Raw genomic sequence first — 123,877 nt, forward strand, 5'->3', positions numbered from 1 at the left:
TCAGACCAATTGCCAACATTGCAGAAGACGAAACTTGGCTGGATAGTGTCAGGAAGTATTAAAAACTCTGAGAACGCTCGTGCGGCGCTAGCAGCCGTTGAAGATCCCCCTGTCATCTCCGCTTGCGAGACTAATTTGTGCGATATTGTAAGGCGGTTTTGGGAAGTCGATGGAGATTATTCGCCCTCATCAATTTCGGAGGAAGATGTTCATTGCGAACAGCATTTCGTCACAAACTGCATTCGCCTAGAGTCCGGAGCTTACTCCGTGCGTTTGCCAACCAAATTCAGTCTAGAGGAATTAGGAGAATCGCATCAGCAGGCGCTACGTAGATTTCTCAATTTGGAGAGGAAGCTAGCAAAAAATGCACAGCTTAAGGCAAAATATATGTAGTTTCTCCAGGAGTATCGTGATTTAGGACACATGTCGCCAGCTTCGCGGCAGTCAGACCTGCCGCAGTACTTCTTGCCTCACCATTGCGTCCACAAGCAGGATAGTACAACCACCAAATTACGCGTATTGTTCGATGGATCTGCCAAAACAGCGTCTGGAGTATCACTGAATGATGCGCTAATAGCTGGACCCACCATCCAACCTAAAATTCTGTTAACTCTGCTTCGTTTCCGCTTTTTTAAAGTCGCCTTGTGTGGCGATATCTGCAAAATGTACCGCTGTGTACGCGTTTCCCATCCCGATACGCACGTGCAGTGCATCCTATGGCGCAATGACCCGAAGGAGGAGATTCAGGTGTTCAAGTTGGAGACTGTTACTTACGGAACCAAACCTGCCGCTCTCTTAGCAATTCGTGCTATGCATCAATTGGCAAATGATGAAGAGTTGCGTTTTCCGCTTGGAGCTGATGTTGTTCGAAGAGATTTCTATGTCGATGATCTCATATCTGGAGGGGACAGCATTGATTCTGTCATCAAGATTCGTCAGCAGGTAAAGGAGCTACTTTCGAAAGGATGTTTTCCCATACGTAAATGGTGTTCCAATGAACCCGCTGCTTTGGAAGGCGTATCGGAGGCGGATCGCGAAAAGTTCCTTACCTTTCATGACGGGACTGAAGTAACCAAGGCGCTTGGTCTAGTTTGGGATCCCACCACGGACAATCTTCTGTTTAGCTTCGCTCACGTCGGAACCGCTGCAGGCCCAATATCGAAGCGTTCGGTCCTGTCTACACTAGCTAGGTTCTACGATCCTCTAGGGCTCATCTCTCCCATCATCACAAAAGCTAAAATATTTATGCAGTCGCTATGGAACGAAAGCCTAAAGTTGAATTGGGACGAAAGCCTGCCCCAGGATCTACATACGACTTGGATTGAGCTGACTTCGCAGTTGTCGATGGTTAAAAACTTTTAGTTTCCACGTTACGTGCTTCGGCAGCAAGCGAGATTAGAAATGCACGCGTTTTGTGATGCGAGCCAAGCAGCATATGGCGCCTGTGTATACATGCGTTCGGAAGCTCTTGGCATTGTGCAAAGTCATCTCTTATGCTCTAAATCCAGAGTCGCGCCCTTGAAAAGTATGACTATCCCCAAGCTTGAGCTATCCGCAGCCCTCGTATTAGCCGAACTAGTGTCCACCATAGTTAAGGGATTATCAGCTCCATGCCAAATACATTGCTGGTCGGATTCGTCCATAGCCCTTGCCTGGATTCGAGAATCACCATTGAATTTTAATATATTTGTTTCTAATCGAGTTCAGCGGATTCAGGAGCTCACCGCTGGAATGACTTGGCATCACGTGCCCACAAAGTTGAATCCTGCCGACATCATATCACGTGGATCCACGCCCGCTGAACTAATGGATAGCAGCCTTTGGATCTCTGGACCACCATTCTTGCGTCTTGAGAGCTCAGAGTGGCCTGCAGGCTTGCAATTGCCGACCAATGTACCAGAACGTCGTCATGCAGCATTGGTTGTTTCAAACGAAAGGGATGTATCGTACGATTGCAAATTTCAAAACTCATTCGGATCCATGCAGCGCGTCTTTGCTTACATATATCGATTCTACATTCTCAAGGACAAAGGCATAGCGCGGTCGAAGGGTCAACTTACCGTAATCGACATCAAAAATTGTACGCATTTGCTCATAAGGGCAATACAGCAGCAACAATTTTCGGAAGAGATAAGGGCCCTCGCCAGCAAACAGGCCCTACCCCCAAAAAGCACGATGGCCTCACTGAATCAATTTCTGGATAGCTTTGGATTGCTGCCTGTTGGAGGCCGCCTCCAAAATGCCGAATTGGACTACGACGCGAAGCACCCGATCCTGCTTCCTAAGGGACATCCTGTCACTGTCTCTATTATTATCTTCTTTCACGAAAGGTTTCTCCACGCAGGAGCTCAAGGATTGCTCGGACTGCTTCGGCAAAAATTCTGGCCTATTGGTGGACGCAAATATGTTGCGGGAATCATTCGCAAATGTGTTAGATGCTTTCGTTTGAATCCAGTGCTGAGGGAACATATCATGGGAAACTTGCCTGCGGATCGCGTAAGGACTAATCCAGCATTCTACACAACGGGCGTTGATTTTTGCGGACCCTTTTATCACAAGTCGGAAGTCAGAAGCAGGCCTCCTATCAAATGTTACATCGCTGTCTTCGTATGCTTTAGCACCAAAGCAACTCATTTGGAAGTCGTTCGGGATCTATCTACAGAATCCTTTCTGGCAGCATTAAGGCGTTTTATAAGTCTACGTCCCAAACCTCGAATCATCTGGTCAGAAAATGAGCTTTTGGAGCTTCGGCAAATGTTCCTCAGCGATCCTCATACGTCGGCTGTGTCACATCTCTGCGTTTCTAGTGGAATCGATTGGAAATTCATCCCCCCTCGCTCACCACATTTTGGGGGTTTGTGGGAGGCGGCTGTTAAAGCAGCTAAATATCATTTTCATCGCATCGTCGGGACCTACATTTTTACTCTTGATGAAATTCAGACCTTGGCTTGTGAAATCTCTGCTTTGTTAAATTCCCGTACGCTTTATGCAATTACAGAAAGTCCCGATGATCTAGATGTGCTCACGCCAAACCACTTTCTCAATGGAGCCCCGAAAGCTGCATTCGACGAGCCAGATGTGGCGCATCTCCGGGTCAACCTACTTAGTCGATGGCAGCGGCTGTGTCAAATGAAGCAGGCGTTTTGGAGAAAATGGAGCACGGCGTATCTTTCGATTCTTCAGGAGCGGAGCAAGTGGCGGTCATCGTCTCCAAACATCAAGCTAGGAGCGCTCATCATGATCAAGGAGGAAACGCTGCCACCATTAAGGTGACCGCTTGGCCGCATTGAGAGCGTCATCCCAGGAAAAGATGGAACCATCAGAGTAGCCGTCATCCGCACTCAAAGAGGCCTTTTCAAGAGGGCCGTTGGAAAAATAGCGGTTCTGCCCCTTCAGGATGTATCTGTTGAAAGCCTTTGCCTTCCAACGGGGGGTGAATGTTTAGAGCAGAACCCAGCCGATTAGCTGCTTGCCAAATAGCACCTAATTCTTGGCCCTCAGCCGCTTATTTTGTTTGTTACTTATGTCTGTCACTCATTTGTTTGTTAAATCTTTGCGCGTGCTTTCCCTGCTAAACGCTCTCTGCCAGCTCGCTCTTCGCTATCTCCGCTTTGCGTCTGCCTACCGACGTCAGCCGAGCGAAGCTGCGCTTAGCGATCGGAGCGGCAATGTAAAGGGCAGGCAAGCCACACTTGCAATTTGGATGTCACGCATTAAAGAACATATCGTAATTTTATTTCTGCGGCGAGTTTTATTTAATTCGATATAATTAGTCGGCCGATTGGGGATAAAAAACATTATCTCCACAGCCTCCTTGGAACAGCGCACGTTTAACTACAACCTTTCCAAAGCTAGGCGAGTGGTGGAAAATGCATTTGGGCATTTAAAAGCCAGATTTCGAATAATCGGAAAAGGTCTTGATAGCCACCACAAAAATAATAGCGCCATAATAATGAGCTGTTGTATTTTACACAATATATTAAATATGCACAACAGCGCGATTAATGAAAATTGGGAGCTTGCAAGAAATGAGCAGCGCGAACAGCCCGATACCAGCAACAGTTCTGCTGACTTTAATCAGTCAGCAGAACAGATACGATCTGCAATCGCAAAATATTGTGTAGACCGTAATGAAAATTAAAAACTTATTTATTTTTATTTTTTAAAACTTCTAATAAGTCGTTCTGGAATTTTGTTTGGGTGCTGATCAAGTCCTGCACCATCTTCTCCTGCCTAACGTCGTGCTCCTCCTTCTTTCTGTGGTGGTCCTTTTGTTGTTCGAGACGCTCCTGGGCGATCTCTGCCAGCCACGAAATGTCGGTCTTTTTCTTTTTCTTTGGCGGACGCCCAGACAAGGTGCTGGAGCTACAAGATCCGTCCAGGTCCATCTCAATAATATCCGAAAAGAACTCACCAGGATCTGCAATGAACACCTTAAATGAAATATATTTTTTTTAGCAATAAATTAATAAAACTTACTGTCGTTGTCCAATGTGCTCTGCTCCATGTTGTTTGCACTCAAGATGCCAAATCAGCGAACTTCAGTTCAGCGCCCTGAATGTGACGGTCAACCGGCGGTAATCTGATATCTTGCACATGCCGCAAGATCAGCATTATCGCTTATGCCAAGTCGGCTTACCGACTGTAGCTTTGTAGCTCTAAGTACATATATTTTGTAGCTTTGCATTCTTTGGCAATTAAATACTTTTGATTCAGCTTATGCCCCAGCTTGCTGGTGGCTCCTAGTTTTAGTTCTGTTCTTATAACGAAAGCTAACGCTTGTTAATAAACCTTGCTCCGGCAACCAGCCGTAAACACTTTGAACTATTAATTCTATACCACTGTACCACAAGGCCAGTGATAAGAGAGACAGTTATCTCTCCAACATAATCTTCATAAAGGATTCTATACCACGGAACCCGCACGAGGACCACCGCATCAAGCAGCTAAGGCTACTTGGACATACGGACAACTTAATTTACACATGTGAATTTTTGCGTGGTCCGCGCAAATCTTCAATTTTCTCCTTCCATATGTCAATCAGCAGGCTCTCAAGCGCGGCACTCCATTTCACCCTGCCGCCTGCTGTTGTTCTCTTGTTTGCTGCATTTTGTAATAATATTATATATTATAAACAATAAAAAACAAATATATCTATTCAACGTACCACTGGCACTAAATCCATTTTATTAATAAGTTTTTAGAAAATTTGGTCTGCTGTCCTTCCGAGCTGTTCTGTTGTTGTTTTTGTTTTTTGTTAATTTTGTCACAATGATTGTTTACGTTTTCGCAGTGAATACCATTTTTCCATTGGGAATGACAATTATTCAGAGTTGCATTTGAAAACCATCGGCTTCCTATCGCATAGAAACGTGCGGTTTAGGAACATCCAAAATGGATGGTGGACTAACTGGGAAATTTTCGGAACGGCAAAACCTTACGGACCATCCCCGAAATGGATGGTGGATGGTCGTCAGTGTGAATAGCCTATTACTAGGAACTACATGCATTTTGGCGAGAGTGTGCCTGTCGAATGCGTTACCACTAAGCAGTCTGTTGATTCTTTTAGCGTCAATGGCTTTAAGCTTAGTTTTATTTAGGAACCACGGTTTGGATGATGTTGAGGGGAAAAGCGAGCAGTAACCTCGGTGCTTGATACTAGCAAACTCGGCGTATTCTCTCTCCCATTCTGCTTTTAAGATTCTGTGTATTTCGCACATAGCGTCTTTAAGGTTCCATTTAACCACTGTGTATTTTTCTCGTCTGTGGGCTTCTTTGGCTGCTGCGTCAACTGAAGTGTTCTGAGGGATGTTAGCGTGTCCGGGAATGTAGTGAACCTCTACAGTTCTTAGATGTGGATTTTGTTGGATCTTTTCTCTGATTTTGTGGGCGATAGAGTTATCCTGAATGTTCTTCGCCAGAATGAGGGCCCCGTTTCTGCTGTCTGTCAGGAGCGCGACACGAGGAAAATTGTACAAAATAGCATGGTATAATGCCCTCTCGATAGCAAGGAGCTCGGCGGACAACGAGGAAAGGGTTTTGTGCGTGTAATAGCTATCTAAAAAACCTGTCCTATCGTGCAGGAAAGCGGCGCTGGAATGCCCATCTGCGACTGACCCATCCGTGTAATAGATTTCAAAACCACCATTTGTCAGCTGATCCTTCTTTTCCCCGTGGAGCAGCATGATACCTGCCTGGTCTATAGCGTGCTTGTTGGGTGCAGAACCCTTGAAAAATTCTAAGTCGGAGCTAATTTTAGTGCAAAACGAAGCTGTGTTCAAACTCCCGATATGCCTTAGCGTAGCCCGTGTTTAAATCCCTATTTGCTGACACTGTTTCACTTGCTGGGAGATTAAATGCAAACACCTTAACCAACTCTTTCGCCGCCAGGAATCTGATCCTGTAGTCCGGGGGAAGTTCTCCTGCCATGTGATATATGATAGGAACGGGAGTGCAGATTATCAGACCCAGCTACTTTCTGAGGTGATGGTTGCAGTGGGATTTGATTTTGGCCAAGGCAGATTTGGACAGGTTGCAGAATGATGAGCACGCGTACTCTAGCCTACTTCTGACAAATGCCTTGTAAAATATAAGCCCTCTTTTGAAGCTGATACCATAGTGACACCCACTGAGTAATCTGAGAAACGCACAGTTTCTGTTCGATTCCGAGATGGCCAGATCAATGTGACCAGAGGCTGAGTTGTTTGCTGAGATAGTCCTGCCTAGGTATTTGATCTGCTCTACTTGTCTGATCTAAACTCCTTGATGCGAGATATTTAGCGCAGCTCTACGATTGTTGAAGTAAATCACTTTAGACTTCACCGGATTGAATGATAGGTTTAGCCTATTGCATTTTTCTTCGAACTTATCTATACTGTCCTCCAGCACCCCTTTCGCAATGGATACGTCTTTATGAAAAAAAACTATGAAAAAGTCATCAGCATACTGAAACAGTAAGCAGTTATGACTGTTAATATCATGTAGTTCGGCTGTGTAAAGGTTAAAAAGGGTTGGGCTGAGACAGCTACCCTGGCTAACACCTCTGTTCACCTCTACCTCGCTTTTGCCCTTTATGAGAATTCGTCTGTTAAGGAAGCTGGAGATCCAAGCCGTGAGGCTTGTATTGAACCGCATATCCCTCATCCTGTGCTCGAGTGTGTCCACTCTTACGCAGTCGAACGCTCTTTGTAAATCTAGGCAAGCTGCGACAACCTGACAACCCCTCGCCTTCAGCGCCAGAACTTTGTTGATAAGGTCGTTGATGCAAAGAGCCGTGGACCTGTTTCTCCTGAAGGCATAGGACCTGACCGGCAGCAGGTCACAGTTTGCTATGTGCTCGTCCAACTTCAACTTTATCAACCCCTCTATGGATTTAAACAGCGTGTTAATCAAACAAATCGGCCTATGGTTTTGGAAGGAAGTAGGGTCTGCATTCTTCTTGGGGATGGGTACCACTTTTATCCTGCGCCAGACTCAGGGATGACGCCACTCAGCCATACTTTATTTATAATTTCAAAAATGTCTTGTTTTTTCCCACTTGGTAGCTTTTGAAGCATCCTGAACGAGATGCCATCAGGGCCTCTAGCCGAATTGGGGTTCGTGGTTTTTAGGAAGGCCAGGAATTCTTCCAGTTCCAGGGGTTCCGGGTCGTCTGGTCCTAACAAAGGGGCAGGAATTTAGGGGGCCTACTGTTTGACGTGGATGGGGTTACTTTAACCATATTGAGAAAGTTTTTGTCATCTTCGTTCGTCCATTTGTTCCCTACATTTTTGATTTGACCGTATTTTTTGATGTTCTTCACCCTGCTCCACATAGAGGGCGATGAGGAGACCTCTTCTATAAACTTGGAAAAGTTGCGCTTTCTAAGATTTTTACGTGATTTTGTAGATTTTTGTCAGCTTCTAAGGTTGCTCTGGCATCAGCCAATTTTTTGGTGAGGTAGAATTTTTGCCTGCAAGCGTTTCTCACGCGAAAAAGTTTTTCCGTTTCCTCGTTCCACCATTTCTTAGCAACGTACTTGTTCTTGCTTGGGAATGTGAGCGTTTTTTTTAAGGTCAGGGATTTCACTTTTTCATTGAGCTCCTCCAGATTTGAGAAATCACTTGCACCCAGAATCCGGGCTATTCTGTTGTGAAGGATCTTCTTGCCTTGGAGGGGGGCATTTAGGCCTTGCACTGATAATACAATTGGGAAGTGGTTGCTATTCGTAATTTTTGTTTTGAGGACTTGCCAGGTAATAGTTCCATTTCTGTAGTTCGAAAAAGAAAGGTCAAGAACGGAGAATTGAGATGGGCTCCTGGAGAAGGTTGGCTGGCGAACCGTCGTTTAGGCAGATAAATCCGGCCTACCGGGTGGAATTCTCAATGCTGCGACCCTTGCGATCACAGATCGGACTTCCCCAGATAGAAGACCTAGCGTTGAAGTCCCCGCCCACTATTGAGGGTATGTCAAGCGAAGCCGCGAATTCGAAAAACTTTTTTGTGCCCGATTTAAACTGTGAAACTGTTGTTGATGGCGGTGCATATATGCTAAAAATATTGAAATTGCTCTTGAGGTTTAATGTTTTTATTCCTAAAATTTCCAAGTCGTTCTCTATTTTTAAAATGCTGAATTGAATGTTTTTCCTGACGTAGATGCCAACCCCGCCGTAGCCGTCCTCTCTGGGCCTGCAGAAAAAGTTAGTCTAAAATGCTGCGGTCCGCGTTGTTCAGCACCCAAATCTCTGAGAGGATGGCAATATCTATTGCGTTCTTGTCTAGGAACATTGAGAGGAGCTGTTTGTTGTTGTTGTGTGTCAGACTTTGAATATTTAGCTGAAGAATCTTCATTGTTGGATGTTTTGAGAACCAACTGCCATCCCTTGGGCAATCTGACGCCTATCTAGTTCTGCGTTGGAAGCATTGACAAATTCTCTAATTTCCTTAATAAATTTATTCGCTAAAGAATCCCCTTTAATGATGTTGTTTGGATCAATCAGGAACGCTGTGAGTTTGGATCCTAGTGCGTTTAGCTTATCCTGGGCCAGAGAAGATGCCACGGATGAAGATCTAACAAATTTCTCGCTCATTTGGACGCAGTCTGAGTTTATTGAGTTCTTCCACTCTGCCATGTTGGCTGCTGCCTTGACCGCCTCTGCGTTCCGGGCGGCAACCCTATTGGATTTGGTCACTTCCGCGAAAGAGGTGACAGAATGAATTTCCCTGGCGGACTCTAAGCTGTTATTTAAGAATTCAGGGGAGCGGTTAGATTGCCAACTGGGTGTAGGAAATTCCCCTTGATCCCTTAGGTTGGGGGAAGTTCTATCAAAAAGGATCGGATATCTAGCCTTGACCTCAGCTCTAGTTAGGTTTTCCAGTGTCATACACTTTTAAATGGCGTACGCTTTTTTCCTGGCCTCACACTGCGGGTGGGTGGCAGCATGTTCCCCCTTGCAGTTAGCACAGACCAGCCCTGAGCAGATAATATCTTTGCTGTGATCTTGTCCGCACTTGAAACATTTCGCTCCACTCTTGCAATGTTGCGCCAGATGGCCAAACCTAAAACACCTGAAACATTGAATAAGCTGAACAAAAGGTTTCACTTCTACTTTAGAATATAGAAAATTGATTTTGGTTGGTAACTGCTCTCCTCTGAACCAGAGTTTCACCCTGCCAGTAGGTACACGTTCCCCCGATGCTCTATACCTTCGCGTAATCCGAACTATCTCCTCAATTGGGATATCCGAGGTTACAAGCTCCGCTAGCAGTTCCTCCGAGTAGTGCCCGGGGATCCCAAAAATTAACCCTGCTTTTTGGACGAAGTGCCTTGTTATGATCCGCCTCTTTGCCACCCTGGCCTATCGTTCCCAGCTAGCTCACGGGGAAGTCAGGGGTGTTTCCGACCCGATAAGCCAGGGGACGGATTGAACAAAACAAAAAAACATACAAAAAAACAAATCTAATTTATAGGACAGACTTGTCCTCGTTGGCACTTTCGTCAGCGGGGATAGTTGGTTTCGTTATCCCTAGCAGGGTCCCACCCTTCCATGAGCGCCACCTTTTGAATTCGCTCCCTTTTCATAATCAGGGTCCCGCTCTTCTTCTCGCTCTCGTCCCACCCAACTACCGTTTTCTATTCACTCATGACTCTTTTCAAATATTCCTTTTATATCCATTATATTTTCTTATTTATCTTGAACATTATTATTTAATAATAATTAATAATCTAGGTTTATATAAAGGAAACAAATACTAACACAAAAATACTACCAAAAAAAATAAAACCTATTTCGGCCGAGTTGGCAGCCCCCTTTGATAGAGGTTGTTGCTTCCTGATGCTTGCTGATGTTTACGTTTAATAGTGGTGTTTTTTGTATGATCGTGATATTTTGTTTAATTGTGGGTCGGACGGGTGTAGATGTGTGAAATGTGGTGATGTTATGTGATGTGTTATGAATGAGGGTATACATGCGTGGGTTGTGTGTGATGTGGGTGGATGAAGGTGGGTGTGTGTGAATCGTGTGTGTGTATTTCTGCTTTGAAGTCCGGATTCTTTCCCCGGGGGGGGTGGTGTGTGGGGACAGAAACGTGTCTCCAGTCGGTGCTCCGCTGACGGTCCCTTGGTGCCGGTGCTCCGCTGACGGTTCTCGCATCAGTTTCCCGGCCTGGCCAGTACCGGGATGCTGCTGCCGATGTCCGCCGCTTCTGCTGATGTTGATGCCTGCCGCTGATGTCTTGGTGGGATCGTCGTCTCCACGATCACCAATTTTTTTTCCTTTTTTTCTTTTAGGGCACGTGCGGCCTCCACTATTCTCCACCGGAAACTCTCTCTTTTTTCTTCCTCGCCCCGTTTCCTTTTCTCCCACGCAACTCTGCCACTGCTTCCCAGGATCCACTGTAGATGCCGCTGTCTCTTTCTTCTCCAGCCCTGATACCTATCGGCTCTCTCCAAAACCGCCCATAACACCACACTACCGTTTCCAGGATTACTCCGCCGAAACGGGAGTGCCAAGCTAGCGGGCTTTTTCAATTAAGGGGCCCCAAACGTAGGCCATCGCCCACACCCTGAGATTGAGAGCCTCTGGCTCCATAGACTGAGATGCCTGGGCTACTGCTTCAGATCCTTTGCGTGAAACACCCCAATACGTGAGCCTTGCAACGTCTCCAGCTCGTATAGACTGTTGCCCATACTCCGGATCACTCGGCACTTGACGTATTTTGGGCTGAACTTCGCGTTGATGTTGTTTTTAAATTTGCTCAACACGAAATTGCGCTTATATATCTCCTGACCCGGTGAGTACCTAATTTCTCGAGCTTTTCGATTATACCTGTTCTTCGCTCTGTTGTAGGCTTCATGAGAGTTTCCTCGGACCTCATCTCGGACTATCTCCATCTTGTCACTCCTCGCCAAGGGTGACATTTGTGCATCATTTAGGGCGCCCAGTCTGCGTGCCAATTGTATATAGCGCTCCTAGCCACACACTGGATCTCCGTCAGCTTCTCGTCCCAGCGCGTGTGATCCTCACTAGCGTATGTCCTTATTGCTGCCAGTACAGTCTGGTTCACTCGTTCGGCCGCGTTCGCCTGCGGTGCATAGTTCCCCGACTTCAGGTGCGTTATGCTTCTCCTATCCAGGAATTGAGAGAATTCAGCTGACACAAATTGCTTTCCATTATCGGTATGCACTATTTCAGGCACGCCAAACTGCGCAAAAACCTCGGCGTGCAAGAATCGGATCACGGCCGAAGACGTCGCCTTAGGCAAAGCCTTCAACCAGACATATCTGGACATGTGATCGAGGACTATTAGTATGACCACAATTGCCACTTCGAGTCCTCGGATATGGACCCAGGAAATCCAGGTACAGTTTTTGAATCGGCCTCTCGGTTCTGGTTTCGGCCCCCATGAGTGGACGGTGAACCTGTGTTGAATGTTTTGTTTCTTTGCAGGTGTTACAATCAGCCACATATGCCTTCACCTGCACGGTCATCCGGGGCCAATAATAGAACTGTCGCAGCCGTCCCAGTGTCCTCGCGATTCCTTCAGGTCTGGGAATTCATCCTCATCGCTCTGGACCGACTCAATTTTTCTTCGGTATTCTTCATCCTCGAAGGCTGTGGTGTCGAACTCCAGGAAGTCGATAGCGTCCACGTCAAAGGGACGTGGCAGCATATCGGCGACGATATTTTCCTTTCCTTTGCGGTGCTCGATTTCGAAGTCATAAGCCTGGAGAGCCAACGACCACCTGGCTAGCCTCCCATCCAGGGCTTTGAATCGCATGAGCCACTGCAAACTCGCGTGATCTGTTATCACCGTGAATGGCATCAGTTCTACGTATGCACGGAACTTCTCTATGGCTCTTACCGCCGCCAGACACTCCTTCTCTGGCACGCTATAGTTGAGCTGTGCCCCTCTTAGCTTCGCCGAAAAGAATGCGATCGGGTGCTCTGCTCCTTCATCATCCCTCTGGAAGAGAACTGCTCCAATCCCCACGTGGCTCGCATCACACTGGATGAAGAAGTGCTTCTTAAAGTCTGGGTGATGTAGCACGGGGGCACTGGTAAGTGCTTTTTTGAGCTCCTCGAACGATTTTCCTGCCTCCTCCGTCAGCTTAAATTGCCCTTTTCCTTTCAGACAGTCTGTCAGAGGAGCCGAGAGTGCCGAGAAATTTCGGATAAACCGCCGATACCAGCCAGCTGTCCCCAAAAATCTCCGGATTTGTCTCACGTTCCTTGGCATTGGTATTTGGGTGATCGCCTGTACTTTCTCCGGATCTGTCCTAAGTGCGCCGTCGCCTACGATGTACCCTAAATACTTTAAATATTTATAGCCGAATTTCGATTTTTTTCTTCCAATTGTCAGGTTTGCCTCCTTGAGACACTTGGCCACTTCCTCTAACAGGTGTATATGCTCCTCAAACGTCCGGGAAATAACTAGTAGATCGTCTAAGTATACAAAGACATGGCTTCGGAGTCGTTGTGGAATTACTCGATCCATCAACCGACACAGCCGTTGGGCTGCATTGCACAACCCGAAGGGCATCGATTTAAATTGATAGAGTGGTCTGCCCGGCACCGTGAATGCTGTGTACGTCCGACTTTCAGGCTCCAGCTCTATCTGCCAAAATGCGTGCTTTAAATCGATGCTGCTGATGTACACCGTATCCTCTACGCGGCTCAGAATTGACTCGATGCTCTGCAGCGGGTAAGCATCCTTCACGGTTAATTTGTTTAGTTTCCGCGCATCCAGACACAATCGGTTTTTTCCCGGCTTACGTACCAGCGTCACGCGGTTGCTCCACGGGCTCTCGCTGGTTTCGATGACTCCGAGGCGCAACATTTCGTCCACCTCGGCAAACAACAGCTCTTGCACCGCGGGAGACACCGGGTAGAATCGCTCCTTTACGGGTACGGCTCCCTCGATTAATTGAATTTCGTGCCTTTCGAGCGTCGTTCTTCCCAAACCATGTGTGTCGAATGCCCTGAAGTTGTTCTTCATCTGGTCCAGACGTGTCTGCTGCGTGTGCGTCAATTCGTGCGGTTCCGTTGGTCTACTCCTAGTCAGCACCTCAGCATCAATTTCGGCTAATTCCTTGTGTCGTTCTAGGCCTACTATATGCGGAGCCAGACCAAACTTCCGCCAGAAATCGACCCCTAGGTACAGCGGTTGTTTCAGCGAGGGACACAGGAACAACTCCATAGTCTGCTTCTGGCCTCCATACGTCATTACTGTCGACACATGTCCCAGTATTTTATGAGGAGTGCCGCCCGCTGTTTGTACTGAGAATTTCTTTATGCCTTGAAGTTTCAGCTCCAATTCTCCTATCAGTTCCAGGCCACCTTTCCCCAGAAGGCTCACCGATGCCCCTGTATCCAGTAGTCCCATCAGCGTCCTCGGGCCCAACTTCACTCGTGCGAATGGCCTGTCATCCTGACGAATTGCCGAGTGGACTGCAGCACACACCTGGAGCCGCCTTCTCTTTCGCCCCTGAAACCTGTCCCGAGCCCGCTGTGCTCTGACTGCTCCCGTTCGGATACTCTCATCGAGTTCGTCCCCCATTATCCGATTCCTGGCCTGTTCGTACTGCCGCTGTCTTTCCTTTATCGGCTTGCGCTCGGACCATCTAGCTTCGGGTAATACCGCTTGGTTAACCTTATATATGGTAGTATAAATATTCTTATTGCTACTTCTTTCCTTAGGGGTATCTAATTTAACGTTGGAGGGCCTATCTATTGGCTGCTTCGCGGCGACGTGGAACTCGACTCCTCCAATTGCGTCGTGCTCCTTTTCGCGTTTCCCGGCCGACATTTAGGACATTTAGGGAGGATGACCCCGGCCAGCCCGCACTTGTAGCAGAACAGGTTACGTACGGCCGAGTCACACTCAAAATAGGTGTGACCCGGCTGAGCGCAATTCCAGCACTTCAGCTGGGTGCGGTCGCCTCCGGATTCCCTCGTCCTATGGACAGCATCCAATGCCTCGGTCTGTTCCTCCGGGTCGTGAGTGTTCGCATCCAATTCATGTACTTTGTGATCTTCCCTGCGCCTACTACCCCCATGGTCTGGACCGCTCCTTGTCCATCGCGTCGCCAGCAGTTTCTCGGCGTCCGCACACTCTTCTCGCAGCTTCTGGAGATTTGGTATCTGCATTGGATAAATCACCCTCGAAATTGCATCCCTAATATTGATCTTTATGATCTTTATTAGATCATAATCCGAGAACGGATTCAGCAATCTCGACCTCAACACCAACATCTCCTGGATGTACTGGTCCGCCGACTCCCCGTGGCGTTGTCGGCGTTCCCTGAGCTCTTGCTCTCGCTCGAACTCTGTCCGACGAACTTGAAACTGCTGCTGGAGACCATATCTCAGATTCGGCCAGTCCGGCATTCCTACCGTCCGCACATGCATCCAGTACCAATCCCTTGCGTGGCCACTGACCAATGTGTGAAAGGCTTTCAACACCTCCGCCCACGGTACCTGATACGACGCCTGTAGATGCTCCACCCGGAATATGAATTCCGCCACGGGCATCCCCTTTGGATCGCCGTCGAAGCTAAGTCCCCATCTTCGTATCTGCACTTGCTCCTGCCTAGCCTCTCCGAAACTCGGTCGATTCCTGTTAGGGTTTGCTCCTGCGCCCATCCCGTTGAACAGCCACTCCTCCACGGGTCTCTGATCGGCTTGGGTCCTCTGATCGGCCTCCAATGTTCGGTTGTCCACGAACAAGTGCGTTGGATGTGCTTGCTGGTTCGCGGGTGCTTCCTCTTGACCTCCTCCCAGACTGGTTGCGTTTGGTCCCCGATTCCTTCCATTCGCATCACTCGCCGTTCGCTCCGCTTTTAACGAACCCACCACAGCGTTGATCTCTCGCATGAATTCTAGCATGTCTGCTTGAATTGACGATCTCAGCGCTTCCATTTGCTGCCCGAGCGACGCTCGGTAGGTCTCCTGTGCTTGGGCTAAGGCTGCGTTCACGGCTGAGCTTAACTCGGACGGTAACACCAGGTCCTTACGGGTTCGCTGTTGACCTCCTACCGCTCCGGCCTCTGGGTCCTCCTGGTACAACCCCGCAAGTACGTTTTCCGCCACTTGCGACGGCTCTTCCGGCCTACTGCCGGCTTTACCGTCCTGGGACCGAGTCGTCGGCATGTTGTACGGCTGGTACCTGCGCTGTGCCTCTGGGCTACGCCTTGTCTTTCCCGACCCTTTAAAAATCTCCGGGTCACTCATCAACCAATTTTCTTAACGTACTCCTTTCCTTCGTCTATTCCCTATCTACTTAACTATCTTGGTGATAAATAAATTGGATTGTTTATTATCTGACTACCCTACTCCACTAAACACCTAGTTCCTGGCTAATTAATCCTCAATACCTTCAATCGAAACGAGAAAACAAATAAATAAATAGTGCAATAAATAAATAAGCGAATAATTAATTCCATGTTTAGATAACCAAATAAATAAATCTAAATACATACATCGGTTAATTTAAATCAATAAATTGATAAATCTAAATATCCAAACTGATTCAATCAAATAAATAAACACCTACATCTACAATTAATCGCCTAATTAAATGCCACACTAAATAACTAAATACTTCCTCTCCCAAACAAAAACTCTTTTTCCGATGACTTGCCTAATGCCTACTTCTAAAATTGCTTCCAAACAATGCTAGCGAGGATCGTCAGTCCTCAAAAAAAAATGATTTCCCTTTGGGTTTTCTTGCTTCGGCTTTCCAATAGTAAATCACTAACAAAAAAACATATAATTCCCAAACTGCTTCAGACAAAAATTCACCTTTAATTTGTTTGGTGGGACGAGAGACAACTGCATTAATTGTTTTGCAGGTGAGCGGACCCCCTTCTTTTCCCCTTGCTATTTACCTTCGCTTACTTTTTCTGAGTGCCAACTCCCTTTGCTGTTTCCTCCCTCAGATCACCGTGGATCCCCCAGAATCGGACAACGACGTTAATGCCTCTGGACATAGCCCGGACCACGACTCGACAGATCCTCCGGCACCTCTTCCTCTTTTCAGATCCAGACAGCGAGCTCCACGAGTCGGACAACGAGGCTACTACCACCTGGTAATACCTGGACCACAACTCGGGACACACACTTCCTTCCCTTCTACCTCCGATACATAACTACCATGTCCCTTTTCCTCTCTTCTACTCCTCTCAGCGGCTACGACGGCTAGGATTTATTCCCGGCTCGCGGACCGGCTGAGTTTCGTTCTACCAGGGTTACATTTTACACCGGGTCTTTAAGACTCGCGCTTAAAATCGATCCCTTCTATTACCATTGGGCGCCATTTGTTATGATCCGCCTCTTTGCCACCCTGGCCTATCGTTCCCAGCTAGCTCACGGGGAAGTCAGGGGTGTTTCCGACCCGATAAGCCAGGGGACGGATTGAACAAAACAAAAAAAACAAATCTAATTTATAGGACAGACTTGTCCTCGTTGGCACTTTCGTCAGCGGGGATAGTTGGTTTCGTTATCCCTAGCAGGGTCCCACCCTTCCATGAGCGCCACCTTTTGAATTCGCTCCCTTTTCATAATCAGGGTCCCGCTCTTCTTCTCGCTCTCGTCCCACCCAACTACCGTTTTCTATTCACTCATGACTCTTTTCAAATATTCCTTTTATATCCATTATATTTTCTTATTTATCTTGAACATTATTATTTAATAATAATTAATAATCTAGGTTTATATAAAGGAAACAAATACTAACACAAAAATACTAACAAAAAAAAAAACCCTATTTCGGCCGAGTTGGCAGCCCCCTTTGATAGAGGTTGTTGCTTCCTGATGCTTGCTGATGTTTACGTTTAATAGTGGTGTTTTTTGTATGATCGTGATATTTTGTTTAATTGTGGGTCGGACGGGTGTAGATGTGTGAAATGTGGTGATGTTATGTGATGTGTTATGAATGAGGGTATACATGCGTGGGTTGTGTGTGATGTGGGTGGATGAAGGTGGGTGTGTGTGAATCGTGTGTGTGTATTTCTGCTTTGAAGTCCGGATTCTTTCCCCGGGGGGGGGCTGGTGTGTGGGGACAGAAACGTGTCTCCAGTCGGTGCTCCGCTGACGGTCCCTTGGTGCCGGTGCTCCGCTGACGGTTCTCGCATCAGTTTCCCGGCCTGGCCAGTACCGGGATGCTGCTGCCGATGTCCGCCGCTTCTGCTGATGTTGATGCCTGCCGCTGATGTCTTGGTGGGATCGTCGTCTCCACGATCACCAATTTTTTTTCCTTTTTTTCTTTTAGGGCACGTGCGGCCTCCACTATTCTCCACCGGAAACTCTCTCTTTTTTCTTCCTCGCCCCGTTTCCTTTTCTCCCACGCAACTCTGCCACTGCTTCCCAGGATCCACTGTAGATGCCGCTGTCTCTTTCTTCTCCAGCCCTGATACCTATCGGCTCTCTCCAAAACCGCCCATAACAGCCTAAAGATTCGGGTTGAGTACCCTTGAGCAGCGAAAACACTGTTTTCCACTAGCCCGTTTGCACACTCCGCCGACCCGCACACAATCTTGCACCTGCCATAGCCCATTCTAGCAACCTCCAGCAGATCGGATAGATCAAACTGGTTTATAGAAATTCTGGCATTATTCGCACTCATTTTGTCGATACAAACAATGTATGGGCCTTTATGCCCCTCATAATACTTGTTAACGATGATTTTGCGGTTACTTCCGTTTTTCGTACTCACGGAAGCCACACAAACCGCGTCAGTCTTCTCTCTCTCTTTCGTCAAGAAATGTTTGATGTCATGCTTGTTGTCGTGTTCGTGGACATGTTTGTCGACACGTTCGTCGACAAGTTTGGTTTCTTGCACAGCAGTTTAGAAGCCAAAAGCTGCGGAGCCGTTTTTGCCGCCATCCTTGCTCCTACCCGCATGGCGGATTTAGCTTCTCCTTCCCTTTTTTTCAGCGTTTCCATGCGAACTTTAACTCCCGTCGCCTTCTCCGTGGCCATCCTTGTTTTTCCTATGCTTGCCATGCTTCTCAGGGTCCAGACGGAGTTCCAAGAGCCGTTTTAAGAGTTATTCCGGAACGCCATGCAGTAAATTCCAGGTTTTTCGACTTAATTGATGAAGCTTTGGGAATTTCTTCGCGCCGCCTTCGTAGGCGTGTGAGGCGCCCCCAGAAGCTTCAGAAAATGTCTTTTTGATTAAAACTATCAGCGAACGGCTTGAAATATGTTAATTTTTTCCTTCCTTACCCTCCAAGAGGTGCGCCAGCCGAGGAGTATGTCCCTCGGAGCTATCGAGAAAGATACGAGCCAGCAGATGGGAAAGCGCCGCAATCCAAGACAAAACCAAAAGTGGAAACGGAGCGAGATCGCCTTCTCCGCCAATGGTGCTCCAACTATTGCGAGAAGCCAGAGGATTACATTGAGAAAATGAATGCCCTCAACGAGACGGCAGCCACAGTCGAGTCTTGGGTACGATCCTCGCCAGCCGAGCCATACTACGAACGCACCAATAACGAAAATGAGGTCAGGAGCAAAAAGCGTTTGCAGAAACTGTGCGATCTCTTTGAGGACGAGCTACTTAAGCGAGCAGATCGAGTGCGCAAGACATTGCCTGTCTATGCGCCGCCTCCGAGGAAGGCGCGACGTCGCGTCCGCAAGCACAAACACAAGTCGGAGGCCTGCTCATCGTCGTCCGATGACGACTCGGACGAAGACGGCTTCAAGGTCGAGCAGGACTGCTGCATGGAGGAGTTGTCGCGCAAGGTGCAGCATAAGCAGCGTGTTCATGCCGATCTCTGGCACAACGATGCGGGCGAGATGAATGACGGTCCCCTATGTCGCTGCTCTGCCAAGTCGCGCCGCAGCGGCATCCGGCATGGCATCTATCCCGGAGAGACCGGCTACAAGCTGTGCGACAAGGCCACAAACAACGCCGCCCACCAACTTTCTGACCAAGACGCCAACTATTATCAAACACGATGAGCACGAGTTTCTCTTCGAGGGATTCTCGCTGCTGTCACACGTGCGCCTCACCGATCTGCCGGTCTGCAAGGTGATTCGCTTCAATATAGAGTACACAATTGAATACGACGAGGAGAAGATGCCCGACAACTTCACCATTCACGAGCTGGACCTTTTTTGTAAGCATGCATGAGCCATCATTTTCAGTTCTTCATTGATTATTCTCTCCCCTTTGCATCTCAGTCAAATACCTGTTTCACGAGCTGCTGGAGCTGGTTGACTTTAACCTGGAGCCCAATACTGGAGCTGATGGTGTTGAATCCTGCCCAGCGTTTCATTTCCTCCCCCGGTTCGTGCGTGACCTGCCCGACAATGGCAAAGAGGTGTTGGCGATCTGTGAGGTACTCAAGAATCTGCTGGACAACTCGGCCGAACTGGTGGAGCGGCAGCAGTTGCTTCACCTGAACCAGATCAGTCAGAGCGAATGGCAGACCTATGTGGACTTTATAAAGGGCATGCTGGTGACCAAGCCGGGCCACAAGCCATGCTCGTTGCGTGTGGACCAGTTGGACAGGAACAACTCGGACTTGCCCGAGTGCGTGCACCACGAGTCGGGTATCTCGCATCCGGCCATTGTGCACTTTGGCATACGTCCTCCCCAGTTGAGCTATGCGGGCAATCCGGAGTACCAGAAGGCCTGGCGTGATTCCGGCATTTAATGGCAAACATGTCGAAGCCCTCGTTCAAGGACAAACGCAAGCTAGAGGATAAGGAGCAGCGGCTGCAGGAGATGCGCACTCAGGGACGGACGAAGCGCAACATCATGGTAGCCATCAGCTCGGAGGGTTTCTTTCGAACCGGCATCATGTGCGACATTGTGCAGCATGCCATGCTGATACCCGTGCTGACGTGTCATTTGCGCTTCCACATGTCGCTGGACCTGCTCGAGGAGAGCATTGGCTACCAATTCAAGAATCGCTATCTTCTGCAGCTGGCGCTGACGCATCCCTCGTACAAGGAGAACTACGGCACCAATCCGGACCATGCTCGCAACTCGCTCACCAACTGTGGCATACGGCAGCCGGAGTACGGGGACCGCAAGATCCACTACATGAACACAAGGAAGCGGGGCATCAACACGCTGGTCAGAATTATGTCCCGCTTTGGCAAGGATCAGGAGACCGTTTCGAATATCACCCACAACGAACGCCTGGAGTTCCTGGGCGACGCTGTCGTTCGAATAAAATAAAATTGAATACGCTGTGGTCTGTGCCAAAAAAAGCTGTAAGAAGCAGATCACCCACGATCAGCCGAATGTCCCCTGCTGGCTCTGCGACAGCGTAGTGCACGCAAAATGCGCTGGATTTTCTGGCCTCGTGAGTGATGCTATAGCCAAACGTAATGGCTTGCATTACAGTTGCGAGGCATGCCGTGCGGTGGAGAAAGACATGGTGGCTTTCATGAGGCAGACGCGGAGTGGCTTTAAGGAGCTGACCGTTGGTTTTAAAAACCAATACGATCGGCTCCTAGCCATGGAGGCTCAGTTTAGCGGTTTAAAACTGCTGAATGAGTCTCCGAGGCGCAAAAAGGTCACTCCGCGGGATCTGCAATTGCCAACCGTCACTCAGCCGTGCGCCGCCGAAAAACTGACTCCGACCACTCCAAGTGTGCAGCAGTTGATCTCGTTTGCCACTCCAAGGGCAACGACAGCTGCTGGCGATGCAGATTCGGTAGCCGAATTCATCGCCTCGGAGAATGTGCAGCCAAGTACGTCTGCAGCGTCCGTGTCCGTGGTGTCCGCAAGTTCGCTAGTTGTCCCGTCTATCCCGATCCCACCAGTAAATAGACGTTCCGGACCTCCGGATATTGCCACCACAGGTACTAGGCCTGTGGTGACTAAACCACTGGAGGGAGTCCCACCAAAACGACAAGTTTTTGTTTCCCGGCTGGCCCCTGACCTCACATCTAATGATGTAATTGCTTTTATTCAAAGCAAAATAAAAGCCGTGGGTTTAAAGGTGGAGAAATTTAACTTCTCTTATGCCAGGGAGATAGCCTCGTTTAAGATAAGCATCTCCCCAACTCAATTTGACACCATTTGCTCCGCCAAATTTTGGCCGGAGCATTTGGTGGTGAAGGAGTTTAAGGCTAAGAAGAAGAATAGGCCCCCCATATCCCTTCCAAATCTTTCCAGTGTGCCACCCTCAAACTCAACTTCCTCTTCCTCAACTTCCCGTCTTGCTTCCACCTTTCCAAAAAACTAACTTCTCTTTTAGTAACCTATCAGAATGTAAGAGGCTTGCGTAGTAAGCTCAGCATTCTTTTCCGGGATAGTGTTGCATTTGCTTCCCACGTTATTGTGTTTACTGAAACCTGGTTAAAGCCGGACATTCTTAGTTCCGAGGTTTTGGCAGGTCGGTACACAACTTTTAGAAAGGACCGTTCGTCTCGACGGGCAGGGGGGGTTCTAATTGCAGTGGACTCTTACTTCACGTCGGAACACTTTACAGTCCAAGTTCAACAGGAACTGGAATTCCTGTGTGTAAAACTGATTCTTCCCGCTTTCGCTATATTCATTACTTGCTCGTATATCCCACCTTCTTCGGATATTTCAATTTATGAGCAGCACTTGTCCGCTTTAACCGCTGTTTCTTCCTCGCTATCTGATAAAGATCGTATGATAGTTCTTGGTGACTTAAACTTGCCAGGAACTGTTTGGTCTTCGGTAAACGAGTCTAGTATCCTAGTGCCCATGTCACGACATGACTTTGTTGACGGCTTGCTTGACCTATCCCTGTCTCAAGTCAACCATGTGAAAAATTCCTTGGGTCGATTGCTTGATCTGTGCTTTGTATTGGATCCGACCATAGTGTTGTTAACCCGAGCCCTTCCGCTCACTATACCTGAAGACGCCTACCACCCTACTTTCGAGGTGTCGCTAGATATAGGACCAACTGTATTGGATCGGTCGAGTAGGCTGCCCGAACGTGTCCGCTGCTTTCGTAAAGCCGAGTTTGCGAAGCTTAATAACCTCATTAGGGATTTTGATTGGTCCGCTTTGTACTTGTGCACTGATATCATAAAAGGCACAAACATTTTTTACAATGCTCTTGGCACATTTTTCGATTCTTGTGTCCCGCTTTCTTGTCCGACTAGATCTGGAAAACCCCCTTGGTTTACCAAAGAGTTATCCAGTCTAAAAAACTTAAAATCAAGACTTTATAAAAAATTTCAAGAAGTGGGTTCTCCTACTTCTCACTCTCGCTATTTATTAGCTCGGTCAAACTTTTCAGTTCTTAATGCTCAATGCTATAAGAACTACCTATCTCGATGCAGGATACGTTTTTCTCAGGACCCTAAACAGTTTTACAGCTTCGTAAACAGTAAGCGTAGAACGGCCGCACACCCATCCTCGCTATCATTTTGTAATACGTCGGCAAATAATGATCAGGCAATTGCCGATCTTTTTGCCCAATTCTTCCAAACCACCTATTCTGAGGAAAGCTACTCTGGTCATCCGTACCCATACGGTTTACCGAGGTCGAACGGCATTTTCAGTCCCTTGTTGAATGAATGTTCCCTACTTCATGATCTTCGACTAGTTAAGCCGGTGTTTTCACCGGGTCCAGACGGGGTTCCAGGTTGTGTACTCAGGTACTGCGCCGAGGCTCTGTGTGGACCTTTGCTTAAACTATTCACCCTATCCATTGATTCTTCTTGCTTCCCCCCGATCTGGAAGGAATCGTTTATAATTCCTCTCCATAAAAAAGGTAGCAAGTCTGATGCAAAAAATTATAGAGGTATAGCAAAGTTATCCGCTATTCCTAAAATGTTTGAGAGGGTTTTAACTCCTCACTTGCAACATCGCTGCAAGTCACTTATATCTCCAACTCAGCATGGATTTATAAGGCGGCGATCAACCACCACGAACTTGTTAGAGTTTACCTCTTTCATTATTAAAGGCTTTCAATGTAACTTACAGACGGATGTTATTTACACCGACTTTAGTAAAGCATTCGACTCTGTAAACCATTCCCTTTTAGCGCATAAACTTGACCTTTTATGGTTTCCGCCCAACCTCCTGAGATGGATTTCTAGCTATCTTTGTTGTAGGTCTCAAAGAGTCCTCTTCAAAAACTCCCTCTCTTTACCAGTAAAGGTTTCTTCGGGAGTACCACAAGGCAGCCATCTAGGCCCCTTACTCTTCACACTCTTTATTAATGACTTACCTTCAGTATTAACATACTCTCGAGTACTTATGTATGCGGATGATGTTAAACTCTGTGTCCAGTACAAGGACATTTCATTTCATTCTCGCTTGCAATCCGATCTCAATAACTTTCAGTCATGGTGTTGTGCAAACTTGTTACACCTTAATGCCTCGAAATGCAAAGTTATGACATTTCATCATTCTAGCCCTTTGTTGGCTCCCTACACCCTATTTGGTGGTTCTCTTGAGAGAATTACCCTGGTGGATGATCTGGGTGTTATGTTAGACCCCAAGTTAAAGTTTTCCGAACACATTTCTACCATGGTAAATAAGGCCAGGGGCGTGCTTGGGTTTATAAAGAGGTGGTGTTTATATAACAAAGACTCTCTATACCTCGCTTGTTCGTCCGATCTTAGAATACGGCTCCTGTGTATGGTGCCCTCAGTACAAAGTACACCAGGACCGTATAGAATCAGTACAGAAAAAATTTTTACTCTTTGCTCTGCGGGGCCTTAACTGGGATGCGGGTGTAAGACTCCCATCTTACTCTAGTAGACTACTATTAGTAAACCTCCCATCCTTAGTTAACCGTAGAAAAATGCTTGGTGTGATATTTATGCACAACTTGATCAGGGGTGACATAGACAGCCCTGATCTGTTGAGCCGCATAAACTTCACGATTCCTATTAGACTGACTAGAAATTTTATACCGTTGTTCCTTCCACTTTGTAGATCGAATTATTCCTTGCATGAACCGTTTAGGGTCTTATGCTCGGATTATAATTCCCTCTACCATATTATATCCACCACTAATTTTCTTCCTCTTATTAAATTATTAATCCTTACACACCTTTCTAGAAATTAGTAATTGTAGTGGTATTTGTATTTTGATTGCATGCTTAGTTTCTTAGTAAGTTTAGTACTAATTTTCCTCGAATGTTAGTCTAATAGCTATCTTTCTTGCATGTTCGCGTTTGGTTCGGCTACGCACCGCGCGTCATGCGGCAGCGCCCCTCGGTCGGTTGGGCGGGAGGAGGGCTGCGTTTTGCCTGGGATCCGCGCGTAACAGCCTTCTGCTGGTGTCACACGGGCCACTTGACGGTGCAGTAACTGCATCGCCTCTTGAAAGATGCAGTCATTGCATGTCAACGTCCACAACAGTTCGATTCATTTGTTCTTCATGTTCCCAGAGCTTGAGGAGGGCGGCCTGGCCACCTACCGAGCTACCATTGTGCAAAATCAGCATTTGGCTCTGCTGGCGAAGAAACTGCAGCTAGAGGAGTTTATGCTGTATGCCCATGGTTCCGATTTGTGCCACGAACTGGAATTGCGGCATGCGATGGCCAATTGCTTTGAGGCCCTGATGGGAGCGCTTTTGCTGGACGGCGGTATCAAAGTGGCCGACGAAGTCTTCACGGAGGCATTGTTCAGGAAGGAGGGCAAACTTTTGAACATTTGGAAGAACCTGCCGGAGCATCCGCTGCAGGAACAGGAGCCTTTGGGCGATCGCCGTTGCATTGATTCTTATCGCGTCCTGAAGGATCTTACTAAGTTCGAAGACTCGATTGGACTTAAGTTCAAGCACATCCGCCTTTTGGCCCGCGCCTTCACCGACCGCTCTATCGGCTTCACCCATCTCACGCTGGGCTCCAATCAGCGGTTAGAGTTACTGGCCGACACTGTCCTCCAGTTGATAAGCTCGGAATACCTGTATCGTCACTTCCCCGAGCATCACGAGGGACATTTGTCGCTTCTACGCTCTTCGCTGGTCAATAATCGCACTCAGGCCGTGGTGTGCGATGACCTGGGCATGACCAAGTAGCCGTCTACGCTAATCCCAAAGCAGATCTAAAGACCAAAGACCGCGCTGATCTGCTGGAGGCATTTCTGGGTTCGCTATATGTCGACAAGGGTCTGCTGTTCTGCGAGCAGTTCTGCCATGTCTGCCTGTTTCCACGTCTCCAGTTGTTTATCATGAACCAGGACTGGAACGACCCAAAGTCCAAGCTGCAGCAATGTTGCCTCACACTCCGCACTATGGACGGCGGGGAGCCGGACATACCCTACTACAAGGTGGTCGAGGCCAGTGGTCCGACCAACACGCGTATCTACAAGGTGGCTGTCTACTTCCGATCAAAGCGCTTGGCCACCTCTAGTGGTGCCTCCATTCAGCAGGCCGAGATGAACGCAGCAAAGCAGGCCTTGGAGAACTCGCGGGACCTTTTCCCGCAGTTGGATCACCAGAAACGGGTGATTGCCAAAAGCATTAAGAAGCAGACGGGCAGCGAGGTGGACAACGATGCCGACAAACAGCAGGACGAGGACAAGGCCAAGAAGCCCAAATATACGGCGGTCCTGCAGGATTAATCCCACTTGCCCAAGCAGTATCGCATGCATGAAAACATCTCCAGCGACGAGTTACCGGAGGATGATGAACTTGACAATGGCACAGCAAAGAGTCCGACTGGTAAGTACTCGAAGCAACTTTGGATGATGCAACAGTTGGTAATCGTTTATTTCCACGGAGTGGAGTCGACACCGACAGCAGCAGTGACAGCGACAGCGACGACTCTAAAATAACTCCCAAGCGCCGTCGCCGCATGCCATCCTCGCCATCGTCCTCATCGCCATTATCTTAGAAGTCGACTAGATGTGTACTTAACTTCTTTCAAAGTCGCTTGCATTTCCAAAATGTACTTTAACTAAAACGTAGCTCTGCCAAAATAAATTAATTCGAAACAAAATTAATTTTTGTAAATATTTTAGCCAATTGAAACAAAACATGAATGCTCTACGAATTAGGAGCCCAACAATGTGAAATGCTTTCTCATTTCATGGAAGTTTCACGTCCAGTGCTATTTGAAGAGGGACAATCGTCGCCCCAGCCCGGTGCGTCCGGCACCACCAAGAGCGGAGGTTACATGGCTCATTTCGGGCAGGCCGGAAATGTCTCCACGTGCGGCCAGTGATGGTGGGGAGCTGAGCAGTCGTGTGGCCACACGTTGTATATCAGCGGCGGACACTTTCTCTGTAAAAGTGAGCATTTACGAAAACAGTTTAATCTTCGCAGGGCACTCTACTTACCTATCTCCTTAATGAAATGCTCTGGCCGCTTGCGATGCCCAGACACGAGCACCTGACGCCCGACATCCTCGAACACTACTGGTCGCGATTCCAGGTTCATCAGTAGCATCGATTGCAGCTGTATTTTCGAGCGCATCAACTCCTCGCGACCCGGCTCGGCTGCCATGCTCAACAGTTCGCGTATTATCACCTCGACCATGTCGTTCAAGTGCTGCGGCGGTGCACTGCCGTGTATGCAGAACAAGCCGCTGTCGGTATAGGCATGATTGTATGCCGTGGCACTGTACATCCAATGGTAGCGATTTAGGACTTTGGTGTAGAGGCGCGAGTACATGCCCTTGCCAGGACCGCCGGAAGAGAAGGAGCCCCCGCCACCCATCATTATGTTGAGCACGCAGAGGGGCACAAAGTCTGGATCCTGGTGAGCGCATCCTTCAAAGCCAAGGACGACATGCGCCAGTTCTGGCAGGCACGCCGCCGCATAAATGGGAATTTCGCATTGCTCCTAGTAATAATATAAATAGCTTTGTTATATATAGATAACGGAAAGTTGCAATAATATACAACGCTCACCTTCACAATACCGCCAGTGTACTGGGCAATAGATGTGTCTACTTCTTTAGGTCCCACGTTGCTTTCTGGCTCGCTCTCCCAGATGGCTTCCTCTTCTACAAAGTACTTCCTCACGTGCTCCACCAGTTCGTCGTGATCCACCTGCAATAACGAGCGTTACTTAAAGTGGAAAAGTAATAAGAAAAACAACTTACACCAACGCCTGCGAAAACCATGCGGCTGGGAGAGTGATGATGCTTCAGGTAGTTCATTAGCACAGCCCGATTTATGCTTTCCAGAGTCTCTGGAGGGCAAAGCTTTGGCAGGCCTAGAGTATTGTCCCTGTAGGCAGCCGCGTGTATCATGTCCATCAGTATCGGTTCCTGCTCGGGGCGCATGCCCAGCGTCTCCAGCTCGAAGCTGACAGCACGCGCTGCTAGATTCACCTCCTGCTCGCTTATCGTGGGTCGCAGAGTGACATCCGCCAAGAGACGCGTAACCGAGTCAATGGCCCTGCTGTCAATGCTGGCAGCATAGATGATGGTATCGCGCGAGGTCTGACAGTCGCAGATGCCACCGTTCTTCTCCAGCTCTTTCAGTATGGCATCTCTGTTGGGAAAGTTAACTGTGGACTTTGGAATAGAACGAAAATTAAGGATTGTCCAACATATTTCAAAGCAGACTTACATTGAAGGCTAGCTTTTCCAGAAAATGCGACACACCTCCGGGATAGGCCACCTCATAGCGTGGGCCCGAGTTTATAACCAGCCCGACAGTACAGAATTGTCCGTAGCGCGGCTCCGAGGCAATGTGCAGTCCATTGGAAAGAGTCGTTACCTTTGTGACGGCACTCTCAGCCATTGGCTCTGCGTATACAGCCTCCGGCATGTTTGGCAGTGGTTCTGTTAGTGGTGGAAGGTGCGTTACGATTTCCTTCGACGGCGTATTAACCTTGTTGTGGCCATCTTTGTCTCGCACGCCGCCAGTGATTCTCCCTATGCCAGTGCCACTGCCAATTTCATCGCTGCCAACTTTCGTAACTTTGGTGGCGAAACGACGTGGAAATCTGCGAAATAAGCGTCAAAAGATCATGATTATATTCGCCGGGTCTGACATGCACACCCCCCCAACCCCAACCTCCACTCCACCCAAATATACACGATTCTTACGTGCGCCAGGAGTGCTTGAGCGTTTTCAGCATGCCGATGCCTCGCGCGTTCATTTTGCTGCAGGTTTGGTGTTGTAACCGATATCTTCAAATTTGTATAACTTAAAATTGAATTTGATTCAAAAACATATTCTATTTTATTTCGGAATCAAAAATGTGCGAAGGAATGAATTTTGACTCTTCTTCTGACCGAAATACGTCACAAAGTTCAAAATATACCGTAAATGTATTGAGGAATGATTTATATTATAGGTGCATCATATTCCTCGTTTTTGATGTTCGGTTGAATATTACTAGCTAGCTAAGACTCTCAGCTTCAGACTCTTAATTTTATCCGATTATTAAATCAATTTCGCACAAGACTGGTTAAATTTAAGCTTTCATTCTTATTGGACTGTTCATAAAATAAGGTTTAAACAAAAACAGTCAACAAAAATGTTCAATAAATTAATTTCTTTACGTAGTAACTAAATGCTAACTACTCATTTGCTACATATTAACTACATTTTCATGTAACTACCAAAATCGACACCTTAAGGGGAATTGTGTAAGTGTTTGGCCGTTTTTTTCATATAAGCCCCATGGAAGCGACATTTTTTAACTAATTAAGATTTTGATGGCAAACAGTCAGAAGTTCGATGCTGACTACGAATTAGTATTCGATGTGGCCTGGGACATGGCTGTAAATGGCATTTCTACACGATTTCTACATTGATGCATTGGAGAAGAGGGTGAGTCAATAGCGCGTCTTAAAATATACTGGAAAATACTAGAAAAATATTATGAAATTGCAAGGTGTGTGAGATGGACACGGTGGCAAGAAAATCAGTGTAACCGCGGATTTATTGAGAAAATATACCGTCCGACCCTCAGATATATATCAAAATATACGATCTCATCTTAGGTTAGGTTAGGTTAACCCGGACGGCCCTCAGCGGGGCTACGCATAGGCCAATATGGCCCTTAGTTATCCGGATGGGGGTGTGTATGAACCGTCGCGGGAGTGTTAATGTGGTTTTAAAAAGTCCCCGAGAATCGAGGTGTTTTTAGCATAGGCCAGCAGTTCCTGTGGCGTCCTTTTGGAGGCATCTTCCAGTGATGCCAACACTGGGGCGCCCAGGTATCTCCTCCTTGCCCTTGAGAGAGCCGGACAGTTGCAGATGAGATGTTCCAGGGTTTCGATAGCCCCAGGTTCCTCACATTTCCTACAACTGTCTCTGTTGGTGATGCCTAGCTTTGCTGCATGTGCAGCAGCCAGACAGTGACCTGTTAGTATCCCCACTAGCAATCTTTCGTGGTAGGTGCAGTAGGTAGTGGCTAAGTTTCTCGCTGCGCTCCTTGCACATTATCTTCGAGGTTCTGCAGGTGCTGGTACTCCTCCACCTGCTATCAGTCTGTGCTCTAGCCTGCTTCTCTAGATCGACTTGCAGCGTTCTGAGGGAGACAGGCACGTTCTCGGTTCTCCTATTCTCCAGCCCGACGCCTTCCTTAGCTAGTACGTCCGCCGCTTCGTTTCGTTCGATGCCCTGGTGGCTGGGAACCCAATAGATCCGCACTGTCTTTCTCATCTTAATAATATACCGAAAATATTCTGACAAATGTAAATTCTATTATTCACATTCCTTGATTTTGATATTCCGTTGAATAATGCTGACCAACTAAAACCCTTAGCTCCTCCCACATAGTTTTATCCCATTGATGAAGATTGAGAGCTAAAAGAACCAATAATCGTTTCGAAGAAAGCAGATCGGCCATCGCTACTATCGACTGGATGCGAGTGGTGCGCGCCAAATAGGTATTGTTTGAAAGTGAAAAAACGAAAAGAATATAAATGCAATCCATTGGAATAAATGATGCTCGTAAGTACGATTTAAGAGCGAAGATTCAAAAAACCTGCGTATGGAACCATTTTTTCTTAGATATATCTTTGAAAAGTGTTAAAAATACCGTAACCGGTCACCCTGCTATTCTTTTTCTTCTTCCTCCTGACTTTTGCCATTCACACGTACCAGTGTTGCCCTGTTAAGTCTCCAGTCACTGCTTTTTTCCGTTATGTTATAGTAAAAAGCAACATATTTCTCATTTAAACTTTTTCTTTATTCATTATTCATTTTAGCTATGAATGACTAATCGAAATTGAATCGCCGCTTTCCATCGAACCGATAGCCATAGGCTGCTGCATTTTTTGTGTCCACCAGCGCAGGATTGCGATGTTTAAAGAAACTACCATGACCATGAGCGGGACGAGAGGTGCTATTCGGGATTCCTTCAACTTCCCGCGGATAGAAAGCCTCGAACATGCCCTCAGGTGGAAGGCAACATTCTGCTATTTTGGGATCATTTGGATCCTAGGGCTTGGCATTCATCAGTGGCATTCGGACCAACAAGAAAACAGCCAATATATTGAATATTTTTGTAACCACATTCATTATGTATCAATTACGCACGCACGCGAGCGGTTTGTTTACTTTTACTTTTCGGCTACAAGACAAGACAGAACTGAACCCGCTTAAGCCCCGTTAAGACCCGTTGCAAGCTGTGGACCAAGTAAACTTACCAATGTTGGCCAAAACGAATGGCTGGTGTAGCATTAATATGAATGTACTTATGTATGTAAATAATTTGTGTTGTTGTTGCTGCAGACAGCTGTTGAATGCTGTTTGACTTAACCGGGTTGGCAGCGCTACACAAAAAAGCTTCTCATCTGGCATCTTTGAATATAAAGTCCCCCATTCTATCCCCACATTCGCCCACATTATCAACGATTTCGCGCATCGTAAAATGTCGAATATCCACCAAGGAAAGCTGGTTGCAGATCTAACATCTTTGACCGGTAAGTTTGTGCTTCCCCGGTCAGAAATATGTATGCAAATGAGTGAGGAATTCTACCAACGCAGCAAAACGAATATACAATTCTAAGAAATGGCATTTATTTGCAAGCTGCAAGGGCAGCTGGCACCTCCTTCACCATGCTTTTTGTTTACGTTTACAATCCACTAAAATCATTTCCTGTCGAATTCACAGAAGTATAACGGATGCTTTCCACAACAATTTGAAATATAAGTTTATCAAAATGAGCAATTATTGTCATTTTGTTCCGAAATTACCTCCAATCATTTGGATTTAAGGGCAATTCACCATCGAACGTGCGTGTTACCACCCTCAAACGAAGATCATAAGTTTCTGCAGATCTAGTTCGTTGGTGTTTCGGCTACATACCTAAGCCTTGTGCAAAGTTCATTGCGACTAAACGTACAATGCATTCTGACGACCACAAAATCATCATTATCAGGGCAGACAAAAGTCCCGCTGGAAGCCATGCAAGACAATTCCATGACCATAGTGCCTTACATTCGCAGTCCCTTTAGAGGTTTTAAGCTGGAAGGCAGTTCTCAGAATTTTGCATACATATGCATGTATGTACATATTGAATTTATGAATTTGTATTGATAACCGTTAATCGCAGAGCCCCTCAATAATCATGAACGCTACCCTCCTATTCCGCTGCCAGCCTGAGAGAAGAGAACCACCAACAACATCTCAGGCGTTTGACGCCGCGGTGCAGTTTAAAGCAGCTCCGCTCTTGGAGTCTGGAAAAATCATAGTACGAGTACCTACCCATGGGTATGAGGAAGTCTATGGGGAGGAGGTTAAGAACATACACTTCGATGACCAGACCATACGCAAAGGCTTCATTTGCAAGGTTTATTCCATTCTGCTGGTAAGTACCTTCCAATGGAAACAAGTATCAATAATGGGATTGACGTTAGCTTACATTTGCAGGTACAATTGCTTTTCACCTGTGGTACTATCGCCCTTTTTCTGCACCACGAGCCAACACAAATGTTTGTGCAGAAGAATCCCGTTGTGCTCATAGTGGCCGCAGTCCTTAATATCATAGTTCTGATCATGATAGTCTGTATAGAAGGCGTCCGACGCGCTCATCCCACAAACCTTTTTTGTCTTGGAATCTTCACCGTGACAATGTCTCTGATGCTGGGCTGCGTTTCCAGCGTAATGAACGCCAACTTGGTGCTTATTGCTGTTGGAGTAACCGCGTTCCTGGTCATCGGCCTGTCTGTTGATGCCATTCAAACGAAAGTTGACTACACCGCCATGGGCGGGGTCCTAGTCACATTTGTGATGTGCATCATCGACTTTGGCTTGAGCAACCTGCTCATGCCGAGCCTCACCGAAAATATAGCCATGTCGTCTTTAATGGCCATTATTGCCTGCTTCTTCCTCATCTACGATACACAACAGATCATCGGCGGGAATCACGAATATCAGTTCAGTCCGGAGGAATACGTATTTGCCGCTCTCACACTGTACGTCGATGTGGTTCGCATTCTCGTATATATCCTACGGATTCTTCAAAAGTTCAACTAGTGGATTGCTAAAAAGATCCCACGACAGTATCCTTTCGCAAGGCAGGATCCGATCCATGCTCTCAATTTTATGGACTTATTAATGTATTTATTTGCTGTAAGATGATAAGTGATAAGTGATCGAAAAGCAGTGCCAAACCAACAGCGATCGAAACAGAATGTTACATCGCAATTGTTGCAACTAATTTTGTTCTGCGCCTGGCGCATTACGAGTGCATGCCAAAGTGCTGTATCCAAAATAGAAATACGACTGTTGCATTATTGGTAATTCAATATTTTATAAACTTAATTTTTTGGCTCGTTTTGTCCTACGGTAGTTACAATAAGTTTATTATTTAATTATACTGTATATCTGTGTGTACGTGTACGTGTATGTGTATAGTTATGGTTATTGGTATGGGTGTAACTATAAAATACAATCACAAAATGTATGCCATTTGATATACTTATGTATTTACAGGGTATTTACGTGGTAGAAAATATCTAAACAGGGGAGTTCAACGATCCTCGAAGCGAAAAACGAGTGAGTTAAACAGTAAGTTAAATAGTAAGTAACTAGGGCTTGACTAAAGGGGTTGGTTGTATCGATAAGCTGCACGAGTGAGTCTGCTGCTTTGATCAGGTCCTGATCATGGTATCCAGCATCTCAAGTGTAGGGGTTGCCCAGGGATCACGATCCCATCATCGAAAAGATGGGACTAGCATGCGTGCTAGATAAACTAGATTAAAGACTTTTATTCGGTTTAAGGTTTTGCAAATTGCCATCAAGCTTGCTTTGATCTACCGGCTCCTGAGTCTCCTGAGTGTCTGCGTGTCTGTCTGCGGATGCTCGTATAAAATGTTATATCAAATGCTGATCATACTCCTGCCTGCGCTCAGTCCTCCGTGAACGGATGATCGGATGTCTCGCTGCTGTTGCGACGTCGACTCTCCAGAATGCGTGTTGCCTGCTCCAGGGTCTCCTTGTAGAACATGTTCTTGGCATCGTCGCTGGGCAGCGAGTACTTCGAGTTGTCCCAGCGCCAAGTCAGACCCAGCACAATGTTGAAGGCGGATACATCGTAGCCATGGCAGCCGGAGTAGCGATACAGGGGCTTCTTGTTGAACTTGCAGCCGTTCGATTGGGCACCTGGGACAGATACCGCGTACAGAAAAATACAAATTAGATAAACGATTAACTGGAAAAAGCTGTGCTTATCAACTACAAAATTATCATCTAGCAAAGTGCCAATTAGGCAATATCAGCAGTTTAGTTTTTGTCGAGTGATAAAATGGACACGGCGGACCCAATAGGAGCGGGAAAATCATCGATCCAGGACACGGCCATTCAATGCGAACTACTGCTCCCACAAGGGCACCGCCAGAGGACCTACGTATTTGACGTAGCAGACATTCGCCTGAGACGCCGTCTAGTGGGCCGCTTCTATGGATTGCTAGTCGTAGGCCACACACTCCGCGGAATCTGCAACAAAACAGCATCCCATTCATCCATTCGCATTCCCGTTGCAGCTTCAGGTGGCCTGCACACTGCCCTGCCTGAGGGGGATGTTGGCCTACCCACCGCCCTATCCCGGAGCGGTTGTTTCGTTTTCCTATCTGATGACCCTCTTCCTCTACACGTGCTTCTATATGTGGCGCGATTGGCAGCGACCGGCACCCTACAACTACCTCGTCCTGCTCCTCAGCACGGCGACCAGCTCGCTGAACCGCAGCTTCTATCTGATGTACTTGGTCACGTCGCATTGGGTGAGTGGACATCGGTGTGGCATAGCAGTGGTCGGGCGGTGATTCAATGGTATATCACCCTAATGGCGGAGCTACTGGCGCTGATGCTCTACTCGGCACAGGATCGCTACAGATTTACCCAGGCTCGAAGCATTCTCATAATATTCCTCGTCTTTTCCATGTTTTCCCTGATGGCCTATAGGCTGGACCTGCTCTTCAAATAGTCTACAGCATGACCTGCACATTCGAGGCCTGGTATGTGATCTACGACACCCACTTGATGCTCTGCGGACAACATGGTTACATGATTGGAGCCGAGGAATATGTCTATGCCGCCGGCAGCATGCACTGCGATATCCCCAGGTGCTTCTGGAGGCTGCTGAAAATGATGATCCTAAGCAAGTTCGTCGAGGCTTTTCGCTGGATACAGGGCTGCTTCACCACTGAGGTTTTTTTATCTGGCACCAGGACCCATGCACCACATGGCACCGGAATTGATTTTATTTTAAAATTAAATTTCGGCATCGAAATTTTTGGAATAAAGTCCATCCCTTCTGTTCTCGAACCATGGGCATCATTTCCCCGGTAGACATCAGTAGTCAACTTCCTGAAGCACACCCCGCAGAAGGAAAGTCGTAGGCAAGTGGCTGAGACAACGGGCGCACACGGAGGCAGGGTTTACCATGTACCAATCGATTGTCTATCATCAGTAGACAATATTCAGCAAAGCCCAATGTGGTGGCGCATTATGAAGGCGATCCCCCGAGGACTAGGCCAACTGTCTTAGCAGATGCTGAAACTCTGGTCAAACCTTCAGGAGTTTGGCGAATTCAGAGACTCAAAGAGCCATGACAGGTTCAGATCTGTGTTTAGGATTACCAACAGTCTGGAGATAGATCAAGAGGAAGTATTTTAGAAAATCGTGCTACAAATTTAACCGCAAAGAAGCGCACATATCTCAAGATAATGTAAGGTTGATCAAGGTGGATAAAACCCCTGGCGGGTATAGAAATTTTGTAGAAAAAAAATCTATAGGGAACTTCCTTCGAATCCTTTGACCTGCTCGTTTCAGCCTCGATTCAGCAGGGTCATAGAAGCCCGCGACTGGGCCCACCGTCCTTTCCATTTGAATATAAATTCCACAGAGCTGCTCCCAGCCAAATGAGAGGTTTAAGCGCAGGTCCCCAAAAGGGAAGGAAATCCAGAGAGTCATAGAGCTACCGTGTACCTCTGATTAAAAAAATGCTGGACCAACAGAAACAATAGTATAGAAATAATCTACAAAATTGGAGATTCAGTGTGACACACGATGATAAACCCGACCCGAGATGTCACTGCCACTCGGCTTTATTCGAAGTCGATACAAATTCCAAGAAATTCGATTATTACTCTCATCCGCGAGGCATGAATGAACTATTTCCAATACGGAGGATACCCAAAGGCTATCGACAATTGTCGAATCCGAATGTACGAAGATTACTGAGCTCCGGATGTGTGGCATATGCTCTCGCAGTGTTATCAGACCCTGTTCGAAGCAGAGCAGGACATGCTTATCCCATGCCAGCGAATGTGATCAGGATGATTCGGTGATTCGGTTGAGCTACCGATTGAGTGTGGCTTCCAGCTTCCGATCGGATTGATTTACACTTGCAAATCAAACAATCCAGTGCTCTGCTCTAGTCGTACTTCGGGTGAACGCATTCACTGTGTGGGATCTACAAGTTGTACCCCTGGGTGGATGTGTTTACTCGGGTATAGCATTATGTCTGTACATATTGTCGTGTTGCTAAAGGAAGAAAAGAATTGCATTACACGGCAGAATTTAGTTAGAAATGAAATGTCTGTCATCATTTGGCCATAAATCCCAAATCAGGTGGAAGTAATCATACAAATTCACCCCGATATGAGGGCCATCAAGCAAATATCGTGCAAATGGTGGTCATTAGTCCTCCAGGGGGTAGGGGCCGGACGGTAGTAGATGGTATTGTAGTTGTAGTTGGGGCTGGAGCTGGTGCGGGGTATGGTATGTGGTATGAAGGTAATTTTGATTGATTTCCCCATTCGGTTTGGGGGGAAACCGACAGCAGTCCGGTCCTTAATGACAGTCTTCCAAACTGCCCTCTGTCTCCACTCCACTCCACTCACCAATTGGATCGATGCACTCCTGGGTGAGGCAGCACTTAAGCCACGGCAGCATGATCTTCTCGGTGACAAACAGATTGTCCACGAAGAAGACCACATCGAGATCGACCATCCGCAGGAATATGAAGTCCTCGGCATCCGACTCGAAGAAGTCGAACATCTTGGGATGGGTGAGCGAGGACACCGCCGTGGGCGTGTTCCAGCCAAGGACACCGGCCACCATGCCGCGGCTCTGCAGCTTCTGCAGCTCGTGGTAGCCGCCGCGCATCCGCATGTAGTTCTCCACGAACAGCACGGACCGGGCCCGCAGCAGGGCGTCTTTTATCACAATGGGCCGGTAGGCGTGCGTCCGCTGGTCGGCGACGAACGAGGGGAACTCGGACAGGTCGTAGGTGATGACGGCGCAACGGCTGATGTTGCAGTAGGCGTTGAGGGCTTTCAGTTGCTCCTCCGACACGCCCAGGTCGTAGATGAGGAGAAGCTCGCCGGGCAGCTTGACGGCGATGTTCTGGGCCAGCAGTATGGCCGATGGCGCCTGACCCTCCTGCTCGTACGTGACAATGGTGAAGTTGCTCTTGGTGCCATTGTAAGGTGTTGTGATCCTCCTGTGCTGCCCTATCTCCTTCTCCCTCTCCCTCTCCTGGTCGTCGCCGTGTTGCGCATTGGCGCCCGCTTCTTGTGCATGCTGGCGACGCAGATAGCTGAGCTCCAGTTCCGCCTTGGTAACAGGAGCTGGGAGGTTCGTCTGCGGCAGCTGCTGATGATTCTGCTGCAGCTCCTTTTGCTGCTGCTGTGGCGAGCCATCCTTGGAGGCGGTGAATCCAAGCAGCACCAGATACTTGGCATCTATTTCGAGCTTCTTCCGCTCCAGGACCACGCGTAGGTTCTCCTGCAGGAAGTGGCAAGAAGAGCAAACGAGATTATGTAAATGAGATTGTCGCAAATTAAGTTTCAATCAAGGACAGAGATCTGACCCAGATTGCGTTCGTATAGGACTAATTTCAGGCTGCCCCACGGTGCAAGCCCCAGTGCAGTGCAATCTAGGACAGAATCGGAAACAGAGGCACTGGGGGAAGTGGCAGTGGCAGTGGCAGTGGCAGTAGCCTCGTCATGGGAGCCATATTAAAGGACCCATTTGCCGCTGCCGGAAGCTAGTGCGGGAAATCTTTTCATTCGGGCCCTCCGAGGCGGCGACCAGCCCACAACTCAGCCCAACAAATAACTCAAACTTGGCCGCGTGCGCCGCACAATGGAAAAATTTCGTGTTGATGTCAAATTCCTGTCTATTATGGCCACGGGCGAGCGTGCCACATGCCCCTAATAGTGTCTAGAGTCAGGTCTTCGGTTTGGGGCACAATAAAAGCCAGTCTATAGTCGTATCAAAAGATACCACACCCAGAAGATACGCAAACAGTTACGAATGCGATATGCGGCTCATCTGCGTGTAATTCTGATTGGATTTTCGAGTAATTCTGAACAATTTGGCTTTCTCCTCTTTCTGATTCTGTATCTGTTTGTGTATCTGACTGTTACACCAATCTAATTAAATGTAATATACCCTTTCTACTCGCTGGAGGCATATAGGGTATAATTACGCCGAGCACGAGCCCGAGCCCGAGCCAAAAGCCAAAGCAGCCGGCTTGTCGTCGCCAAGCACAAATCGCATGACACCCTGTCGCCTCTGTCGCCAATGGCAGCCAGTGTGTCAAGGACCTTTATTGAACAGAGCGGAGGGACCTGCCCGGCCCGGCCCGGCCTGGCCCTGCCCTGCCATAACGATGGATAAAAGCCGGATGGAAAATGATCATAAGCCCGGCTATCCTGGCTGGGGCTTTTTGCATAACTCGTTTATTGATTTTGGAACGCCCGCCCCCGCCTCCGTTGTTACGGGATGTTTCCTGGCTGCTTTAATTTGATTTTTCATTTCATTTGGCCCTGTTTTCCATTTGTTGTGGGCGCAGTAAGATGGAGGCAGTCGTGGGGAATCGATTTCAATAACATTGCGAAATTGTTTGGGTCTCCAAAGCGAGGGCAACCAAGTGAGCATTGGGGAAACCATCACTCTCAATCGAGAACATTTTCAGTACGCCCGTGAGAGTACTTTGTACTCTCTGTACAGATACAGCTCCAGCTACAGCCGGGATGGAGGATCTAACGGATGAGGAGAACAAGTTCATTGAGGATGCATTCGCTGTAATGGACAAGGAGTCGGACGGCTCCGTCACCGCCAAGGAATTGGCCGTCCTAATGCTCCCTGGGCCGCTCTCCCACCGACAACGAGCTCCAGGCGATGATCAACGAGGTGGATGCGGATGGCAACGGCTCCATCGAGCTGGAAGAGTTCGCCAGCATGATTATACGCAAAATGCACGACACCAACCACGAGGACGAGCTGCGGGACGCCTTCCGCGTCTTCGACAAGGAGAACAATGGCTACATTACGTCATCGGAGCTCAAGGTGGTCCTTACGGCCCTGGGCATGAAGTTGCCCGACGACGAGATAGAGGAGATGATTCGGGAGTACGACATCGACCAGGATGGCCATCTCGACTTTGAGGAGTTCGTCAACATGATGACCACCCGTTAGCCCCGTCTTAATGTAAGTGCAAATTGTGTGTACTTTCTCTACTTTCTTTACATCACATGGTTCTGCAGGACATCTGTCAAAAAAGTTTAGTTTAAGGTCTCACACTTATGTACACTTCGACATCCACAGGACTACACGAAACATAGTAAAAACACGAAAAAAGAACAAACACACCCTCCGACATGGCTGCCACAAACCTAACATTGGATCAGATCGAAGAGATTCGCGAGGCCTTCCAGGTGTTCGATCGCGAGAACAAAGGATGCATCACCTGCAAGGAGCTGGGAACTGTGATGCGTTCGCTGGGCCAGAACCCCACCGAGGCGGAGCTGTACGATATGATTGACGAGATCGATCTGGACGGGGATGGGACGATTGACTTCTCCGAGTTCCTGTACATGATGTCGCAACGGATGGAGGACCTCGGCAGCGAGGAGTCCCTGCTGCTGGGCTTCAAGCTATATAAGCACCCTCGAGCTGAAGACCACCATGATGATGCTGGGCGAGAAGGTGACGGACGAGGAGGTGCGCGAAATCATGGCCGAAATCGATCAGGATCACGATGGCAGGATCAGCTACGCCGAGTTTCTCAGTGCCATGCGGGGCTAGGCCCGAAATACTCTACAAAATTCCAATCAATAAATAAATTCACATGAAGAGCCCCCTTCCGAGGAACTCTTTTACTTTATTTCTCCCTTCTGGGGTCCACTTAAATTATGTAGAGCATTCCTGCTGGTCAGCCGCCACCACGCGACACCAGGACCTCTTCCTTTGGGGGCTTGGGGGCGCGTGACTCCGAATTGGTTGCATGTGCCTAATGGCCCCTTGGGGGAGCGCCTTGCACGACTGGGTCTTTTTCCAACAACCAGAGCCAAGAACGAGCCACGTTCTGATTACGAGGCAATTTAAATATTTGACCAAGCACCGCAGAGGTTTACCCCTTCGTCTGGCCGCTTTTATGGGGATTAATGGAGGAGCATAGTTCAATACTCGGAAGCCACATACCACATACAAATCTACATGGGTACATACATATATTCATATATCCACATATATATCATTAAATCAAGGAGATTCGGGAGGCTTTCGCCGTTTACGACAGAGACAACACCGGCGCGATCACCTGCCGCGAGCTGGGGGTCGTTATGCGCTCCCTGGGACAGACGCCCACCGAGGCCGAGCTGTACGACATGATCGAGGAGATCGACGCGGACAACAACGGCACGATTGAGTTCGTCGAGTTTCTCCAGATGTTGTCCAAGAACTATCAGGTGCTCAACAAGGACGAGTCCGTGAGGGCCGCATTCGTGGCGTTCGATCGCGACGCCGATGGGTTTATATCGGCGCAGGAGATGAAGGCCGTCATCCTCAGTCTGGGGAGAAGCTGTGCGACCAGGAGTTCGACGAGATGTTCCGAGAGGTCGATTTGGACAACGATGGGCAGCTAAGCTTCGATGAGTTTCTTTATGCATTTAGAAACTAGTCCCCGATCGAATTATATATTTTCCTTCATTTTATCTACCTAACCTAACCTATCTACGACTTTTACTTGTCTGTAACTACGGGTGGGTTTGTGCCACGGCCGCGACCTTGAATGATGGGACTTTCAGGCTTTAGCGGGAGCCCAAGTGTTCCTGGGATGTCCCTCATTTGCTTCCCATTCAAATATTCAAGAGAATATTGAGCGAATTCGCGACTCAACTGTCAACTGGTTGAGCCTCTGCATCTCTCCCTCTCTACCTCTCTGGGAAAACTAGAAGTGCAAGTAAATTAGTTGAGTTACAGCAACAACAACTCTGCAATTTACTCATGCTAATCAAATGTCAGGGGGTCAGACGCGCTTCATCATTGGTCGGGCCATGAGACCTACGGCCCTCGCCCTCGCCCTCGCTATCGCCCTCGCCAAGTGCAATTTAAATAGATTATCCACCAGGCAGCCGACTAATTGTGCTTCAGTGGGCAGTGAACAGCACAACACAACAGAGGATGGCTGTCATTGATCTGACATCTCATGATGTCTGTCAGAGTTCTCGATAAGACATCCAGAGGTCGATTTCCAAACTGCTGGCCATTTGTTATACCCGATACTCAAAATGAGTATTGGGGTATATTAGATTTGTGGTAAAAGTGGATGTGTGTAACGTCCAGAAGGAATCGTTTCCGACCCCATAAAGTATATATATTCTTGATCAGCATCAATAGCCGAGTCGATTGAGCCCTGTCTGTCTGTCCGTCCGTCCGTCTGTCCGTCCCCTTCAGCTCCTAGTGCTCAAAGACTATAAGAGCTAGAGCAACGATGTTTTGGATCCAGACTTCTGTGATATGTCACTGCTACAAAAATATTTCAAAACTTCGCCCCGCCCACTTCCGCCCCCACAAAGGACGAAAATCTGTGGCATTCACAATTTTAAAAATATGAGAAAACCAAAAACGTAGAATTGTAGAGAATGACCATATCTTTAACACTGCGGAATCTGAATTGGATCGTATCATTATTATAGCCAGCATCAAGAAAACAATTTCATTTTTTCTCGCCCTGTCTCTCTCTAACACACACGTAGCATAAACGGCTTTGCTTAGAGTAAAACATTAGCGCCAAGATCTCAGAGACTACAAAAGCTAGAGCAACCAAATTTGGTATCCTCACTCCTAATATATCGGACCGAGACGAGTTTGTTTCAAAATTTCGCCACACCCCCTTCCGCCCCCGCAAAGGACGAAAATCGGGATATTCAAAAATCTCAGAGACTATTAAGGCTAGAGTAACCAAATTTGGTATCCGCACTTCTGTTAGATCTTACTATAAAACTATTCCGCCCACACAAAGGACGAAAATCTGTTGCATCCACAATATTGCACATTGGAGAAAACTAAAAACGCAGAATCATAGATAATGACCATATCTATCAGATTGCTGAATCTGGATCAGATCAGATCATTTTTATAGCCAATAGGAACAAATCAATTTGCAGTGGCTACGCAGCGCCCGACGTCACGCTCAGACTGATTTTCTGTCTCTCTCGCACGCACTCTTTGTCGTGTCGTTTAATATTAGCGGCGAGAGCCATACTGACTTAGTATCGGGTATAACCGTAGAGTTGCGGTGTCCGCAGCAACTCACAACGTTCCCCCTCGTTTTAATTTAAGTTCCGTTCCGTTTTTAAGTACTTCCATAGCTGGAGGGGGGGGGCATATCAATATTTCACGCTACCCCAAAATAACATTCCCAAAGCCGTCATGTAGGGCTCTGCAATTATTAAAAGCTATTCCCTCACTCTGTACAGGGGCCATTCTCGAACGAATGTAGCCCCCTTCCCGAAAAGTACTTTAGAGAGACTTTTGTAGTCATTCCCATGTTCTTTTGTAACGTGTCATCTACGCACGTCTGTGTATATAAATCCTGCCAGGCTAGCTGTCATTCAGCGAAGGGAAGCACACGCTTTGGGTTTCCGGCATTATACCGCGAATGAAGTAGCGTGTCACGACGAAAATGCTTAACCGGGAGACACTGTTTATCCCTGAATAGAATTGTGGATGTGTGCTGGAAAGGTATCTCAACTCCGCCTCTGGTGTTGTCGAGGTCGTGTCGCCCACCCTACCATGGCCATTCCAAACCGTTCGATTTCATGATGGAATGGCCCCTTTGTCCGGGGCGTCCTACATGGGGAATTTGCCAGCGAAAGCAAAGCGGTAGATTAATACATTATAAAGTTTATTCACTTACTGGCTATAACACTAACATTACCCGCAAATACCATAATATAATAACCCACATTAAAAGAGTAGCTAAATGAAATATATGTATAAAATTCCTACAAATACTTGGCTATGTGTCATACAAACGATATACTAAATAAGTCCGAAATGGACAAACTAACTTGCTTGCTGCCTCCGTAATGTTACGAAACCAATTCGAGTGGGCACTTCTCCCTCTCACTCACCGACCGGCCCTAGTTCCCTTGTTTCAAGTTGTATTTATTAATAATAGAATTTAAGTCCACTCATACCTTTTCTCCAGTTTATGGCTCCATCGGCAAAAGCGCTTTCCTCGATGAATACCTAAAGCTGCTGTGGTGGAAGAACACTTAAATGGGCACAAGGTTGGGGGAAATCATATTTGCAGATCGGCGAGAGTCACGAGAAGCCACTACCGGAATCAAATCTAAATCTCTCCTAATTAACTCCGCACAGAAATCATAATTAATTACACATTTACAAACACGAATATAATTACTCCGTCAATCCGTTGCTTCCTCTTTTTTTTTCTATTCTCTTTCTCCCGACTGTTATCTGTGTCTTCTTTCCACCTCCTGGGCGAACGGGAACAACTCAAATTCTTTCCCCTGCTTCTGCAGGTGAAAGGTACGCGAAAGCAAAGAAAAAGGCCAAACGGCCAATCTCCGACGGTGCTAGATTAACACTTTCTCTCCGCCGATCTGATCGCGACCAAGGGACGGGCCCTCCTTATCTGCCGCGTCGCGCTCGACTACTAAAGTGCCGACGCCAACGCCTCGGGAAGCTAGCCGCTTGGGGGACCGAGCGCTCCCCAAATGTCTTCTCCCTCTGCTTCCACGCTCGCTTCTCCGATGGCTGAGCGCTTTCCAGACAATCCCAAAGGTTTAAACGCCACTTTGTTAGGCTTGCGGCTGCTGTTGTTTGCTGGCTGGCTTCCTTGGACGATCGAATCCGCACTGCTTAACTCGATTTACTAAGCGCGAAGACTACAAATGGGACAACTCTTTATTCTCCTTTAGCCCTTATCTTCTCTTCCCGCAGCACTTACCCCAACCGGACTCAGCGCTATACGGCTTCTGACGACTGAATAGCCCCCTCGCCTTCAACCAAGAATCTCGCAGTCGAATCTTGCATTTAGATATTTAGATTCCCTAGAGTTTTTCTCTTCACTAAATTCTTGGTTTTCCTTTCCGTCGGACCGATACGCAACCTACTCAATTGACTTTCACGAGGGAATAGCCGATAGGGACGCCAACGTTCTGGCGGCAAATCCTCTAACAGGTCCCTGGATGCATTTTCAACAGAGATAGCCTGACGTTTTGACCTGTTACCGTCTTTTTGGTTTTCCCTTGACCTGTCGTTCGCCTGCCACTCTGAGCACTAGATGGCGCCACAAAAAACTGAGCATTCCCTGCTACAAGCGCTACAAAAGCCCCCCCAAAAGATCAGGCTTGGGGGTTACACTCCCAAGAATGATAACAGGACAGCTTGAAGCAGTTGGTTTACTGACGAAGATCTTTCGCGTGAAACCGTTCTACGTAACGACCCTGCAAATCCTCTAACGCATAGTAGGCCTGCCCTATCTTCTTTTTGACCCTGGCCTTCAGAAAGGCCGGACCCAACTTCGCGCTGTACCCTGACTGAAAATTGCTCTGCCTGAAATTTCTTCGGAACACCTCCTGGCAGACATTGTAGGATATGTCTCTCGACCGTAAGTTATACTGCCGTTCATTCTTATCGTTCTGTTTTTTCATGACTTCTAGAGCCTTGCTTCGAACCAAGTCTAATGAATCCTCCCGCGAGAAAACTGCTGACCTGTCGTCCATCACCCGCAATGCTCTCAGAAGCTTGTATGTTGCCCCGGAAGTGATGAAATGCTGTCCGAACACCATATAATAAGGAGTTGCATTCAGACTTGCATGCACCGCCGAACGCAATGCGCAGCAAATGCTGCTGAGGTGCTCGTCCCAGTCCTTCTGATCCTCGCGCACATAAGATCGGATTGCTGCAATCACCGAGCGATTTACACGTTCGGAAGCATTAGCTTGGGGTGCGTACAGGGCCGTGAGAGTGTGCGAAACTTTATATTCCCGGAGTAGCTTTTGGAATGCCTCAGACTTAAATTGTGTGCCATTGTCGGATACTATTGTCTCCGGAACCCCGAAAGCATGAAAAAGATCTTGCTGCATGTATTTGACTACCACGTCCGCGGTCAACTTCTTCACTGCCTTAAGAAACACATATTTAGAATAGTGATCGAGGACGATGAAGATGCCTATATGTCCACTTCTTGAACGGGGATATGGCCCCAGGAAATCTACATATAATTTCTGGAAGAAACGTTGTGACTCGGGCGCAATTCCAATCTTTGGTCTCTGGATTGTATTGTGGGCCTTGGTAGTCTTGCAGACATCACAAGCCTGGATATACTTCTTCACATCGGCAACCAAACCAGGCCAGTAATAATACCGCCGTATCCTTTCTAGGGTTTTGTGAATGCCTCCATGGGAAGCCAGTGGATTGTCGTGCGCGTTACGCAAAACGTCAACCACTAACCCTTGAAGAATCCAGAGTTTCCAAATGAACACATCATGTAGCACCTCTCCTGTTGCGTGATCTGACCTACGATACAACAAGTTATCTACAATTTTGAGATCTGGCAACTTATCAATATTGGCCCTAACCCTTTCTACGATCTCCACGTAATCTTCTGCCTTGAATTCTGGCGATTCCAAATCCACCAACAACCCATTGCTCGCGTCTAGAGTCGCCACTTCCTCCTCATTTACGCGAGAATGAGCATCCGGAACCACATTAAGCCTGCCGCTACGATGCTCGATTTTAAACGAGAAACTCTGCAGCTTTAATGCCCATCGGGCTAGACGTGAGTGTAAGTCAGTTTGTGACATGAGCCACTTTAAAGAGGCGTGATCAGTGATTACAGTAAATTCATGCCCCTCGATATAAGCTCTGAACCTATTTATGCAAACTATTGCGGCCAGACATTCTTGTTCGGTGACCGAATAATTCTTTTGGGCTTTGTTGAGTTTTTTCGATACAAACGCAATCGGATATTCGTCCCCCTCCGGCGTCTTCTGCACCAGCACTCCCCCAACGCCTGTCTTGCTAGCGTCGCAGTGAACATAGAATGGTTTGCTAAAATCAGGACTACGCAAAACTGGCGCTGAGCAAAGCATCTCCTTCAACTTTTCAAAAGCCTCCTGACCCTCTGGAGTCATTGAAAATTTCTGTCTGGGTTTGAGCAAGTCCGTGAGAGGCGCGGCTACCGATGCGAAGTTGCTTATAAACTTCCTGTACCAGCCTACCATACCTAGGAAGCGACGCATAGACTTTAGGGATTTTGGCAAAGGAAAATCGGACATGGCCGAAATCTTATCCGGATCTGTACGAATCACCCCTTCGCCTACTATATGCCCCAAATACCGCACTGACTTCATGTAAAACTTGCTTTTCTGTAGAGTGCCACATTCAGCGTTAACCCTGCCGCTTTTATGTAACTTGCCACTTCACTCAACACCCTCCGATGTGACTCGAAACTGTCCGACACAATCAAAAGGTCGTCCAGGTACACAAAAACTTCATTTCTTAAACTGGCCGGAATTACCTTGTCCATCAACCTTGTCATGGTCTGCGAAGCATTAGTGAGACCAAAAGGCATTACCTTATACTGGTAGAGAGGTTTCCCCGGAACCGTGAACGCTGTTTTATCGCGTGAGCTCGGCTCTAAGGGAGCTTGCCAATAGGCATCCTTAAGATCCAGGCTCGAAATGAACAACGCCTTAGGAAGACGTCCTAGAATCCCATCAATTTGTGGTAACGGATACGCGTCTTTTTTGGTCACCGCGTTAACTTTCCTACTATCTAAACATAGCCTCACCTTTCCTGGCTTCTGCACCAATACTACCGGTGATGACCACGCACTATCGGATTCCTCTATCACCCCTAAGCTGAGCATCCGATCTATCTCCGCATATAACAATTTCTCTACCGCAGGAGATACAGGGAAGTGTCTCTGCTTCACGGCTTTTGCATCACCTACATCAATTGAATGCGAAAGCAGAGCCGTCTTTCCTAGACCGGAAACGGAAAACGAAGGAAATAAATTGATGGTCGCTTGCAACTGGTCCATTTCCTCTCGGCTGAGGTTCTGCGGTTCATGAACTATCTCTGCCAGCGACATGCTGGGTGGTAATAAATCGAAACTTGACCAAAAGTCGATCCCTAAATACAAGTCCTGGCTGAGCGATGGAATAATGTGCAGCTCAAGGTCCTTCACTGCACCCTTATACTGCACCGGTGTCCGCAGTCGTCCCACTACCTCTTGCCTCCGTCCATCCGCAGTGGAAGCATTTACAACTCCTCTCTTAAAAGGAATTCGGCTTTGGATTACGCGTTCTGCTAACTTTCCGCCTATAACACTCATAGCTGCTCCGGTGTCCAATAGACCAAGGACCGTTTGATCCAACAGGCGAACTTCCGCATATGGACGCTTGTCCTTCTGCTTGTAACGAATGCAATTTATCGCTTTCGCCGCCTGCCGGAACGCTCTCATCCTTCTTGCACTCCTTGTGAGGGACTTATTACTGGGTTGGTCGTTGGTGAAAAGCGAATGGGATCTGGCATGGACTAGTTGTGGCCAGACTAAAGCTTGGTGTATGTCGGATTCTGATTTCTCAGACGGAAGCTGGGCGGTAGTTTTAAGTATCCCTACTGGGATTTCGCCTCTGCACTCGACTGCTTGCGCTGAACACTGACCGGCTGGCGAGGCTGGGTGTTCACTTTGCCGTTTTTTTGGCATTTGCTACACGACGGCTTATATTTATTAGGTGCTCCGCACCCAAAGCAAAAAATTTTCCTTTTGCTATCGCAATCGTGGTAGCGATGCCCCTCCTTTCGGCAGTTCCAGCAAATCAGTGCCATGGCTGCCACCTCGTCCTCTTCTTCTACATCCGAGAATTCGGAGGCCTCCTCTAATTGGGCTTCCTCTACCAATTCCGCAACCTGTTTCCGGAAAGGAATCAATTTCTGGTACCCATGACTCCGCCTAACGTCGTCGAGAAAACCCTCCCTTCTACGACAGACTTCTCTCAAGCGTTCTACGGAGTCGATTTGGACATTCAGGAGCTCATGTCTAATTTCAGGTCGCAAATTGCGCCGTAAAGTTTCCACAATCGCTTTCTCTGACATGGGAGTTTCCAAATCATCCATCAGCTGTATCAGGGCGTCGTGGAAGGAATCGAAATTTTCTTTTTCTTTTTGCTTCCTGTCCCTTATCGCTTCTCTGATATCCACATCGGTTCGAGAATCCCTAAACTGCTTTCTTAGGGCTTGGCATAACCGGTCCCATCTCATCGATCCGGAAGTCTTGTGGTAACGCCAATAAAAATCTCTGGCCTTTCCGTCAAAAAGCAGACTGGCGTTACTGTACAGAACTGGAAAATTTCCTTCGAGAGTCTGATGCGTCAAAGCCTCTACCCTATAGAGAAAATTATCAATGCTCAATCCTTCTTGGGTACCATTAAAACGTAATTTCCAACTATTGAGGATATGGGCGACTTTGTCCGGTCGCTGACTCAGATCTGAGACTGCACTGCTTGGACGGTCGTAGCTCGGAATCTGTGCTGAATACTGACAATTCAGTCCCTGTCGGAATGTTTCCTCCCCTTCTCTGTCCCTATTTTGTTGGACCGGATTATCCGCTTCCCCACGTCTATTCCCTTGAGGAATGCTATTGCCAGTCTCTTGGAAATGTGCTGCTATGCTGGACTGAATGATTTGAGCCATTTTGTCCGTGAGCTGGGCTACCACCTCGTTTTGCATCGTGCTGATGGCCTGTGTAACCATGCTACTAACTCTTTCAGCGGTTATGGCTGCTGCATCGTTTTGCTTGGCCTGGGACCTGGTATTATGAGGAGTACTTCTATCGACGCATAGCGTCTTGCATGTGGGACAGGTAGTATGGGTCTTGACATGTGACTCAATACAAGTTTTGTGAAACTCGTGGCTGCACTTTGTTTTCAATGTAGGAGCCGGAGCCAAAGTTTTCCCACACAACTGGCATTTTGGCGCCGGAGCCGGTTCAGGCTCGTTATCGGGGTTCTCCATTGTAAAAAAATAAATCAAACTTAATTGCTAACTGTCCTGACAAAAATATGTCCCACAAAAACTACACGACAAAACCTAAACACTTACTTATCAAACGCAGACAAAACCAAAGTTAAAAATGTGTTAATAGTTAATTAAGTATTCTAGTTAAAAGTCAGATAACTTATGCTAGCAAACCTAAGATGACCTAAAAATTCAAAAATAATAAGTAATTGTACGTGAACTCAAATTGCAAAGAGAACTGATTCCTCGTGTTATAATTCATAGCTTCCTACGTTGCCAACTTAGGGTCAATGGCCCAGCAAACGGCACAGCTGTTCACAAGTCTCGCTTCCCTTGTACAGGGAAAGAGCTAGCAAATCAACAGCCCTACCAAATAACACACATGGAATGTAAACCACAAGAATAGAACGCAAAAAATATGATACGATAAAATAAAGTCATAAAAATGTTTGCCTTACGCATAGCTAATCCCCATGCGAAACGGACCCTATGCTAATTGAGACCCCAATTCCTAAGCACAAAAGAAAATGAAAAGAATGTGTACGCGCGCAGACGCCTTGCACTTGTCGCGGTCTAATCAAAACCAACAACAACTGCAGGCGCGAGCCGTGGCCAGCTGCTGCTTTGATTCGCGCCGCTGTCGTCCAAACATCTCGGCTCGGCACTCTACACTTGAAATGAGCATGCTGCTTCTGATTTCACTCGTGGCCAAAGGAATTCTATAATCAAGATTAATCCGAGTATGTCCAACGCGCTAAAGCTCATCAGCAGCAATGGCTAAGCCTTCCGCACAGTCCCTCAGCCGTGGGCAGGGTTCCGTAAGTAAACGAGATTCCCTCTGCAGTCCTATGCGCCCGAAAGACCATGTTTAAGACTCCTGCCTCAGAAAAAGTAGGGTATTATTAAGATCGATGCACTTTTCGAAACGCTCCTCAGACGTGGCCGGATGAAAAGTCAAAACTTCTGCTTCCGTTTTCCGAATCGTCTGACAAGCCCTCTACTTGGTGTTGAGAAAAGAAGATATTCTTGAGCAATGACCACTTCCAGAGAAACAATTTTGGTCAATGCCGTCTATGCTGAATCGGGAAGTTTTAAAGACAAAAAAAAAGGATGTCACAGTGTTGATGGTGTCACACCTGAATAGGTGTGGCCCCACGTTGGGCGCCAATTTTTAGTTATAATACTATATCTATGATTCATAAATGTAACGTGTCATCTACGCACGTCTGTGTATATAAATCCTGCCAGGCTAGCTGTCATTCAGCGAAGGGAAGCACACGCTTTGGGTTTCCGGCCTCTGCTCGTCGGCTATTGGAGTGATGTTCTTGCCCCCTCCTGCTGGTGGCCTATTCGCATTATACCGCGAATGAAGTAGCGTGTCACGACGAAAATGCTTAACCGGGAGACACTGTTTATCCCTGAATAGAATTGTGGATGTGTGCTGGAAAGGTATCTCAACTCCGCCTCTGGTGTTGTCGAGGTCGTGTCGCCCACCCTACCATGGCCATTCCAAACCGTTCGATTTAATGATGGAATGGCCCCTTTGTCCGGGGCGTCCTACATGGGGAATTTGCCAGCGAAAGCAAAGCGGTAGATTAATACATTATAAAGTTTATTCACTTACTGGCTATAACACTAACATTACCCGCAAATACCATAATATAATCACCCACATTAAAAGAGTAGCTAAATGAAATATATGTATAAAATTCCTACAAATACTTGGCTATGTGTCATACAAACGATATACTAAATAAGTCCGAAATGGACAAACTAACTTGCTTGCTGACTCCGTAATGTTACGAAACCAATTCGAGTGGGCACTTCTCCCTCTCACTCACCGACCGGCCCTAGTTCCCTTGTTTCAAGTTGTATTTATTAATAATAGAATTTAAGTCCACTCATACCTTTTCTCCAGTTTATGGCTCCATCGGCGAAAGCGCTTTCCTCAATGAATACCTAAAGCTGCTGTGGTGGAAGAACACTTAAATGGGCACAAGGTTGGGGGAAATCAGAGAGTCACGAGAAGCCACTACCGGAATCAAATCTAAATCTCTCCTAATTAACTCCGCACAGAAATCATAATTAATTACACATTTACAAACACGAATACAATTACTCCGTCAATCCGTTGCTTCCTCTTTTTTTTTCTATTCTCTTTCTCCCGACTGTTATCTATGTTTCCTTTCCACCTCCTGGGCGAACGGGAACAACTCAAATTCTTTCCCCTGCTTCTGCAGGTGAAAGGGGCGCGAAAGCAAAGAAAAAGGCCAAACGGCCAATCCCCGCCGGTGCTAGATTAACACTTTCTCTCCGCCGATCTGATCGCGACCAAGGGACGGGCCCTCCTTATCTGCCGCGTCGCGCTCGACTACTAAAGTGCCGACGCCAACGCCTCGGGAAGCTAGCCGCTTGGGGGACCGAGCGCTCCCCAAATGTCTTCTCCCTCTGCTTCCACGCTCGCTTCTCCGATGGCTGAGCGCTTTCCAGACAATCCCAAAGGTTTAAACGCCACTTTGTTAGGCTTGCGGCTGCTGTTGTTTGCTGGCTGGCTTCCTTGGACGATCGAATCCGCACTGCTTAACTCGATTTACTAAGCGCCAAGACTACAAATGGGACAACTCTTTATTCTCCTTTAGCCCTTATCTTCTCTTCCCGCAGCACTTACCCCAACCGGACTCAGCGCTATACGGCTTCTGACGACTGAATAGCCCACTCGCCTTCAACCAAGAATCTCGCAGTCGAATCTTGGATTTAGATATTTAGATTGCCTAGAGTTTTTCTCTTCACTAAATTCTTGGTTTTCCTTTCCGTCGGACCGATACGCAACCGACTCAATTGACTTTCACGAGGGAATAGCCGATAGGGACGCCAACGTTCTGGCGGCAAATCCTCTAACAGGTCCCTGGATGCATTTTCAACAGAGATAGCCTGACGTTTTGACCTGTTACCGTCTTTTTGGTTTTCCCTTGACCTGTCGTTCGCCTGCCACTCTGAGCACTAGATGGCGCCACAAAAAACTGAGCATTCCCTGCTACAAGCGCTACACTTTCGGTAGCTTTTCCATTGAGTGTGCTCGATCAAACGCGGTCAGCTCTTGGCGAAAGGCTTAAGATAGCGAAATACAGGCATTGGTATCGGCCAGCACTCGAATAGGGAATGAAAACTTTTCCATTTTCGGTGTAGTGTATCAGTGCGATGGTCATAAACTTGAATAAACCTTCTAGGTGCAATGTACATATGGGTGTCAGAACAGCTGACATATTCCCACTCAACGAGCACTTAACAATATGAACATTACAGAATGAAGAATGTTAGCAGCCCGTAAGCTCGGAGGCTCATTGTATTCCGCGAGGAGCAAGCCACAAAATGTTGTAAACTTTGCGGCAAGGCTCTTTTTTTATGACCCAATTATATTTTGTTTTATATGCGCATACGTGTTCCGTGAAGAACAGAAAAACAGCCGCCCAAATGTGCTTTGAATCCGTGCAATCCGTTGTGTAATGATGTGGCGCCCTGCCCAATATCGGATCACGGATGACTTGGTCGTCCCTCGAATCCGTGGCCACTGGTGGCCACCGCAGTGGAGGCCGGAACAGGAAGCCGCCGGAATCTAATTAATGTAAGCACACAATCTTGGGTAAACAACGAACCGGAGGGAGCTGGCATCTAGTTCGGCCTGAATTTGTGCCTCAAAATGAGGCGCCATATGTGGGGGTGGTGGCGGCGAGAACAGGGCTGGGGAGAGCCCACACCGGAGATAACAGCCAGCGGTGGCTGACCTCACACAATGACCAACGGTCCGCTCTGTGGGACGATGATGACTTTTAGATTGTTTGCTCACTTGGCAGACAGCGTGTCTCTGCGAGTGCCGCCCACCCAATAGGACGTGCTTCAATTTGTCTAAAAGCATAAACTGAGCGGAAAATAAGCTTAGTATAGACTGTGTGGGATATGGAATATGTGTGATGTGTGAGCCCAGTTCAAGGGCTTGTCTGTTGCCAAAAAAGTTGGCAAACATCTAACGAGTCCCCGCCAAGAGCGATGATTGCCAGCCAATCTCCCACTATCCCCACCAGAAAGTTATTCGATATTTTTCCATCAACATTAAATTATCTTCAAAATATTTTAATTATATTTAAAGTTTAATGTTTCATGTTCTGATAGGAGCAGCTGGTGTGAATCATCGGAGCTAATAAATCAATTTGATTCCTCAGGTGACAATTCAGAGATATACGAGTTCAACATGTTGCTCGAGTTTTATTTGGGGTGCATTTTCGGGAAAACCTAAGCCACCGGTTTATTAAAACAAATTATGGAAGAAACTTGGGAGTGTTGCCCCGCGCGGGGCTGGGACTTGCCCTGCCGTCTGTCCGCGACAGCTTTAACAGCAGAGTCGTCAGATAAAGGTATCTAATTGTTATTTAATACCCTTATCTAGGCCATTGGTGCGAGTGGTTCTGCTGATGTGAGTGTGGTGCCGTGCTTCAATTGCTTCGATTATCTGTTCGCCAAAACTTAAGAGCCCCACCGCCGCCATGATGCGCTCCTCTGACTCACCTGGAACTCTTTCAGCTGCTGGTGCGTCTGGACCACGATGTTCTTGAATGAATCGTTCGGCTCCCCGGCTGGGCCAACGGCGATGAACACGATCGTTGCGAATATCACCCCGATCAGTATCAGGATCAAGTGTTTCGTGCGCATGGCCGCTAAAATTGACTTGGATTTCGTGTTGTAGCCAATTTTGCGAGCAAAAATGCGCTTTAAAGTGAGTGAGGCCTCCAAGATGATGATTTTCCTTATAGCCTTTCCAGTACTTGAGTGTTGTCACGCCAATTATGTTGAATTTCCTCCTCTAGATGTCCTTTTGCATGGCGAGTAATCCAATTATTTCAGCACATTAGTCTATTAAGCTTTCTTCATTATAATCTTAGCAGTTCCTTATTCTATTGCAGTCAATATTGCCTATAGTGTCTGAAGTTTATTTGCGGGCCTGTTATTGAAAAACGAAAGCAAACAACAGACATTATAACCATTTCCAAACAGACTTTTCGATTTCACATAGCCGACCATAAATTGTACAAAGAATAAATAAATAACAAATTTCATTGGTTTTTATGAAGAAATCAATTCGATTCCCCGATTTTTCGGGAATAATATTTGCGTGGGAGAGAAAGCGGAAGATTTTCTAGATTGCGATTTGTATATACACGTATCAATCTCTCAGTCGAGATGCCTAGTAGATCGATTCGGCTGTTGATGTTGGTCAGGTCACAAAAGAAAACAATAAAATGCCACACTGATGTACTGATACACTGATGCACTGATATACTGATACACTGATCTATTGGACTGCATCTGTTAATGCCCCCAGTGGCATTCGTATGATGCGTGGCGGCCGCCCTGGTGGGGTTTTGTGGCGCCGAGCCAAAGACAAAGCAAAATGTGCACAAGGTGAGGGCAATGGCTCAATGAGCAGAATGCGATGACAATGATGGGCATTGATTGGCGCTCAACTTACAATTTGAGTGGCGCTCAACAAGGTGCTCCGGCTATTTTAAGTTTCCGCTTGATGCAGCTTCAGCTTCCATTAAATGGGCAGACACTCTGATAAGCGCATCGCACACAAAAAGGCAGAGACTTGCTATTTGTATCTATTGTCTTTACATAATTATACCCGATACTCAAAATGAGTATTGGGGTATATTAGATTTGTGGTAAAAGTGGATGTGTGTAACGTCCAGAAGGAATCGTTTCCGACCCCATAAAGTACATATATTCTTGATCAGCATCAATAGCCGAGTCGATTGAGCCCTGTCTGTCTGTCCGTCTGTCCGTCCGTCCGTCTGTCCGTCTGTCCGTCCCCTTCAGCGCCTAGTGCTCAAAGACTATAAGAGCTAGAGCAACGATGTTTTGGATCCAGACTTCTGTGATATGTCACTGCTACAAAAATATTTCAAAACTTCGCCCCGCCCACTTCCGCCCCCACAAAGGACGAAAATCTGTGGCATCCACAATTTTAAAGATATGAGAAAACCAAAAACGTAGAATTGTAGAGAATGACCATATCTTTAAGACTGCGGAATCTGAATTGGATCGTATCATTATTATAGCCAGCATCAAGACAACAATTTCATTTTTTCTCGCCCTGTCTCTCTCTAACACACACGTAGCATAGGCGGCTTTGCTTAGAGTAAAACATTAGCGCCTAGATCTCAGAGACTACAAAAGCTAGAGCAACCAAATTTGGTATCCACACTCCTAATATATCGGACCGAGACGAGTTTGTTTCAAAATTTCGCCACACCCCCTTCCGCCCCCGCAAAGGACGAAAATCTGGGGATATTCAAAAATCTCAGAGACTATTAAGGCTAGAGTAACCAAATTTGGTATCCGCACTCCTGTTAGATCTTACTATAAAACGTGTATCTCAAAATTTCGCCCCAACCCCTTCCGCCCACACAAAGGACGAAAATCTGTTGCATCCACAATATTGCACATTCGAGAAAACTAAAAACGCAGAATCATAGATTGTTCGGGCCAGCAGCTGAAGAATAACCGTAACTTTAACATTATTATTGTATGAGCAGAGAGAGCCGCCTATGTTGTAAAACGTTGACGTTCTGCAGAGCTGCTGCGCTCTCCCGCTAAAGGGGCTCTCTGCCGCCGCCACTTCGGCAACTACTTTGATCTGCTGCCGCCACTTCGGCAATCACTTTGATCTAACGCCGTCGTCTATAGTTTAGTTCTATGCTAACCCCTCTGCGCATTGGTTGCATATCGATCTCGCATAAAGTTTATCTGGCAATAGCAAGCAATCGGCTTCCGCTAAGCCACCAAGATTAAATACGAATTATAAGGTTTAACCCAAAATCTCTTTTCATTTTTAAAACACATAGGTGCCAAAAAAGCTTGGCATCTCAAACATTGGTGACCCCGACGTGATATAAAACCATTGCTTAATCGCGTTCCGTTAAAACACTTATTATTTATACAATATTTTGTTGTTGGGTAGTTTAACTACCAACAAATACATTTGGGTGCACGTTGAAAAACAGTTTAAAGTGCAAATTCAGTGAGAGTGCGGCTGGATCAGATCAGATCATTTTTATAGCCAATAGGAACAAATCAATTTGCAGTGGCTACGCAGCGCCCGACGTCACGCTCAGACTGATTTTCTGTCTCTCTCGCACGCACTCTTTGTCGTGTCGTTTAATATTAGCGGCGTCTGCCGGAGGAGAGCCATACTGACTTAGTATCGGGTATAACCGTAGAGTTGCGGTGTCCGCAGCAACTCACAACGTTCCCCCTCGTTTTAATTTAAGTTCCGTTCCGTTTTTAAGTACTTCCATAGCTGGAGGGGGGGGGGGGGGCATATCAATATTTCACGCTACCCCAAAATAACATTCCCAAAGCCGTCATGTAGGGCTCTGCAATTATTAAAAGCTATTCCCTCACTCTGTACAGGGGCCATTCTCGAACGAATGTAGCCCGCTTCCCGAAAAGTACTTTAGAGAGACTTTTGTAGTCATTCCCATGTTCTTTCGGTAGCTTTTCCATTGAGTGTGCTCGATCAAACGCGGTCAGCTCTTGGCGAAAGGCTTAAGATAGCGAAATACAGGCATTGGTATCGGCCAGCACTCGAATAGGGAATGAAAACTTTTCCATTTTCGGTGTAGTGTATCAGTGCGATGGTCATAAACTTGAATAAACCTTCTAGGTGCAATGTACATATGGGTGTCAGAACAGCTGACATATTCCCACTCAACGAGCACTTAACAATATGAACATTACAGAATGAAGAATGTTAGCAGCCCGTAAGCTCGGAGGCTCATTGTATTCCGCGAGGAGCAAGCCACAAAATGTTGTAAACTTTGCGGCAAGGCTCTTTTTTTATGACCCAATTATATTTTGTTTTATATGCGCATACGTGTTCCGTGAAGAACAGAAAAACAGCCGCCCAAATGTGCTTTGAATCCGTGCAATCCGTTGTGTAATGATGTGGCGCCCTGCCCAATATCGGATCACGGATGACTTGGTCGTCCCTCGAATCCGTGGCCACTGGTGGCCACCGCAGTGGAGGCCGGAACAGGAAGCCGCCGGAATCTAATTAATGTAAGCACACAATCTTGGGTAAACAACGAACCGGAGGGAGCTGGCATCTAGTTCGGCCTGAATTTGTGCCTCAAAATGAGGCGCCATATGTGGGGGTGGTGGCGGCGAGAACAGGGCTGGGGAGAGCCCACACCGGAGATAACAGCCAGCGGTGGCTGACCTCACACAATGACCAACGGTCCGCTCTGTGGGACGATGATGACTTTTAGATTGTTTGTTCACTTGGCAGACAGCGTGTCTCTGCGAGTGCCGCCCACCCAATAGGACGTGCTTCAATTTGGCTAAAAGCATAAGCTGAGCGGAAAATAAGCTTAGTATAGACTGTGTGGGATATGGAATATGTGTGATGTGTGAGCCCAGTTCAAGGGCTTGTCTGTTGCCAAAAAAGTTGGCAAACATCTAAGTCCCCGCCAAGAGCGATGATTGCCAGCCAATCTCCCACTATCCCCACCAGAAAGTTATTCGATATTTTTCCATCAACATTAAATTATCTTCAAAATATTTTAATTATATTTAAAGTTTAATGTTTCATGTTCTGATAGGAGCAGCTGGTGTGAATCATCGGGGCTAATAAATCAATTTGATTCCTCAGGTGACAATTCAGAGATATACGAGTTCAACATGTTGCTCGAGTTTTATTTGGGGTGCATTTTCGGGAAAACCTAAGCCACCGGTTTATTAAAACAAATTATGGAAGAAACTTGGGAGTGTTGCCCCGCGCGGGGCTGGGACTTGCCCTGCCGTCTGTCCGCGACAGCTTTAACAGCAGAGCCGTCAGATAAAGGTATCTAATTGTTATTTAATACCCTTATCTAGGCCATTGGTGCGAGTGGTTCTGCTGATGTGAGTGTGGTGCCGTGCTTCAATTGCTTCGATTATCTGTTCGCCAAAACTTAAGAGCCCCACCGCCGCCATGATGCGCTCCTCTGACTCACCTGGAACTCTTTCAGCTGCTGGTGCGTCTGGACCACGATGTTCTTGAATGAATCGTTCGGCTCCCCGGCTGGGCCAACGGCGATGAACACGATCGTTGCGAATATCACCCCGATCAGTATCAGGATCAAGTGTTTCGTGCGCATGGCCGCTAAAATTGACTTTGATTTCGTGTTTTATCCAATTTTGCGAGCAAAAATGCGCTTTAAAGTGAGTGAGGCCTCCAGTATGATGATTTTCCATATAGCCTTTCCAGTACTTGAGTGTTGTCACGCCAATTATGTTGAATTTCCTCCTCTAGATGTCCTTTTGCATGGCGAGTAATCCAATTATTTCAGCACATATTAGTCTATTAAGCTTTCTTCATTATAATCTTAGCAGTTCCTTATTCTATTGCAGTCAATATTGCCTATAGTGTCTGAAAGCAAACAACAGACATTATAACCATTTCCAAACAGACTTTTCGATTTCACATAGCCGGCCATAAATTGTACAAAGAATAAATAAATAACAAATTTCATTGGTTTTTATGAAGAAATCAATTCGATTCCCCGATTTTTCGGGAATAATATTTGCGTGGGAGAGAAAGCGGAAGATTTTCTAGATTGCGATTTGTATATACACGTATCAATCTCTCAGTCGAGATGCCTAGTAGATCGATTCGGCTGTTGATGTTGGTCAGGTCACAAAAGAAAACAATAAAATGCCACACTGATGTACTGATACACTGATGCACTGATATACTGATATACTGATACACTGATCTATTGGACTGCATCTGTTAACGCCCCCAGTGGCATTCGTATGATGCGTGGCGGCCGCCCTGGTGGGGTTTTGTGGCGCCGAGCCAAAGACAAAGCAAAATGTGCACAAGGTGAGGGCAATGGCTCAATGAGCAGAATGCGATGACAATGATGGGCATTGATTGGCGCTCAACTTACAATTTGAGTGGCGCTCAACAAGGTGCTCCGGCTATTTTAAGTTTCCGCTTGATGCAGCTTCAGCTTCCATTAAATGGGCAGACACTCTGATAAGCGCATCGCACACAAAAAGGCAGAGACTTGCTATTTGTATCTATTGTCTTTACATAATTATACCCGATACTCAAAATGAGTATTGGGGTATATTAGATTTGTGGTAAAAGTGGATGTGTGTAACGTCCAGAAGGAATCGTTTCCGACCCCATAAAGTATATATATTCTTGATCAGCATCAATAGCCGAGTCGATTGAGCCCTGTCCGTCTGTCCGTCCGTCCGTCTGTCCGTCTGTCCGTCCCCATCAGCGCCTAGTGCTCAAAGACTATAAGAGCTAGAGCAACGATGTTTTGGATCCAGACTTCTGTGATATGTCACTTCTACAAAAATATTTCAAACCTTCGCCCCGCCCACTTCCGCCCCCACAAAGGACGAAAATCTGTGGCATCCACAATTTTAAAGATATGAGAAAACCAAAAACGTAGAATTGTAGAGAATGACCATATCTTTAAGACTGCGGAATCTGAATTGGATCGTATCATTATTATAGCCAGCATCAAGAAAACAATTTCATTTTTTCTCGCCCTGTCTCTCTCTAACACACACGTAGCATAGGCGGCTTTGCTTAGAGTAAAACATTAGCGCCTAGATCTCAGAGACTACAAAAGCTAGAGCAACCAAATTTGGTATCCACATCAAAATTTCGCCACACCCCCTTCCGCCCCCGCAAAGGACGAAAATCTGGGGATATTCAAAAATCTCAGAGACTATTAAGGCTAGAGTAACCAAATTTGGTATCCGCACTCCTGTTAGATTTTACTATAAAACGTGTATCTCAAAATTTCGCCCCAACCCCTTCCGCCCACACAAAGGACGAAAATCTGTTGCATCCACAATATTGCACATTCGAGAAAACTAAAAGCGCAGAATCATAGATTGTTCGGGCCAGCCGCTGAAGAATAACCGTAACTTTAACATTATTATTGTATGAGCAGAGAGAGCCGCCTATGTTGTAAAACGTTGACGTTCTGCAGAGCTACTGCGCTCTCCCGCTAAAGGGGCTCTCTGCCGCCGCCACTTCGGCAACTACTTTGATCTGCTGCCGCCACTTCGGCAATCACTTTGATCTAACGCCGTCGTCTATAGTTTAGTTCTATGCTAACCCCTCTGCGCATTGGTTGCATATCGATCTCGCATAAAGTTTATCTGGCAATAGCAAGCAATCGGCTTCCGCTAAGCCACCAAGATTAAATACGAATTATAAGGTTTAACCCAAAATCTCTTTTCATTTTTGAAACACATAGGTGCCAAAAAAGCTTGGCATCTCAAACATTGGTGACCCCGACGTGATATAAAACCATTGCTTAATCGCGTTCCGTTAAAACACTTATTATTTATACAATATTTTGTTGTTGGGTAGTTTAACTACCAACAAATACATTTGGGTGCACGTTGAAAAACAGTTTAAAGTGCAAATTCAGTGAGAGTGCGGCTGGAATATTTATAGATAAATTCCGTTACTTTAAGCGTCGAATCTCTCATTCTCTGCGCAGCTGCAGCCGCGGTTCTTGACTTTTCGTGTCTTGCATTCGCTTAAGCGGTATTTCATTTTCCGTTGTTGTGTCGAATTGCACAACGGTTAACATGGACAACGATCCGAATACAGGCGCGGGCGGAAATATTGTGGTGGCTGATTCCAGACTGAGTCTGTATAAGCGTAAAAGTCAGTCATTATATGATCGATTGCACAGGCTTGGCGAATCCTTCGCGGGGAATAAAATCGATAAGCTGACCGCCGCGGAAGTCGAGGTGCGCCTTGATATGTTGGCAGAAATTCGAGAGGAATTTAATAAGGCCCATAATGAGTTGGAGGCTCTCGATCAAAACGAGATTGGGAGTGAGCTGCGCGAAATCTTCGATAATCTTTTCATATCGTTGAAAGCTGAGTTGCTGGCTGCTGTTGAAGTAAGCCAGTCACACGCCGCTGCCTATTCTACGACTCTGCCAAGCCATTCCGGACATAGTACCATCATCATGGCTCACCAGCAGCGACTTCCTGAGCTGAAGGTGCCTAAATTTTCTGGTGGATACGTCGAGTTCTCGGATTTTATGGCAATGTTCAAATCGGTGATTGAAGCGGATGCGGATCTCAGTGACATCGAGAAATTCCAGCACCTTCGCTCTTGCCTCGCTGATGCGGCTTTGGATTCGGTTCGATCGTTAGAGCTCTCCAGTGCCAATTATCGTGCGGCTCTGGATATACTTAATAAACGCTTTAATAACAAAAGACTTGTTTTCCAGGCACACATCAAGAAGATTCTTGGGCTAAAGAGGGTAGACTCGCCTTCTGCTAAAAGGCTTCGGGAGTTTTCGGATGCAGGCAATTTACACATGCGAGCGTTGCAGACATTGGGAACTGCTGAGGAGATTTCAGGATTCATGGTCATCAACATGCTGCTGCAGAAGTAGGATTCGAAGACGCAAACCAAATGGGAGGAGCACACATCGTCGGATGCTATACCTACCGCAGAGGAATTCTTCGAATTCTTGCAGCAACGCTGCCAGAAAATGGAGCGGTTGGAATATGCTACAGCGACACACGCTAGTAGCGATCAGGTGGGAAAAAACCATTCCTATACGCAGGTTAAGAAAACGTTTGTAGCTTCCAACTCTTCCGCCGACCCGTCTGTATGCGTCTTTTGCCACTCAGCGGGCCATGGAATATACTCGTGCAAGATATTCGGAAATCTCTCACCGTTGCTGCGCCACAAAGAAGTGAAGAAGCTTTCCCTATGCTTCAATTGCCTAAAGCCGGAGCACCGGACCCGCGCATGCAATAGTGGAAAATGTCGAGTATGCGGCGGTAGGCATCATAGTTTGTTGCACTTCGATAGTATACAGCCCTCAACACAAGGCTGCTCAGGTATTACTCCTCCCGATCTGGCCGTTCAACCGGACACTTTTTCCGTTGCTCAAAATTCTGCTAGCAGCTCGTCTCTACCTTCGTCTACCTCTCTTGCTGCCCAAGGTCTTCACTCTGATGTCGTGCTTCTGGTTTTCTTCTTCTGATCCTGCATTTTTCAATCCTCAACGGGTTGATCTTCTCATTGGTGCGAGCGTTTTTTATGATCTCCTCTGCGTAGGGCAAACTCACCGATGGACTGCCTCTTCTGCAGAAGAACCGGCTTGGGTGGATCGTATCTGGCGGTGGACAGAAGGTATCAAGCTCGGCGTTTTTGGCTATGCACAATTGTCCAGATTCGATAGCTGAGATGGAAGCAAGGTTGGATAAAACTCTTCGTAGGTTTTGGGAAGTCGAGAATTGTGTGGAGGCTGGGTTGAATACCAAAGAAGAAGACGATTGTGAAGCACATTTCGTAAGCCACCTTTCACGGTTGCCATCCGGGGAGTATGCAGTTCGTCTGCCGCTAAATCACAATACTGATCGTTTAGGAGAATCTTATGCTCAGGCTTATCGACGGTTCATCAGTCTGGAGCGAAAACTGGAGCGTAATCCTACACTCAAGGAGCGGTATTCCGCCTTTATGAGGGAGTACATTGATTTGCATCATATGCACCAAGTCAACCCTGATTCCCGTAGTCTCTGCAAATATTTCTTGCCTCATCACTGTGTCCTAAAGGAGGACAGTACGACGACAAAACTCCGTGTCGTTTTCGACGGATCCGCAGCTACATCAACTGGATATTCTCTAAATGATGTGATGATGACAGGCCCTGTTATTCAGCCTGCATTGTTTAACATATTGATTCGCTTTCGAACATATCCAGTCGCTCTCACTGGGGACATTTGTAAAATGTACCGCTGCGTACGAGTGTCTCCACCCGACAATTTGTATCAGTGCATCCTATGGCGAGATTCCATCGAGTCCGAGGTTCAAGTCTACACATTAGACACCGTCACATACGGGACGAGGGCTGCATCATTTTTAGCGGTCCGCGCAATGCACCAGCTGGCCATCGACGAGGGTGAGTCCTACCCTCTTGGCTCAGCTGCTCTGCGGCAGGAGTTTTACGTGGATGACCTTATTTCGGGCGGTAATTCGGTCGCACAGGTCATGGACAAGATGCATCAAACATCAGCTTTACTGTCCCGTGGTAATTTTAGACTTAGGAAATGGTGCTCCAGTCACCAGGAAGTACTTGAGGGAACCCCTGAAGATGACATAGAGAAGTTCCTAAAGTTTAATGATGGAAGCGACATTGCCAAAACTCTCGGCTTAGCGTGGGACCCTGCTTCGGATCAGCTGCTTTTTGCCTTGTCCGCACTGGACACAAACTCAAAGCCATCAACGCCATCTACGATTGCGCGATTCTACGACCCTCTTGGATTGATAAATCCAGTCATTGTCAGGTGCAAAATCTTCCTTCAGCAGCTTTGGAGAGAAAATTTGGATTGGGATGAAAGCCTACCCTCAGCGTTGCATTCAACTTGGATGGACTTGAGAAATAGTCTGGCAAGCATTTCTCGGATCTCATTTCCTCGCTTGGTTCTTTGTTCTAGTGTGGCTACAGAAGTTCACGGATTCTGTGATGCCAGCTTAGAAGCATATGGCGCTTGCGTGTATGTCGTGTCCAGGGAAGCCCAGTCTTTGAGCCACGTTTTGTGCTCAAAGTCGCGAGTGGCGCCGCTAAAGACTATATCGATTCCTAAGCTGGAATTAAGTGGAGCCCATTTGCTTGCGAAAATCATGCAGAATGTAAAGGACATGGGAATCTTTACAGGTCGGTTCTATTGCTGGTCGGATTCGTCAACAGCATTATCTTACATTAGGGACGAGCCAGCTAAATTTCAAGTTTTCGTGGCAAATCGAGTGGCATCAATTCAGGAGTTGACGGCAGCCATGGAATGGCGCTATGTTCCCACATCTTTAAATCCTGCTGATATTCTCTCGAGAGGCTCGCTTCCCAACCATCTTATCCAGTCAGAGCTATGGTTTCACGGCCCATCCTTTTTGCTAGGCTCCAAGGATAAGTGGCCTGTATCTCCTACTAACAACATAGCAACTTTGGAGCTTCGCAAGAGAGGATTGCTAATCACGTCTCCACATGCCGATCTCACGTCCGGATGCAAATTTGCGAATTCATTCTTTCGCATGCAGCGCACATTCGCCTGCATGCATAAATTTATACATCGTCTTAGGCATCCAGGACTCACCGTTTCTGATATTCGGCAAGGAACGCATCTTCTAATTCGACACATTCAGCTGGCAAATTTGTGGATGGACATAAAGGAGATTCGGCGCAATGGTCAAGTCATGAAATCCAGTTCTATTAGTTCGCTCAACCCGTTCATCGATCATTCTGGACTACTTAGAGTTGGAGGTCGTCTTGGCAACTCATCGCTAGGATTTGACGCTCAGCACCCGCTCATTCTGCCAAAGGGACATTCCATTACCTTTGCGCTGATAAGATATTATCATGAAAGAAACCTCCATGCCGGACCTCGCGCCTTGCTATCCAAAATTCGGCTGGAATATTGGCCCATTGGAGGTGTTAAGGCAGTGTCAAGGGTCGTCAGCAGATGTGTGAGATGCTTCAGGACTAGGCCGCGCATGGTCGACCACATCATGGGAGACCTACCTAAGGAACGTTTGGAAGGATCTCGAGCTTTTGAAGTCACTGGAGTAGATTACTGTGGACCTTTTTTCTACCGATCAGAAATCCGCACGAGGCCTCCGATCAAGTGCTACATTAGCGTATTCATCTGTTTCACTTCTAAGGCTATACACATGGAGCTCGTAAAGGATTTGACCACCGCATCGTTTCTAGGCGCACTAAAGCGTTTTACTTCCACTCGAGGAAGGCCAAGTCAAATTTGGTCGGACAATGCGACAAACTTCGTTGGGGCCAAGAACGAGCTTCTGGAGCTAAAAAAGCTTTGTCTGAGCGAACTGCATATGAAGGAGGTCCACGAATCCTGCTTGGCTGACTCGATCGACTGGCGTTTCATCCCACCTCGCTCTCCGCATTTTGGCGGGTTGTGGGAAGCGGCCGTGAAGACCGCAAAATATCACCTGTACCGCTCAGTTGGACCATCTGTGCTTAGCTTCGACGAGCTGCGCACTCTGGTCTGTCAGATCACTGCAATTGTTAACTCTCGCCCTTTGCTCTCGCTTTCAGAAAATCCTGATGATTTAGACGTTTTGACTCCTGCTCATCTGCTTTTAGGCGGCCCCCATGAGCAAATCCTCGAGCCTGACCTAACGAAGCTGAACTACAATCGTCTGGATGGCTGGCAGCGGGTCACCCAACTACAGCAAATATTTTGGAGACGTTGGCGCGAAGAGTATCTCACTCTTTTGCAAGAGCGCGCGAAGTGGCGTACCCCCGCGCAAAACATCTGCAAGAACGACCTCGTTCTGGTGAAGGACGAAAATCTTCCTCCAATGCGTTGGCCACAGGCTAGAGTGGTCGATGTCGTTTTGGGCAAGGACGGAGTGTGTCGCGTCGCTGACCTGAAGACATCCTCAGGAAACATCAGGAGGGCCGTCACTCGGCTATGTTTGCTGCCCCTTAAGGAATCTGTTGAGAGACTAGCTCCCAACGGGGGTGGTATGTTCGGGGCAGCCGCTGAAGAATAACCGTAGCTTTAACATTATTATTGTATGAGCAGAGAGAGCCGCCTATGTTGTAAAACGTTGACGTTCTGCAGAGCTGCTGCGCTCTCCCGCTAAAGGGGCACTCTGCCGCCGCCACTTCGGCAACTACTTTGATCTGCTGCCGCCACTTCGGCAATCACTTTGATCTAACGCCGTCGTCTATAGTTTAGTTCTATGCTAACCCCTCTGCGCATTGGTTGCATATCGATCTCGCAAAAGCCAGCAATCGGCTTCCGCTAAGCCACCAAGATTAAATACGAATTATAAGGTTTAACCCAAAATCTCTTTTCATTTTTGAAACACATAGGTGCCAAAAAAGCTTGGCATCTCAAACATAGATAATGACCATTGAAATTTGCCAGATTGCTAAATCTGGATCAGATCAGATCATTTTTATAGCCAATAGGAACAAATCAATTTGCAGTGGCTACGCAGCGCCCGACGTCACGCTCAGACTGATTTTCTGTCTCTCTTGCACGCACTCTTTGTCGTGTCGTTTAATATTAGCGGCGTCTGCCGGAGGAGAGCCATACTGACTTAGTATCGGGTATAACCGTAGAGTTGCGGTGTCCGCAGCAACTCACAACGTTCCCCCTCGTTTTATTGTGTGTTCGCCGACATTCACTTTCGTTCCGCGAGTGTAATTAGGATTTGCATATACTATTCGCACCACGTAGAACGGCTAAACAACAAAACACTTGACTGCGATTCAATCAGACGCGATGCGATTGGGCTGCAGCTCTGTTGTTGTAGTACATATGTATGTATGCAGCACGTCCGCAGGGCGTGTGTGAGCGCGCATCTGTGGGTGGTGGAAAGCCGCAGGGCAGGGCAATCAATCAACTCGACGGAGAGAAAACTGCACAGAACGTCGTATCGTTGGACATTCTATTTTCCGGCGCGACGCGGTCGTGGTCGTTTGTGATTAATTCACAAAAAAGTTAATCTTTTTTCGCGAAAGCGCGTTCGGACGCGGTGAACCGCTGGGAAAATTATGTGAACAAAAGGGTATGGACAACAGGCAACATGGTCCAGAAAATGCAACGCCTGCAAGGTAAAATCCACCCCATTTGCTTAACATACCATGGAGGGAAGCTTATAAAAAGGTATGCACAACTGGCAACAGGGCCCAGAAAATGCAACGCATACAAGGTAAAATCCACCCCATTTGCCCAATGTGCCTTGAATATACCCAATATACGAAAACCCGATTTTGTTTTCAGGTATATTTAAATATATATATTGTAATTGAAATTTGCCTTTTCTGTTTTTGCCTGTTTTCCATACCCTTTTTTATACCCCATTCAAAATAGCGACTCATTTTTTCGTCGCTGGAGAAAGTAGCTGTGTGGACGCTCTGAACCGCTGCATAAACACGCTTTTAGTATACGCTGGATACGCTTAGTATCAGTGGTATTTTTTTGCTTTCAGTTTTCGGTCTCACCCTTTAAACGGAACATACAAACTATGATGTCATCGACAGGTGGCTCTCCTGCGCCTTGTTAAAATCAACCACAGGTGTCCGTGAGTTCCCTTTATAGCAGACAGCTTTGTTAGTTTCATCCAATCCAGCCTAGTTTCATGGCAGCAGCCATGTCCAAAAGAACCGCAATATTTGAAAAAATGTAAAACTAGAAAAGTTTACTATGAAATGTTACTTTATTTGCCGACTTTCATCATTTTATTTTGTTTTTCTTTAACCCATTATGTGCTTTACATGTTTGTGATTTGTATTTTCTTTATTTCGTTTACGTTTCTTTATATGCGTTTATAAGTCGAATACTCCAATTTTCCATTTACTAATGATATGCGCACCAAACTAATTTCCACTCGGCGCCATGAACAGAAAACTGAAAACCGAAAATGCAAAAGAATACAACTCAAAAAATAGATTTGTATGCTACAAAATTTTAATTTAAGTAAATCATAAAGAAGGCAATTCAAGTATAGTATACCACCGAATTCTATAGGTTAGGTTAGGTTAACCCGGACGGCCCTCAGCGGGGCCACGCGGGCCCCCTGGCCCTTAGTTATCCTGATAGGGGGGTGTATGAACCATCGCGGGAGTGGCCAGCAGTTCCTGAGGCGTCCTTTTGGAGGCATCTTCCAATGATGCCAGCACTGGGGCGCCCAGGTATCTCCTCCTTGCCCTTGAGAGAGCCGGACAGTAGCAGATGAGATGTTCCAGGGTTTCGATAGCCCCAGGTTCATCACATTTCCTACAACTGTCTCTGTTGGTGATGCCTAGCTTAGCTGCATGTGCAGCAGCCAGACAGTGACCTGTAAGTATTCCCACTAGCAATCTAGAGTCCTTTCGTGGTAGGTGCAGTAGGTAGTGGCTAAGTTTCTCGTTGCGTTCCTTGCACATTATCTTCGAGGTTCTGCATGTGGTACTGTTCCACCTGCTATCAGTCTGTGTTCTAGCCTGCTTCTCTAGATCGCATTGCACCGTTTAAGGGAGACAGGCACGTTCTTAGACGCCTTCCTTAGTTAGTACGTCCGCCGCTTCGTTTCCTTCGATGCCCTGGTGGCTGGGAACCCAATAGATCCGCACTGTCTTTGTCGTGCTTAGGATGTCTAATGCCTCCCTGCTCGCCAAGACACTTCTGGAACTGACCGCGGACTACTGCATGGATCTTATCGCCGCTTGGCTGTCGACGAATAGGTTGACCGCATCGTGTGCTCGTTCTGTCAGGAGAGCGACCTCCGCTGCTTTCCCGATGGCAAAAATTTCTGCCTGGAATATGCTGCATTGGTCCGGTAGCTTATACGACAGCCTTATCTCAGGGTCTGTACAGTATAGGCCCGCTCCTACTCCTCCGTCCATCTTGGAGCCGTCTGTGTATATATTGAGGTGCTCAGTTTGGTCCCTTCCAATTTTCCAGTCTTCAGGTCCCAAAGATGTGGTTGTTTTGACGTCAAGGCAAGTTTGGGGGGTCATGTAATCAGTTGATCCGGTCATGTCCCTGCCAATTGAACTGTGCCCGTATCCTTGTATCGATAGGTTTCCTGATGCTATAAGGCGTTGTGCTGCCTTTCCCGCAATCAGGCGAGCGTGAATGTCCAGGGGGTCGATTCCGAGTACAGTTTCGAGTGCTTTTGATGGGGTTGACCTCAGCGCCCCTGTAATTCAGAGCAGAGCCTGTCGCTGAGTCTTTTCCATAAGCTTATGGTATGTCTTCTTTTCAGTAGCCTGCCACCACACTAAGGCTCCATACAGCAGAGTTGGTCGCACCACCGAGATGTAGATCCAGTGCATTAGAGCAGGTGACAGGCCCCATGTGCTGCTGAGCATCTTCTTGGATGCATAAAGCGCAATGGTAGCCTTCTTCACCCTTTCCACTACATTGGGCCTCCATGCCAGCTTGCTGTCAATTTTGGTAAATTTTCGGGGGGGTCCATATCGGTACCTTGTACCTCTTGGTAAAGAGGATGAGGTCCGTCTTGTCCGCGTTGATACTGTGTCCTACCTCTTCCGCCCACTCACGTATCTCCCTGAGTGTACGTTCCATTATGGAGCTGAGGGTCGATGGACATACACCCGTAATAAGTATGCTTATGTCGTCTGCATAAGCTGTTATTTTTGGGGCCTTCCTTTCAAATCTCTTAATGAGGTCGTCGACCACCAAATTCCACAGTAGTGGCGACAGGACTCCACCTTGAGGTGTGCCTCTGTGTGCCCCCTTTACCATGGAAGCAGTGCCCCACTCCGGTTGCACCCGTCTACAACTTAGGAGGTTTTTGATGCAGACGTTGATTGCAGGGTGTATGTTATTCGCTTCTAGGCGACTTGTTATTGCGGTTGTTGCCACGTTGTTGAATGCTCCTGAGATGTCCTCAAATGCTCCCAAAGCATACTTTTTGTTGTGAAGGGTGCTCTCGATGGTGGCTGCGGGCGAGTGTAGTGCCGTCTCCACTGATTTCCCCTTGGTGTAGGCGTGTTGGTTTGTTGACATCAGTCCGAATTCTATATGTTTAAACATAATTTATAAAGATCAATTCGCCTCCTGGCCGCTCCGCTCTTTCTCTTCTCTTCTTGGAGCTCTTCCCGATTGGTTTCTGTCTCATTCTTTTGCTTAATATAACGCTAATTTAAGATTTATATTTTATATAATGCATCTTTTTACTTTGTATGGAATAACACTTAATTATACATTCACATTATATAGTTTGATTTGATTTCAGTTGTAATCATAACGAAACAGAAGAATGTCTGTGCGGGCTGCTGTTTTCAAAAAATTCAAAATATTGAACATACTCAAAAAAGTCGAAAAAATAAAATGACTGACATAAATGCAATTTGTAATTGTCTGAAAGGGATTTCGCAATAGAGTAGTAGTTCCTTCTTTTCCTTCCTATGGCTTGTGTGTGTTTAAGTGTGTGCCTCGTGGTTCATTGGTTGCCTTTGTTGTACGTAGTATAGTATCAAACCTCTAAATACTTGCCCGTATAAATGTTGTCGTTTAAATATTTATTTATATTGTGAGGACCCATACTGGGAGCCTCACATAGTAACGAGAGTTAATTGATTAAAAAGACAACCTGAAAATATAAGACATCGCAATGGAGCGAGATTTGTATCAGTAAAAATCATCTTCTAGTTAATTTTTGCATAGCCGAAATCCCGCCAAACGGCCAGCTCACACAGAATAGCCGCAAAGAGAACAGCGAACAGAGAGAGCCACGCTCAGCCGGCAACAGAGCAGATCTCTTTCGAGAAAGTCCCGTTGGCCCGAAAACGAGCGCCAGGCGTGGTGAGAGCGTCGAGCGACCGTGGCGAGAGCGGGAGTCGATTTTCGGAAGCGAGCAAGACGGAACGCCGCGGAGTGACTAGAAAAGCAAGAAAAAGTGTTGAACGGCCGGGCGCCCAAGAAGTGGAGAAGAATGGACGAGCTGCAGGAGCACAGACGCCGGATCCGCGGGTGAGCTGGCCGATGGCCCAGGTAGTAGTAGAAGTAGCAGGGAGTGCGAGGGAAACCATGCCAATAAAACTTCGATCATATGACTAAGAATTCTACTGCTTCCATTTGCTTTCCCCGGTCGGACCACCGGCTGCAGTCATCTCTCCCCCTTCCCCTTCCGTTTTCCTGGCTGTTTTCGGTCCCTACGCTCCCGCTCTGACTCTGGCAACAGGGTTTTACCCTGCTGGAGTGAGAAGTGGTACGCGTTTCGGCGGGTGCACCCCCCTTCCTTTTTTCTAGCCATGCTTGGTCCCTACGCTCCCGCCCTGACTCTGGCAACAGGGTTTTACCCTGCTGGAGTAAGAAGCGGTATGCGTTCTCTCCCTTTCCTCCTCCTCACCGGACCCGCGGCTCACCTCGACCCTGGGCAGACTGATAATGACCCCAGCCTAGGATCACTACTTTACAGATGGCGCCCGAGCAGGGACTGTTGAGACAATTCAAACGATAGTTTTCTGGGGGGATTTCACCCTTCGTGGCCTAAAGACCCACAAGTAGATCGCGTAGGTAGCGCCGCATCAAACCGAGGACGACAAAGAGTGCGTGCGAGAGAGACAGAAAATCAGTCTGAGCGTGACGTCGGGCGCTGCGTAGCTACTGAAAATTGATTTCTTGCTTTTGGCTACAAAAATGATCCGATCTGATCCAGATTCAGCAATCTGATAGATATGGTCATTATCTATGATTCTGCGTTTTTAGTTTTCTCGAATGTGCAATATTGTGGATTGATTCTGGCTATAATCATTATACGATCTGGTTTAGATTTTGCACTGTAGAAGATATGGTCATCCTCACCGATTCTGCGTTTTTGGTTTTATCGTATCTTTAAAAATCGTATCATTTTATTTTGTTTTTCTTTAGCCCATTATGTGCTTTACATGTTTGTGATTTGTATTTTCTTTATTTCGTTTACGTTTCTTTATATGCGTTTATAAGTCGAATACTCCAATTTTCCATTTACTAATGATATGCGCACCAAACTAATTTCCACTCGGCGCCATTAACAGAAAACTGAAAACCGAAAATGCAAAAGAATACAACTCAAAAAATAGATTTGTATGCTACAAAATTTTAATTTAAGTAAGTCATAAAGAAGGCAATTCAAGTATAGTATACCACCGAATTCTATAGGTTAGGTTAGGTTAACCCGGACGGCCCTCAGCGGGGCCACGCATAGGCCAATCTGGCCCTTAGTTATTCGGATAGGGGGGTGTATGAACCGTCGCGGGAGTGTTTAGGTGGTTTTAAAGTCCCCGAGAATCGAGGTGTTTTTAGCATAGGCCAGCAGTGCCTGAGGCGTCCTTTTGGAGGCATCTTCCAGTGATGCCAGCACTGGGGCGCCCAGGTATCTCCTCCTTGCCCTTGAGAGAGCCGGACAGTAGCAGATGAGATGTTCCAGGGTTTCGATAGTCCCAGGTTCATCACATTTCCTACAACTGTCTCTGTTGGTGATGCCTAGCTTAGCTGCATGTGCAGCAGCCAGACAGTGACCTGTAAGTATTCCCACTAGCAATCTAGAGTCCTTTCGTGGTAGGTGCAGTAGGTAGTGGCTAAGTTTCTCGTTGCGTTCCTTGCACATTATCTTCGAGGTTCTGCATGTGGTACTGTTCCACCTGCTATCAGTCTGTGTTCTAGCCTGCTTCTCTAGATCGCATTGCACCGTTTAAGGGAGACAGGCACGTTCTTAGACGCCTTCCTTAGCTAGTACGTCCGCCGCTTCGTTTCCTTCGATGCCCTGGTGGCTGGGAACCCAATAGATCCGCACTGTCTTTGTCGTGCTTAGGATGTCTAATGCCTCCCTGCTCGCCAAGACACTTCTGGAACTGACCGCGGACTACTGCATGGATCTTATCGCCGCTTGGCTGTCGACGAATAGGTTGACCGCATCGTGTGCTCGTTCTGTCAGGAGAGCGACCTCCGCTGCTTTCCCGATGGCAAAAACTTCTGCCTGGAATATGCTGCATTGGTCCGGTAGCTTATACGACAGCCTTATCTCAGGGTCTGTACAGTATAGGCCCGCTCCTACTCCTCCGTCCATCTTGGAGCCGTCTGTGTATATATTGAGGTGCTCAGTTTGGTCCCTTCCAATTTTCCAGTCTTCAGGTCCCAAAGATGTGGTTGTTTTGACGTCAAGGCAAGTTTGGGGGGTCATGTAATCAGTTGATCCGGTCATGTCCCTGCCAATTGAACTGTGCCCGTATCCTTGTATCGATAGGTTTCCTGATGCTATAAGGCGTTGTGCTGCCTTTCCCGCAATCAGGCGAGCGTGAATGTCCAGGGGGTCGATTCCGAGTACAGTTTCGCTAGTACGTCCGCCGCTTCGTTTCCTTCGATGCCCTGGTGGCTGGGAACCCAATAGATCCGCACTGTCTTTGTCGTGCTTAGGATGTCTAATGCCTCCCTGCTCGCCAAGACACTTCTGGAACTGACCGCGGACTACTGCATGGATCTTATCGCCGCTTGGCTGTCGACGAATAGGTTGACCGCATCGTGTGCTCGTTCTGTCAGGAGAGCGACCTCCGCTGCTTTCCCGATGGCAAAAACTTCTGCCTGGAATATGCTGCATTGGTCCGGTAGCTTATACGACAGCCTTATCTCAGGGTCTGTACTGTTCACGCCCGTTCCTACTCCTCCGTCCATCTTGGAGCCGTCTGTGTATATATTGAGGTGCTCAGTTTGGTCCCTTCCAATTTTCCAGTCTTCAGGTCCCAAAGATGTGGTTGTTTTGACGTCAAGGCAAGTTTGGGGGGTCATGTAATCAGTTGATCCGGTCATGTCCCTGCCAATTGAACTGTGCCCGTATCCTTGTATCGATAGGTTTCCTGATGCTATAAGGCGTTGTGCTGCCTTTCCCGCAATCAGGCGAGCGTGAATGTCCAGGGGGTCGATTCCGAGTACAGTTTCGAGTGCTTTTGATGGGGTTGACCTCAGCGCCCCTGTAATTCAGAGCAGAGCCTGTCGCTGAGTCTTTTCCATAAGCTTATGGTATGTCTTCTTTTCAGTAGCCTGCCACCACACTAAGGCTCCATACAGCAGAGTTGGTCGCACCACCGAGATGTAGATCCAGTGCATTAGAGCAGGTGACAGGCCCCATGTGCTGCTGAGCATCTTCTTGGATGCATAAAGCGCAATGGTAGCCTTCTTCACCCTTTCCACTACATTGGGCCTCCATGCCAGCTTGCTGTCAATTTTGGTAAATTTTCGGGGGGTCCATATCGGTACCTTGTACCTCTTGGTAAAGAGGATGAGGTCCGTCTTGTCCGCGTTGATACTGTGTCCTACCTCTTCCGCCCACTCACGTATCTCCCTGAGTGTACGTTCCATTATGGAGCTGAGGGTCGATGGACATACACCCGTAATAAGTATGCTTATGTCGTCTGCATAAGCTGTTATTTTTGGGGCCTTCCTTTCAAATCTCTTAATGAGGTCGTCGACCACCAAATTCCACAGTAGTGGCGACAGGACTCCACCTTGAGGTGTGCCTCTGTGTGCCCCCTTTACCATGGAAGCAGTGCCCCACTCCGGTTGCACCCGTCTACAACTTAGGAGGTTTTTGATCCAGACGTTGATTGCAGGGTGTATGTTATTCGCTTCTAGGCGACTTGTTATTGCGGTTGTTGCCACGTTGTTGAATGCTCCTGAGATGTCCACAAATGCTCCCAAAGCATACTTTTTGTTGTGAAGGGTGCTCTCGATGGTGGCTACTAGCGAGTGTAGTGCCGTCTCCACTGATTTCCCCTTGGTGTAGGCGTGTTGGTTTGTTGACATCAGTCCGAATTCTATATGTTTAAACATAATTTATAAAGATCAATTCGCCTCCTGGCCGCTCCGCTCTTTCTCTTCTCTTCTTGGAGCTCTTCCCGATTGGTTTCTGTCTCATTCTTTTGCTTAATATAACGCTAATTTAAGATTTATATTTTATATAATGCATCTTTTTACTTTGTATGGAATAACACTTAATTATACATTCACATTATATAGTTTGATTTGATTTCAGTTGTAATCATAACGAAACAGAAGAATGTCTGTGCGGGCTGCTGTTTTCAAAAAATTCAAAATATTGAACATACTCAAAAAAGTCGAAAAAATAAAATGACTGACATAAATGCAATTTGTAATTGTCTGAAAGGGATTTCGCAATAGAGTAGTAGTTCCTTCTTTTCCTTCCTATGGCTTGTGTGTGTTTAAGTGTGTGCCTCGTGGTTCATTGGTTGCCTTTGTTGTACGTAGTATAGTATCAAACCACTAAATACTTGCCCGTATAAATGTTGTCGTTTAAATATTTATTTATATTGTGAGGACCCATACTGGGAGCCTCACATAGTAACGAGAGTTAATTGATTAAAAAGACAACCTGAAAATATAAGACATCGCAATGGAGCGAGATTTGTATCAGTAAAAATCATCTTCTAGTTAATTTTTGCATAGCCGAAATCCCGCCAAACGGCCAGCTCACACAGAATAGCCGCAAAGAGAACAGCGAACAGAGAGAGCCACGCTCAGCCGGCAACAGAGCAGATCTCTTTCGAGAAAGTCCCGTTGGCCCGAAAACGAGCGCCAGGCGTGGTGAGAGCGTCGAGCGACCGTGGCGAGAGCGGGAGTCGATTTTCGGAAGCGAGCAAGACGGAACGCCGCGGAGTGACTAGAAAAGCAAGAAAAAGTGTTGAACGGCCGGGCGCCCAAGAAGTGGAGAAGAATGGACGAGCTGCAGGAGCACAGACGCCGGATCCGCGGGTGAGCTGGCCGATGGCCCAGGTAGTAGTAGAAGTAGCAGGGAGTGCGAGGGAAACCATGCCAATAAAACTTCGATCATATGACTAAGAATTCTACTGCTTCCATTTGCTTTCCCCGGTCGGACCACCGGCTGCAGTCATCTCTCCCCCTTCCCCTTCCGTTTTCCTGGCTGTTTTCGGTCCCTACGCTCCCGCTCTGACTCTGGCAACAGGGTTTTACCCTGCTGGAGTGAGAAGTGGTACGCGTTTCGGCGGGTGCACCCCCCTTCCTTTTTTCTAGCCATGCTTGGTCCCTACGCTCCCGCCCTGACTCTGGCAACAGGGTTTTACCCTGCTGGAGTAAGAAGCGGTATGCGTTCTCTCCCTTTCCTCCTCCTCACCGGACCCGCGGCTCACCTCGACCCTGGGCAGACTGATAATGACCCCAGCCTAGGATCACTACTTTACAGATGGCGCCCGAGCAGGGACTGTTGAGACAATTCAAACGATAGTTTTCTGGGGGGATTTCACCCTTCGTGGCCTAAAGACCCACAAGTAGATCGCGTAGGTAGCGCCGCATCAAACCGAGGACGACAAAGAGTGCGTGCGAGAGAGACAGAAAATCAGTCTGAGCGTGACGTCGGGCGCTGCGTAGCTACTGAAAATTGATTTCTTGCTTTTGGCTACAAAAATGATCCGATCTGATCCAGATTCAGCAATCTGATAGATATGGTCATTATCTATGATTCTGCGTTTTTAGTTTTCTCGAATGTGCAATATTGTGGATTGATTCTGGCTATAATCATTATACGATCTGGTTTAGATTTTGCACTGTAGAAGATATGGTCATCCTCACCGATTCTGCGTTTTTGGTTTTATCGTATCTTTAAAAATCGTATCATTTTATTTTGTTTTTCTTTAGCCCATTATGTGCTTTACATGTTTGTGATTTGTATTTTCTTTATTTCGTTTACGTTTCTTTATATGCGTTTATAAGTCGAATACTCCAATTTTCCATTTACTAATGATATGCGCACCAAACTAATTTCCACTCGGCGCCATTAACAGAAAACTGAAAACCGAAAATGCAAAAGAATACAACTCAAAAAATAGATTTGTATGCTACAAAATTTTAATTTAAGTAAGTCATAAAGAAGGCAATTCAAGTATAGTATACCACCGAATTCTATAGGTTAGGTTAGGTTAACCCGGACGGCCCTCAGCGGGGCCACGCATAGGCCAATCTGGCCCTTAGTTATTCGGATAGGGGGGTGTATGAACCGTCGCGGGAGTGTTTAGGTGGTTTTAAAGTCCCCGAGAATCGAGGTGTTTTTAGCATAGGCCAGCAGTGCCTGAGGCGTCCTTTTGGAGGCATCTTCCAGTGATGCCAGCACTGGGGCGCCCAGGTATCTCCTCCTTGCCCTTGAGAGAGCCGGACAGTAGCAGATGAGATGTTCCAGGGTTTCGATAGTCCCAGGTTCATCACATTTCCTACAACTGTCTCTGTTGGTGATGCCTAGCTTAGCTGCATGTGCAGCAGCCAGACAGTGACCTGTAAGTATTCCCACTAGCAATCTAGAGTCCTTTCGTGGTAGGTGCAGTAGGTAGTGGCTAAGTTTCTCGTTGCGTTCCTTGCACATTATCTTCGAGGTTCTGCATGTGGTACTGTTCCACCTGCTATCAGTCTGTGTTCTAGCCTGCTTCTCTAGATCGCATTGCACCGTTTAAGGGAGACAGGCACGTTCTTAGACGCCTTCCTTAGCTAGTACGTCCGCCGCTTCGTTTCCTTCGATGCCCTGGTGGCTGGGAACCCAATAGATCCGCACTGTCTTTGTCGTGCTTAGGATGTCTAATGCCTCCCTGCTCGCCAAGACACTTCTGGAACTGACCGCGGACTACTGCATGGATCTTATCGCCGCTTGGCTGTCGACGAATAGGTTGACCGCATCGTGTGCTCGTTCTGTCAGGAGAGCGACCTCCGCTGCTTTCCCGATGGCAAAAACTTCTGCCTGGAATATGCTGCATTGGTCCGGTAGCTTATACGACAGCCTTATCTCAGGGTCTGTACAGTATAGGCCCGCTCCTACTCCTCCGTCCATCTTGGAGCCGTCTGTGTATATATTGAGGTGCTCAGTTTGGTCCCTTCCAATTTTCCAGTCTTCAGGTCCCAAAGATGTGGTTGTTTTGACGTCAAGGCAAGTTTGGGGGGTCATGTAATCAGTTGATCCGGTCATGTCCCTGCCAATTGAACTGTGCCCGTATCCTTGTATCGATAGGTTTCCTGATGCTATAAGGCGTTGTGCTGCCTTTCCCGCAATCAGGCGAGCGTGAATGTCCAGGGGGTCGATTCCGAGTACAGTTTCGAGTGCTTTTGATGGGGTTGACCTCAGCGCCCCTGTAATTCAGAGCAGAGCCTGTCGCTGAGTCTTTTCCATAAGCTTATGGTATGTCTTCTTTTCAGTAGCCTGCCACCACACTAAGGCTCCATACAGCAGAGTTGGTCGCACCACCGAGATGTAGATCCAGTGCATTAGAGCAGGTGACAGGCCCCATGTGCTGCTGAGCATCTTCTTGGATGCATAAAGCGCAATGGTAGCCTTCTTCACCCTTTCCACTACATTGGGCCTCCATGCCAGCTTGCTGTCAATTTTGGTAAATTTTCGGGGGGGTCCATATCGGTACCTTGTACCTCTTGGTAAAGAGGATGAGGTCCGTCTTGTCCGCGTTGATACTGTGTCCTACCTCTTCCGCCCACTCACGTATCTCCCTGAGTGTACGTTCCATTATGGAGCTGAGGGTCGATGGACATACACCCGTAATAAGTATGCTTATGTCGTCTGCATAAGCTGTTATTTTTGGGGCCTTCCTTTCAAATCTCTTAATGAGGTCGTCGACCACCAAATTCCACAGTAGTGGCGACAGGACTCCACCTTGAGGTGTGCCTCTGTGTGCCCCCTTTACCATGGAAGCAGTGCCCCACTCCGGTTGCACCCGTCTACAACTTAGGAGGTTTTTGATCCAGACGTTGATTGCAGGGTGTATGTTATTCGCTTCTAGGCGACTTGTTATTGCGGTTGTTGCCACGTTGTTGAATGCTCCTGAGATGTCCACAAATGCTCCCAAAGCATACTTTTTGTTGTGAAGGGTGCTCTCGATGGTGGCTACTAGCGAGTGTAGTGCCGTCTCCACTGATTTCCCCTTGGTGTAGGCGTGTTGGTTTGTTGACATCAGTCCGAATTCTATATGTTTAAACATAATTTATAAAGATCAATTCGCCTCCTGGCCGCTCCGCTCTTTCTCTTCTCTTCTTGGAGCTCTTCCCGATTGGTTTCTGTCTCATTCTTTTGCTTAATATAACGCTAATTTAAGATTTATATTTTATATAATGCATCTTTTTACTTTGTATGGAATAACACTTAATTATACATTCACATTATATAGTTTGATTTGATTTCAGTTGTAATCATAACGAAACAGAAGAATGTCTGTGCGGGCTGCTGTTTTCAAAAAATTCAAAATATTGAACATACTCAAAAAAGTCGAAAAAATAAAATGACTGACATAAATGCAATTTGTAATTGTCTGAAAGGGATTTCGCAATAGAGTAGTAGTTCCTTCTTTTCCTTCCTATGGCTTGTGTGTGTTTAAGTGTGTGCCTCGTGGTTCATTGGTTGCCTTTGTTGTACGTAGTATAGTATCAAACCACTAAATACTTGCCCGTATAAATGTTGTCGTTTAAATATTTATTTATATTGTGAGGACCCATACTGGGAGCCTCACATAGTAACGAGAGTTAATTGATTAAAAAGACAACCTGAAAATATAAGACATCGCAATGGAGCGAGATTTGTATCAGTAAAAATCATCTTCTAGTTAATTTTTGCATAGCCGAAATCCCGCCAAACGGCCAGCTCACACAGAATAGCCGCAAAGAGAACAGCGAACAGAGAGAGCCACGCTCAGCCGGCAACAGAGCAGATCTCTTTCGAGAAAGTCCCGTTAGCCCGAAAACGAGCGCCAGGCGTGGTGAGAGCGTCGAGCGACCGTGGCGAGAGCGGGAGTCGATTTTCGGAAGCGAGCAAGACGGAACGCCGCGGAGTGACTAGAAAAGCAAGAAAAAGTGTTGAACGGCCGGGCGCCCAAGAAGTGGAGAAGAATGGACGAGCTGCAGGAGCACAGACGCCGGATCCGCGGGTGAGCTGGCCGATGGCCCAGGTAGTAGTAGAAGTAGCAGGGAGTGCGAGGGAAACCATGCCAATAAAACTTCGATCATATGACTAAGAATTCTACTGCTTCCATTTGCTTTCCCCGGTCGGACCACCGGCTGCAGTCATCTCTCCCCCTTCCCCTTCCGTTTTCCTGGCTGTTTTCGGTCCCTACGCTCCCGCTCTGACTCTGGCAACAGGGTTTTACCCTGCTGGAGTGAGAAGTGGTACGCGTTTCGGCGGGTGCACCCCCCTTCCTTTTTTCTAGCCATGCTTGGTCCCTACGCTCCCGCCCTGACTCTGGCAACAGGGTTTTACCCTGCTGGAGTAAGAAGCGGTATGCGTTCTCTCCCTTTCCTCCTCCTCACCGGACCCGCGGCTCACCTCGACCCTGGGCAGACTGATAATGATCCTAGGATCACTACTTTACAGATGGCGCCCGAGCAGGGACTGTTGAGACAATTCAAACGATAGTTTTCTGGGGGGATTTCACCCTTCGTGGCCTAAAGACCCACAAGTAGATCGCGTAGGTAGCGCCGCATCAAACCGAGGACGACAAAGAGTGCGTGCGAGAGAGACAGAAAATCAGTCTGAGCGTGACGTCGGGCGCTGCGTAGCTACTGAAAATTGATTTCTTGCTTTTGGCTACAAAAATGATCCGATCTGATCCAGATTCAGCAATCTGATAGATATGGTCATTATCTATGATTCTGCGTTTTTAGTTTTCTCGAATGTGCAATATTGTGGATTGATTCTGGCTATAATCATTATACGATCTGGTTCAGATTTTGCACTGTAGAAGATATGGTCATCCTCACCGATTCTGCGTTTTTGGTTTTATCGTATCTTTAAAAATGTGGATGCCACAGATTTTCGTCCTTTGTGGGGGCGGAAGTGGGCGGGGCGAAGTTTTGAAATATTTTTGTAGCAGTGACATATCATAGAAGTCCGGATCCAAAACATCGTTGCTCTAGCTCTTATAGTCTTTGAGCACTAGGCGCTGAAGAGGACGGACGGACGGACGGACGGACGGACGGACAGACGGACAGACAGACAGGGCTCAATCGACTCGGCTATTGATGCTGATCAAGAATATATATACTTTATGGGGTCGGAAACGATTCCTTCTGGACGTTACACACATCCACTTTTACCACAAATCTAATATACCCCAATACTCATTTTGAGTATCGGGTATAAAAATACAAGTGAAGCACCAGCGACGAAGCAGCACGCAAAGCAGAACGAAAATTCCGTGGTCCCCGTTATACTCGGGCAAAACCATGCGGGATCATAGCGCCCGGTACAGTGGGGAAAGAGCCAAGGGCAGCCAGACCTCCGTTACATTTCAGTGGGGAGAGAGGGGGTGAAGACCGGAGAACAGTTCTGGGCGTCGGCGGCGGGGATGTGAAGAACGACCCACGAGTATAATACATGCAATTATCCATTCCTCATACTACCCGCACCCCCCGATCTTCGACTATTTACCTAACCATTCGCCCGCGGCTCTCTCGCGTGGTAGTAGTAGTAGCAGTAGTCCTCAGCCTTCGATCAGTATACAACGCGCGAAAAACCAGTAGTCCTTAGCCTTCGGTCAACATACAACGTGTGAAACACAGTAGTCCTCAGCCTTCGATCAGTATACAACGCGCGAAAAGACAGTAGTCCTCAGCCTTCGGCCAATATACAACGTGTGAAACAGAGTGATCCCCTGCCTTCGATCGGAACACAACGGGCAATACAGCGGTCAGCATACAACGTGCGAAAGACAGCGATCCCGCGTCTTCTGTCCAACTCGCGCTCCCTCCGTAGCTGAACACGAACCAACGGATTCTCATCGGAACGATCCTGCAGAAACCAACGACTAAAGTACCCCTGAACAAGCGCGTGTTAATTGGGCCAGCCCAATCTCCAGCCCCGTCTCCAGGTCCCCGACCAGGACGGCCCACCGGTAATTCACCACCGAATAGTCTCGCACGCGTCCTCGCCGTTTAAGGATTCAGAGCCCCGTCTTTCGCCGCATCATTAGCTACGTTTTTCGATTCTTCGGGCGACGCCCCAGACATTCGATCGTGGACCACGTGCAGCAGCAGTGACCCGGACCAACTCAGCATGGGAGTCAAGTGGATTTCGGTTAGGCGCAAAAACGAGTTGGAGACGATTACCGCGGAGATTGGGTTAGACAGTGCTGGAACTGTCGAAGAGTTGAGACGTCGACTCGCGACCTTCGCAAACTCGGCCGATTTACCAAGTACGGTGCGCTCTCGGTTGGAGGAACTGGAGGCCCAGTACGGAGTCGCCGTGACTCCAGAGGTTAAACCACTTTCTCCCCGCCCTTCTACACTCGCGCCTCTTAGCCTACAAACCCATCCCCCGGCTGCGTATGATGTCGTACCCGCCAGTAGCCGTAGTATCGTGGCGTCGGGATCCGCTGTGCCGGTAGAGAGCCTGCTCCACGGCATCGACGTCGGTGCCGCGCAGAGAAACCTGCACGGTAGCAAGGACCCATCAACGAAGGGGCCCACCTGGAACGAGGAGCATTTTAACGCTGCGATCACCGAGACAATGGTCCGCTGGGGAATCGTGTTTGATGGGTCCGGCGATCCGTTAAGTTTCCTTGAGCACGTGCAAGAGAGGGAAGCCACTTATAGGATAGATCTACGACACTTATCACAAGGAATCCTCGTGTTGTTGACCGCTCGGGCCGAGAGTTGGTTTCGAACGAGCCGCCTCAGTGGAGAACCATGGGAGACCTTCCGCAAAGAGTTTTCAGAGTTTTTTTTGCCTCCCCGGTACTTTCAACGGCTAGAGGACGAGATCCGAACCCATTTTCAACGACCAAAAGAAGCGTTTAAAACGTACCTCGTGGACATTAGACTAATGATGCAGCGCGCGGGATACACCGAGGCTCAGGAATTGGAAAGGATATACGATAACATGCTCCCGGAATACCAGTTGTTTACGAGGCGAAAAGATTTTGATTCTCTCACCGAACTAACGCAACTGGTTGTGAACTTCGAGGTGACGCGTAACAAGGGCCCGTCGGAACTCACGGGCTACGCGAACCAAGCACGAGACACCCATCCCCGGGAAACTTCAGGGCCAACGAACGGCCAACGAGGACCAAGGAATCACGCGGCTGCGAGGACACAGGATCTCCGGCTCGATAGAACCCAGGTGAGGGATTGGTCGACGGACTCGCAGCAGCCGGATGCCAGGAATGGAACCATCATCCAAGACGCCGACACCATAATCGACGTGCACCATGCTTGTAGGAACTGCGGCGGGTCCGGACACTTCTCCAGGGAGTGTGAACGGCCCCAAGTCTTATACTGCTGGGACTGCGGCCGTCGCGGGCTACGCACCATCGAATGCTGTCGCAGGAATTCGTCGGGAAACGGACAGGCGCTTCACTCGGCGCTCACAAGAGTACATATCGACCGGGCGAAGACCGCCACTCCCACCCCGAGGCAGTAAAGGGAACCCTGCGGCTGGAAAGAGGACTAATTCGCGCGCAAGTAACCATGGAAGGAGAGGACCTGCTCGCTACTCTGGACACAGGCGCCACACGGAGCTTCGTTAGCGAACGCAAAGCTCTGGAGCTGGACGGACACAATTTAGCGATGGTACGAACGACGATCAGATTGGCGGATGGGTCCCTCCGGGAATTGACTCAGGCGCTGATGGCAGACATACGATTAGGAGATCAACAAGTAAAGATGCCGGTGCTGGTAATGAAAGACGTGCTGGATGACGTCCTCCTCGGAATGGATTTTCTTTGCGGAATAGACGCGACCCTGCAGTGTGGAGGAGTCCCCTTGCGCCTGAAATTTAAACACAGCCATGATACCAGGACTCAAGACATAGGATCCACATCCAGCCTGGATCAACCTACGAATCTCAGCCGAGACCCGATCACCCAGCATCGGGACCCGACGAGGAACGACGTACCCAACGAGGAGTGCGTGGCCGATCCCCTGGGATCCATGATGGTGAGGTGGGAAAAACTTGCGAGGGACGACGTACCAAACGAGACGTGCGTGGCTGTCCCTTCAAGGGATTCTAGGAATTCGGACGAGGTTTCGACCCCGGCAGGATACCAACCCTGATGGACATCGGCGCTCCCCGGCCTCGACCCCAGAGCCATGCGGAAAAACCCCTTCCGAGTACACGAGGTACAACGGCGATCCAAGAGACGAATGGTTGCAACAAGAACTGAAACAATTCGACGGCCTCAGCGGAGTGTCCCCCATTGCAGAACACACCATCGTGATGCGCGATAACAAGCCTATAAAACAACGTTATTATCCAAAAAACCCCGCTATGCAAGCCGTCATTAATAAACAGGTCGACGAGCTGCTTAAGGAAGGGAAAATTGAACCTTCGAAGAGTCCACAAGAGTGCATAGACTTCCGACAGTTGAACGCGCGATCAATCCCCGACGCGTACCCCCTCCCCAGGATTCAACACATATTGGAAAAGCTGAGAGATGCCAGGTACATATCGACCCTGGATCTGAAGAGCGGCTACTGGCAAATTCCGCTTGCCCCAGCCAGCCGCGAGTGCACGGCGTTCACCGTGCCGGGCCGCGGATTGTTTCACTGGAAAGTGATGCCTTTTGGCCTTCACTCCGCCGGCGCGACCATCCAGCGAGCACTGGATAGCGTGATTGGCCCTGACATGGAACCACACGCATTCGCCTATCTTGACGATATTATCGTTATCGGGCACACAGTGGAGGCCCACATGCGGCATCTCGGGACAGTTCTACAGCGGCTGCGCAAGGCTAATCTTCGACTCAGCCAGGACAAATGCAGCTTCTTCAAACGCAGACTGAAATATTTAGGGCACGTCATCAGCGGGAACGGCATACACACGGATCCTGACAAGATCGCCGCAGTGCGCAACCTGAAACCCCCTGCAGGTGTCAAGGAACTTCGCCGGTGCATCGGTATGGCCTCCTGGTACCGGCGATTTGTACCCAACCTTTCCGAACCCATGACTGCGTTGTTAAGGAAAGATTGGCAATGGGAATGGTCGGAAGAACAGAAAAAAGCCTTCGAGGAGTTGAAGATCAGGTTAACTGAAGCGCCGGTTCTCGCCTGCCCTGATTTTCATGAAAAATTCTCATTGCAAACCGACGCTAGCGAACAAGGATTAGGAGCCGTTCTTACGCAAAAGATAAGGGACGAGGAACGAGTAATAGTCTACGCGAGTCGACGCTTGTCCAAAGCCGAGGAGAACTACTCCGTTACTGAGAAGGAATGCTTGGCAATAGTGTGGTCAATCCGTAAGCTGCGCTGTTACATGGAAGGATACCGATTCGACGTGATCACGGACCATCTCGCCCTGAAATGGATCAACTCGATCGACAGCCCCACTGGACGGATAGCACGTTGGGCTTTAGAGCTGCAGCAGTATCAATTCGATATCCACTATCGCCGAGGGAAGCAAAACGTGGTAGCAGATGCACTTTCCCGCCAACCATTGGAGTTACTACATCAAGCTCTGGAAGAAGAGTCACAGTGCAAGTGCATCAGGAAAATGTTGGCGAGAATCAGGCAGCAGCCGGGCAAATACGAAAACTACCGAAGCGAGAGTGGACAACTGTATCGGCGACTGCACACCGTGCCCGAAGAGGAAGACTCCACCCCATGGAAACTCTGCGTTGCTGCAGACCATAGACGACGCGTACTAAAAGAATGCCATGACCACCCGACGGCCGGACATCTGGGAATCCGAAAAACAAGCACACGAGTCGCCCAAAAGTACTACTGGCCAGGCCTGTTCCGCCGTGTGCCAAAAATAAGAGGTGAGCCAGTTCAAACCGGCGGGGAAAATGTTCACCAGACAAGTTGACGAACCCTTCAGCGTGCTATGCGCAGACTTTGTTGGGCCGTTGCTTCGCTCCAAACATGAAAACACCGTCCTCCTTGTCTTCTTCGACGCATTTAGTAAGTGGGTCGAACTGGTGCCTCTACGCAAGGCAACTACGCCCCACCTGGAAAGATCGTTCCGAATCCTTCCGAATCCTCAGCCGCTTTGGTACCCCTCGTACCTTCGTTTGCGACAATGGGGCACAGTTTACCAGCCGATCGTTCAAAGGGTTCTGCAAAAGACTAGGGATGGAACTTCAGCACACTGCCCCGTACACTCCCCAACAAAATCCAACGGAACGCGCGAACAGAACAATTAAAACGATGCTGGCGCAATACATCGACGAAAAACAGAACACTTGGGATGAACTCTTGCCAGAAATCACGCTCGCGATTAACTCTAGCGTGTCCGATTCAACGCGATTCAGCCCCGCGTTTTTGATCCAAGGTCGCGAGCCAAGACTGCCAGGCGCCTTGTATGATGAGGTTACGCCAGGAACGGGAACCAGCATCACCGACCCGGAGACCAGAGCCCGACAGATGAGAGAGGTGTTCGAAATCGTAAAAACAAACTGCGACAAAGCCGACAAAGCATCAGAGGAGCAAAAACGACATTACAACCTCCGCCGTAGGGAATGGAAGCCGGCTATCGGATCCCAAGTGATGCTACGTCGCCACACTCTGTCCAAGCTTCGCCTCCAAGTTGGCCTCGAAATACGAGGGACCATACCGGGTGACCAAGTTTCTCTCTCCGAATCTCGTCCGATTACAGATTCTAAACGGACGTAAGCAGCGGTCAGCTAGTTTGAAAGACCTGAAGGCATTCTACCCGACCATCGACGAAGATGACGAAAAGACCGACCAGAGCAGGACGGACAGTGCAGGCGACCCGGACCGAACCAATATACAACAATCTTGATTACAACGCGGATCTACTCAAATCGCCACAACGATGCTGACCCCCCGGATACACAGAGACGAAACCAATCAGGAACCCGGATATCTTGCGAGGAACGACGCACCGAACGAGGCGTGCGTGGCTGCTCCTCCTGGACACATTCGCTTCAGGAACCCGGATATCTTGCGAGGAACGACGCACCGAACGAGGCGTGCGTGGCTGCTCCTCCTGGACACATCCGCTTCAGGAACCCGGATATCTTGCAAGGAACGACGCACCGAACGAGGCGTGCGTGGCTGCACCTCCTGGACACATCCGCTTCAGGGTGGTCAGGATATCCTACGAAGAAGCGGGCGTGGCTGTTCCTTCAAGGGCAAACCGCAACCGTGATTATACCGAAGGGACCAACCAAGGCCGACATTTTGGAGATTCACATTAAGTCTATAACCACTCCGCCGCACTCGTAGGGTATCAAAGTATTTCTTGCCTGTAGTCAACAAGTCTATTCCTATTCACAGCTCATCGAATGCTAGAGACCCCCGCCGACGGAGAACCACGACAAAAGCCAAGTCCGAGCCCCCAGTAGATTGGGAGATCATCGAGGAACTGATTCTTCGCCCCACTCCGCGAGAATGCCAAGTCCACCCAGAGGTCCTCAGCTGGGAAAATCTATGCGGCGACGTCGTAAGCTGGCCACGCATGGACCGCCAACGCCCGGGACCCAAGCCCTGGCAACGTCGTCAAAGCCACGTTCACCCACGCTCAGGGCACCAGCCAAGTCAAACCCGACCAGGTCGTCGAAGAGCACGCGCAGGGCCCTGGACACGCCACCGTAGGAGAAGCAGCCGACTTCACCGCTCCGGGTCCGAGCCCCGACGAGGGGGCAGAGGCCATCACTATTCCTGACGGGCTGCCAGGTGCCACCGCACGCGGATACCACCAGCAATTCGAGCCGACGGAGTTCGAAAAAGAGGTGCTCCGCTGGGAAGAGCCACCGCTTCCGGCACTCTTCGAGGCCCTTGATATGCCCAACCTTCTCGAACGGATAGACGGGTTAGACATCGCCCCCGAAGATGCAGGACTACCGGCCGTCAGCGACTTTGACGCCATCTCGCGTCCCGAAGACATCGCCCCCGAAGATGCAGGACCACCGGCCGTCGGCGACGTTGACGCCATTCTGCGTCCCGAAGACATCGCCACCGAAGACACAGAGCTACCAGACGACAGCGATCTGGATGCCATCCTACATCCCGAAGGCGGCATACCAGAAACGTCGACCCCCACCCCAGCTGTTCGTTGTGTGACTGGAGAGGCGGATTGGAGAGTACGTACGCCCGACGGCCGGCTGCCAGACACCCTGAAGGCCCGGCTCCTGGCACAACTCGTCAACCCGCGGCGTAAAGATGTCCGATTCTTGGCAGAGGCGGACAACACCTTCTTCCAGGTCCACATCAGCAAGACGAGCAAAGTAACCATTCGCTCACGGGCCCCCCGAAGCAAGGAGAGGGTGTGAGGACCCATACTGGGAGCCTCACATAGTTAATTGATTAAAAAGACAACCTGAAAATATAAGACATCGCAATGGAGCGAGATTTGTATCAGTAAAAATCATCTTCTATGTTAGTAAATAAGCTAGTTAATTTTTGCATAGCCGAAATCCCGCCAAACGGCCAGCTCACACAGAATAGCCGCAAAGAGAATAGCGAAGAGAGAGCCACGCTCTCTTTCGAGAAAGTCCCGTTGGTTCGAAAACGAGCGCCAGGCGTGGTGAGAGCGTCGAGCGACCGTGGCGAGAGCGAGAGTCGATTTTCGGAAGCGAGCAAAGACGGAACGCCGCGGAGTGACTAGAAAAGCAAGAAAAAGTGTTGAACGGCCGGGCGCCCAAGAAGTGGAGAAGAATGGACGAGCTGCAGGAGCACAGACGCCGGATCCGCGGGTGAGCTGGCCGATGGTCCAGGTAGTAGTAGAAGTAGCAGGGAGTGCGAGGGAAACCATGCCAATAAAACTTCGATCATATGACTAAGAATTCTACTGCTTCCATTTGCTTTCCCCGGTCGGACCACCGGCTGCAGTCATCTCTCCCCCTTCCCCTTCCGTTTTCCTGGCTGTTTTCGGTCCCTACGCTCCTACGCTCTGACTCTGGCAACAGGGTTTTACCCTGCTGGAGTGAGAAGTGGTACGCGTTTCGGCGGGTGCACCCCCCTTCCTTTTTTCTAGCCATGCTTGGTCCCTACGCTCCCGCCCTGACTCTGGCAACAGGGTTTTACCCTGCTGGAGTGAGAAGCGGTATGCGTTCTCTCCCTTTCCTCCTCCTCACCGGACCCGCGGCTCACCTCGACCTTGGCAAGCGTCCCTGGTGAGTTTCGCACCGCCCGGCTCCACGCCCGCTCCCCTCTCCTCAGCCCCCCCCCCCCCCCCCCCCCCCCCATAATTTCTCCCGAAGGCCCCGTCGTTGACGACGGCTCGGCGATCCCTGCGCCAACGACCCGCCTCCCCCCCAGTCTCAACGTCTCAGCTACTTACAAATAAACTGTAGGTGACCCTGGGCAGACTGATACTGACCCCAGCCTAGGAGGTACAATCTCCTTTTCATACGCAGTTTAAAAAAAAAAGAAAAACACATAAAACATTGTAAACTTAAAATACATAAAACACTTCAAGGGGGACACACACAACACGTCACAAGTTCTACACAAAATTCAGCTACACTACGATTTGTTGTTTGATTGGAGTGTTATCGGTGTTGAATCATAAGGAAACTTTTAGTTATATTTATCCGCTCATTCACTGTCAATGTTGAGGCCCACGCGCTTCTCCTCCTCGAGCATGGCGTCCAGCTTGTCCGTGAGATTGGCCAGCATGTTGCCAATATCGTTCAGCACATTCACCGACACTTTCGGGGCACACTCGTCACTGGGGCAGCTGTCTCGGGCGATGCCATTGCTTCGCCGCTCGCTGGCATTGACGCCAACGATCCCCCAATGCCTGCGTCCAGGGGGGGGGAGCGCAGATGCAGGGCGCTGCCTCCGCTGGCCGTGCTGCCCATGCTCTCGCTCCGCGCCAGAGTCGCGTCGTGGAGCGAACTCGAAGACTTCAGCGAGTGGAACGAGTGCCCTATGTTGGCGATCGTGTTGGTGGAGGAGGAGCTGGAACTGGAGCTGGAGGAGTACAGGTGGGGTGGATGGCTGCCGGGAATGGTAGTGGCCCCAGCACTGGCCTGTCCCAGTTCCTGCCGATTCAGCAGCCGCTGCTTGATCGTGCCCGTGTTCTCGTTGGCAAACGGTATCGCGTCAATCGAATCGATACTGGAAGTGGACTTATTGTCGTGGTATTTCTCGCAGTGTATCTCCGCCGTGGTCTGCTGTATGGTGGCATAGTTCGCATAGATCCGCTGTTGGCTGCCCGCTGCCGCGGCTGCTGCGGCCACCGCCTGCTGTTGCTGCCAGTATAACATTTGATGCGCCTGCTGCTGTTGCTGCTGCTGGGAGCCCACTGCCTGCTGCTGGGGTTGTTGGACTGAGCCGGTGGCACCTCCCTCTCCGCTCAGCGTGCGGGAGTTGCGTATGCTGCAGTGCCGTCGGGGCGGCTCTGGTGCAATCTTCTTCCCACTCAACGGGCTGCCGCTTAGATAGTTCTGTAGGAAACAAGATGGAACAATAAGCTTATGGGGATTCTAAAGGCCATTGCCTGTAATGCCCACTTACCGCTCCTCCCTCGCCACCGCTGGCTGCCCCGTACTCGGCGGCCGCCGCCGCATTCATGTAGTGATGATGCTCTAAAGGTGGCATCGTGTTCAGCACGGCTCTCTGCAGGATTCCACGCTGCTGGCGCGGCAATGTGCCACCACCCTCCTCGTAGAGCAGCTCCCGAGTGGCATCATTGGTGGGTGTAATGTCGCCGTCGTCGTAGGAGCGCCGCCAGGCCATGGCTGCCGCATTGCTCCCCAGTAGACGGGCTGGCGCCGCCTGCTGCTGCTGCAACAGCTGCTGGTGGTGGTGCTGGTGCTGCTGCTGGAGCGTGGCGGCAGCGGCCATGGCTGCGGCAGCTGCTGCCGTTGTGGGTGGCCCAAAAAGGCCGTAGTCCGTGGTCGTGTAATGGCTAAAGGTAATGGCTGCGCGTGCTGTTGTCGTGTATATCCTCCAGCGATTCCAGGCTCTTGCCACGTGGCTGACGTACCTGCACGGACAGAAAGGAAAGAGATGGAAGAGAGGTTAGTTCTTAGTTCCACGCTGCACTCGAAAGGTCAAGGCCAGGCGCTCGGCAAAATAGACCCCGGTCCCACCTTAATGAGCACCACATCGTTGCCCGAGCAACACTCGTGATTGCTGCCCGTGCAGTAGTAGGCGTCTCCGTTGCTGCTACTGCAGCTGCTGCTGCTGCTGCTCCCCTGCCCCAGGCACAGGCTGCCCGTGGGGGCGGTGTTATTCAGCACGTTGCTGGTGGCATAGATTTTCGTGTCGTCCCAGGAGACGCGAGTGGTTGGCACATAAGATGGCGTACTTGGTATGGGCACATTGAATTGCCACGGCTCCCGCTGGTACTCCTGATCGTCGATACCAAGAGCAAAACCATACAAAAACAAACAAAAAAACACAAAAAAGAAAGGAAAATCCAATTAAATTATAAAATTATAAAACAATAATTCAATTTGCAATCAATAAACTTAAAAGAACGTGACAACTCTGCTTCTGCCTGCGGTACTTCACTGCCAGTGTGTACACACTTTGACTAGATTGTAGTGTTTACACGCTTTTATAACTTTGGGTAAAGATAATTTGAAATAAAGAACTTCTCAAGGCCCTGATTTGAATAAATAAGACGGAACGGAACCCTCCCGTATATCTATCCGTGGTTTACGGCTCTCACCTGCTGTTGATATGCATTGGCACCGCCTGGATTCCATTTGACGCTAATGATGTCCTTGACCCGCTTGATGGCCAGCAGGATCTTCTTCTGGTGCCCCAGCTTGACGATGCCAATATCTTCGAGATCCTCCCAAGTCACTTGGGTCACATCCCGCACCGTCTTGTAGTTCTGCTCCAGCAGGGGCTGTATGTACTCCTCCAGCCGCAACAGCTGCAGCCATTCCTCAATAGAGCCCTGGAATGGAAGGGTAATAATCATTATGGTTTATGGTTAATGGTTTATGAATTTTCCGAATCAAACGCGCCTCTGTCGGAGAGCTAATCACATTTGATTCATGTCAGAAAAGGGAACACAGATCAGCCCGTCTACAAATTGTCCATGAACTAGTTCAGACCCCGCACTGATACGGAGGGGATTGGACGTTGGGTTGGATGGGATATGCGCTGATGTCTCCCATGATGTTCCTCACTGGCGGCCGCGTCGGCGTCGTCGTTCCAGCTCTTATCAGTTGTAATTGATAAGATATGACATAAATCGCGTCAAAGCACAGGCATAAAAAAATGAATAAAAGCCAAAACTCGTTGCTGTCGTCATTAAACGGTAGTCAAGCGAGTGGGGCTGCTAGCTCCAATGGACGAGACGGGGTACGGGGTTCGGGGTATGGGGCACGACTCGTAACCTAATACGCACACAGACAAGATATGCAGTCGAAAATCATCAACATTGAAGCGTGGAAAGCAATGATATTTTTTTTTTGCTCCTCCATACGATATGTACACACACGAACGATGTGTTAATAAATTTTTCAAGCTCTCTGCTCTTTTGGTCTTTCGGCTAAATTGCTGTTGATTTCGATTTAATTAAATGTTTTTATACCCGATACTCAAAATGAGTATTGGTATATTAGATTTGTGGTAAAAGTGGATGTGTGTAACGTCCAGAAGGAATCGTTTCCGACCCCATAAAGTATATATATTCTTGATCAGCATCAATAGCCGAGTCGATTGGGCTCTGTCTGTCTGTCCGTCTGTCCGTCTGTCCGTCCGTCCGTCTGTCCGTCCCCTTCAGCGCCTAGTGCTCAAAGACTATAAGAGCTAGAGCATCGATGTTTTGGATCCAGACTTCTGTGATATGTCACTGCTACAAATATATTTCAAGACTTCGCCCCGCCCACTTCCGCCCCCACAAAGGACGAAAATCTGTGGCATCCACAATTTTAAAGATATGAGAAAACCAAAAACGTAGAATTGTAGAGAATGACCATATCTTTAAGACTGCGGAATCTGAATTGGATCGTATCATTATTATAGCCAGCATCAAGAAAACAATTTCATTTTTTCTCGCCCTGTCTCTCTCTAACACACACGTAGCATAGGCGGCTTTGCTTAGAGTAAAACATTAGCGCCTAGATCTCAGAGACTATAAAAGCTAGAGCAACCAAATTTGGTATCCACACTCCTAATATATCGGACCGAGACGAGTTTGTTTCAAAATTTCGCCACACCCCCTTCCGCCCCCGCAAATGACGAAAATCTGGGGATATTCAAAAATCTCAGAGACTATTAAGGCTAGAGTAACCAAATTTGGTATCCGCACTTCTGTTAGATCTTACTATAAAACGTGTATCTCAAAATTTCGCCCCACCCCCTTCCGTTGCATCCACAATATTGCACATTCGAGAAAACTAAAAACGCAGAATCATAGATAATGACCATATCTATCAGATTGCTGAATCTGGATCAGATCAGATCATTTTTATAGCCAATAGGAACAAATCAATTTGCAGTGGCTACGCAGCGCCCGACGTCACGCTCAGACTGATTTTCTGTCTCTCTCGCACGCACTCTTTGTCGTGTCGTTCAATATTAGCGGCGTCTGCCGGAGGAGAGCCATACTGACTAAGTATCGGGTATAACTGTAGAGTTGCGGTGTCCGCAGCAACTCACAACGTTCCCCCTCGTTATACCCGATACTCAAAATGAGTATTGGGGTATATTCTTCTTGCTTCCCCCCGATCTGGAAGGAATCGTTTATAATTCCTCTCCATAAAAAAGGTAGCAAGTCTGATGCAAAAAATTATAGAGGTATAGCAAAGTTATCCGCTATTCCTAAAATGTTTGAGAGGGTTTTAACTCCGCACTTGCAACATCTCTGCAAGTCACTTATATCTCCAACTCAGCATGGATTTATAAGGCGGCGATCAACCACCACGAACTTGTTAGAGTTTACCTCTTTCATTATTAAAGGCTTTCAAGGTAACTTACAGACGGATGTTATTTACACCGACTTTAGTAAAGCATTCGACTCTGTAAACCATTCCCTTTTAGCGCATAAACTTGACCTTTTAGGGTTTCCGCCCAACCTCCTGAGATGGATTTCTAGCTATCTTTGTTCTAGGTCTCAAAGAGTCCTCTTCAAAAACTCCCTCTCTTTCCCAGTAAAGGTTTCTTCGGGAGTACCACAAGGCAGCCATCTAGGCCCCTTACTCTTCACACTCTTTATTAATGACTTACCTTCAGTATTAACATACTCTCGAGTACTTATGTATGCGGATGATGTTAAACTCTGTGTCCAGTACAAGGACATTTCATTTCATTCTCGCTTGCAATCCGATCTCAATAACTTTCAGTCATGGTGTTGTGCAAACTTGTTACACCTTAATGCCTCGAAATGCAAAGTTATGACATTTCATCGTTCTAGCCCTTTGTTGGCTCCCTACACCCTATTTGGTGGTTCTCTTGAGAGAATTACCCTGGTGGATGATCTGGGTGTTATGTTAGACCCCAAGTTAAAGTTTTCCGAACACATTTCTACCATGGTAAATAAGGCCATGGGCGTGCTTGGGCTTATAAAGTGGTGGTCAAAGGAATTTGACGACCCCTATATAACAAAGACTCTCTATACCTCGCTTGTTCGTCCGATCTTAGAATACGGCTCCTGTGTATGGTGCCCTCAGTACAAAGTACACCAGGACCGTATAGAATCAGTACAGAAAAACTTTTTACTCTTTGCTCTGCGGGGCCTTAACTGGGATGCGGGTGTAAGACTCCCATCTTACTCTAGTAGACTACTATTAGTAAACCTCCCATCCTTAGTTAACCGTAGAAAAATGCTTGGTGTGATATTTATGCACAACTTGATCAGGGGTGACATAGACAGCCCTGATCTGTTGAGCCGCATAAACTTCACGATTCCTATTAGACTGACTAGAAATTTTATACCGTTGTTCCTTCCACTTTGTAGATCGAATTATTCCTTGCATGAACCGTTTAGGGTCTTATGCTCGGATTATAATTCCCTCTACCATATTATATCAACCACTAATTCTCTTCCTCTTATTAAATTATTAATCCTTACACACCTTTCTATTAATTAGTAACTGTAGTGGTATTTGTACTTTGATTGCATGCTTAGTTTCTTAGTAAGTTAATACTAATTTTCCTCGAATGTTAGTCCAATAGCTATCTTTCTTGCATGTTCGCGTTTGGTTCGGCTACGCACCGCGCGTCATGCGGCAGCGCCCCTCGGTCGGTTGGGCGGGAGGAGGGCTGCGTTTTGCCTGGGATCCGCGCGTAACAGCCTTCTGCTGGTGTCACACGGGCCACTTGACGGTGCAGTAACCGCATCGCCTCTTGAAAGATGCAGTCATTGCATGTCAACGTCCACACATTAGATTTGTGGTAAAAGTGGATGTGTGTAACGTCCAAAAGGAATCGTTTCCGACCCCATAAAGTATATATATTCTTGATCAGCATCAACAGCCGAGTCGATTGAGCCATGTCTGTCTGTCCGTCTGTCCGTCTGTCCGTCCGTCCGTCTGTCCGTCCCCTTCAGCGCCTAGTGCTCAAAGACTATAAGAGCTAGAGCATCGATGTTTTGGATCCAGACTTCTGTGATATGTCACTGCTACAAAAATTTTTCAAAACTTCGCCCCGCCCACTTCCGCCCCCACAAAGGACGAAAATCTGTGGCATCCACAATTTTAAAGATATGAGAAAACCAAAAACGTAGAATTGTAGAGAATGACCATATCTTTAGGACTTCGGAATCTGAATTGGATCGTATTATTATTATAGCCAGCATCAAGAAAACAATTTCATTTTTTCTCGCCCTGTCTCTCTCTAACACACACGTAGCATAGGCGGCTTTGCTTAGAGTAAAACATTAGCGCCTAGATCTCAGAGACTACAAAAGCTAGAGCAACCAAATTTGGTATCCACACTCCTAATATATCGGACCGAGACGAGTTTGTTTCAAAATTTCGCCACACCCCCTTCCGCCCCCGCAAAGGACGAAAATCTGGGGATATTCAAAAATCGTAGAGACTATTAAGGCTAGAGTAACCAAATTTGGTATCCGCACTCCTGTTAGATCTTACTATTAAACGTGTATCTCAAAATTTCGCCCCACCCCTTTCCGCCCACACAAAGGACGAAAATCTGTTGCATCCACAATATTGCACATTTGAGAAAACTAAAAACGCAGAATCATAGATAATGACCATATCTATCAGATTGCTGAATCTGGATCAGATCAGATCATTTTTATAGCCAATAGGAACAAATCAATTTGCAGTGGCTACGCAGCGCCCGAAGTCACGCTCAGACTGATTTTCTGTCTCTCTCGCACGCACTCTTTGTCGTGTCGTTTAATATTAACGGCGTCTGCCGGAGGAGAGCCATACTGACTTAGTATCGGGTATAACCGTAGAGTTGCGGTGTCCGCAGCAACTCACAACGTTCCCCCTCGTTTGTTTCTGTGATGCTGCCTGCCGTCTGTCGTGTGACTCGAGTTCGGGGAAGTTTCCATCGAGAGCATTCTCCGAGTCGCAGTTCGGGTAAGGGAAATTCGCCTAGAAATCTAACTGTTGGCGAAGGGATATTTTCTCAGTGCTGTGAGAAGAGGCGATGCGGGAACGATTAATCGATAAAGCTTTCCCATAGATAAAATTCCCTAAAGTTTGCCAAACGGATATTTTATCAACTACAGTTCAGGAGGGGAAATGTAAGGGAACTTTAAAGCTTTCAAGTACCCTGTGGAATTTTACTGTACTCTCTGTAGCCATAGAGAAACCATAGAAAACCCTGTAAGACCAGAAATATGTACAATATGGTATGCATGTTTATTCATATGCTAATCGAAATCCCCTATCTCCATTCCAAATCCAATACCAATTCCAGTGAGTGAAGATCTTCCAAACAGCGACCAACAAATATTTTCATAAGACTTTAACAAAATATTTATCTAAATTAAAATTTTTGTTTTTGGGATTTTTCTGTTTTTTTCGGTTGGTTCGGTTCGGCGGGGCTTCTTCGAAATCCATTAGCAGGTAGCATATGGTATGACACTAAATACAGACACAGAGACCCGCAGCACCGTAGCGTCACCAGCGACCGACTGTCGGCCATCATTAGCGCAGGCAAAAAACAGGTTTTCCAGCAACAACAACAGTGTTTGTACCGGGTCGAAAAAAAGCAAAGATAAGGCGAGTACGTCAGGCCGAAAACTAAATACCATTTTGAGTGTCTAATAACGGACCCCAAAGACGAAACGAGAGAGCCCCTCTACGACCCTCAAGATCGTTCGTTGATTGCCGTTTTTGTTTTTTCTGTTCTCTGAATAAAACGGAGATTGGGGCGACGTTTAATAACTTTGTTCCTTTCCGCTCTATCTCTCAGGTATTCCGTTGTATTTCCTTTTTCGCCAAGAGATAAATGCGCGTATGTGTGTGTGAAAAGAAAGCAGAGAGGCTGGTAGAATGTCGGCTAATGAGCGGCGGGGCACTTCTCGAGCGCCGCGGGTCGTGAGTGGTGACTTTTTGCTATTTCCAGTGAGCCGTCGTTATAGGATGATGTAAGTACAGGCAACAGCCCACACACCCCAACCCAGCCCAACCACACCCCAAAGACAAAGAGAGTCGAGCTCCGAACCTCGAGATCAGCAAATAACGAATATCGGAATGGGGCGATAAAGTATCTACAACAACGTCCACAGGAGGACGCAGACGCAGACGGAGACGCAGACGACGCCACTTGGTAACTCGACCAGAAACTTGGCAAACTTGCGAAAACAGTCACGGCGCGTTATATAAACAGCCGTGCCAGAGCCAGAGCGAGAGCCAGAGCAACAACAAAAAAACAAGCAAAATTCTACATGGATAGTAAAATATTATGGCATGGAGCATTTTGCAACTGAAATACAAAAACCGCCATAAAAAAGAAACACAAACAGCGAGGGAAGAAAACAAAAGCTGAGGTCATTTCGATTTGAAAATTTCATCATGTGGCGGCGGGGGTCAGAGATTGGAGGCGCTGCGGCTGCGATAATGAAAACCCATGCTGGAAGTTAGTAATTAGTCGGAGTCGAATGGAATGCGGCTCAAGTTTGAGCCCCCGATAAATGTTCGATAAACGCGATAAATGGTATTTGCAACAGTTTTTTCGGTTGCAGGTGGGCTGCTGCAACGCGCAGCAAGTGGGCTCGAGGCTCAACGAAATGCAGTTGGTGAAGTTGAAGAATATGGCCGATGGCCGATGGGTGTTAATCACGCTTGGAATGCGGCGATGTGTGAATGTGGAGCTCAGGTAGAGTTGCATGTGTAAAGTGAATTGCATCTGTGGGGGGACTGGCAAGCAATCGCCAGAGACCTAGAATTGACTTGGATCTGATCTGGATACTATATATGTGTGCATTTAGGGCTGGCAAATAGTCTTGAAAGTGCTGTTCGGGTCTAATATGTGGAATGCATACTGATAAGACTTCATGGCTTGCCTCAACTCAAGTCACGTCCCAACTTTTTAGTACAAACATTATAGAGACTGCAGTGGATGTATCCCCCTAACCACCGTATAAGCTACAAATAACCATCTAAATTCTATGCAAAATCGTTTTATCCGACACTATGCTACACTTGAAAGTGTGTTAACCCCTGGCACAACCTGCTGCGGCCTCAAGTTCAACAAAATGTCACTCCGATCGGGGCGCCAGATTCCACACGACCGGATGGGGCACCAACTTATATACATACATAGTATATTTATCTATTCCGTTCGCCGTGTTTTTAATGAATTGTTGATGGGAATTAACGTGCGCATAATAAATGGAATTCTTTCATTAACAATAAAATTATAAAATAAACGCTGACGGTGCTTTTTCATCTCTCTTTTTCGCTCCCTCTCTTTATCGCCGCCGTCTGTTTTGTGGCTGGCCATGTGGGAAACAAGTTTCTTTTTTGCAAATGCTTTTTTAATGAAATATTCCAGATAAGGCCAGAACAGGGCATGACAGGGCAGGGCGTAGCTATCTGAAATTAGTGCCAATCCGGCAAATTACCATATGACTAAGAGAGCTGCTCGGCTCTGGGGGAACTTCAGCAGGTGATTGGTAAGAGCCGAGATCAGAACCAAATCTGTTAAAAGTTCTCTCTGACAGTTCTCTCTCTCGTTTCTTCTTAGGGAATAGCTCTGCTCTCTCCGATTAGAGGGGATTTTCCCCTGCTACTCACCGGCACAAAGTGGGGCAGATTGTCGAGAACTTGCAGCTTGTCGATGCGCTGCTTGATGCGCTCGCGATGATGCGGATTCTTGATACCAATGGCGGTGAGATCCTCCGGGGTCATGCGGGCGATCGTGGGCAAGTCGTAGCCGGCGGCGATGAACAGCTGGGCGTACTCCTCGTGCTTCATCTCCAGCAGCCAGTCGATGATCAGCTCGTCGTTGCGCTGTCGGTCCACGCTGCCGATCGAGCAGGAGCTGACGGAGCTGCAACGGGCGAGGAAAGCGGGGCCCGGACGGAGGCGCCCGACGAGGAGACTCCCGTCAGGTAGGATGAGGCACGACCTGGCGGTGCTGTGTCGCGAGCCCGAGCCGGCCGATCCCGAGGAGGAGCCAGGCGAGTCGCGTCCCGGCGACTGGGTCAGATCGATGCCCTGGTCCTTCTGCAGGGCCAGCTGCTGGTGGTAGTAGACCGCCGCCTTGTGGGTCAGCGGCTCGCGCAGCGTGGCACAGAACACGGGCGGCGGGCATGGCAATATGCTGGGCAGCGGAGCGGAGGTCTTCGCGGCGGCCGGAGGAACCGGACCTCCGGTCACGGCGATTGGGGGCCCACCACCCGCCTCATCCTTCATGCGCAGGGCCACGCTCGTCTCGCGCGGCAGGTTGAAGCCGCCCTCTTCCAGCGAGGGCGACGAGACAATGCTGCTGCCACTCATGCTGATCCCATCGTCCGTCTGCTGCTGCTGTTGATGGTGGTGGCGCAGTGGGCCGCTGAGCCGGTACAGCGGTATCGACGGCTGGTGGTGGCCTCCACTGGGCGATGCAGGCAACTGCTGGAGTGGGTGGTAGTGCTGGTGATGCTGCTGCAGCTGCTGCTGCAGAGGATCCCCCGGAATCGTTGGCGGTTGAACCTTCTTAGCTTGTGCCGTCGACGTATGCGGCTTGAGCGAACGATGCATGATGGGCCTCTACTGGCCCCCGGGGCCGTACTTTGTCCGACTCCTGTTGCAAAAAAGATGGAAAGTGCAGTTAGAACGAGGTGGAACGTTGTGAGTTGCTGCGGACACCGCAACTCTACAGTTATACCCGATACTAAGTCAGTATGGCTCTCCTGCGGCAGTCGCCGCTAATATTGGACCACACGACAAAGAGTGCGTGCGAGAGAGACAGAAAATCAGTCTGAGCGTGACGTCGGGCGCTGCGTAGCCACTGAAAATTGATTTCTTGCTTTTGGCTACAAAAATGATCCGATCTGATCCAGATTCAGCAATCTGATAGATATGGTCATTATCTATGATTCTGCGTTTTTAGTTTTCTCGAATGTGCAATATTGTGGATGCAACAGATTTTCGTCCTTTGTGGGGGCGGAAGGGGGTGGGGCGAAATTCTGAGATATACGTTTTATAGTGAGATCTAACAGAAGTGCGGATACCAAATTTGGTTACTCTAGCCTTAATAGTCTCTGAGATTTGTGGATGCCCCAGATGTTCGTCCTTTGCGGGGGCGGAAGGGGGTGTGGCGAAATTTGGACACGAAACGGTCAAGGTCCGATATCACAGGAGTGTGGATACCAAATTTGGTTGCTCTGGCTGTTATAGGTTCTGAGATCCTTGAACTCATATTTTGCAATTGACAAAACCGACCATGAAACCTGTGTGTTAGAGAGAGACAGAGCGAGAAAGAATGAAATTGTTTACATATAAATTGGTTTTTAAACTTCCTTTTTATTCTAGATGGATGCCACATCGAAATAAAACCACCAGCACCTGAGGCAGTAGACCACCATAACTATAAGGGCTGGTATTCCACAGTCTTGTTTGCCCTAGTGGATTATAGGTATGCAAATATCTTGCACAAAAATATGTATTTAGCAAGTTGGTTTAATGTCCTAAATTATTTAAATCCGATTCTTTTTAGATACAGATTTACATATGTAAATATCGGCTCTGCAGGAAGGTGCAATGACTCGATGATATACCAGAAGTCAAGCCTTGCAAAACATATCGAAGCATCGGCATTACTCCAAGAGAAAGCCAAGGAAATAAGCGGAGTAAACGTCCCTGTAATGCTTATCGGGGACTCGGCATTTAGGTTTTCTAAAAAGCTGATGAAACCTTACCCGTTTTCCACAGTCGCCTCTTTGGAACAGCGCACGTTTAACTACAACCTTTCCAAAGCTAGGCGAGTGGTGGAAAATGCATTTGGGCATTTAAAAGCCAGATTTCGAATAATCGGAAAAGGTCTTGATAGCCACCACAAAAATAATAGCGCCATAATAATGAGCTGTTGTATTTTACACAATATATTAAATATGCACAACAGCGCGATTAATGAAAATTGGGAGCTTGCAAGAAATGAGCAGCGCGAACAGCCCGATACCAGCAACAGTTCTGCTGACTTTAATCAGTCAGAAGAACAGATACGATCTGCAATCGCAAAATATTGTGTAGACCGTAATGAAAATTAAAAACTTATTTATTTTTATTTTTTAAAACTTCTAATAAGTCGTACTGGAATTTTGTTTGGGTGCTGATCAAGTCCTGCACCATCTTCTCCTGCCTAACGTCGTGCTCCTCCTTCTTTCTGTGGTGGTCCTTTTGTTGTTCGAGACGCTCCTGGGCGATCTCTGCCAGCCACGAAATGTCGGTCTTTTTCTTTTTCTTTGGCGGACGCCCAGACAAGGTGCTGGAGCTACAAGATCCGTCCAGGTCCATCTCAATAATATCCGAAAAGTACTCATCAGGATCTGCAATGAACACCTTAAATAAAATATATTTTTTTAGCAATAAATTAATAAAACTTACTGTCGTTGTCCAATGTGCTCTGCTCCATGTTGTTTGCACTCAAGATGCCAAATCAGCGAACTTCAGTTCAGCGCCCTGAATGTGACGGTCAACCGGCGGTAATCTGATATCTTGCACATGCCGCAAGATCAGCATTATCGCTTATGCCAAGTCGGCTTACCGACTGTAGCTTTGTAGCTCTAAGTACATATATTTTGTAGCTTTGCATTCTTTGGCAATTAAATACTTTTGATTCAGCTTATGCCCCAGCTTGCTGGTGGCTTCTAGTTTTAGTTCTGTTCTTATAACGAAAGCTAACGCTTGTTAATAAACCTTGCTCCGGCAACCAGCCGTAAACACTTTGAACTATTAATTCTATACCACTGTACCACAAGGCCAGTGATAAGAGAGACAGTTATCTCTCCAACATAATCTTCATAAAGGATTCTATACCACGGAACCCGCACGAGGACAACCGCATCAAGCAGCTAAGGCTACTTGGACATACGGACAACTTAATTTACACATGTGAATTTTTGCGTGGTCCGCGGAAATCTTCAATTTTCTCCTTCCATATGTCAATCAGCAGGCTCTCAAGCGCGGCACTCGATTTCACCCTGCCGCCTGCTGTTGTTCTCTTGTTTGCTGCATTGTGTAATAATATTATATATTATAAACAATAAAAAACAAATATATCTATTCAACGTACCACTGGAGGAGTTTTCTGGCACTAAATCCATTTTATTAATAAGTTTTTCGAAAATTTGGTCTGCTGTCCTTCCGAGCTGTTCTGTTGTTGTTTTTGTTTTTTGTTAATTTTGTCACAATGATTATTTACGTTTTCGCAGTGAATACCATTTTTCCATTGTGAATGATAATTATTCAGAGTTGCATTTGAAAACCATCGGCTAACTATCGCATAGAAACGTGCGGTTTAGGAACATCCAAAATGAATGGTGGACTAACTGGGAAATTTTCGGAAGTCAAAACCTTACGGACCATCCCCGAAATGGATGGTGGATGGTGGATGGTCGTCAGTGTGAATAGCCTATTACTAGGAACTACATGCATTTTGGCGAGAGTGTGCCTATCGAATGCGTTACCACTAAGCAGTCTGTTGATTCTTTTAGCGTCAATGGCTTTAAGCTTAGTTTTATTTAGGAACCACGGTTTGGATGATGTTGAGGGGAAAAGCGAGCAGTAACCTCGGTGCTTGATACTAGCAAACTCGGCGTATTCTCACTCCCATTCTGCTTTTAAGATTCTGTGTATTTCGCACATAGCGTCTTTAAGGTTCCATTTAACCACTGTGTATTTTCCTCGTCTGTGGGCTTCTTTGGCTGCTGTGTCAACTGAAGTGTTCTGAGGGATGTTAGCGTGTCCGGGAATGTAGTGAACCTCTACAGTTCTTAGATGTGGATTTTGTTGGATCTTTTCTCTGATTTTGTGGGCGATAGAGTTATCCTGAATGTTCTTCGCCAGAATGAGGGCCCCGTTTCTGCTGTCTGTGAGGAGCGCGACACGAGGAAAATTGTACAAAATAGCATGGTCTAATGCCCTCTCGATAGCAAGGAGCTCGGCGGACAACGATGAAAGGGTTTTGTGCGTGTAATAGCTATCTAAAAAACCTGTCCTATCGTGCAGGAAAGCGGCGCTGGAATGCCCATCTGCGACTGACCCATCCGTGTAATAGATTTCAAAACCACCCTTTGTCAGCTGATCCTTCTTTTCCCCGTGGAGCAGCATGATACCTGCCTGGTCTATAGCGTGCTTGTTGGGTGCAGAACCCTTGAAAAATTCTAAGTCGGAGCTAATTTTAGTGCAAAACGAAGCTGTGTTCTCGAAAACCTCAACTCTATCTATTATGCTGCCAAACTCCAGATATGCCTTAGCGTAGCCCGTGTTTAAATCCCTATTTGCTGACACTGTTTCACTTGCTGGGAGATTAAATGCAAACACCTTAACCAACTCTTTCGCCGCCAGGAATCTCATCCTGTAGTCCGGGGGAAGTTCTCCTGCCATGTGATATATGATAGGGACCGGGAGTGCAGATTATCAGACCCAGCTACTTTCTGAGGTGATGGTTGCAGTGGGATTTGATATTGTCCAAGGCAGATTTGGACAGGTTGCAGAATGATGAGCACGCGTACTCTAGCCTACTTCTGACAAATGCCTTGTAAAATATAAGCCCTCTTTTGGGGCTGATACCATAGTGACACCCACTGAGTAATCTGAGAAACGCACAGTTTCTGTTCGATTCCGAGATGGCCAGATCAATGTGACCAGAGGCTGAGTTGTTTGCTGAGATAGTCCTGCCTAGGTATTTGATATGCTCCACTTGTCTGATCTCAACTCCTTGATGCGAGATATTTAGCGCAGCTCTACGATTGTTGAAGTAAATCACTTTAGACTTCACCGGATTGAATGACAGGTTTAGCCTATTGCATTTTTCTTCGAACTTATCTATACTGTCCTCCAGCACCCCTTTCGCAATGGATACGTCTTTATGAAAACAAACTATGAAAAAGTCATCAGCATACTGAAACAGTAAGCAGTTATGACTGTTAATATCATGTAGTTCGGCTGTGTAAAGGTTAAAAAGGGTTGGGCTGAGACAGCTACCCTGGCTAACACCTCTGTTCACCTCTACCTCGCTTTTGCCCTTTATGAGAATTCGTCTGTTAAGGAAGCTGGAGATCCAAGCCGTGAGGCTTGTATTGAACCGCATATCCCTCATCCTGTGCTCGAGTGTGTCCACTCTTACGCAGTCGAACGCTCTTTGTAAATCTAGGCAAGCTGCGACAAGACGGAAAAGCGGAAACGTAAAACGAAATCGAATCGTACTCGTACTCGTAGTGTGCTGCAGGTGCAGAGTGCAGATATCCAGGGCCAAGTGTTGTTACTAGGCAACGACGCAGAAGGACTCTTCTGCACTGCTAACCCAAAGCCTTTGTCCAGTGGAGGATACACTAGCACGAGAGCTCCTACGAATATTTGCCATAATTCCGAGCTTAACACAATTAAGCTCTTGCTAATTCAGTTTCCGCAGCAGTTTTTCCACATTTTATGTCTTAATTGAATTCTGATAACTTTTACCACAATATATTGTACAAATACCCGTAGTGCTTACCCTTTTTGTGTGTGACATTGACATGGAAAATAGTTTCGCTGTTTACTGATTTGTTGCATTGTTTATTCATCTCTTGGCGAGCAGCACAGCATTTTGATTTAATTAATTAAATTTATTTCCCATGCCATAGATGTAAGCATACATATACATACGAGTATGAGAATGCTACGTGCCCGCCGCTTTCCCTAAACGAAGCAATTAAAAACTCTGAGCTGCATCGGGCGTTTCCTGTTTTCCATCAGATGAACACTAAGCACAGCGTGGGCCGAGATGCACCTAAAGGGAAGGATGCACCCTGCAATGAAATCAAAAATGTTAAAAAGAGCAGGTAAAAGGACATGGGGCATACTCTACTTTAAAAGGGAAGCAGGGCACATTCGCCATGGGATTGTATGAGGGAGCAGAAGAAATGGCTTAGGGTATTTCTTAGCCGTAACTTACTTATCTTTCCAACATATTTCGAGATCGACTTGTTGTTTATTTGCGTGGCTGTCAAGAGTTCCAGGCGTCGTGGAAGGACCCTCAAAGGCAGCCTCACAGCATGGGTTGACACCACCGCAGGCCCAGGCCACGAACCAGAGTCTCACTGAGGTGGCAGGGAGCGCACCTTTGTTTGTTTGTTCACACACAACCCCCACGGATGGATTATGTATGCAGTTTTTTATTACGCTGACAGGACATAAAAGAGAAATGTACATAAAAGTCGGTGAAGGTGTTTGCTGATGCGTTGCGCTCGGTTGCCTTCCTGCGTGGTGGTGGGGGGTGGGGTTTACCTGATCCAAGCAAGAGAACTTATTCTTCAGAAACTGCTTTTAGCAAAAAACAGCCTCATTTAAACACGCACACGTACACACACACACATAAACACTCTCTCAATATGGCCGCCTCAGTTGCACACTTCCGGCAGCGGAAGTTGTATATGTTATTAGCCGAGTTGGCCCCTTGACAACTGGACAGATGGACAGACGGAAACGCCAAGCTCAAATTATTGAATGAGAAGTGTGTATGTGTGTGTTGTGTTGGAGAGATCAAAAGTTCAAGTCGCTTTTCTCGACTTGAAGCTTTTTTCAAGTTTCGCTGCTGCCTGCCGCCTGCTATAAAATTAATATCCGGTGTAAATAAAAAATAAATTTTAGCCCCTCTGCTTTGCTCTCATCACTCATCACCAAATCACCATCACCCACCCTCTGCGCTTTTTAAACAAGCATCCAGCAACTTCCGCCGGCGGAGATGCTCCGCTCGCACTTTCGGAGTACATTTGTTTGTCTTAAGCCGGAAATTGAAAAAAAAAAAACAGAAAACAGCACATTTCTGCTTTGGATGAAAGTTTTCGGTTTCAACTTTTCATGTTTTGTTCCTTTTTTTGGGCTCCCTGACAACGTTTCCCTACATAATTATAAAACCACTTTATTGTATTTTTCAATTACCTTTAAAAATTGACAACAAAAGAGTCTTCAAGGAGATAGCCGAGAAAGAGAGAGATAGAGCGCAAGGGGAAGGAGATACGGAAAACGGGAGGGTAATAAAAATGCAAAAACGGCGAATGCAAATTACAAGGAATATTTAATTACGAAAAATTCGCATAATTATGTGGACTGACCAATATGTCGTCTGTGCCATCCACTGCCCTCTTCTCCCTCTGCCATCTGGTAGGGACAGTGCCTGTCATATTAAATGGCCACATAAATAAAGCGACGTTGCGGCCACTGTCGTCCTTCGCCTGACGTCAGCGTCAGTAAAAATGAGCGGCAAGCTATTGAAATGAGGCCGTGGGTAAGTCGGTCTCACAGTGAGACGGACGACTGGCACCGAATCGCAGCTTATAAAGCATATGCATATATCGGGGCGTGACAGGTTAGAGTGGTGCTTAAAATGGTATGTGAAGGGAGGCTTAAGAACCGATAAAAATATCCATAATAATCTGTCATCAATTTTGTTAGCTTTGTTTGAGCGTATGCCAATGGGGAGATTCTTTGCCCATCACACCAATCAGCACTTTCGGATGAGCGGAATATTCAAAATTTGGCTCGTACTCGAGTGAGAGATAAAAAACCGAAGCGAGTGTAAATGCTCGATGTATATTCAAGATTTTCTTATATACAATATTCTGATTTTGGGCTTATCCCACTTTATAATAATGTAAAAACTAATCATTCTGCTCTGCTTCAATGATTTTTTGTATATGTGCTATATCTTTCTGTTATCCAAAAAGGCAACTACTCTGTGTATCAATTTTCAAGTACCAGCCTAATTACAAGAGCCACAAAGCCGAGGGCGCTGCTCGACTTTTTCTAGGCCCAGCCTCTCGACTCTTGACTTTCTGCTCTTTTTCTCTGCCTCTCCATCGCTGACATGGCTGGCTGTAGGGTCGGTAGCGTAATATTTTACAATGTTCGATTGCTTGGTCGGGTAAGTTTGGGTCTGGTCTGCACTGTTCTGTTCTGTGCTGTGCTGGCCTGGAGCTGCAGCTCATTATGATAATTTTGCGGTGATGCCGAAACACTTTCGGACTGGCAATTAAAAATCTGCCATTATGCAGACATGCTATGAGATTTCATTCGCTTGCAGTTTCGCCTCGATTTTTATGCAATTTTAATTTGCGTACACACATTGTCATATGACTCAAAAGGTGAGCGCTGGTAAGAGGAGAAGACTCAGTGGCGGCGATAAGAGAACAAAAATTATTTAAAAATTTAATTAAAGCAGCTGCATGAACCACAACACCTGGGACGGACTCCGACTGGGTCTGGAAGTGGGACTGGAATGTAGAGGAGGACCACAACGAGAACAGCAATCACGTTGTTGTTGACGAGACGTAAACAACGGTGATGTTGACGTCGACTCTATTAAAATTTTCGCTTGATCAACAAGACAACGAGGAGATGAGGAGCGGAGGAGAAAGCCGAGTTCCTGCCACATCCTGCTGCTGTTGCTGCTCCTGCTGCTGCTGCTGCTCCTGCTTCACCTCCTGTTATTGTTACTTGTGGCGTCTGCCAGCGACGCCATTTTGTTGTTTGTGTGTTTCACCTTGTGTGCTGCCCGATAGTATCCACAGAGAAATGGAGAAACTGAGACAAGTCCAACGCGAACGAGTGATTGCAGAGAGAGAGAGAGAGAGAGAGAGAGAGCAAGCAGATAATTATAAAATCCACTTTTCCTTTGAGGCAATCCAAAACGTGTTGCGTCTGAATATTGTAACGGATAACAATACAAAGGTTAGAAATATCCTGCGACTAATAGTCTTGAGAAGGGAGCGGTCTGAAGGTAGCCTTAGGTGGAACCTGAAAGTATAAATTAAAAGCGATGCCGAATGATACCGATCTCAGCCAAATATTAAATTTCTTGATCTCGTTCTCTGAGGAAAAACTCTTGGGGCTCAACAGAACAGCCCTTTACACAATTCGGGCGCCACAAACCACTTGACTGCAAATTGTTTGATTTGGTACAATCTTTGATAAAACTCCCTCATTACCCATACCCGGTCGCAATTCCGTTCCCAGTGCCAATTCCAGTCCCAGGCCAAAAACAAATTCAAAAGTCAAAGCCCGACAAACAACTTTTTCTGGCCAATAAGTAAGCGAAACTTTTTCCTTATGTTTTGTGCCAACAAATGTGCAAAAAGGGAGTTGAGTCGAGTTCTGCCACTGCAGGTGGCCAAAGTTTGCCAAAGGCTAAATTGATTTGCAACATTTTCCAGGGAGCAGCCGGGCTGGTTGGGATGGTCTGTGCATGAAAGGAAATATCCTCGATAATATTTCTTCATTTTGGCTGCCTTTGACGTGGCGGGCGGCCAATTAAATGGCTGCCATAAGTCAGGCAATCAAAGTCCGAGTGAAATGGTGGGAAGATCCACAGAAACAGCGCTGATATAGGGAATAGAGTGCTCCGGCAATTAAATGGAATTGGAAATGCAAACAAAAACAGTCAAGGAATGGGATGGCACACAACGAAAGGCAGATACTCTATCCGTAAGAAAGTAGGACAGAACAACAGCTCTCCTGGTAAAATAACCCACATAGTTTGATGGCCGCTTCGATCGCTAAGAGTGGGGCCAACCGCTGGCAAGAAAAATGGCAAATTAATGCACTCCGCATGTCTCAATCCGCTGTTCTTTTCCTCGCTCTGGTGTGCTGCTGTTGCTGCTGCTGCCGCTGACCCTTTGCCGACTTTACGTTCGTATTGCAATCAATTTAATTAATTTTTAATGTCATTTTCTGCAATTTCAATTCAATTTCGAAAACACACTCACCCGCTCGCCGGCTGTCGGGGCTAGCTGGGACTGCCCGGTTAGTTGGATTGTTGTACACCTGGAAATCCATTAAATTGTCGCCTTGGCAAATTGAGAATTACGATGGCCGACTCACACTGCTACTCTGCGCTAGCTAGCCCCTCCCACTTCCGTTGAATGCGGCAAAAAGCTCAAGACAAAAGCCAAAGTGCCATAAAAGCTGCCAAGCTATATAAATGTGGCAACAATGTAAACTGTGTCAACTTTGAGATGGCATTGGGCCAGGGCGAACCCGGGGAACCACAAAACGGCTATAGAAAGTGTGGGCTGTGATAGAGAGAAATAGAGTGAATGCGAGACAGAAGAATTCCCTCGATGATCGTGTCTGGCGTGACAAAGTATCGCCTCACGCGCCCATCCCCGGACACACGCAAAGTAATTTCTTACCGCAGCTAGCCCTGCAGCGCGAAAGGACGACAATTTTGCAATCTACTGTTTGTTGACTAAGAAATATCGAAGCTATCTTGAAGTGCGAATATGCTTCCATGTCAGAGCACACACATACATAGAGAGACATAGAGGGGCGGACACACCCACAGAGGATACAGAAATGTTCGCCTCGTTCTCTGGCTTGCGGTTTCTCCTTGGAGTGTAGTGTGGCAGGCAAGCGGCGGTCTGCGAGCTCCTCGGACCATCCCATCCCGTCCCACTTGACTTGTCCTGCCATTGGCATACATTTACTTGGTTTCCGTCCACGTTCCTTCCTCTCCGGCCACGCGCATGTCCTTCTGCTTACAAATTAAACTTCCGTATTTGTTTAGAAATCCATTTGTTAAATTACTTTGCCCAGGCTCAGGGATATGGAACTTTTTGCAAATATGAAAAATGAATTGCATTTCAGGGACTGCGGCGGGGACAGGCAACTAAAGCCCCATCCCCTCATTCACAAATGGATATATAGGCCGATTTCTTCAACACAAATTTATTGCTAGGCCATAGTGCCTAAAATGCATTTGATAACTCAACAAAAGCCTCTCTCCAGCAAAACCCATACTGGCAGCCTGAAAATGGAATATTTTTTTGCGGCATGAAAGAGTTATATAGCATAACTGTAAATAACAAACATAGAAAATGAAAATTCAAACAAAAAGCCTGAAAATTGTTTCACAAATGTGTTCACTGAACGCGTGTTTAGGCTCCGATAGCAGCATGCCATGGTGGAGCGTAGGAGAGGGGACGGAAATTGGAAGGGAGAACAGCAATTGGCCGAGCATATGTTTTTTATAGATTTTTTGAAGCTGCAGCTGAACTTTTTTATGTGGAAAACTGTTGGCACACTCCCCATAAAAAAACTGCACTCTAAAGTTGTAAAATTATTAAAGTTTGTTAAAAAAAAAAACCAAATCGGATTGTATGCACGGGTATGAATGTATGTTCTGTATAATTTGGATTCGTTCAATAAATAAAACCCACCTCATCATCGATCTCCCTTAAAAACAAAGAAGAGCTCTGGCCTTTCAGACCCATCACTTTGCCAGGATGCAGCCCACTGCGCCGTGAACTGTGCAATATATTTTTATGAAGCACGCCACAGATTTATTTGAGAAATATCTATGGGAAGGACACAAAATACAAAACGCTCACACAGGCGATACTGGTAGAGGAAGGGAAATCGCTCTCATTGTTTCTGGTGAGATGAGGTTTTATATTTCAAAACAGCTACGACAAATGTCCAAACATTGGCACCAACACACACACATACACATACACACAAATATAACAGAGAAAAATGTAGATAGAGAAATAGGTATGAGAGAAATGGGGGCCAATGGGGAGTACTTGATCCTATGAGAAATATGTGAAGGAATAGTATATGGTGATCACTCCCATCTTAATTGTTAGAATACAGTTTTGGATAAAAGCCTTACCATTTTGAAGCCCTTCAAGAAATATAGTTTACATGTATCTCCTAATCTTTATTGGCTGCCTACAATACATAGTACTTCCAATGGTAAACATTTATAGAATATTTCATAAGATTCTCCTTTCACGACTTCCTTCGATCGTCGTTCTTTTAATTAAGGATTCTTGTATCAAATGAAAACGGTTTTATCATGTAATATATGAACCAGGGTATCCCTTATTCCGCAACCCTCTAAGACGCTTCTCTTTTGCGTCTTCTTTTTTCACTATTCTTTGCAAAGTATTTTTCTAAAATACCCCAAAAAGCATTTGTTGGCCGTCATCACTTGGCATTACTCTCCCTCCATTGCTTGATCGCTGTGCATGTGTGGGTGTGTGGACTTTGGCCCCCTGCGTGGCAAAGGCTCACTCTGACAGGGGGACTGCCAATGGTGTGGGGGGCTTCATCAAATTCACTTGTCTGCAGCAACCGGTATTACCGATGAAAATTATATGTTTGTGTTTCGTAGTCGCAGTCCAACGACCATCGAAAAAGGACATAAATGAACCTGTGACCTTTTGGCCGCCCCCCACCCTGGAGCCTGGATTCCGCTACGATTTGGGATACTCTTTTGCGGGTTTTACGTTTCAGTTTTATGTTTGCCCATTTTTGGGTACGTGACTAGAGTGATACGAGGTGTAAATCACAAAAAATATATGTATAAATTGCATTTGATAAATGCATAGACAAATATCGAATGTTTGCACTCGGATTGGAGTAAACGAGTGATCGGATGTGTGTGCTGTGTGCTCTGTATGACTGATGGGGATTATCGGGGATTTGCATGGTGGTGGAGAACTCTTTAAGAGCGCCAGAGCTGCTTGCGGTACAAGTATCTTCTGCCTGACAACCCCTCGCCTTCAGCACCAGAACTTTGTTGATAAGGTCGTTGATGCAAAGAGCCGTGGACCTGTTTCTCCTGAAGGCATAGGACCTGACCGGCAGCAGGTCACAGTTTGCTATGTGCTCGTCCAACTTCAACTTTATCAACCCCTCTATGGATTTAAACAGCGTGTTAATCAAACAAATCGGCCTATGGTTTTGGAAGGAAGTAGGGTCTTCTTGGGGATGGGTACCACTTTTATCCTGCGCCAGACTTCAGGGATGACGCCACTCAGCCATACTTTATTTATAATTTCAAAAATGTCTTGTTTTTTCCCACTTGGTAGCTTTTGAAGCATCCTGAACGAGATGCCATCAGGGCCTCTAGCCGAATTGGGGTTCCTGGTTTTTAGGAATTCTTCTAGTTCCAGGGGTTCCGGGTCGTCTGGTCCTAACAAAGGGGCAGGAATTTAGGGGGCCTACTGTTTGACGTGGATGGGGTTACTTTAACCATATTGAGAAAGTTTTTGTCATATTCGTTCGTCCATTTGTTCCCTACATTTTTGATTTGACCGTATTTTTTTGATGTTCTTCACCCTGCTCCACATAGAGGGCGATGAGGAGACCTCTTCTATAAACTTGGAAAAGTTGCGCTTTCTAAGATTTTTACGTGATTTTGTAGATTTTTGTCAGCTTCTAAGGTTGCTCTGGCATCAGCCAATTTTTTGGTGAGGTAGAATTTTTGCCTGCAAGCGTTTCTCACGCGAAAAAGTTTTTCCGTTTCCTCGTTCCACCATTTCTTAGCAACGTACTTGTTCTTGCTTGGGAATGTGAGCGTTTTTTTTAAGGTCAGGGATTTCACTTTTTCATTGAGCTCCTCCAGATTTGAGAAATCACTTGCACCCAGAATCCGGGCTATTCTGTTGTGAAGGATCTTCTTGCCTTGGAGGGGGGCATTTAGGCCTTGCACTGATAATACAATTGGGAAGTGGTTGCTATTCGTAATTTTTGTTTTGAGGACTTGCCAGTTAATAGTTCCATTTCTGTAGTTCGAAAAAGAAAGGTCAAGAACTGAGAATTGAGATGGGCTCCTGGAGAAGGTTGGCGAACCGTCGTTTAGGCAGATAAATCCGGCCTCCCGGGTGGAATTCTCAATGCTGCGACCCTTGCGATCACAGATCGGACTTCCCCAGATAGAAGACCTAGCGTTGAAGTCCCCGCCCACTATTGAGGGTATGTCAAGCGAAGCCGCGAATTCGAAAAACTTTTGTGCCCGATTTAAACTGTGAAACTGTTGTTGATGGCGGTGCATATATGCTAAAAATATTGAAATTGCTCTTGAGGTTTTTAAAATGCTGAATTGAATGTTTTTCCTGACGTAGATGCCAACCCCGCCGTAGCCGTCCTCTCTGGGCCTGCAGAAAAAGTTATAGTCTAAAATGCTGCAGTCCGCGTTGTTCAGCACCCAAATCTCTGAGAGGCTGGCAATATCTATTGCGTTCTTGTCTAGGAACATTGAGAGGAGCTGTTTGTTGTTGTTGTGTGTCAGACTTTGAATATTTAGCTGAAGGCATGATCCAACACGGATGACTGCGGAATCTGAATTGGATCGTATCATTATTATAGCCAGCATCAAGAAAACAATTTCATTTTTTCTCGCCCTGTCTCTCTCTAACACACACGTAGCATAGGCGGCTTTGCTTAGAGTAAAACATTAGCGCCTAGATCTCAGAGACTATAAAAGCTAGAGCAACCAAATTTGGTATCCACACTCCTAATATATCGGACCGAGACGAGTTTGTTTCAAAATTTCGCCACACCCCCTTCCGCCCCCGCAAAGGACGAAAATCTGGGGATATTCAAAAATCCCAGAGACTATTAAGGCTAGAGTAACCAAATTTGTTATCCGCACTCCTGTTAGATCTTACTATAAAACGTGTATCTCAAAATTTCGCCCCAACCCCTTCCGCCCACACAAAGGACGAAAATCTGTTGCATCCACAATATTGCACATTCGAGAAAACTAAAAACGCAGAATCATAGATTGTTCGGGCCAGCCGCTGAAGAATAACCGTAACTTTAACATTATTATTGTATGAGCAGAGAGAGCCGCCTATGTTGTAAAACGTTGAGGTTCTGCAGAGCTGCTGCGCTCTCCCGCTAAAGGGGCTCTCTGCCGCCGCCACTTCGGCAACTACTTTGATCTGCTGCCGCCACTTCGGCAATCACTTTGATCTAACGCCGTCGTCTATAGTTTAGTTCTATGCTAACCCCTCTGCGCATTGGTTGCATATCGATCTCGCATAAAGTTTATCTGGCAATAGCAAGCAATCGGCTTCCGCTAAGCCACCAAGATTAAATACGAATTATAAGGTTTAACCCAAAATCTCTTTTCATTTTTGAAACACATAGGTGCCAAAAAAGCTTGGCATCTCAAACATTGGTGACCCCGACGTGATATAAAACCATTGCTTAATCGCGTTCCGTTAAAACACTTATTATTTATACAATATTTTTTTGTTGGGTAGTTTAACTACCAACAAATACATTTGGGTGCACGTTGAAAAACAGTTTAAAGTGCAAATTCAGTGAGAGTGCGGCTGGAATATTTATAGACAAATTCCGGTACTTTAAGCGTCGAATCTCTCATTCTCTGCGCAGCTGCAGCCGCGGTTCTTGACTTTTCGTGTCTTGCATTCTCGCTCTCGCGTCTATACATCGTCGCTTAAGCGGTATTTCATTTTCCGTTGTTGTGTCGAATTGCACAACGGTTAACATGGACAACGATCCGAATACAGGCGCGGGCGGAAATATTGTGGTGGCTGATTCCAGACTGAGTCTGTATAAGCGTAAAAGTCAGTCATTATATGATCGATTGCACAGGCTTGGCGAATCCTTCGCGGGGAATAAAATCGATAAGCTGACCGCCGCGGAAGTCGAGGTGCGCCTTGATATGTTGGCAGAAATTCGAGAGGAATTTAATAAGGCCCATAATGAGTTGGAGGCTCTCGATCAAAACGAGATTGGGAGTGAGCTGCGCGAAATCTTCGATACTCTTTTCATATCGTTGAAAGCTGAGTTGCTGGCTGCTGTTGAAGTAAGCCAGTCACACGCCGCTGCCTATTCTACGACTCTGCCAAGCCATTCCGGACATAGTACCATCATCATGGCTCACCAGCAGCGACTCCCTGAGCTGAAGGTGCCTAAATTTTCTGGTGGATACGTCGAGTTCTCGGATTTTATGGCAATGTTCAAATCGGTGATTGAAGCGGATGCGGATCTCAGTGACATCGAGAAATTCCAGCACCTTCGCTCTTGCCTCGCTGATGCGGCTTTGGATTCGGTTCGATCGTTAGAGCTCTCCAGTGCCAATTATCGTGCGGCTCTGGATATACTTAATAAACGCTTTAATAACAAAAGACTTGTTTTCCAGGCACACATCAAGAAGATTCTTGGGCTAAAGAGGGTAGACTCGCCTTCTGCTAAAAGGCTTCGGGAGTTTTCGGATGCAGTCAATTCACACATGCGAGCGTTGCAGACATTGGGAACTGCTGAGGAGATTTCAGGATTCATGGTCATCAACATGCTGCTGCAGAAGTTGGATTCGAAGACGCAAACCAAATGGGAGGAGCACACATCGTCGGATGCTATACCTACCGCAGAGGAATTCTTCGAATTCTTGCAGCAACGCTGCCAGAAAATGGAGCGGTTGGAATATGCTACAGCGACACACGCTAGTAGCGATCAGGTGGGAAAAAACCATTCCTATACGCAGGTTAAGAAAACGTTTTTAGCTGCCAACTCTTCCGCCGACACGTCTGTATGCGTCTTTTGCCACTCAGCGGGCCATGGAATATACTCGTGCAAGATATTCGGAAATCTCTCACCGTTGCTGCGCCACAAAGAAGTGAAGAAGCTTTCCCTATGCTTCAATTGCCTAAAGCCGGGGCACCGGACCCGCGCATTCAATAGTGGAAAATGTCGAGTATACAGCCCACAACACAAGGCTGCCCAGGTATTACTCCTCCCGATCTGGCCGTTCAACCGGACACTCTTTCCGTTGCTCAAAATTCTGCTAGCAGCTCGTCTCTACCTTCGTCTACCTCTCTTGCTGCCCAAGGTCTTCACTCTGATGTCGTGCTTCTGGCTACAGCCGTGGTTCTCGTAAAGAATCGGTCTGGCGTTTTAGTTCCTTGTCGTGCCATCTTAGATTCAGGATCGCAGCTGCATCTCGTCACATCCAGGTTCGCCCAGCAGCTTCAGCTTAGGAGAACTCAATCGTCTGCACTTGTGTCTGGGCTGGGCGATACCAGCGTTTCTACTGAGGGATCCACCATAAGCATTTGTATGCATTCTCGCACCTCTGCTTACACAACTACACTTACTGCTCTCATCGCCCCCACGATTACCGATTCTCAACCAAGTATGACAGTAAATGTATCCGATTGGCGTATTCCATCTAACATTCAGCTCGCTGATCCTGCATTTTTCAATCCTCAACGGGTTGATCTTCTCATTGGTGCGAGCGTTTTTTATGATCTCCTCTGCGTAGTGCAAATCAAACTCACCGATGGACTGCCTCTTCTGCAGAAGACCCGGCTTGGGTGGATCGTATCTGGCGGTGGACAGAAGGTATCAAGCTCGGCGTTTTTGGCTACGCACAATTGTCCAGATTCGATAGCTGAGATGGAAGCAAGGTTGGATAAAACTCTTCGTATGTTTTGGGAAGTCGAGAATTGTGTGGAGGCTGGGTTGAATACCAAAGAAGAAGACGATTGTGAAGCACATTTCGTAAGCCACCTTTCACGTTTGCCATCCGGGGAGTATGCAGTTCGTCTGCCGCTAAATAACAATACTGATCGTTTAGGAGAATCTTATGCTCAGGCTTATCGACGGTTCATCAGTCTGGAGCGAAAACTGGAGTAATCCTACACTCAAGGAGCGGTATTCCGCCTTTATGAGGGAGTACATTGATTTGCATCATATGCACCAAGTCAACCCTGATTCCCGTAGTCTCTGCAAATATTTCTTGCCTCATCACTGTGTCCTAAAGGAGGACAGTACGACGACAAAACTCCGTGTCGTTTTCGACGGATCCGCAGCTACATCAACTGGATATTCTCTAAATGATGTGATGATGACAGGCCCTGTTATTCAGCCTGCATTGTTTAACATATTGATTCGCTTTCGAACATATCCAGTCGCTCTCACTGGGGACATTTGTAAAATGTACCGCTGCGTACGAGTGTCTCCACCCGACAATTTGTATCAGTGCATCCTATGGCGAGATTCCATCGAGTCCGAGGTTCAAGTCTACACATTAGACACCGTCACATACGGGACGAGGGCTGCATCATTTTTAGCGGTCCGCGCAATGCACCAGCTGGCCATCGACGAGGGTGAGTCCTACCCTCTTGGCTCAGCTGCTCTGCGGCAGGAGTTTTACGTGGATGACCTTATTTCGGGCGGTAATTCGGTCGCACAGGTCATGGACAAGATGCATCAAACATCAGCTTTACTGTCCCGTGGTAATTTTAGACTTAGGAAATGGTGCTCCAGTCACCAGGAAGTACTTGAGGGAACCCCTGAAGATGACATAGAGAAGTTCCTAAAGTTTAATGATGGAAGCGACATTGCCAAAACTCTCGGCTTAGCGTGGGACCCTGCTTCGGATCAGCTGCTTTTTGCCTTGTCCGCACTGGACACAAACTCAAAGCCATCAAAGCGGTCGGTTTTATCTACGACCATCTTGGATTGATAAATCCAGTCATTGTCAGGTGCAAAATCTTCCTTCAGCAGCTTTGGAGAGAAAATTTGGATTGGGATGAAATAGTTTGGCAAGCATTTCTCGGATCTCATTTCCTCGCTTGGTTCTTCGTTCTAGTGTGGCTACAGAAGTTCACGGATTCTGTGATGCCAGCTTAGAAGCATATGGCGCTTGCGTGTATGTCGTGTCCAGGGAAGCCCAGTCTTTGAGCCACGTTTTGTGCTCAAAGTCGCGAGTGGCGCCGCTAAAGACTATATCGATTCCTAAGCTGGAATTAAGTGGAGCCCATTTGCTTGCGAAAATCATGCAGAATGTAAAGGACATGGGAATCTTTACAGGTCGGTTCTATTGCTGGTCGGATTCGTCAACAGCATTATCATACATTAGGGACGAGCCAGCTAAATTTCAAGTTTTCGTGGCAAATCGAGTGGAATCAATTCAGGAGTTGACGGCAGCCATGGAATGGCGCTATGTTCCCACATCTTTAAATCCTGCTGATATTCTCTCGAGAGGCTCGCTTCCCAACCATCTTATCCAGTCAGAGCTATGGTTTCACGGCCCATCCTTTTTGCTAGGCTCCAAGGATAAGTGGCCTGTATCTCCTACTAACAACATAGCAACTTTGGAGCTTCGCAAGAGAGGATTGCTAATCACGTCTCCACATGCCGATCTCACGGCCGGATGCAAATTTGCGAATTCATTCTTTCGCATGCAGCGCACATTCGCCTGCATGCATAAATTTATACATCGTCTTAGGCATCCAGGACTCACCGTTTCTGATATTCGGCAAGGAACGCATCTTCTAATTCGACACATTCAGCTGGCAAATTTGTGGATGGACATAAAGGAGATTCGGCGCAATGGTCAAGTCATGAAATCCAGTTCTATTAGTTCGCTCAACCCGTTCATCGATCATTCTGGACTACTTAGAGTTGGAGGTCGTCTTGGCAACTCATCGCTAGGATTTGACGCTCAGCACCCGCTCATTCTGCCAAAGGGACATTCCATTACCTTTGCGCTGATAAGATATTATCATATCGCGCCTTGCTATCCAAAATTCGGCTAGAATATTGGCCCATTGGAGGTGTTAAGGCAGTGTCAAGGGTCGTCAGCAGATGTGTGAGATGCTTCAAGACTAGGCCGCGCATGGTCGACCACATCATGGGAGACCTACCTAAGGAACGTTTGGAAGGATCTCGAGCTTTTGAAGTCACTGGAGTAGATTACTGTGGACCTTTTTTCTACCGATCAGAAATCCGCACGAGGCCTCCGATCAAGTGCTACATTAGCGTATTCATCTGTTTCACTTCTAAGGCTATACACATGGAGCTCGTAAAGGATTTGACCACCGCATCGTTTCTAGGCGCACTAAAGCGTTTTACTTCCACTCGAGGAAGGCCAAGTCAAATTTGGTCGGACAATGCGACAAACTTCGTTGGGGCCAAGAACGAGCTTCTGGAGCTAAAGAAGCTTTGTCTGAGCGAACCGCATATGAAGGAGGTCCACGAATCCTGCTTGGCTGACTCGATCGACTGGCGTTTCATCCCACCTCGCTCTCCGCATTTTGGCGGGTTGTGGGAAGCGGCCGTGAAGACCGCAAAATATCACCTGTACCGATCAGTTGGACCATCTGTGCTTAGCTTCGACGAGCTGCGCACTCTGGTCTGTCAGATCACTGCAATCGTTAACTCTCGCCCTTTGCTCTCGCTTTCAGAAAATCCTGATGATTTAGACGTTTTGACTCCTGCTCATCTGCTTTTAGGCGGCCCCCATGAGCAAATCCTCGAGCCTGACCTAACGAAGCTGAACTACAATCGTCTGGATGGCTGGCAGCGGGTCACCCAACTACAGCAAATATTTTGGAGACGTTGGCGCGAAGAGTATCTCACTCTTTTGCAAGAGCGCGCGAAGTGGCGTACCCCCGCGCAAAACATCTGCAAGAACGACCTCGTTCTGGTGAAGGACGAAAATCTTCCTCCAATGCGTTGGCCACAGGCTAGAGTGGTCGATGTCGTTTTGGGCAAGGACGGAGTGTGTCGCGTCGCTGACCTGAAGACATCCTCAGGAAACATCAGGAGGGCCGTCACTCGGCTATGTTTGCTGCCCCTTAAGGAATCTGTTGAGAGACTAGCTCCCAACGGGGGTGGTATGTTCGGGGCAGCCGCTGAAGAATAACCGTAACTTTAACATTATTATTGTATGAGCAGAGAGAGCCGCCTATGTTGTAAAACGTTGACGTTCTGCAGAGCTGCTGCGCTCTCCCGCTAAAGGGGCACTCTGCCGCCGCCACTTCGGCAACTACTTTGATCTGCTGCCGCCACTTCGGCAATCACTTTGATCTAACGCCGTCGTCTATAGTTTAGTTCTATGCTAACCCCTCTGCGCATTGGTTGCATATCGATCTCGCATAAGCAAGCAATCGGCTTCCGCTAAGCCACCAAGATTAAATACGAATTATAAGGTTTAACCCAAAATCTCTTTTCATTTTTGAAACACATAGGTGCCAAAAAAGCTTGGCATCTCAAACATAGATAATGACCATTGAAATTTGCCAGATTGCTAAATCTGGATCAGATCAGATCATTTTTATAGCCAATAGGAACAAATCAATTTGCAGTGGCTACGCAGCGCCCGACGTCACGCTCAGACTGATTTTCTGTCTCTCTTGCACGCACTCTTTGTCGTGTCGTTTAATATTAGCGGCGTCTGCCGGAGGAGAGCCATACTGACTTAGTATCGGGTATAACCGTAGAGTTGCGGTGTCCGCAGCAACTCACAACGTTCCCCCTCGTTTTATTGTGTGTTCGCCGACATTCACTTTCGTTCCGCGAGTGTAATTAGGATTTGCATATACTATTCGCACCACGTAGAACGGCTAAACAACAAAACACTTGACTGCGATTCAATCAGACGCGATGCGATTGGGCTGCAGCTCTGTTGTTGTAGTACATATGTATGTATGCAGCACGTCCGCAGGGCGTGTGTGAGCGCGCATCTGTGGGTGGTGGAAAGCCGCAGGGCAGGGAAATCAATCAACTCGACGGAGAGAAAACTGCACAGCACGTCGTATCGTTGGACATTCTATTTTCCGGCGCGACGCGGTCGTGGTCGTTTGTGATTAATTCACAAAAAAGTTAATCTTTTTTCGCGAAAGCGCGTTCGGACGCGGTGAACAGCTGGGAAAATTATGTGAACAAAAGGGTATTGACAACAGGCAACATGGTCCAGAAAATGCAACGCCTGCAAGGTAAAATCCACCCCATTTGCTTAACATACCATGGAGGGAAGCTTATAAAAAGGTATGCACAACTGGCAACAGGGCCCAGAAAATGCAACGCATACAAGGTAAAATCCACCCCATTTGCCCAATGTGCCTTGAATATACCCAATATACGAAAACCCGATTTTGTCTTCAGGTATATTTAAATATATATATTGTAATTGAAATTTGCCTTTTCTGTTTTTGCCTGTTTTCCATACCCTTTTTTATACCCCATTCAAAATAGCGACTCATTTTTTCGTCGCTGGAGAAAGTAGCTGTGTGGACGCTCTGAACCGCTGCATAAACACGCTTTTAGTATACGCTGGATACGCTTAGTATCAGTGGTATTTTTTTGCTTTCAGTTTTCGGTCTCACCCTTTAAACGGAACATACAAACTATGATGTCATCGACAGGTGGCTCTCCTGCGCCTTGTTAAAATCAACCACAGGTGTCCGTGAGTTCCCTTTATAGCAGACAGCTTTGTTAGTTTCATAGTAACCACCCAATCCAGCCTAGTTTCATGGCAGCAGCCATGTCCAAAAGGACCGCAATATTTGAAAAAATGTAAAACTACAAAAGTTTACTATGAAATGTTACTTTATTTGCCGACTTTCATCATTTTATTTTGTTTTTCTTTAACCCATTATGTGCTTTACATGTTTGTGATTTGTATTTTCTTTATTTCGTTTACGTTTCTTTATATGCGTTTATAAGTCGAATACTCCAATTTTCCATTTACTAATGATATGCGCACCAAACTAATTTCCACTCGGCGCCATGAACAGAAAACTGAAAACCGAAAATGCAAAAGAATACAACTCAAAAAATAGATTTGTATGCTACAAAATTTTAATTTAAGTAAATCATAAAGAAGGCAATTCAAGTATAGTATACCACCGAATTCTATAGGTTAGGTTAGGTTAACCCGGACGGCCCTCAGCGGGGCCACGCGGGCCCCCTGGCCCTTAGTTATCCTGATAGGGGGTGTATGAACCATCGCGGGAGTGGCCAGCAGTTCCTGAGGCGTCCTTTTGGAGGCATCTTCCAATGATGCCAGCACTGGGGCGCCCAGGTATCTCCTCCTTGCCCTTGAGAGAGCCGGACAGTAGCAGATGAGATGTTCCAGGGTTTCGATAGCCCCAGGTTCATCACATTTCCTACAACTGTCTCTGTTGGTGATGCCTAGCTTAGCTGCATGTGCAGCAGCCAGACAGTGACCTGTAAGTATTCCCACTAGCAATCTACAGTCCTTTCGTGGTAGGTGCAGTAGGTAGTGGCTAAGTTTCTCGTTGCGTTCCTTGCACATTATCTTCGAGGTTCTGCATGTGGTACTGTTCCACCTGCTATCAGTCTGTGTTCTAGACTGCTTCTCTAGATCGCATTGCACCGTTCTAAGGGAGACAGGCACGTTCTCGGTCCTCCTATTCTCCAGCCCGACGCCTTCCTTAGCTAGTACGTCCGCCGCTTCGTTTCCTTCGATGCCCTGGTGGCTGGGAACCCAATAGATCCGCACTGTCTTTGTCGTGCTTAGGATGTCTAATGCCTCCCTGCTCGCCAAGACACTTCTGGAACTGACCGCGGACTACTGCATGGATCTTATCGCCGCTTGGCTGTCGACGAATAGGTTGACCGCATCGTGTGCTCGTTCTGTCAGGAGAGCGACCTCCGCTGCTTTCCCGATGGCAAAAACTTCTGCCTGGAATATGCTGCATTGGTCCGGTAGCTTATACGACAGCCTTATCTCAGGGTCTGTACAGTATAGGCCCGCTCCTACTCCTCCGTCCATCTTGGAGCCGTCTGTGTATATATTGAGGTGCTCAGTTTGGTCCCTTCCAATTTTCCAGTCTTCAGGTCCCAAAGATGTGGTTGTTTTGACGTCAAGGCAAGTTTGGGGGGTCATGTAATCAGTTGATCCGGTCATGTCCCTGCCAATTGAACTGTGCCCGTATCCTTGTATCGATAGGTTTCCTGATGCTATAAGGCGTTGTGCTGCCTTTCCCGCAATCAGGATAGCGTGAATGTCCAGGGGGTCGATTCCGAGTACAGTTTCGAGTGCTTTTGATGGGGTTGACCTCAGCGCCCCTGTCTTTTCCATAAGCTTATGGTATGTCTTCTTTTCAGTAGCCTGCCACCACCCTAAGGCTCCATACAGCAGAGTTGGTCGCACCACCGAGATGTAGATCCAGTGCATTAGAGCAGGTGACAGGCCCCATGTGCTGCTGAGCATCTTCTTGGATGCATAAAGCGCAATGGTAGCCTTCTTCACCCTTTCCACTACATTGGGCCTCCATGCCAGCTTGCTGTCAATTTTGGTAAATTTTCGGGGGGGTCCATATCGGTACCTTGTACCTCTTGGTAAAGAGGATGAGTTCCGTCTTGTCCGCGTTGATACTGAGTCCTACCTCTTCCGCCCACTCACGTATCTCCCTGAGTGTACGTTCCATTATGGAGCTGAGGGTCGATGGACATACACCCGTAATAAGTATGCTTATGTCGTCTGCATAAGCTGTTATTTTTGGGGCCTTCCTTTCAAATCTCTTAATGAGGTCGTCGACCACCAAATTCCACAGTAGTGGCGAAAGGACTCCACCTTGAGGTGTGCCTCTGTGTGCCCCCTTTACCATGGAAGCAGTGCCCCACTCCGGTTGCACCCGTCTACAACTTAGGAGGTTTTTGATCCAGACGTTGATTGCAGGGTGTATGTTATTCGCTTCTAGGCGACTTGTTATTGCGGTTGTTGCCACGTTGTTGAATGCTCCTGAGATGTCCACAAATGCTCCCAAAGCATACTTTTTGTTGTGAAGGGCGCTCTCGATGGTGGCTACTAGCGAGTGTAGTGCCGTCTCCACTGATTTCCCCTTGGTGTAGGCGTGTTGGTTTGTTGACATCAGTCCGAATTCTATATGTTTAAACATAATTTATAAAGATCAATTCTCCTCCTGGCCGCTCCGCTCTTTCTCTTCTCTTCTTGGAGCTCTTTCCGATTGGTTTCTGTCTCATTCTTTTGCTTAATATAACGCTAATTTAATATTTATATTTTATATAATGCATCTTTTTACTTTGTATGGAATAACACTTAATTATACATTCACATTATATAGTTTGATTTGATTTCAGTTGTAATCATAAC

At 47.3% G+C, this 123,877-nt stretch overlaps 6 protein-coding genes and 4 pseudogenes across 10 annotated transcripts; 6 read left to right on the forward strand and 4 right to left on the reverse strand.

Annotated features, from left to right (window-relative positions):
- Window positions 1–3,947: 3,947 nt before the first annotated feature.
- LOC117193175 lies at window positions 3,948–102,405 on the reverse strand. Of its 3 annotated transcripts, none has more exons than XM_033397910.1 (3): window positions 102,284–102,405; window positions 4,480–5,103; window positions 3,948–4,420 (listed from the first exon to the last, which is right to left on the reverse strand). In XM_033397910.1, the coding sequence occupies exons 2-3, from the start codon at window positions 4,505–4,507 to the stop codon at window positions 4,146–4,148; spliced, it is 303 nt and encodes a 100-aa protein (XP_033253801.1). In that variant the 5' UTR covers window positions 4,508–5,103; window positions 102,284–102,405; the 3' UTR covers window positions 3,948–4,145. The 3 variants fall into 3 exon arrangements, with proteins under 3 accessions (XP_033253801.1, XP_033253803.1, XP_033253802.1); XM_033397912.1 differs by lacking the exon at window positions 102,284–102,405 and adding an exon at window positions 5,284–5,299; XM_033397911.1 differs by lacking the exon at window positions 102,284–102,405 and adding an exon at window positions 5,168–5,185.
- Window positions 19,221–20,151, forward strand: LOC108159542 (ribonuclease 3-like). The gene is made up of 2 exons (XM_017292918.2): window positions 19,221–19,596; window positions 19,661–20,151. Exons 1-2 carry the CDS (start codon window positions 19,278–19,280, stop codon window positions 20,134–20,136), a joined length of 795 nt encoding a protein of 264 aa, XP_017148407.2. The 5' UTR covers window positions 19,221–19,277; the 3' UTR covers window positions 20,137–20,151.
- LOC108159541 (mitochondrial-processing peptidase subunit alpha-like) lies at window positions 26,291–28,611 on the reverse strand. Its single transcript, XM_033397904.1, has 6 exons — window positions 28,433–28,611; window positions 27,951–28,329; window positions 27,479–27,895; window positions 27,285–27,425; window positions 26,712–27,216; window positions 26,291–26,655 (listed from the first exon to the last, which is right to left on the reverse strand). The coding sequence occupies exons 1-6, from the start codon at window positions 28,483–28,485 to the stop codon at window positions 26,483–26,485; spliced, it is 1,668 nt and encodes a 555-aa protein (XP_033253795.1). The 5' UTR covers window positions 28,486–28,611; the 3' UTR covers window positions 26,291–26,482.
- Window positions 29,977–33,250, forward strand: LOC117193172 (protein lifeguard 1-like). Of its 2 annotated transcripts, XM_033397908.1 has the most exons (4): window positions 29,977–30,290; window positions 30,548–31,264; window positions 31,898–32,152; window positions 32,215–33,250. In XM_033397908.1, the coding sequence occupies exons 3-4, from the start codon at window positions 31,913–31,915 to the stop codon at window positions 32,818–32,820; spliced, it is 846 nt and encodes a 281-aa protein (XP_033253799.1). In that variant the 5' UTR covers window positions 29,977–30,290; window positions 30,548–31,264; window positions 31,898–31,912; the 3' UTR covers window positions 32,821–33,250. The 2 variants fall into 2 exon arrangements, with proteins under 2 accessions (XP_033253799.1, XP_033253798.1); XM_033397907.1 differs by lacking the exons at window positions 29,977–30,290; window positions 30,548–31,264 and adding an exon at window positions 31,428–31,847.
- On the reverse strand, window positions 33,078–66,765 carry LOC117193171. 2 transcript variants are annotated; one of them, XM_033397905.1, is made up of 5 exons: window positions 66,318–66,758; window positions 58,188–58,603; window positions 53,698–54,130; window positions 36,690–37,575; window positions 33,078–33,948 (listed from the first exon to the last, which is right to left on the reverse strand). In XM_033397905.1, exons 3-5 carry the CDS (start codon window positions 53,839–53,841, stop codon window positions 33,695–33,697), a joined length of 1,284 nt encoding a protein of 427 aa, XP_033253796.1. In that variant the 5' UTR covers window positions 53,842–54,130; window positions 58,188–58,603; window positions 66,318–66,758; the 3' UTR covers window positions 33,078–33,694. The 2 variants fall into 2 exon arrangements, with proteins under 2 accessions (XP_033253796.1, XP_033253797.1); XM_033397906.1 differs by lacking the exon at window positions 33,078–33,948 and adding an exon at window positions 35,592–36,330 and having other exon boundaries at window positions 66,318–66,765.
- On the forward strand, window positions 34,091–35,460 carry LOC117192844 (annotated as a pseudogene).
- Window positions 38,675–39,495, forward strand: LOC117193173 (annotated as a pseudogene).
- On the forward strand, window positions 39,446–39,917 carry LOC117193174 (annotated as a pseudogene).
- Window positions 87,123–101,504, forward strand: LOC117193176. Its single transcript, XM_033397913.1, has 3 exons — window positions 87,123–88,368; window positions 100,525–100,627; window positions 100,709–101,504. Exon 1 carries the CDS (start codon window positions 87,457–87,459, stop codon window positions 87,943–87,945), a length of 489 nt encoding a protein of 162 aa, XP_033253804.1. The 5' UTR covers window positions 87,123–87,456; the 3' UTR covers window positions 87,946–88,368; window positions 100,525–100,627; window positions 100,709–101,504.
- On the reverse strand, window positions 89,073–99,826 carry LOC117193170 (annotated as a pseudogene).
- Window positions 102,406–123,877: the final 21,472 nt, after the last annotated feature.

Source organism: Drosophila miranda (assembly GCF_003369915.1).
Source record: "Drosophila miranda strain MSH22 chromosome Y unlocalized genomic scaffold, D.miranda_PacBio2.1 Contig_Y2_pilon, whole genome shotgun sequence".
Classification (NCBI taxonomy): domain Eukaryota; kingdom Metazoa; phylum Arthropoda; class Insecta; order Diptera; family Drosophilidae; genus Drosophila; species Drosophila miranda.

Bases quoted from the DNA above. Each gene is read 5' to 3' on its own strand.
- LOC117193175 (XM_033397910.1), bottom strand. From the start codon at position 4,507: ATGGAGCAGAGCACATTGGACAACGACA. The intron at 4,421-4,479 runs GTAAGTTTTATT...TGTTCATTGCAG, and splicing joins GAGCACATTGGACAACGACA to ATCCTGGTGAGTTCTTTTCG.
- LOC117193171 (XM_033397905.1), bottom strand. From the start codon at position 53,841: ATGCGCACGAAACACTTGATCCTGATACTGATCGGGGTGATATTCGCA. The intron at 37,576-53,697 runs GTGAGTCAGAGG...CACTTCCTGCAG, and splicing joins AGCAGCTGAAAGAGTTCCAG to GAGAACCTACGCGTGGTCCT. The intron at 33,949-36,689 runs GTGAGTGGAGTG...TATCTGTCCCAG, and splicing joins GGAGTGCATCGATCCAATTG to GTGCCCAATCGAACGGCTGC.
- LOC117193172 (XM_033397907.1), top strand. The intron at 32,153-32,214 runs GTAAGTACCTTC...TTACATTTGCAG, and splicing joins AGGTTTATTCCATTCTGCTG to GTACAATTGCTTTTCACCTG.
- LOC117193176 (XM_033397913.1), top strand. From the start codon at position 87,457: ATGCCCAACCTTCTCGAACGGATAGACGGGTTAGACATCGCCCCCGAA.
- LOC108159542 (XM_017292918.2), top strand. From the start codon at position 19,278: ATGACGGTCCCCTATGTCGCTGCTCTGCCAAGTCGCGCCGCAGCGGCA. The intron at 19,597-19,660 runs GTAAGCATGCAT...TTTGCATCTCAG, and splicing joins TCACGAGCTGGACCTTTTTT to TCAAATACCTGTTTCACGAG.
- LOC108159541 (XM_033397904.1), bottom strand. From the start codon at position 28,485: ATGAACGCGCGAGGCATCGGCATGCTGAAAACGCTCAAGCACTCCTGG. The intron at 27,896-27,950 runs GTAAGTCTGCTT...TCTATTCCAAAG, and splicing joins TGGAAAAGCTAGCCTTCAAT to TCCACAGTTAACTTTCCCAA. The intron at 27,426-27,478 runs GTAAGTTGTTTT...TCGTTATTGCAG, and splicing joins TGGTTTTCGCAGGCGTTGGT to GTGGATCACGACGAACTGGT.